General features: G+C 45.7%; 1 protein-coding gene and 2 long non-coding RNA genes across 4 annotated transcripts in view; 2 read left to right on the top strand and 1 right to left on the bottom strand.

The window, feature by feature from the left end:
• Positions 1-52,747: 52,747 nt before the first annotated feature.
• LOC146360327 (uncharacterized) lies at positions 52,748-111,119 on the top strand. The gene is made up of 5 exons (XM_084823784.1): positions 52,748-52,808; positions 52,975-53,105; positions 96,309-96,467; positions 104,698-108,355; positions 110,745-111,119. The coding sequence occupies exons 1-5, from the start codon at positions 52,748-52,750 to the stop codon at positions 110,963-110,965; spliced, it is 4,230 nt and encodes a 1,409-aa protein (XP_084679910.1). The 3' UTR covers positions 110,966-111,119.
• An 8,622-nt stretch (positions 111,120-119,741) lies between these two features.
• Positions 119,742-124,797, top strand: LOC146360326 (uncharacterized). Its single transcript, XR_014787003.1, has 3 exons — positions 119,742-119,805; positions 123,047-123,130; positions 124,409-124,797. It is a non-coding gene; the product is annotated as an uncharacterized LOC146360326 (long non-coding RNA).
• A 4,099-nt stretch (positions 124,798-128,896) lies between these two features.
• The window catches only part of LOC146360325 (uncharacterized), a 24,941-nt gene continuing 9,658 nt past the window's right edge, over positions 128,897-144,179 (bottom strand). Inside the window, exons 4-6 of one of the 2 annotated variants that reach the window (XR_014787000.1) lie at positions 142,000-142,116; positions 137,803-137,837; positions 128,899-132,756 (exon numbers count right to left, since the gene is read on the bottom strand). This is a non-coding gene — a long non-coding RNA (uncharacterized LOC146360325). Of the gene's footprint in view, positions 132,757-137,802; positions 137,838-141,999; positions 142,117-144,179 lie in introns of both variants that reach the window. The other variant, XR_014787001.1, reaches the window with a different exon arrangement.

Raw genomic sequence — 144,179 nt, 5'->3', positions numbered from 1 at the left:
CTCCTCTTTCACCCTCAACAAGAGGCTCTTGAGATCCTCTTCGCTTTCTGCCATTAGGGTGGTATCGTCTGCATATCTGAGGTTGTTGATAATTCTCCCGGCAATCTTAATTCCAACCTGTGATTCATCCAACCCGGCGTTTCTCATGATGTACTCTACATATAAGTTAAATAAGCAGGGCGACAATATACAGCCTTGTCATACTCCTTTCCCAATTTTGATCCAATCAGTTGTTCCATGTCTGGTTCTTACTGCTGCTTCTTCACCCTCGTACAGGTTTCTCAGGAGACAGGTAAGGTGGTCTGTTACAACCCATCTCTTTACGAATTTGCCACAGTTTGTTGTGATCCACACAATCAAAGGCTTTAGCGTAGTCAATGAAGCAGAAATAGACGTTTTTCTGGAATTCTCTTGCTTTCTCCATGATCCCGCGAAAGTTGGCGATTTGATCTCTAGTTCCTCTGCCTCTTCGAAACCCAGCTTGTACTTCCGGTAGTTCTTGGTTCACATACTGCTGAAGCCTAGCTTGTAGGATTTTGAGCATCACCTTGCTGGCATGTGAAATGAGCGCAATTGTACAGTAGTTTGAACACTCTTTGGCGTTGCCCTTCTTTGGAATTGGAATGTAAACTGACCTTTTCCAGTCTTGTGGCCACTGTTGAGTGCTCCAAATTTGTTGGCATATTGAGTGCAGCACTTGAACAGCATCATCTTTTGGGATTTTAAATTGCTCAGCTGGAAGACTGTCATCTCCGCTAGCTTTGCTGTTAGGAATGCTTCCTAAGGCCCACTTGACTTCACTCTCGAGGATGTCCGGCTCAAGTTCAGTGACCGCAGTATCATGGCTATTAGGGACATTCAGATCTTTCCTGTATAGTTCTTCTGTGTATTCTTGCCACCTCTTCTTAATCTCATCTGCTTCTGTTAGGTCCCTGCCTTTGTTGTCCTTTATCATGCCCGTCTTTGCACAAAACGTTCCCTTGAGATCTCCAATTTTCTTGAAGAGATCTCTAGTCTTTCCCATTCTGTTGTTTTCTTCGATTTCTTTGCATTGTTCATTTAAAAAGGCCTTCTTGTCTCTCCTTGCTATTCTCTGGAACTCTGCATTCAGTTGGATATATCTTCCCCTTTCTCCCTTGCTTTTCGCTTCCCTTCTTTCGTGAGCTACTTGTAAAGCCTCATCAGACAGCCACTTGGCTTTCTTGCATTTCTTTTTCTTGGGGATGGATTGAGTTGCTGCCTCCTGAACAATGTTACGGACCTCCGTCCATAGTTCCTCAGGCACTCTGTCTATCAGGTCTAATCCCTGAAATCTATTCCTCACCTCCACTGTTAAGGGATATGATTTAGGTCATACCTGAATGGTTTAGTAGTTTTCCCGACGTTCTTCAATTTAAGCCGAAATTTTGCAAGAAGCAGCTCATGATCTGAGCCACAGTCAGCTCCAGGTCTTGTTTTTACTGACTGTATAGAGCTTCTCCATCTTTGGCTGCAAAGGATATAATCAATCTGATTTCGATATTGACCATCTGGTGATGTCCATGTGTAGAGTTGCCTCTTGTGCTGTTGGAAAAGAGTGTTTGCTATGATCAGTGTGTTCTCTTGGCTAAACTCTATTAGCCTTTGTCTTGCTTCATTTTGTACACCAAGGCCATGCTTGCCTGTTATCCCGATGATTTCTTGACTTCCTACTTTAGCATTCCAATCCCCTATGATGAAGCGGACATCTTTTTTTGGTGTTAGTTCTAGAAGGTGTTATAGGTCTTCATAGAACCAATCAACCTCAGCTTCTTCGGCATTAGTGGTTGGGGCATAGACTTGAATTACTGTGATGTTGAATGGTTTGCCTTGGATTCATACTGAGATCATTCTATCGTTTTTAAGATTGTACCCCAGTACTGCTTTTCCCACCCTTTTGTTGACTATGAGTGCTCCTCTATTTCTTCTAAGGGATTCTTGCCCACAGTAGTAGATATGACGGTCACCTGAATTAAACTCGCCCGTGCTTGTCCATTTTAGTTCGCTGATTCCCAAGATGTCAATGTTCAATCTTGCCATCTCATGTTTGACCACCTCCAGCTTACCTTGATTCATTGATCTGACATTCCAGGTTCCTAAACAATATTGTTCTTTACAGCATCGGATTTTCTTTTCACCACCAGACACATCCACAGCTGAGTGTCCTTTCGGGTTTGGCCCAGCCGCTTCACTCTTTCTGGCGCTACTTGGAAATTCCCTCTCCTCTTCCCCAGTAGTATGTTGGATACCTTCCGACCTGAGGGGCTCATCTTCCGGCGTCATCTCTTTTAGCCTTGTGATACGTCCCATGGGGTTTTCCTGGCAAGAATACTGGAGTGGGTTGCCATTTCCTTCTCCAGTGGACCACATTTTGTCAGAACTCTCCGCCATGACCTGTCCGTCCTGGATGGCCCTGCATGGCATAGCTTATGGCTTCACTGAGTTATGCAAGCCCCTTTGCCACAACAAGGCAGTGATCCATGAAGGGGAGGTCCTGTTATGGATCACTATCTTCTCTTGGGCTTGCTCAGAAAAACCTCAGGTCTGCCTTTCCTCACTTGACTGCCAATATCACCACCCATATCTGCTGCCTGAGATAGGCCCCTCACTTGTCCTCATGCTACTGGCAGTACTCTTCTTCTACATCTAGTGCAAACTAGGATGCACAGTCTCAGGGTTAAAGTTCATGTGAGTTTTTTCCTTTTACGAGGAAGGACACGTTGTGCCCAGGAAAGCTATGAGTACTTATCACACAAACTGGACCCACAGTTTTCTGCATGTGTGTTTTCTTTTCTGGGTATGTAATGATATATTAACCATTAGGATACCCCGATACTACAAACATTAACTGCCTCCAAACTGATTTAATCATCAGATCCAACTCCAAGGAATCATAATTTTGTGAGGATGCTGAGAATTCTTTTCCAATCCCTCCACAGGTATTATGAGTCTTAGGTGGCAAGCCCATACACCAGAGATGGAGAACTTGTGGCCCTCCAGATGTTGCTAAGGCTGGAGCTCCCAGCATACCTCACCATGTGCTATGTTGATTAAGGCTGATGGGAGTTGTAGGCCAAAACATCCCAAGGGCCTTAACCCCCCCCCCCATTTTAGCAGAAATAACCAAAAGGCAAATGCGCTCATCACTAAACATATCCAGCAGTATACTAGGTGGGGGAGGCAGCTGGTGTGGACCTGGAAGTATAGCACATTTGAACACCACCTTGGTCAGGAACAGCTTGTGATTAGCCAACCATTCCTCCATCCTATCGGAAAACCCTCTCCCCAAATTCTGGAACAAGGAAATACCTTTTTAAAAAATACTTTTTATTCTATTTTTTTAATCTTTATACATAAAATAAACAGTACCAACAACCAAATTAGTAACTACAATTTCCCAAAAATACAGTATTCTTAGGAGGATACAGCAATAACGAAAGACAAAAAGAAAAAAAGAATAAGAAAGAAAACAGAAAACAGAAAAGAGAAGATGGAGAAGGAAGAAGAAAGTATGGAAGAAATATATATAAAAAGTTATTGAAAAGGATTAAATTTAAACTCCATTACACAGAAACTTCAAATCCCATTCTACTTAAAATTATGCCTATAACACTGGCAATATTACAATTCAATACAGCATAAATAATCAACCTTACATTTTAGTATCATATCATCAGTCTTATAACAAGGAAGCAGGCCTACAATTCATTTCCAGTAACCATATATTGCCCTTCAGCTAACATATAACAGTAAAACTTAACAATTTAACCAGCCAAAAATCTTACTAACCAATGTCATAATAATGATAATAATAGTAATAAAAAAGGAAGGAGATTAAAAAGGATAAATAATAATAATAATAAGAAATCAGTAATAAATTTTATAACGTTATATAATAATAAAGTTTAAAAGCAACCTTACAACAATCACTAATGTATTTTATACGAGATATATACATGAGTGTGCACATTTCTATACATCCTCAAATAGTAAATGTAAGTACAGTATATCAGTCCCATTTTAAAAAGAAAGGATTTAAAGAAAAGAACAAGGAAATATCAAAACAAAGCTGCAAACGGAATTCAGATCCAGTCACAGTGTAGTACAGCAAAGAGAGGGCTGGACTAGTGTCAAAGAGCCCAACATATATCAGAATCATGCACTCCGAGCTTGGAGGAAAGGTGGGACGTATTCACAGTAAAATTGCTTTAATGAGCAGAGGGAATCAACAAAGCTTCTCTTCATTACTTGGTAGGTTCACCCCAAATATAATAAAGGGCTGATGCCTGGTTGGTTTGTTATTTGATTTGCTGGTTGGCTTTGCTTGCTCATTCTGGAAGCCAACCTTTTGGTATGCTTCAGAAGGGTGTGTTTAATAGTTTTGGATGCCTTTCTTGACCTCATCTTTCCTGTCAGGAAAGGTGAGAGACAACCTTTGCTTTTTATTTTAACACGTATATTACTCTTTCTTATTCTCCCTCCCCATTCACTTCTTGTTCATGGGAAAAGTATCCCACCAAATAATTGCCATGGGAAGGTTATAATTGCTTGTTATATTAACACTATATTGTTTATTCATTCAGTCGCTTCTGACTCTTCATGACTTCATGGACCAGCCCACTCCAGAGCTTCCTGTCGGCTGTTGCCACCCCCAGTTCCACCAAGGTCAAGTCCATCACCTCCACAATATCATCCAACCATCTTGCCCTTGGTCGGCCCCTCTTCCTTTTGCCTTCCACTTTCCCTAGCAGCAACTTCTTCTCCAGGGTATCCTGTCTTCTCATTATGTGGCCAAAGGACTTCAGTTTTGCCTTTAATATCATTCCCTCAAGTGAGCAGTCTGGCTTGATTTCCTGGAGGATGGACTGGTTTGATCTTCTTGCAGTCCAAAGCACTCTCAGAATTGTCCTCCAAACCACAGTTCAAAAGCATTGTTCTTCCTTCACTCAGCCTTCCTTATGATACAGCTCTCGCAGCCATAGGTTACTATGGGGAATACCATTGCTTTAATTATGTGGACCTTTGTTGTCAGTGTGATGTCTCTGCTCTTCACTATTTTATCAAGATTTGTCATTGCTCTCCTCCCAAGAAGTAAACATCTTCTGATTTCCTGGCTGCAGTCAGCGTCTGCAGTAATCTTTGTGCCTAGAAAGACAAAGTCTGTCACTGTCTCCACATTTTCTCCCTCTATTTGCCAGTTATCAAGCAAGCTGGTTGCCATAATCTTGTTTTTTTTTGAGATTTAACTGCAACCCAGCTTTTGCACTTTCTTCTTTCACCTTCATCATGAGGTTCCTCAGCTCCTCCTCGCTTCCAGCCATCAAAGTGGTATCATCTGCATATCGGAGATTGTTAATGTTTCTTCCAGCGATTTTAACTCCAGCCTTGGCTTCATCAAGCCCAGCACGTCACATTATGTGTTCTGCGTACAGGTTAAATAGGTAGGGTGAGAGTATACAACCCTGCCATACCCCTTTCCCAATCTTAAACCAGTCCATTGTTCCGTGGTCTGTTCTTACCGTTGCTACTTGGTCATTATACAGATTCCTCAGGAGGCAGACAAGATGACTTGGTATCCCCATACCACCAAGAACTTGACACAATTTGTTATGATCCACACAGTCAAAGGCTTTAGAATAGTCAATAAAACAGAAATAGTTGTTTTTCTGAAACTCCCTGGCTTTCTCCATTATCCAGCAGATATTGGCAATTTGGTCTCTAGTTCCTCTGCCTTTTCTAAACCCAGCTTATACATTTGGCAATTCTCGTTCCATGAATTGCTGGAGTCTACCTTGCAAGATCTTGAGCATTACCTTACTGGCATGTGAAATAAGTGCCACTGTTCGGTTGTCTGAACATTCTTTAGTGTTTCCCTTGTTTGGTATGGGGATATAAGTTGATTTTTTCTAATCTGATGGCCATTCTTGTGTTTTCCAAATTTGCTGGCAAATGGCATGCATCACCTTGACAGCATCCTCTTGCAAGATTTTAAACAGTTCAGCTGGGATACCGTCATTTCCTGCTGCCTTGTTATTAGCAATGCTTCTTAAGGCCCATTCCACCTCACTCTTCAGGATGTCTGGCTCTAGTTCACTGACCACACCATCAAATCTATCCCCAATATTATTATCCTTCCTATACAGATCTTCTGTATATTCTTGCCACCTTTTCTTGCTCTCTTCTGCTTCTGTTAGGTCCTTGTCATCTTTGTTTTTGATCATACCCATTTTTGCCTGGAATTTACCTCAGATGTTTCTAATTTTCTGGAAGAGGTCTCTTGTCCTTCCTATTCTATTATCTTCTCCCACTTCCGCGCATTGTTTAAAAATAATTCCTTATCTCTTCTGGCTAACCTCTGGAATTTTGCATTTAATTGGGCATATCTCCCCCTATCACTGTTGCCTTTTGCTTTCCTTCTTTCTTGGGCTGCTTCCAGTGTCTCAGCAGACAGCCATCTTGCCTTCTTGGTTTTCTTTTTCGTTGGGACGTTTTTTGTTGCCGCCTCCTGAACAATGTTGCAAACTTCTGTCCATAGTTCTTCCGGGACCCTATCTACTAAATCTAGTCCCTGAAATCTATTCTTCACCTCCACTGCATATTCATGAGGAATATTAGTGAGCTCATATCTGACTGATCTGGGGGTCTTCCCTATTCTCTTTAGTCTGATTCTAAATTGTGCAATAAGAAGTTCGTGATCTGAACTACAGTCAGCTCCAGGTACATGTATATAACACACACACACACACACACATGATATAATTAATATATAATAATTTATATTAATAATATTATATTAATATATATTAATTATATATATTATACATATATAACATGTAGTATAACACATTTATAACATGTATTATATATATGTATATAACACGTATATACATATCTGTATCTATATCTATATATAGATATGTTGTTGTTCAGTCGTTCAGTCGTGTCCGACTCTTCGTGACCCCATGGACCATAGCACGCCAGGCCTTCCTGTCCTGCGCTCTCTCCCGGAGCGTGCTCAAGTTCATATTCATTGCATCCGTGATGCTATCTAGCCATCTCATCCTCTGCCGTCCCCTTCTCCTTTTGCCTTCAGTCTTTCCCAGCATCAGGGTCTTTTCCAGGGAGTTTTCTCTTCGCATTAGGTGGCCAAAATATTGGAGCTTCAGCTTCATTATCTGTCCTTCCAATGAGCACTCAGGGTTGATTTCCTTTAGGATGGACTGATTTGACCTCCTTGCAGTCCAGGGGACTCGTAAGAGTCTTCTCCAGCACCACAGTTCGAAAGCATCAATTCTTCGGCGCTCAGCCTTCCTTATAGTCCAGCTCTCACAGCCATACATTACTACTGGGAAAACCATAGCTTTGATTAGACGGACCTTTGTCGGCAAGGTGATATCTCTGCTTCTTACTATGCTGTCTAGGTTGGCCATAGCTTTCCTCCCAAGGAGCAAGCGTCTTTTAATTTCATGGCTACAGTCACCGTCTGCGGTGATCTTGGAGCCCAAGAAAGTGAAATCTGTCATTGCTTCCATTTCTTCCCCTTCAATATGCCAGGAAGTGATGGGGCCAGATGCCATGATCTTAGTTTTTTTAATGTTGAGTTTCAACCCAGCTTTTGCACTCTCCTCTTTCACCCTCAACAAGAGGCTCTTTAGATCCTCTTCGCTTTCTGCCATTAGGGTGGTATCGTCTGCATATCGGAGGTTGTTGATAATTCTCCCAGCAATCTTAATTCCGACCTCTGATTCATCCATCCCGGCATTTCTCATGATGTACTCTGCATATAAGTTAAATAAGCAGGGTGACAATATGCAGCCTTGTCGTACTCCTTTCCCAATTTTGAACCAATCGGTTGTTCCATGTCTGGTTCTTACTGTTGCTTCTTGACCCTCGTACAGGTTTCTCAGGAGACAGGTAAGGTGGTCTGGTACTCCCATCACTTTAAGAATTTGCCACAGTTTGTTGTGATCCACACAATCAAAGGCTTTAGCATAGTCAATGAAGCAGAAATAGATGTTTTTCTGGAATTCTCTTGCTCTCTCCATGATGCAGTGAATGTTGACGATTTGATCTCTAGTTCCTCTGCCTCTTCTAAACCCAGCTTGTACTTCCGGTAGTTCTCGGTTCGCATACTGCTGAAGCCTAGCTTGTAGGATTTTGAGCATCACCTTGCTGGCATGTGATATGAGCGCAATTGTGCGGTAGATATATAGATATAATGTATATCTAATCAAGAAAATCTGCTGTGATATTCACAAGGGATCAGTAGTCCAGACCTAAAATACTAGTTCAAATCACCCTCCTTGGCATTACTTGGAAGACATGACTGGTATTTGTTTAATGGATCAGAATTTTGTAATAAAGTTATAGCATAACTGTGTTCACCATCTGTTTACAAATTCAAGGGTTAAGTGTAGCAAACATTGACTAACTCCTTCAGTTGTTCAGATACTTTAATAAATTAGCATGAACTTTCATGGGTGATGAAATCCCTCCTCTCTTCACCCAGCCTCAAGGCGGGGCGGGGGGTGGTGGTCATCTTTGCTTTCACCTAGGCAGGTTATTCCCACCCACCTCAGGTTTCCACCTTTTACCACCTTTCTTATACTCCTTTTCTTGTCCTAGAGTATAATTGTTTGTGTGAGTTGTGCCCTTTTTAAACTTCTACCTAGGTTAAGTATAAGTAGCATGATGAAGACTTCAGTACAGACTTGATGTAAAAGGATCAAAAGAATTTATTTAGATTATTATACAGATTGAACTTTCAAAGATTATCTTAGCCTAACCTATGCTAAACTAAGGCCTAAAACCACTAACCACCTCTCCCTATCCCCAGGAGATGTTTTATTTAAGAGATCAAATCCCTCTCTCCCTCCTCATCTCTCTTCTGTCCTCCAACTCCCTCTTTTTACTTCCTCGAACTCCCTCTAACTCTGTATGTTTAAGTACATAAAACCATGGGGTGGTTCTGCCGCAGGTTACAACAACCCACTTCATCAGACGCTTTAAGTGGAATTGGAGGCTATGAGTCTGAAAGGACAGTTCAATAGGCAGATATGCAGCAAAAATTCCATTCTCTTAAAGTAAGACTTACGAACCACAGAGTGTACTGAAGACACAATCCTATGCATGTTAAGAGAGAGAGAAAGTCCTGCACACCCCAACGTTCTCCAGTACTGCTGGGTGGGGAATGCTGGGCGTTGTAGGACATTCTCCGTCTAAACATGCATAGCATTGCATTTTAAGAGTCTTTTTAATGAGCACAGAAACCATAGTCCCTATGGAGTTCCTGATGAACCAACCATATTTCTTCATCATCTCTTGATCTGCAGTCTCACATTCCAAGCGAGCCCCTGATTTCAGTTTCTTCAGAACTCTTGATGGCATTGTCCAGGGAGGTGAAAGTGTTCACTGACCAGGCTTTTGATGTTCTTATGCTTGGTGTCTGATTTGTGCCCATTTAATCTTTGTCTTAAGGATAGTCCCATTTGGCTGATATAAGTGGCATTTGGACACTTGATGCAGGGGATTAAATACATGACATTTGATGATGTGCAAGTATATTTCCCATGAATGGGGTAGATGGCCCCATGGGGTCCACTTACATTATCCCTGGTGTTTATTAAGAAGCACAGTTGGGATTCAGATTTATTGCAAGGTCTGGTGCCTTGCTCTGAGTCCAGTGTTGATTCCCTGGTCAGCAACGGCTTCAGGTTAGGTGGCTGTCAATAATTTCCTCATCATCTCTTGTTCTGCAAACTCACATTCCAAGCAAACCCCTGATTTCTGTTTCTTCAGAACTGCCACCCTTGACACGGTGCCTCCTATTATGTCTCCTAGAGTGGGTTCATCTCCCAGGATGGGCTGTAGGGCACTGATAATGTGTCCAAATTGGGGCCACAACTGGGAAGAAGGTTACCACCTCCCTAGCCCCATTCTAGGGTTTTGATCCAGATCCAGCTGCCTGCATCTATTCTAGAGGAAAAATGAAAACAAAAAAGAAAAGAATGAACTTTTTCAGGTAATGTCTGTTTTGGCCCCAAGTCCCGTCTCTTACCAGAAAGGCTGTGGCTGTCCACAAGACCTCAACAGCAATGAGCGCCATCAGAGACAACAACGATAGCAGCTCCATGGTCCACTTGCTCCAGAACACATCCATGATGAACATGACCTGAATAGCTCTTTGGCCCTAAAGAGCAAGAGCCAGCCTGGCAATTTGTGGGCCTAGATTGGACTCTCCTCCTGAAGTCACAGCCACAGCACAAAGGCCTTTTGCAAACTTTTGCAATTTTAGGAATGTAAATGAATGAATGAATGAATGAATGAATGAATGGAGGGAGACCCCCAGCTTAACACATAATTTCCATAAGTCTGAGATGGCACCCTGTTTTTTCAGGGTCCTCCTGATCTGCTAAGCCCCACCGCTCAGCACCCAGAATCTGTCCCCTGCATCTTTTGCAGTCTTGCAAAGTCTTAGTTAAAGTCCTTGCGACAACATTAATTAGCACAGAATTAGTTTTAGGTTCTTCTTGCCCATGAGTCAGGCATCTAGAGTATAAGTCTGGGGTCTTCTTAAATATGAATCCTGAACCATAGTTGTAGAGAGGGTTAACCCCTCCCTACCCCCACTGTAGGGTCCTGATCCAGATCAACTCCCTGCATCTACTCTAGAGTAAAAATGGGGGGAAAGTAGTATCTGTTTCAGGTAATGTCTGCTTTGGTCCTGAGTCCCATCTCTGTCCAGATAGGCTGCAGACACTCCAAAGTCTCAGACAGCCATGGAGACAGCCATGAGCAACACCAGCTCTGAGATCCAGTCCATCTAGATCCTTGTCTTGGTGGCATCACCTTTTATCACTGGTCTTCCTGGACTGTCTTCGCGAGCTCTTTTGCCAGCTCCTCCTTTGTGGGCAGGCAGGGAGGCACGTTCCTTGTCCCGCCTGCCTCCTGGAGCTCTTTTGCAAGCTTGGCACTTTTGTCCACCCGTGGATTTACTCTTGAGGAGGTCAGCGACTCCACTCCTGCAGCCCTGTGGGAGGCCTGCTTCTGGGGACCAGAGTGAAAACAAAGGAGAGGGATCTCACTCCGGCAGGTCTGCCCCTTTAGCCCCACCCCATCAAGCTCATCGGAGCTCTGATTGGCTCAGCAGGCCTCTCCCTGGGAAGGTGCCAATGTTGCAGCTCCTCCCTTCACTGCCTGCCTGCTCACCCACGCAACAGCTGGCTCCTAGGTATCCTGGGCTCCATTTGATTCCAGGTGTTGGATTTCTCCCACTGCCTGCTGAAACCTGAGAAAATACTCCCTCAAACTGTCAGTGGGGCCCTGAACCCCGAATAGAATTGTTGCTTCAATTCAAACATGGTGCGAGTCTGAGATATGTGCCACAGTCTCCTGAAAAGGTTTTCCGCAAGTTTTCCACAGTGGTATAGCACTGCATCAGAAAATGTTGGGGACGTATGGAAGCAACAGGAAAAGATCCACAATTAACTGAACACATTTTATTTGGAGGGGAAAAGTTGAAATGGTTAGACAAAAGTGTGTCTCTGGGAAAGACACAGCTTGTGGCTGTTTTGGGGAATTTGTTCGCTAGGAAAATGTGCCCCTTAAGAATATGTGCTTTGAAAAAAAAAGAAGCATTTTCATGCTTTAGTGAAATTGGAGAAAGAACAAATCTGGGTGCACACTGTAAAAATATGGACTCAAATGGGCAGTTTTTGTGTTTCAGAAAGAAGGAAAAGGACATGTTCAGCAATGGGAATGAGGTGTGCTGAGCTCCAAGGCGTTTTTAAAATACACATTTTGTGAGCGCGAACGCAAGTTCAGGAGTTTGCAAACATTTTTGGAGAAAATGTGCTCTGGTTTGCATTCGAGATTGCATTCAGGTTTTTGATTGATTTGCAAACTGAAATGACATTTTCATACGTGCCTAGCTCAGAGCAACGTTTATCAGCTTCGGTTATTATACCAACTGCCACCCTGTCTGGACAGAGAGAGCTTTGCTACAGTTCTCCATGCTCTGATGTCCTCCCAGCTGGATTCTTGGGGCTGCCTGTGAAAAGGGTCCAGAAACTTCAGCTCATCCAGAAGAGGGCAGGGAGACAGTTTTCTGGAACTGGCTGTTACGATCATATTATGCCAGTGCTTTCTCCTCTGCGCTGGCTCTCCATCCATTCTGTGCACAAGTCCAGGTTTTAATCTCTAAAGCCCATATTGCACACTCCTGACCTGCTCCCTCTTTGCCTGTCCTGTAATAGGAACTCTTAGGCCAGGGAGTTAGAGGCGAGGCTGGGGATGTTTCTACAGGCCCTCAGAGGGGGTACCCAAGGTTGGATCTCTTGCTCCAGATGCAGAGTTCTCTCTCCAGCCTTGGAAGTTGGGCTCCAAACAGGCCTGCAACCCTAGACTGCAGTCCTGCAGCCTAGATGTAAGCATTTCTCAGTATATGCGTTCCTCAAGGTTTTTTTTATCCTAAAATATGCATTTATGTGAACTTTGATATGTTTTTTGAACTGCACTGCATTTTTTTAAAAAACTCCATAGTAGTGCCAACCTCCACATCACTTAATATTTGCAAATCCCCCCCCCCCCACATGTGTATTTGTCTTGCTTATATGCTTCCTGGAGGCATCTGGTTAGACACTGTTGAAACCAACTTTCCTCTCTATGTCTGTCTATCTAAATCTGTGGCCAAACTGTTGTGCAGAACAAAGACCTTGTGAGAACTCTGACAGAAGCTCTCTGTGTCTGCAGCCCAGGCCAGTGTGTTAGGAGTGCATTGCCTTAAATAGAAACATTGAAATGTTTCTTAAGTGCTGGCCAAGGGACAACCTCAATAACAGGACATTGGGCGAAGAGAGCTTCGTCTCTTCGGAGGTATAGACATAAATAAATAAATAAATAAATAAATAAATTTATGGCTCCAATTGTTGTCCATTTTTTAAAAAATATTACGAACAATAGGGTTTTTCCTATTGTTTAAAATTTGGAGACACCAGTCTAACGGATTTTCTGAGTTACAATCACAACTGATTGCTTTTGCTTTTTCTCATTTTTGGCAAAATATCATTAAAAAGCACAGACCTGGATGAGCGCGAATAAACTGAAGGTAAATCCTGACAAGACTGAAGATCTGTAGACTGGTGGTTCCCGAGTCCAAGAATTGGTTAAGCCACCTGTCCTGGATGGGGTTGCACTTCCCTGAAGGAACAGGTGCATAGCTTGGGAGTACTCCTAGATCCATTCCTGTCACTGGAGCCCCCCAGGTAGACTCTGTGGCCCAGAATATTTGGGGCCAGCTTTGGCTAATCCGCCAGGTACGGCCTCTCCTGGAGAGGGGGTAACTTAGCCACAGTAGTGCACGTGCTGGTAACTTCCTGATTAGATTCCTGCAATGCACTTTCCATGGGGCTGTCCTTGAAGATGACTTGGAAGTTGCAGATAGTGCAAAATGCAGCAGCCAGACTGTTGACTGGAACATGTCATAAAGATCATATAAAAACAGGTTTTGAAGGAATTGCATTGTCTGCCAATATGCTTCTGGTCAGAATTCAAGGTCCTGGTGATGGCATTTAAAGCCCTAAGCAGCTTTGGATCTCAATATTTGAGGGAGTGCCTCTCCTTATATATGTCTGCCCGAGGATTCAAATCAGTTGGAAGGGCCACTCTGCTTCCAACCAGTGTGAGACATACACTATGGTGGGATGTGGGAGAGGGAGGGTCTTCTCTGATGTTGCACCCTGGTTTATTTATTTATTTATTTATTTATGTATTTATTTATTTCATTTCTATACTGCCCAATAGCTGAAGCTCTCTGGGCGGTTCACAAAAATTAAAACCAAACAACACACAATAAAACAATTTAAAATATATAGAACATTAAAACCACAATATAACAATACAACTGTTACAAAAATTGTGTTCTTTTCCCTGGTAGACTTTCCAATTAGTTTACCAAGAATGAGAGGAGGCAGAGATCTGGTCCAACATGATTTTATTCTGCAGAATAAGGCAACCCTTGGGGCTAACGCTCCAACAAAGGTTACAATCAAGTGATGTGATTCAAAAGTTTATATAGGCAAGACCTTTGGGGCTGTCTTACGCTTGCGCTGTGCTAATCTCTTTGTCTAGCTGAGAGGGAAACAGAAGACAGGCAGCACCTTTGACATATCTAGGCATGCGCAGAGAGCTAGCCTTGTACTCCAGTAAACACATTCTTGGCATTCCTGAGTCTCTGATAAGGCGCTGTGTCTTTGTTTAGCATGGCAGTCTCACACTGAGGTAAAACAGACATAGCCTAGCTTATAAAATCATGGGATAACAGACATACTACAACTGAAATTTCTATAACACTCCCCCCTCAAAAGGCTTTTCTTAAATCTCGTACCTTTCTTTGGTCCAGCAGTGGACTACACACTTAAAGGCACAAACCAGCATCAATAGTATCATAACAAACAAGACTGCATTGATTACAAGTTGTTTTAACCATGCAAAATCAGGGAGCCAGGAAGTCAACTATAACCAAGGATCAGTTGCTCCTGAATAATTCTGTCCAATCATATCTTGTAGTTTGGCAATTTTATCTTCTATGGTTTTGTTTAAATCATGGAACTTTACTCTACACCCTTGCTTCACTAGGGTGCAGGAGCCACCTTGGCATGCTAAGAGATAATCTAAAACAAACTGATACTGGGCCACTAGCTGGCTGAGATCTTCAATTTCAGATTGCATGGCCCTTACCATTATGGCTGTGGCACTGATGGTCTCCTCTAAACAGCAAGTGAGGCCTAGGATGCTTTTTCTGCAATAATGTCTGGGTATAAACCCAGGGTAAGCAATCCGGTAACTAGTTCACCCCCTACCTTGTTTGGTTCTGAATTTGACAGTTGTTTTCCAATTATTACAGTGTCATCACAGTTTTTACTCAGTTGTTTTATAAGTTGCCCTATTTTTCTAGTGGTTTGCTACTTTAACGGTGGCCTTCAGGTGGGTCAGCTTCCGGTGTGACCCTCTCTGGTGCAGGTGATGCTTTTATGCGGGTGTGATGGTTCCACTTCTTTCTTCTAGTGACTTTTATAGCTGTGTGAGTGGTGAGTAGAACCTGGAATGGACCCTTTCATTTCTCAGTAAGTGGTTCATCTTTCTAGGACTGGATCAGCACCTAATTACCAGGACTGAAATTATGCACTGGAGCATCTAAAGGCAAGGATTGGTATGGTGCTGTGAACCTGTGAAGACAAGACAAAACAGACTGCAAGGCAGTAACATATTCATGGATCTTTAAAGCCCTTACTTTTAAGTTTATATTTAAGCTATCAGCCATAGGTAACATCTGAGGTGGGCACCCATATAACATTTTAAACGGTGTCAATTTAATACTTCCCCTGGGGGTGCACTGTATTCGAGTTAAGGCGATTGGCAAGGCCTGTGGCCATTTTAATTTAGGGGCTACACTGTGTCTCACGAGTAGATCTTCTACTGCAATTTTTCTTAGATGTGTAGCCTGGTGCAAGTCTCTCACTATAAAGCTCAGAAGAGGCCTGGATATGAACACTTTGCCTCTTGGGACTATCTACCATCCATCTTTAGTTTGCTTTGCCTTGTATTCAAGAGCTCTCTCATGCTCAGCTGGAGAGTAGATTGGAATCAAATCTGTACTCAAATATGGGATTAGGGCTCTTTCATAATGCACCTCCTCACTTCTCATTTGTGCGGCTTCTTTTGCAGCCTTATCTGTCAAAGCATTGCCTCTTATTTTTTCAGGATTGGCACTCTTTCCATGCGCTTTTTCGAGAGTAACTTCTGCACATCTTGTGTATCTACAAACACCTTAAGGTTTGGCTTTGGTAACAAGGAATCAGTGAGGTCAGGCCTGATCAGAGTCACCTGACTCAAAATTTTTTAAACAGTCATGATAATTTAGATCTGACTTAGGGAGCAAGGTGGCAGGATGAGGCCTGGGCTTGAAAGCAGGGAGATCTCATAGTGTGACTGGCGTGACGGATAAAAGCGCAGTTGCTGCCACGGCCCTTAAGCAAGCAGGCCATCTCTTTGCGGTTGGATCCAGAGTCTTCGAGTAGTATCCTACAGGTCTCCAGGAAGGACCTGTCCTTTGGGTCAAAACCCCTGATGCCACTCTTTTATTTTCATGTACATAGAGCCGGTATGGTTTGTTGGGATCTGGTAAGGCCAGAGCGGGTGGCGACACCAAGGCTTGCTTCAGCTTAAGAAAAGCCTTTTCCATTTTATTTGTCCATTTCCAGTGGATGATATTTTCCTTTGTCAAAGCTTTATACAGGGGCTTCGCCTTCCCCCCATAATCAGGTATCCACATTCTACAAAACCCGGTGAGCTCAAGGAAAGCTCGCAACTCTTGAGGGTCTTTAGGCCTCTGTGTCTTCTGTATGACGTCCAACCGAGCAGTGCTCAGGTCTCTGGTTCCCTTTCGAATCAGGTAGCCCAAGAAGGTGACATGGGTCTGGCAAATCTGAGCCTTTTCTCTTGACACTTCATAGCCTTTCAAGTTTAATTCTTGCAAGAGGGAGATAGTCGCTTCAGCACATGAGTCCTCTTTCCCTTTTTTTTTTAGCCACCGTCGCCCCCCTCTTCTTCCCCTTTCGCTTTGGGCAGTCTTTTCACCAATGTCCCTTCTCTTTACAGTAAGTGCATTCATCTCTTCTCAAATGCAGCTTTCTCTGATTCCCAAAATCCTTCTTTAAACCTTTATCTGCCCAATCAGGGACTTGCCCTGTGATTGCCATTGCAATCAAAGCTGCGTTCTGTCTGCCCTTCTTCTCTACTTTCTCACGATTCACAAACACCTTATAAGCAATCTCCATCAACTGGGGCAGAGACATTGCTGCTGCCCCATCAGTCTTCTGCAACTTTCTCTTTTTTTTTCTTGCCTTTTCTGCTTTACACCATTGAAATCTAACAGCGTGACTGAAAAACATTTTTTTTCATTGCAGGGCATGGTGGAGCAGATCTGGCAATCATACTGTTCTTCTGGCTGCACAGCCAGGGCCCATTAAGATCAAGGGAAGGGCATTTTTATAAATGCAAAAAGTTTTAAGCCACCATTTTTGCATCGGCAACTCCACACTTTATGAATTTTGACAGAGTGACAAGCTTGCCTCTGAGCTTATAGAGTGTCCAGACAGTTCAGATTTTGAGAAAGAGCTGGAACATGTGGGGCAGGAACTTTCTCAGGCTTTAGAAGCACAGCTGGGCTTAGAGATGCCACAGGAGAAGGGGAGGGGGAATTTTCCTCTCTCACTTTTTAATACAATTTATTGGCCCCTTTTTTTCCTAAATGGAAACTAACTTTCGTAGTTTCTCTTTGAACTTTTTGAAGGCTGTTTCCTTTGTAGTCTGTGAATCTCTCAAAGCCTTGGAAATACAGCTTTTTATCTGAGTGTTGAAGTTACAAATCAAACTGTGCACTGAGCTGATTACAAACAAACACACAATCTACAACAACCGGAGTTTATGGCTATGACAAGCCGCACAGTACTGTTCATGGCAAATCTCTAACCGTCTAAAGTTCTAATCCATGTGCAGAGTGCCTCTCAAAAATCCAAACAATAATGGATCCAAACAAAAAGCTTTGGGCAATAAAAATGGGATGTTAGCAAAGGCTGTCTGTCTTTTCCTTAGTTTAAGAGTGGAAGGTGTAACCTTACACCTCTTTTAGATTCTTCGACAGATAAGAGCAAGGTCTGCTCAGCTTTCCAGCTGTGATGCTTTAACTTGGGCAATTCTTTTGCAAATCTTACTGTTTCTATTAGGTCCTTACAGACATCTTCTGGTGGGGCCGGGCAACCCCCCCCCCTTAGCTCTGCTCTCAATAGACTGGCAGAGATAAGCTTACACAGACCCAGACATTGCTCTGTCTTTGTTCCTTTAATTTTGCCACAGTCTTTAAGACCTCGAACAAATCTCTTTCTTCAGAGTTTACAACTTTTTTGTTGTTGTTGTAGCTGTTCTTGCTTCCTCTAACAAACTTGAATACACTGGAAGATCTTTCAACTTAGAAGGAGCTAGACCGAGCGAGACTTGGGGATGTAACAGATGGGTTCTCCGTGGGGGGGGGGCTTCTCTCCCTCCTCCCCCCAGCAACCTCTCCTCCCAACCTAGCAGGCCGAATAGGGCAGGGGAAACCCAGGGAGCCTTGGGCAGGATCTCTTAATCTCCAAGCTCTTTCCGTGGGGCTTGAGTCAGGGAGAACAGGGGCTTTGGGCTTCATCTCGGAGCATACCATCATGACTTTACAATATTGACCTTTATGTTTTCTTATTCACTCAGGATTTTTCAATATCCACATTTGCCAAGCATCAATATAAGGCAGCTGATCCCCATGGTTATCAACAATCACTTTATTATATACCTTGGACCCAACATTTTTTTCAGCTTCCCCCAGTTGGCCAGCCAACACTAAATGTCACCCATTCCCCCTTACAAAACTTTATGAGCTCATCTTTTGTCATTAAACAACTTAAAATTCTTAAGCATGCATCCCAGTGGGTCTTGGCTATTTTCTCCTACGAAAGTTTTGATCCTATCCTGTCGGTCAATTTTTTTATTTTTTTCTTTCCCAACTGCTGCTTAAGCAAGGCTCAGTTAGACAAGAATGGGAGATTTGCACTCCCCAGACGGCCCAGACAATGCGATCCAACTTACCTCGTAGCTCAGCCTCCAAACGACCCCAGAGTCGGACAGCGTTTCGTCCTGTCCTCCAAAGACCACCACTCGCCTCGTCTCTTCAGGAGTCCTTTGCTAGCTGGGTTGCCAGGCAACAGCTGCCTCAAACCTCACGGTGAACCAAACAAGGTCCAGGGCGCCCTCCGCTTGGGTTGATCCAGCGCCTGCCTAGCTCCCAGGTCACACAGGGCGTCTTGCCGCGGTCACCAAATTTGTTACAAAAATTGTGTTCTTTTCCCTGGTAGACTTTCTAATTAGTTTACCAAGAATGAGAGGAGGCAGAGAACTGGTCCAACATGATTTTATTCTGCAGAATAAGGCAACCCTTGGGGCTAATGCTCCAACAAAGGTTACAATCAAGTGATGTGATTCAAAGGTTTATATAGGCAAGACCTTTGGGGCTGTCTTACGCTTGCGCTGTGCTAATCTCTTTGTCTAGCTGAGAGGGAAACAGAAGACAGGCAGCACCTTTGACATATCTAGGCATGCGCAGAGAGCTAGCCTTGTACTCCAGTAAACACATTCTTGGCATTCCTGAGTCTCTGATAAGGCGCTGTGTCTTTTTTTAGCATGGCAGTCTCACACTGAGGTAAAACAGACATAGCCTAGCTTATAAAATCATGGGATAACAGACATACTACAACTGAAATTTCTATAACACAACCACAATAAAACCTAGCAGCAGTACAGGAGTTTAAAATACAGATTTAAAACAGCAAAGATAAAAATTTAGAAAGCTAAAATGCTAAAATGCCTGGGAAAATAAAAAGGTCTTCACCTGGTGCCAAAAGGAGTACAATGTAGGTGCCAGGCGAACCTCACTAGGGAGCTCATTCCAGAGCCGGGGTGCCACAACAGAAAAAGCCCTCCTCCTAGTAGCCACCCGCCTCACTTCCTTTGGCAGGGGCTCACGGAGAAGGGCCGCTGATGATGATCTTAAGGTCTGGGCAGGCACATATGGGAGGAGGCGATCCTTCAGGTAACCTGGCCCCAAGCTGTTAAGGGCTTTAAATGTTAACACCAGCACTTTGAATCGGGCCCGGAAATGTACTGGCAGCCAGTGCAGCTGGAAAAGTACTGGCGTAATATGAGCTCGCAGGCCAGTCCCTGTTAACAATCTTGCTGCCCTATTTTGGACCAGCTGAAGTTTCCGGACCATTTTCAAAGGCAGCCCCACATATAACGCATTGCAGTAATCCAGACGAGAAGTTATCAGAGCATGGATAGCTGTAGCTAGGCTATCTCTGTCCAGATAAGGGCATAGTTGGTATACCAGCCTAAGCTGATAAAAAGTGCTCCGTGCCACTGAGTTCACCTGTGCCTCAAGTGACAGTTCTGGATCCAAGAGCACCTCCAAACTACGAACCTGATCCTTTAGGGGGAGTGCAACCCCCTCCAGAACAGGTTGAATATCACCTAGCTGGGCAGACGAAGCACCCACTAACAGTACCTCCGTCTTGTCTGGATTGAGTTTCAGTTTATTGGCCCTCATCCAGTCCATTACCGTGCCCAGGCCCTGATTCAGAACAGCCACTGCCTCACCTGGTTTTGATGAGAAAGAGAGGTAGAGCTGGGTGTCATCCGCATATTGATGGCACCTCAGCCTACACCTCCGGATAACCTCCCCCAGCGGTTTCATGTAGATGTTAAACAGCATGGGGGATAAAATAGAGCCCTGTGGAACCCCATGGCACAATTGCCATGGCACAGAGCAATAATCCCCCAGCACCAGCTTCTGGAATCGGCCATCCAAGTAGGAGCGGAACCACTATAGTGCAGTGCCTCCAACTCCCAACCCAGACAACCTATCCAGAAGGATACCATGGTCGATGGTATCGAAAGCCGCTGAGAGGTCCAGGAGAATCAACAGGGTCGCACTCCCCCTGTCCCTCTCCCGGCAGAGGTCATCCCACAGGGTGACCAAGGCAGTTTCCATTCCAAAACCAGGCCTGAAGCCCGATTGAAATGGATCTAGATAATCTGTTTCATTCAACAGTGCCTGGAGCTGTCCTACCACCACCCACTCAAGCACCTTGCCCAGGAAGGGGATGTTGGCCACTGGCCTATAATTGTTAACATCCTCTGGGTCCAGGTTAGGCTTTTTCAGGAGTGGTCTAATTACTGCCTCTTTTAAAGCGGCAGGCACCACTCCCTCTCTCAAGGAGGAATTTACAACCTCCTGGACCCAGCCAGACAACCCCTCCTTGTTTGATTTAATAAGCCATGAAGGGCAAGGGTCAAGCACACAAGTGGTCGATCGGACTTGGCCAAGCACCTTGTCCACATCCTCAGGCCTCAGTAACTGAAACTCATCCAATAAAACTGGACCAGACGGTGCTCTGAACGCCTCTACCAATGGAACTGCATTAATGGTTGTGTCCAATTCATGATGAATCTGAGCGACTTTATCCTCAAAGTGCCGCGCAAACTCGTCACAGCGTGCTACCAAGGGTTCCACCATCTCTCTCCCTGGCCCAGAATGTAACAGGCCACGAACCACTCGGAAAAGCTCCGCCGGACGACACTGAGAAGATGCAATGCTGGTGGAAAAGAACTGCCTCTTTGCCACCCTCACCGCCACAGAGTAGGCTCGATAGTGGGCTCTTACCTGTGTTCGGTCAGACTCAGCACAAGTTTTCCTCCACCTGCGTTCTAGCCATCTCCCCTGGAATGGGCACTCCCCTTGGAGGCCCAGTTGGAGCAAACACTGGTTTCATTTTGTGCCAAGTTAAAACATGGCTTTTCACCAAAGCCTTTGAGGGCTAACCGAATTCCCTAAAGTTGCACACTGTTTTAACTGTTTTATTGTTTTAGTTTTTAAAATTGGTATTAGCTTGCTTAATGGTTTAATACGTTTTAAGCTCTTTACATTATTTCTTGGTTTATACTGTTTAAATTGATTTTATCTGTACGCTGCCCTGAGATCATAATTATATTGGGTTGGATAGAAATGTTTGAAATAAATAACAGCGCAATCCTATCAGGATAGCCTCTGAACTTGGAGGCGACCACCTATCCAATGCAGGGTAGAAGAAGCACGGAGGGGATCATCCCCTCTATGCTTCAGCCGCCCCATGTTTGCGGCTAGAGAGCTGATTTCAGCTGTCTAGCCACGGGAAGTCGTAGCGGGGGGAGGGTGCCGGACGATGTATAGGAAGCGTTGGAACGGCACTTTCGCCCTTCCCGCCCCTGGCACGCCTCCGGGAACGCCCCATTTGCACCGCTCCGCACTCTTCTTCCGAGCGCGGGGCCATTACGTGCTGCGTACGAGGCAGCGCAGGAGGGGGTGGAGGTCAGTTCTCAGGGAACCGACCTATCCTATGGCCATCTAGCTGCTGACTAGCGGCCATAGTATTGCGCCCTAAATAAAACAAACAAATAATATCTGAGCTGTGTCATTCTTTAATGGCAATTGGCATTGCCTGCTTGTTTGAAGGATGACGCATACCTTGTGGTGTAAGAGTGTTCACTAATTACTGCTTGATTAGTGCAATAAATATAGTGTAAAAGAAAAAAATCACTTTCAAAGTAGTAATATGCTTGTTTATTGAAATTGCAGTTTGGTTAGCATAAGTTGGAATGAATCTTAAAAACTCACCTAGATAGAGAACTGTGGTAGCTAGGGCTCAGCAGGACGGGAGCAACTAATTGAATCAATATGAGTCAGAAATGGTAGGCTCTTCACATTAAAATCTGTTCTGTTCTGAACACAGTTTTCTCTCTTAACAAGTTGGCTGCATTACTTTCAGTTGCAGCGTCTGTGAACGAAATTTATAAAAGCCTTACTGCTTTTATGCTAGAATGTTCGCAGGCAGAGCAGAGTAGGTGTTTTTGCATGTACTACGTTCTCTTGTAGAATTGGTGGATGCAAAATCAAAAAGAAAAAACATACATCCTCCTACAAATATGAGTAGGCAAATCAATCTCTGCAGATTAAGAATCCACAGATTTATTCTAGTAGAAAGCGTGAGGGTATCGTTTCCCCTTTTAGTATTAGAGGAGCGCTTATCGACTCAAGTTTCTCTTGAGAGGATTAAGATTCAAAAGCTTGCACTCCTCGTTCTCACAATGGATCACAGATTCCCTCACTATCTACGTTGGGCCCACTTGTTATAGTTAGGGACTTTGAGATGCCTGTCTGTAGTTCATTACTTTGGGAGCATTATAGCATTATAGTTTAGGGTCTTTGTTTGAGATACCAGTCTGTAGTTCATTACTTTGGGAACATTATAGCATTATAATTTAGGGACCTTGTTTGAGATACCAGTCTGTAGTTCATTACTTTGGGAACATTATAGCATTATAATTTAGGGACCTTGTTTGAGATACCAGTCTGTAGTTCATTACTTTGGGAGCATTTAACTGCCCGTTTACCACCTATTTTCAGGTTAAGAGGAGGCACAGGGGGTGTCTTGCCAGAGGGCAGGACCAGCATCACGGGTCTTCATGGTTGGGCACCTCTCAAGGGCCCATATTCCAGCAGGGACACATTGAATGGGGAACCCTTCAGTCGTGCCCCCTCTCTGCCAGTGCAACCTGCTTGCCGTCTTGCCTCTCACTCTGGCCCAGACATCAGTGGTGGTGGGAAGGAGGAACAGTCAAGGCTGCTGCCCCCTTGTTCACTGGCTCTCCACCTGAAGTAAGCAAGTGGCAGCAATGGGGAGAAAGAGGATGAGGAGCAAAGGAAGCTGATGACTGTGGCAGGGAGAAGGGAGGCTTACTGAGGGAGGAGGGGGGCATCGAGGGTGCCTTGTCCAGGGTCCTCCAAAGCCTGGAGTTGGCACTGTCAGGGGGCCACTGGTGGCAGAAAGCTCCACTGTGTCTAGATACGGTTGGACCACAATAAGCAGGAGCCCAGAAAGAAGCAAATCAATTCACCGACTGGAAGGGGAAACAGGTTGTGGACGTGTTTGATTGGCTGTGAGAAAAGGGGAGGATCTTCTTTGGCACTTTCCCCACCCCCAGGTCTATTTTAAGCAGGGGAGCACCCAAGGGCCTCACTGAGAAGCCAGCTGTCCTGGTCTCCTCCAGCTCTGTGACTTGGGGACAGAGTGGTGAGTGGAAGGAATGTGGGTGTCTCTCCCAATTTTTCTAGTGGATTTTCATCAGAATATTCATGGGAGCTGGGGGGGGGGAATCAATTCAGTAAAATACAAAACATACAAGAGGGTTTGGACAAGAAACGAAGTAAGAAGTAGGTTCTCCAGAAATTTTAAAAACATCACAGCACTTCTGTCTCAATATAACCAGTTAATGGTTCATTTTTCTGAACTGAATGTCTTAGGCAGGAATGTACAGAATGCTGACAATCTGCGAGGGCCAAACATGTTGTGCTAGTGGGATTGACTGCTGGCACAATGGGAAGCTCGCCTACCCCAGGAAACTAGCTGGAATGGCCACATCCAGAAAGGGGCAAGTCAGCGGAGCTCCCTTCTGCGAGTTCCGCTACCTTGTCCCACTCCAGAAGGGGTCATTTCGGCTACTTTCCAGGTGTGCCGGCTAGGTTTCCTGTTTCCTGTTTCCTGGCAGTGGCCATTCCTACTAGCATGGTGGAAAAACTGGATACTGACCATCACCTGCAGAGCTGTATTTAGGAATACCACTGAGAATCTCATCATGTGCCTGTTTGTGAAATGTGTTTCCAACACATTCTTCCAAATGGCTTTGGGAGGCTCATATTTAGTCATCCCTGGTAGTCGTCCCCAAACTGGGAAAGCCACCCTCTTGGGAATGCTATTTTGGACTCCCTGCTGCCTAATTATAGGATGACGGAACAGTGGGGTTGGAAGGAGCCTATAAGATTGATAAAAGAATCTCACTGTTGCAAAGATTTTGAGCTGTGCATTTTTTTCTGGCAGGAGAGCTGCTACCTAGACTGAGAAGGGAAGCTCCACTCAATCCACCATCTGCCCTCTTAAAAAACAAACACACCATGGTCTGTCTCCAGCTCTTGAGTGAATGCACTTTGGGGCAGGGACTTATTTATCTGTTTGTTTGTTTATCATAGAATAGTAGGGTTGGAAGGGGCCTTACAAGACCATCAAGTCCAACCCCCTGCTCAATGCAGGAATCCAAGTCAGAGCATCCCCAACAGATGGCTGTCCAGCCTCGTCTTGAATATCTCCAGTGTGGGAGAGCCCACCACCTAGGTCATTGGTTCCATTGTCGTATTGCTGTACCAGCCAGGACGTTTTTCCTGATGAAGCCAGAATCTGTCTTCCTGTCACTTGAGCCCATTCTTCCGTGTCCTGCACTCTGGGATGATCGAAAAGGGATCCTGGCCTTCCTGTCTGTGACAACTTTTCAAGGACTTGAACAGCACTATCCTATCTCCCCTCAGTCTTCTCTTCTCAAGGCTAAACATGCCCAGTTCTTTCAGTCTCTCCTCACAGGGCTTTATTTCCAGTCCCCTGATCATCTTTGTTGCCCTCCTCTGAACCCTCTCCAGTTTGTCTGCATCCTTCTTAAAGTGTGGCACCCAGAACTGGACACAGTACTCCAGATGAGGCCTAACCAGTGCTGAGTAGAGGGGGACTAGTACTTCCAGGGATTTGGAAGCTATACTTCTATGAATGCTGCCCAGAATAGCATTTACCTTTTTTGTAGCCACATCACATCGTTGGCTCATCTTCAGCTTGCAATCTGCCACAATTCCAAGATCCTTCTTGCTTGTAGTACTGTTGAGCCAAGTATCCCCCATCTTGTAACTGTGCATTTGGTTTCTGTTTCCTAGGTGCAGAACTTGGCATTTATCCCTGTTAAATGTCATTCTGTTGTTTTCTGCCCAGCACTCCAGCCTATCAAGATCACTTTGAATGTTGTTTCTGTCTTCCAGGGTATTAGCTACCCCCCCCCCCAATATTTTGTCATCTGCAAATTTGGGATGCTCTGACCATTCCTGCATTGAGCAGGGGGTTGGACTCGATGGCCTTGTAGGCCCCTTCCAACCCTAATGTTCTATGATTCTGTGATTCTAATTTGATCAGCTTTCCCTGCACCTCCTCCTCCAAGTCATTAATAGAAATGTTGAAGAGCACTGGGCCCAGGACTGAGCCCTGCGGTACCCAGTTTGTTACCCAGTTTGAGAAGATCCCCTTGATAAGCACTCTTTGAGTCCAATTCTGTAGCCAACTGTGGATCCACCCGACTGTTGTTTCATCTAGGCCACTTTGAGCTAGTTTGCTCATCAGGATATCATGGGGCACTTTGTTGAAAGCTTTGCTGAAGCTGAGGTATATGATGTCCACAGCATTCCCATAGTCCACAAGGGAGGTTACCTGATCAAAAAATGAGATCAGATTAGTCAGGTGTTAGGATTTTATATGTTTACTGAGTTTGACTGTGTGTTAGTGGATGTGTTTTGAATCAGTTCATGGTATTTAAGGAGAAATAATACAGATGTGGTTCCAGGAGTGACTTCAAAGATCATTTTAATGGCATGAACATGGTGGTTCATTTTAGGTTTCCACTCTCTTTACATCTCCTGCCTCCTACTGCTGTGGAGCATGGGAGTCATTGCCTTGGGCAGAAGCAGATGAAACATTCCAAGGTGATTTAAAGTTCCCCTGATGCCTTGGAAAAAAACACATAACCATTTTTTACGTTGGAATAAGCTCTGAAAAAATGGTTGTGCGTCATTCCACTGTGCAGAAGGGAAAGTAAATGGCAACGGATGTACATGGGTGGCATGTAATTATAATGATTATATTATACTCCATTACGAACCTTAACATTTTTCTCCAGTGGCATTTGTTCCCATATACACACACACAGTTCATGAGTTTTGCATTCCGTACCCATTGTATTCAGAAGAATGCACCCAGTGCATTTGCATTCCATTGAAACCTTTGGCTTCTATTATAGTGCCTCTGCAGGAAACCTTATGACCTTTCCAGAACATACATTGCCTGCAACAGGAAATGCCCCTTTCCCCTTTGACTGCACAGTGGTTAGGAACATGAATTGAGGACACCAAAGAATAAGCCCTGATGTATGAAATGAAGGGGAAATCTTGTTCACCATGATTTTTGCCATTGAGGCCAGCTGGATAAAAGAGGGAAATGCATGGATCGGGTATGAAGTCAACACTCAGGGAGGGACAATTCTGTCATTTTTCCTTTAGCCCCATTCAAATTCTTAATGCCTTAAGTTTTTTCCCCATCCCAAATATGAAGAGATTTGCACAGTTTGGTCAATTCTTATCAGAAGTGAACTGAAATGAAATTCTCACCGTGTATACTGGGCAAATTCAATAGGTACAGCTCTTCTCACCATGGAGAGGGCCATATTTTACCCGACTGCCAGATTGCTGTTGAAGGTGAGAAGCCTGTGAGAAAAAAGACGTGGCAACCCCATTTCAGCACTAACATGGCTTGGGAGATCCAAGACCAGACATTGAAAAGAGAAGCACTCTTGGCCTGAATAGATGCATCGGTCAGTGTCAGTTTCTCCCACATGTGAACTTTTAAAATCTCAAGTCCTTTCCATCCCATTTATGGAGAACTGTGCAAATTTTGGTAAATTCTTACCAAAACCAAACTCAAACTGAACCCCCCCCCCCGCAGCCACACTTCTCCCACATTACTAGCTCCCCAGCCACTACATATCAGAAGCATCCTGCCTCTGAACCCAGATGTTCCATTTGGCTACCACGAGGGATGTGTCCATCAGCAAAGGACGAGCTCACTGCAGTTTGCTGAATTCCATCTTGAAGCACATCGAAATACACAATTTCCATGCCTGAATGTTTTTTAGCTACAAGTACTGAGATGGAGAACATACTTAGCTCCTCCTCTGCTCTGCTCCATGCTCTTTCCTATCCCCATCCTATCCTTTCCTAAACACCAGGTCTGCCACTGCATCTTTCCACATGAAGCCAACCTGGTGTCCCCATAGTATGATGTGCCCTGATGTGCCAGGTGCAAGCAACACCTTACACTTCCCAGCAGTTACCCACAGTTTCCCTGAAATACACTGGTAATGCAAGGTTTATATCCTATTTCCTGCATAGCTTGATACATTGCTATCCATAGAAGAGTGGAAAGGATACGGAAAAGCAAGGTGATGCTCAAAATCCTACAAGCTAGGCTTCAGCAGTATGCGAACCGAGAACTACCGGAAGTACAAGCTGGGTTTCGAAGAGGCAGAGGAACTAGAGATCAAATCGCCAACATTCGCTGCATCATGGAGAAAGCAAGAGAATTCCAGAAAAACGTCTATTTCTGCTTCATTGACTACGCTAAAGCCTTTGATTGTGTGGATCACAACAAACTGTGGCAAATTCTGAAAGTGATGGGAGTACCAGACCACCTTACCTGTCTCCTGAGAAACCTGTACGAGGGTCAAGAAGCAACAGTAAGAACCAGACATGGAACAACCGAGTGGTTCAAAATTGGGAAAGGAGTACGACAAGGCTGCATATTGTCACCCTGCTTATTTAACTTATATGCAGAGTACATCATGAGAAATGCCGGGTTGGATGAATCAGAGGTCGGAATTAAGATTGCTGGGAGAATTATCAACAACCTCCGATATGCAGACGATACCACCCTAATGGCAGAAAGCGAAGAGGATCTCAAGAGCCTCTTGTTGAGGGTGAAAGAGGAGAGTGCAAAAGCTGGTTTGAAACTCAACATTAAAAAAACTAAGATCATGGCATCTGGCCCCATCACTTCCTGGCATATAGAAGGGGAAGAAATGGAAGCAGTGACAGATTTTACTTTCTTGGGCTCCAAGATCACCGCAGACGGTGACTGTAGCCATGAAATTAAAAGACGCTTGCTCCTTGGGAGGAAAGCTATGGCAAACCTAGACAGCATAGTAAGAAGCAGAGACATCACCTTGCCGACAAAGGTCCGTCTAATCAAAGCTATGGTTTTCCCAGTAGTAATGTATGGCTGTGAGAGCTGGACTATAAGGAAGGCTGAGCGCCGAAGAATTGATGCTTTCGAACTGTGGTGCTGGAGAAGACTCTTACGAGTCCCCTGGACTGCAAGGAGGTCAAATGAGTCCATCCTAAAGGAAATCAACCCTGAGTGCTCATTGGAAGGACAGATAATGAAGCTGAAGCTCCAATATTTTGGCCACCTAATGCGAAGAGAAAACTCCCTGGAAAAGACCCTGATGCTGGGAAAGACTGAAGGCAAAAGGAGAAGGGGACGGCAGAGGATGAGATGGCTAGATAGCATCACGGATGCAATGAATATGAACTTGAGCACGCTCCGGGAGAGAGTGCAGGACAGGAAGGCCTGGCGTGCTATGGTCCATGGGGTCACGAAGAGTCGGACACGACTGAACGACTGAACAACAACAACAATGCAAGGTTTATATCCTATTTCCTGCATAGCTTGATACATTGCTATCCATAGAAGAGTGGAAAGGATACGGAAAAGCACTCTGCTATCACTGCTTGTGTTTGTTGTCCTAGAGACCTGGAGTTGTGAATTAAAGGTCTCCCTCTACCAAGGCATGAAGACCTGTTGCCTTCTCTTTCTGGCCCTTGCCTTCCTGCTTGTTCGTGCTCCACGTAAGTCATGAGATCAGCTCCATGGGAAACGACCTCTTGAAACATTGGCAGATCCTCACACTGATCTCTTTCAGTCTTCTGCCTCCCCTCTCCTTTTCTGATGCCCACTTCTTTATTCCTTTTATTTGTTTACTTCTGTTGTGATCTTCTACACTGCCCTTCAAAGAAATTCACAGGGTATCTATGTAACCGTAGATTGCTTTTCCTTAGAACCTGAGAAGAGTGAATGAAGTGGAGTAAAAGCTGGTGTACCATTCATTCCTCTATTCATTACGTTTATATCCTGCCCTTCCTCCATGGATCTCTCAGTGTTATATATATTCTACCTGTTTTTATCTTCATAATAACTCGGTGATGTAGGCTACATCAGGAATTTGATGGTCCTAACCCCTGACATCATGTCCCAGTTTAACTTCCCTCATGCATTTGTTGTGAGGATAAAATGGGATAACCTCCATATAATGTACCATAAACTTCCTGGTGGGGTGGCAGGGGGGGGGAATGTTCACGCACACAACCACTGATTATTTTGTCTCCTGTAAAAAGACATACCTGTACCCAGTTGGTTTCATAACCTGTACCTCTCATGTCTCATTCACACACCAGGCATTTTCAATTTAGGGTTGCTGTTGTTATTGTTGTGTTAATTTAGAATATTTATCGGCCACTTTCAGCAATGCCCTCAGAGTGGCTGGTACAATGCAATTTTAAAAATCATAAATTAGAACAATAAAGGATAAACAAATCACAAGAAGGCAGCAATGCACAGCAGAACAATAAGATCAGATAAAATGACAACATACTTATGTGTATATAACATACCCTTATTTCAGAGATCTCCAGTGTTGGAGCCTTTGAAATATCAAGTCAGGGAGGACCAGCGTTTTCACTCTCTCACGACCAGTGATGTCCTGTTCCATGAATGGAAGGGAAAACAGGCAACATAGTGTTCCCACACTCATTTTTGCTCTTCTCTTCCTGTGGTTTTTTCCACTGCCACCACTGACTTTGCTTCTCTGACTGCCTCCAGCAAGCCAGCTTTAAAACTCTCTGGATCTCAGGTATATACTTTGGGCAGTATGGGGGTTAGATACCGCCCCCCCCCCCTACACACACAGTGTCAAGTACCCAAGTTATGTTTTACTGAAGAAAAATGTAAATAGGGAAAAGTTTTAAAATCTGAATGGATTAACACACAAAAATAACACAAACACACACACACACACCAGAACAAGAGGGGGGGGGATAGGGTAAAAACAAAACAAATAGAGATAAATGCATTGTTGTTGTTCAGTCGTTCAGTCGTGTCCGACTCTTCGTGACCCCATGGACCATAGCACGCCAGGCCTTCCTGTCCTGCGCTCTCTCCTGGAGCGTGCTTAAGTCCATATTCATTGCATCCGTGATGCTATCTAGCCATCTCATCCTCTGCCGTCCCCTTCTTCTTTGGCCTTCAGTCTTTCCCAGCATCAGGGTCTTTTCCAGGGAGTTTTCTCTTCGCATTAGGTGGCCAAAATATTGGAGCTTCAGCTTCATTATCTGTCCTTCCAATGAGCACTCAGGGTTGATTTCCTTTAGGATGGACTGATTTGACCTCCTTGCAGTCCAGGGGACTCGTAAGAGTCTTCTCCAGCACCACAGTTCGAAAGCATCAATTCTTCGGCGCTCAGCCTTCCTTATAGTCCAGCTCTCACAGCCATACATTACTACTGGGAAAACCATAGCTTTGATTAGACGGACCTTTGTCGGCAAGGTGATGTCTCTGCTTCTTACTATGCTGTCTAGGTTGGCCATAGCTTTCCTCCCAAGGAGCAAGCGTCTTTTAATTTCATGGCTACAGTCACCGTCTGCGGTGATCTTGGAGCCCAAGAAAGTAAAATCTGTCACTGCTTCCATTTCTTCCCCTTCTATATGCCAGGAAGTGATGGGGCCAGATGCCATGATCTTCGTTTTTTTAATGTTGAGTTTCAAACCAGCTTTTGCACTCTCCTCTTTCACCCTCAGCAAGAGGCTCTTGAGATCCTCTTCGTTTTCTGCCATTAGGGTGGTATCGTCTGCATATCGGAGGTTGTTGATAATTCTCCCAGCAATCTTAATTCCGACCTCTGATTCATCCAACCCGGCATTTCTCATGATGTACTCTGCATATAAGTTAAATAAGCAGGGTGACAATATGCAGCCTTGTCATACTCCTTTCCCAATTTTGAACCAATCAGTTGTTCCATGTCTGGTTCTTACTGCTGCTTCTTCACCCTCGTACAGGTTTCTCAGGAGACAGGTAAGGTGGTCTGGTACTCCCATCACTTTAAGAATTTGCCACAGTTTGTTGTGATCCACACAATCAAAGGCTTTAGCGTAGTCAATGAAGCAGAAATAGACGTTTTTCTGGAATTCTCTTGCTTTCTCCATGATGCAGCGAATGTTGGCAATTTGATCTCTAGTTCCTCTGCCTCTTCGAAACCCAGCTTGTACTTCCGGTAGTTCTCAGTTCACATACTGCTGAAGCCTAGCTTGTAGGATTTTGAGCATCACCTTGCTGGCATGTGAAATGAGCGCAATTGTGCGGTAGTTTGAACACTCTTTGGCGTTGCCCTTCTTTGGAATTGGAATGTAAACTGACCTTTTCCAGTCTTGCGGCCATTGTTGAGTCTTCCATATTTGTTGGCATATTGAGTGCAGCACTTTAACAGCATCATCTTTTAGGATTTTAAATAGCTCAGCTGGAAGACTGTCATCTCCGCTAGCTTTGTTGTTAGTAATGCTTCCTAAAACCCACTTGACTTCACTCCCTAGGATGCCCGGCTCAAGTTCAGTGACCGCACTATCATGGCTATCGGGGACATTAAGATCTTTCCTGTACAGTTTTTCTGTGTATTCTTTCCACCTCTTCTTAATCTCATCTGCTTCTGTTAGGTCCCTGCCTTCGTTGTCCTTTATCATGCCCGTCTTTGCACAAAACGTTCCCTTGAGATCTCCGATTTTCTTGAAAAGATCTCTAGTCTTTCCCATTCTATAGTTTTCCTCAATTTCATTGCATTGTTCACTTAAGAAGGCCTTCTTGTCTCTCCTTGCTATTCTCTGGAACTCTGCATTCAGTTGGATATATCTTCCCCTTTCTCCCTTGCTTTTCACTTCCCTTCTTTCCTCAGCTCCTTGTAAAGCCTCATCAGACAGCCACTTGGCTTTCTTGCATTTCTTTTTCTTGGGGATGGATTGAGTTGCTGCCTCCTGAACAATGTTACGGACCTCCGTCCATAGTTCCTCAGGCACTCTGTCTATCAGGTCTAATCCCTGAAATCTATTCCTCACCTCCACTGTATATTCATAAGGGATATGATTTAGGTCATACCTGAACGGTTTAGTGGTTTTCCCGACGTTCTTCAATTTAAGCCGAAATTTTGCAAGAAGCAGCTCATGATCTGAGCCACAGTCAGCTCCAGGTCTTGTTTTTACTGACTGTATGGAGCTTCTCCATCTTTGGCTGCAAAGGACATAATCAATCTGATTTCGATATTGACCATCTGGTGATGTCCATGTGTAGAGTCGTCTCTTGTGCTGTTGGAAAAGAGTGTTTGCTACGATCAGCGTGTTCTCTTGGCAAAACTCTATTAGCTTTTGTCCTGCTTCATTTTGTACACCAAGGCCATGCCTGCCTGTTATCCCGGTGATTTCTTGACTTCCTACTTTAGCATTCCAATCCCCTATGATGAAGAGGACATCTTTTTTTGGTGTTAGTTCTAGAAGGTGTTGTAGGTCTTCATAGAACTCATCAACCTCAGCTTCTTCGGCCTCAGTGGTTGGGGCATAGACTTGAATTACTGTGATGTTGAATGGTTTGCCTTGGATTCGTACTGAGATCATTCTATCATTTTTAAGATTGTACCCCAGTACTGCTTTTCCCACCCTTTTGTTGACTATGAGTGCTACTCCATTTCTTCTAAGGGATTCTTGCCCACAATAGTAGATATGATGGTCACCTGAATTAAATTCGCCCATGCCTGTCCATTTTAGTTCGCTGATTCCCAAGATGTCGATGTTCAATCTTGCCATCTCCTGTTTGACCACCTCCAGCTTACCTTGATTCATTGATCTGACATTCCAGGTTCCTAAACAAAACTGTTCTTTACAGCATCGGATTTTCTTTTCACCACCAGACACATCCACAGCTGAGTGTCCTTTCGGCTTTGGCCCAGCGGCTTCACTCTTTCTGGCGCTACTTGGAAATACCCTCTGCTCTTCCCCAGTAGCATATTGGATATCTTCCGACCTGAGGGGCTCATCTTCCGGCGTCACCTCTTTTAGCTTTGTGATACGTTCCATGGGGTTTTCTTGGCAAGAATACTGGAGTGGGTTGCCATTTCCTTCTCCAGTGGACCACATTTTGTCAGAACTCTCTGCCATGACCTGCCTGTCTTGGGTGGCCCTGCACGGCATAGCTTATGGCTTCACTGAGTTACGCAAGCCCCTTCGCCACAACAAGGCAGTGATCCATGAAGGGGATAAATGCATTAAGCTAACCTAATTAGACTGTGCCCCTGTATCATCCCTTATTGCCATTTGTCTGTATTTCTCAGTCAGTTCTCCAATTCCACCATATCTGAGTCTTTGTTTTCTCTAGGACTTAGGCCGTCTTTCTTTCCCTTTTACTCTCTTTTCTCCTCTCCTCCTTTGGCTTTTATTTTCTAAAATTATTTCCTCTCTCTCTAGCCAACCCCAAACAACAGAAGGGTAATTCCTTGTTAGTTTCTGTAACGCAAGTTTCTGTTTCCTGAGTTAAAACTTCGCTCTTTTTCTACTCTTGACCTTCTGTTGAGCTTTATAATCACCTGCTTCCCGACCTGTATAGTCTTAATAAGCATTTGACTTCTAAACTATTAGCCTCTTTGCTGAAACTGACTAGCACATACATGCGGCAACCTTAGGATTGCACCATGAAGACCCTGGGCAAATATAAACCCTTTCATCTGACAGCAAAAAGAAAGCGAGGATGGCCACAGGCACACTTCCTGGTGATGAGAAGTCTAGAGATGGTGCAGTATCCACTCCATAGGAGTGCTCCACCTCTGTTGGTTCTTCTGTACCCACAGGATCCACTGCTTTCGCAATGGGGCTCCCATCACCTATTCAGAAAGTTCTCAGAGTCAGAGCAGGGCTTTGAATGCTGATATAAGCAGCCAGGGTAGGTTCAAGCAACAACAGGCAGTCCTTCAAGAAACCTGGTTCCAAGCCATTTAGTTCTTTTTAAGTCAAACACAGCAGTTTGCATGTTGCCCACGAAGAGACCAGAAGCCATTCTAGCTCTTGAAAAAGTGGCGAGAGGTGTTCCTCGGTTCTGGTTCCAGTCACTAATCACGCTGCTGTAATTTGCTCTAACTGTATTTTCCAAACAAGTCTCAATTGCTTCCCCACATAGCTGCCATAATCGAAATCACACATTGCTAGTTAGCACATCTAGATTATGGCTCTCAGGTCTTTTCTTTAACTAACAGCAAAAGAACTTTCTCATTGTGCACCAGTGAACTTATCTGAGTAAACGATCCAATGGAGCTGCTTTCTATTCATGCAGACTTTCACCCAGCACTGTTCTGTTCAACTGGCACTAGCTTTCCAAGGCCTTTGCCAGTCCTGCAACAGCATCTCTCCCACCTCACACTCTAAGTAACAGCTTCGCCAATTCGAGTAGAATTACAATGGAAATGTTGATTCCTGATGAAGTATTTGGTATTATTTAACCAGTTCTTTTCCATCATTTTTTTTCTTGTGTGTCTGCGTGAGCAGCACCTGCCGGTGAAACTTTTCCTGAACAATGCCGACGTTTAACTGGTATTTGCAGTGCGGTCTGTCCTGAGAAGTATTTGCCATTCAGCCTGTGTAGTATGACTATATTTTGCTGCGTAAGGTAAGAATGATCACATCACTCAACAACAAAAATATTGTAGGTGTATATTTATTTGCATGTCCAAAGGAATGAAAGGGTTGAAAATACAAAACATAGAATCATAGAATAGTAGGGTTGGAAGGGGCCTACAAGACCATCGAGTCCAATCCCCTGCTCAGTGTAGGAATCCAAGTCAGAGCATCCCTGACAGATGGCTGTCCAGCCTAGTCTTGAATTCCTCCAGTGTGGGAGAGCTCACCACCTCCCAACGGAATTGGTTCCATTGTTGTATTGCTCTAACAGTCAGGAAGCTTTTCCTGATGTTCAGCTGGAATCTGGCTTCCCGTAACTTGAGCCCATTATTCTGTGTCCTGCACTCTGGGAAGATCGAAAAGAGATCCTGGCCTTCCTCTCTGTGACAACCTTTCAAGGACTTGAAGAGCGCTATCATCTCTCCCCTCAGTATTCTCTTCTCAAGGCTAAGCATGCCCAGTTCTTTCAGTCTCTCCTCAGAAGGCTTTGTTTCCAGTCCCCCGATCATCTTTGTTGCCCTCCTCTGAACCCTGTCCAGCTTGTCTGCATCCTTCTTAAAATGTGGTGCCCAGAACTAGACACAGTACTCCAGATGAGGCCTAACCAGTGCTGAGTAGAGGGGAACTAGTACTTCATGGGATTTGGAAGCTCTGCTTCTATGAATGCAGACCCAAATAGCATTTCCCTTTTTTGCAGCCACATCACATTGTTGGCTCATATTCAGCTTGTGATCTACAACAATTCCAAGATCCTTTTCTCTTGTAGTGTTGTTGAGCCATGTATACCCCACCTTGTAACTGTGCATGGTTGTCCATGGTGTGTATGGTAGCTTCCTTTGCATGTTGTTGTATCTCACCTAGCCAAGAGGTTTAGCAATCTTTGAGAGAATTACAAACATCATTCCAAAGCCATTTGGGATGTGCCACTCTCCTCCTCCTCCTCCTCCTCCTACTACTACTACTACCACCATTTCTGCTACTGCTATGACAGTCATTCTACTACCTCAAAGACCTGGGTGCAGTAATGGACTGCATGAGGCCCAAGAGACTCTATCAAGACTGGACAGAGGGAGTGTTAGTGGGTGGTTCACCTGTCTGGCTAAGAGGTGTTCAATGTGTTCTGGAGGGGGTTCTGCTCCCCCAGTGGGTTGTGTTAGTAATTTGGAGGGGCTCTTGGATCCAGCATTATTACTGGAGGCACAGATGGCCTTGGTGGCATGGAATACTTTTTATCAGCTTCAAAATACATCTACTCCACATAGGACTAACATTGGATTCTACCCCATGCTCTGATATCCTCTCGTTTGGTTTGCTGGAATTCACTATATGTGAGGCTGCATTTGAAAATAGTTTGGAAATTTCAGTTGATCCAAAGTAAGGCAGCAAGTTGGGTAATAGGTCATCCCCTCCATCACTGGGAATATGTCATTTCCTGCGGCTTTCATCTGAAAAGAACAACTTGACAACATAAATATAGCAACTATGAACTTCACTGACCCTTGTTACCTCAAGGGATCATTATAGTCCGTTGTTGCAGGGTCAGGAACACTGCTTTGGTCGCTATGGAAATATTCACAAGTTCAGGTTCTATGGCGGAAGCAATACTGGTAAGTGCTTGCAGGATGAGGATGAATGTTTGTGGAAGATACGGATCAGTATCTGTAGGATCAGGATGGAGATTCACAAAGCAAGGTAAGTGGCTGCAGGATAAAACTGAAGGTCAAAGGGGTGATATGGGAAATTACCTGCAGGATCAGAATGATTGCCTGCATCATGAAAGAAGCCACTGGTAAGTAGTTGTACAATCAGAACAACCCATTACTGAGTTAGGGCGCAATCCTATGGCCGCTAGACAGTGTCTACATGGCCACAGGATTTCTGGGTTCCGAGGAATGTGACTTTCCACTCCCTCAGCTGCCACCTCATAGGCAGCGTGGGTTGTCCATGGGTCCACACTTGTAAGAGCAGCGTGAAGCAGGCAAAAAGGGGGCGTTTCTGAGGGCTGGGAGAGGAGGAGACTGCAGAAACACCATTATGATGCTTTTTATGTGCTGTCCGGCCTCCCTCTCCCTCTGAAGCCCCCTGGCTAGACAGCCAAAATTGTCTGTCCAGCTTCAAATGAAGGGTGGCCAGAGCATGGAGGAGAGGATCCCTTCCATGCTCTGCCCACCCTGCATTGGATAGCTGGCCGCCTCTGAGTTTGGAGGTGGCCGACTAGCCCCATAGGATTGAGCCCTTAGTTACAAAAGCAGATAAGTCCTCCTGTGTCCACTTATGCTTGTATCTGCTAGTTTGCTGTTGTCTGTGCCAGGAGGTCTCGCCTACCATTCCTAGCAGCCAGTCAGCCACTTCAGTTCTTCCTCTTCTAGAGAGCTGCCAGGTGCCTTTCCAGCTTTCTACACCTACTCTTGGCTCCTGGAAAATTGCTTTCAGCGTCCCGGCCACCCGCCTCCACCCTGCCTTTCCCACCTCTCCCAGAGTCCTTGAGGCACTGAAGGAGCCCTTGCCCTGGTTCCCTTTTGTTCTACTCAGCTAGCCCTAGCTCTTGTGTGTTCCTGTCACTGGCTACTTGGGGGAACCGGGTGGGGGGGGGCCTGTACACTGACAGCTCATCCCACAGGGACTTGTTGATATGATCATAATACACAGGCTTCCAGTAGGGGTGTCAGAGGAATCCATCCAGGAGGTCAACTGCGCCAAGGCTTTAGCTGCTCTCCCCACCCCCCGGACTCTGCTTCACTTACTCGTGAAGTATACAACTGATATGTATCAAGTTGGACCAGTTTGCAGATTTTCACATCTTTTTTTCCCTGCTAAAATTGGCATTCACGCAAATTGCAGTCATGATTTGCGTAATTTGAACAAATAGCGGGTGTAAATATGTTTAACTTGTGCAAACCGCAGGCACAATTTTCACATTATGTGTATTTATGGCTGTAATATGAGCAAATCACATAAATTACACCAAAATTTGCATAAATTACAGTAAATGCTGATTTTAACAACCAGAAGAAAAAAGACATCAACGTTCCTGGATACTGGTAAAAGCCCCCGGCTTGACTCACAAAGGAAAGCTGCAGGAAAGACTGGTGAGCTCCAAAAAGGCCGGCTTTTCCCATGACGGCCGTCCTGAGCTTCCAGTCCATTTCCACCTCCAAGTTAAAGTGTTGCTATCAACTTTTACAGCTCTAAACAGCTCATCTCCAATCCTGTCTGAAGGATTGTCTCCTTCCCTATATACCCACCTGACCCAAAGATCATTTTCACAGACATTGCTCTCAGTGTCCCCACCAAATGAGGTGAGACAGGTAGCTACTCAGGAGAGGGCCTTTTCAGTGGTGGCATCCCAGTTGTGGAATGCCCTTCCCCAGAGAGAGATACAAATCTATGGTGAGGCCACACTTGGAATACTGTATCCAGTTCTAGTCACCATGTCTAAAAAAAGATATTGTAGGGCTGGAAAAGGTGCAGAAAAGGGCAACTAAAATGATCAAGGGAGTGGAGCAAGTCCCCTATGAGTGAAGGTTACAACAGCTGGGATTGTTTAGTTCGGAAAAAAAGGAGGGTGAGGGGAGACAGGATAGAGGTGTACAAAATTATGCCTGGTGTGGAGAATGTGGATAGGGAGACATTGTTCTCCCTCTCTCAAAATACTAGAACCTAATGGGGTGGGAGATTCAGGACAGATAAAAGGAAGGAGTTCTTCACACAGTGCATCGTTAAACTGTGGAATTCATTACCATGGGATGTAGTGATGGCCACCAGTTTGGATGGCTTGAAAAGGGGGTTGGAGAAATTCCTGGAGGAAAAGGCTATCCATGGCTCCTAGTCCTGTTGTCTATGTGCTCCCTCCAGTACCAGAAGCAGTGAGCCTATGAACACCAGTTGCTGGGGAACATGGGTGGGTGGGTACTGTTGTGCTCATGCCCTGCTTGTAGGTTCCTGGTCAACAGCTGGTTGGCCACTGTGTGAACAGAATGCTGGACTAGATGGACCCTTGGTCTGATCCAGTAGGGCTCGTCTTCTTTTTTTACGTTCTTATGAAAGTCTTACCTGGAATCTACATTGTGATCTTTTCAGAAGTAGATGAAGACCTTTTTTATTTTCACAGGTGTTTTACCTTCAGTTTTGTTTTTAAATGTGTTAGGGCACAATCCTATACATGTTTAGACTGAAAAAAATCCTACAGTTGGCTGGGGAGTGCTTGGAGGTCTAGGACTTTTTTCTTTCTTTCTAAACATGCATAAGGTTGCACCTGTATTATGTTTTTAGAGATTTACAGTGTTGTTGGCTTTTATTCTGGTTTTTACTTTGTCTTAACTCTGTTGTAAACCTTTGAAGGTTTTATATTTTATCATGCTGTATTTGGCAGTTTTAACTTTTGCAAACTGCCCAGAGAGCTTTGGGTATTATGCCATGTAGAAATCTAATAATGAAATCAGTAAGGGTGTAACCCTATGTGGATAGTTGGCCACCTCTGAACTTGGGGGCGACCGACTATCCAATGCAGGGTGGGTGGTGCACAGAGGGGAACCTCTCCTCTGCTCCCCAGCTGTCCTGCATTCGTGGCTAGATGACCGATTTCGGCTGTCTAGCCTCGGGACATAAGACTGGGGTGGGGGAGGCCGGACGATGCATAGGAAGCATCGTACTGGCACCTCCGCCCTCCCACCCCCGGGAATGCCCCCTTTTGCTCTGCTCCTTGCTGCCCTTCCTAGTCCAGAGCCCGGGATGAACTGTGCCTCTAATGAGGCAATGGGGGTGGGGGCGGCGAGGTAGTTTTCTGGCAATTGACCTCGGAGTGCATGCTAGCAGCTGTAGGATTGCTCTCTAAGTGAATTACCACTGCAGATAGAAGCTGCAGCAGAAAAAACGTCATCATCAACATCTGTTGTGGGCTAGTTTACAAGAGAACCTTTGAAAAGTAATGACTAGATGTTACCCAACAGGTTTAAAATAAGTTAGCTTGATGCTGAAAGTGTGAATCAAACACTGGGTGTGTGAAGAATCATCTACGGTGGAAGTATGATAAGATCAATTTTGCACACAATTAAAATATGCAATGAAAAGAATAACCCAAGTAGAAATAAGATTATTTTATTCATTTTATGTATTTATTATATTAGAAGGAAAGATATTTGTATTGGCTTCTACAAAAAGGGTATTGGCACATTTAAGAGAGCTGATATCATTTATGATAATTGCCATCGGCCCTTGTTAAATGAAACTTTGGAGACTATTAATGAATTAATTAACTGATTTGTAACCCCACCTTTTTGCCAGGAAATGGCACTCAAGGCAGCTAACAACAATAACAGCCAACGTTTGAAATAAAAGCTTAATTAAAAGAATCATAAAACAAATACCTTAAAAACACAACTTGAAGAACAAAAATACAAAAGAAAAGAATAAAAAATAGCTCCCAAGCCCACAGAGCAGCTTGCATGCTAAAGGCCTGCTTGAATTAAAACATAATTTCCTGCTGGAGAAAGCAGAGCAGACCCAGCCAGCCTCTCTTAGCAGGGAGTTCCAAGGCCTGGGAGCAGCCACCAAGAAGGCCCTCTTTTATGTCACAAGAAAATGTGGTCCTGAAGGCAGCAATATCAAAAGCAGGGCCTCTCCCAAAGATGCTATGACCTGGGCAGGCACACACAGGAGAAGGTAGTCTTTTGTGTGGCCTGATCCCAGGCCAGATAGGGCTTTATAGGTTGCACATTGAACTGTGTCCAGAAATAGATCAGAAGTCAGTGAAGTGGTGGTAACAAGGGAGTCATGTGCTCCCTGTATCTGGACCAGGTCAACAGACTGAACACAGCATTCTGGACCAGCTGTGGTTTCCAAACAGTTGTCTGAAGCAGCCCTCCCATACAGTGTGTTCCAGTAGTCCAAATGGGATGTGACTATGGCATGCGTGACCATGGCCAGATCAGACATCTCTTGGAATGGGCACAGTTGGCGTACGAGCCTCAGCCGAAACCTGGGCATCCAAGTTCATGACCACATCCAGGAGGATTCCCAAACTTTGAGCCTGAGTCTTCACAGGGATTGTAACCTTATCCAACAGAGTCTAAAATGTCTGCAATTTTTCCATGGGAATCAAAGTCACCTGGCAAACATACTGGTTATATGAGAGTTAAAGATTGTTAATAGATGCACAATGAAGTTATATTGTGCTTGAAAACTTGTATTAATTTTTGGAGTGCTAGACCACATTCTTCAAAAGGAATCAGATATTGATGCAGAATGTTATAAAATACATATTTACTAAAAACATATAACTATAGATTATGATCGTGGATATATGTATTTTGCCGGACTTCTAAGGAAAGGAGATATTAAATAATACTTAGCTTCTCATTCTATTTTTTGCAAATCAAAGTTTAAAAATGGCACATGGGTTTCCAATATTTTGAAGAAATAAATGAGAAATAATGGGAGGAAATGTCAAAGTGCAACAGTCTCTACCAAGGAGACATAATATGTACCCCAAAGTCTCTACTCACAAAGCCAGGAAAGGGAGAGCAGGGAGCTGAGAATTTGGGATTCACACAGTGGGGATTGGAGGACAAGGAAGTCGGGCTGGAAACAGACCATACAGCTGATGCGATTTTAACATGATGTACCACGGCCGCCACTGCCTCTAATCCCACTGGTATCTCAGGTCAAAAACATGTGCCACAAGATGTAATGGTCTCCCATCGATTTGATTGCTTTAAAAGGGGCTGAGAAAATATGTGGATGCCAGGAGATGGTGGATGTTACCCATGGCAGTGTAATGGAACTTCTCAGGGGAAGCATGACTCTGAACAATATTGAATTCGTTTCCGGCCTGTAGACTTCCCAGATGTACTTGCTTGGTGATTGTAGAAAATGGAACAATGGAGTAGATACTAGCTTTCTGGTCTGATCTAACAATGCTGACCTGTTTCTTGAAGAGGTTTCCAATGGTGATAATATTGTCAAGGGCTCCTTGGAGGCCTCTCTCAGTCTAATCCAGTAGCCAAGTCCAGACACAGACAAAGGGATTCTTTTCAAAGCTTTATTCCTCTTTTACAACTTAACAACTCTACCATTAGCAACTAGATATGAGCAGCAGAGTACCTGTGCCCTACGTTGGAACAGTTGGTCCCCATTTGAAAGGGAATTACTGGCAGACCCCTGAACTTAAGGACTAGGGAGAGTCCCTCCCCTTTTCCCTTGGATCCTCTGGGCGCAGCCGTTGTTTGCACGCCAACCGGGCACTACGCCTCCTTTCTGCGCCCTCCATTTGGCGCCGCTCTCTGTGTCGGCGTCGCGTGTCCATCAAGTCTGCTTCCTGCGCTCTGTCACTCCCAGGACTGCTATCTAAACTAGGAATGCTGGTGGGAAGAATCTCCGTCAGCTGTTGGCCCTGGGAAAGAGGAGTGCGCTCCTCTCCCAGGAGTGACTCCTCTTCCTCAGAATCAGAACTACTCTGGGATTCTATGGGCTCAGTGTCCACCCTGACAAATATATTTGAAAACCTAATGGAAGAGAGAGAATTGCAGGATAGCTTCCTTTGTTACATGGCACAAGGCTTCCACAACACAATTTCAACACTCAGAAAAATAGCATGAATGCCTGCCTCCAGCCAAGACACTAAAGGAGCAGGTATGGTAAGATGAGGGCCAATTCATCTGTAACAACCATGGTGTGATACCCACTACTAGGGGTGTACGGATTCCCCACCATCTGTTCCAGTGGGGAATCCATGGCATGGGGAGCCGATCCATTCCTCCCCTCCGGAATCCTCTGGAGCAGCTCCGCTCCACGAGGATTCCAGGTGGGGGGGAACTGGCTTGGGGACTGCTTACTTTCCCTCCTGCCGCCAGAGCCGTTTGCCTCCTCCCTGTCCCTGCTGATCGCCATGTCTTTTCTTAAAAAAAAAGAAAAAGGCGATCGGCAGGTTTTGCCCATAGACTTATATGCAAAATAGAGCTGTGAATCTTGTGTATAGGCCTATGGACACATAGACTTAGATGCAAGATTCATGACTCTATTTGCATCTAAGTCTGTGAGCACATCCTGCTTATTGCCACTTTTTTTTTTTTTTTAGAGAGAAAAGACATGGTGATCGGCAGGGACAGGGAGGAGGCGAACAGCTCTGGCTGGCAAGAAGCAGCCGAGTGCCGTTCCACCTCCAGTCCTCCTGGAATGGAGGTAAGTGGTCCTGATCCACTGCGGATTCCTGAGGCTGGATTCCAAAGAATCCGGCCTCATTTGAATCCACAGTGGATTTCTCTGACATCCCTACCCACCACACCAGGGAGTGGAAACAGGGAGATCACGCCTGAGGCTAAATTAGATAGCATTGGAGGTATTCATATCCTCAATCCCTCCTTCATGTTTTTGCCTAATCAAAGATGTGAAGCAACCATGTGGGAACAGCACCCAGACCACTCCTATTGTAAGCTGTTCAGACAGAGTCTGCAAAAGAAATGGCCCTTACACAGTATGGTCCTATACAGGTCTTCTGAGAAGTCCCACTGAGTTCAGTGGGGATTACTCCTAGATAGGTAGGTATAGCAGGGGTGGGAAATGTGTGGCTCTCCAGATATTTTGGTTTACAGCTCCCATGATCTGTCACTAGTGGCTATGCTAGCTAAGACTGATGGGAGTTGTAGGCCCAAGCATCTGGAGGGCCATAAGTTGCCCATCCCTACGGTATAGGATTGCAGCCTGAAGGAGGGAATTAAATGAGACAAGGAATGCAAAATGAAAAATCAGAATTGGGCAGTTGTTTGAGGTTTAGGGAGACAGGAGCTGGAGAGAGAGAGAGACAGAGACAGACAGACAAAGTGGCTGACAGTAGATTATTTTTTAGCATGGAAAAATTGATAATAGGTTTAAAAGAGAAATGTTGTAGAGATAAGCAGAGGACATAGAGGTGAAGAGCTCTGAAACAAGATCTGGATGGTTGGAAGGTTTAATAATAAATAACAACAACAACAACAACAACAACATGCCAATATTAACTGGGAACCTTCTCCAAATCTTTCAGGTATGCTTCTCAGTGATTGGAGGACATCACATCTCTGCTTTAAGAATTATCGTCTCCTGCTTTAATGCCTGCCTTACATCCTTGTGCATTATGGCCTTTCCACCAGCTGAAGGAGCAAAACTTACCTCCCTTTTTAATGCTTTAAATCTCTTCTGTTAGTAAAAAATGTTACTAACATTTTAGTGTTAAAATGTTCTATATATTTCTATATGTTCTATATATTTTAAATTGTTTTATTGTGTGTTGTTTGGTTTTAGTTTTTGTGAACCGCCCAGAGAGCTTCGGCTATTGGGCGGTATAGAAATGAAATAAATAAATAAATAAATAAAAATAAAAATAGATGGGCAGAATAATGTTTTCATGGCTCATTGTGTTTGTAAATGGTGGAAAGCAGTTGTGTTATTGTACATGACATAGCCCAACTAGGGGGGCCTAAGTTGTTCATCATCAGTTTTCCACAACCCCACAGTCACCTTTGCACATCATATTCTCCATCCTGTCCACATCGTTTATCTACTTTGGGAGAGTGACAAGTTCATTTGCACTTTCTGCCTCCTTAGGGAGGATGTGCTGTTAAGGCCTGTGAGCCTTAAGAGCTCACACTTTCCCTGCTTTTACCGGCTGATTGAAAACTGTGTAGCCTTAACTGTCTTTCTTCTTCTTCTTCTTCTTCTTCTTCTTCTTCTTCTTCTTCTTCTTCTTCTTCTTCTTCTTCTTCTTCTCCTCCTCCTCCTCCTCCTCCTCCTCCTCCTCCTCCTCCTCCTCCTCCTCTTGTATTGGCCCCAGGAGCGTAACCAAGTCACCTGTAGTGTTAGAGGGGCCTAGAGATCCATAATCCTTGCTTAAGTTCATTATTAGTGCAATTCCCTTGCTAGTAAGCCTCTGAGGATGTGAAGATGAGTCAAAGGGTCGATAACGCAGCCTAGCACATTCCATACTAATGAGTAGATTATCTAATCAAGATATGCCTGGGAAGTGGAGTTTGTTGACCTTAAAGCTACAGGTGGCTGTGCTGAGAACCAAGTGCTGTTAGTCTATGCTGGGAATGAACACTAGAGGGCGCTTGCTGCTGTCATGCTGCCTCATTGCTAACATGTATGGTATAAAACCCATTGTACCCCATGGCTCTGGGTTCAGAGAAGCTGTCTGATCCAACCATTGGGTATGCCTGTGTGCTGTAAGTTACTCAATAAAGTACTCCTTGTAAGTAAATCTGGGTCTGATTTATCACTATCTTGGCACCTCAAACCTAAGAGTTTGAAGCCCACAGCTGGGGCAACGCTTCTCCACTTCCTCCTCTTCATTTGGAAACTGTAGAGTTTTTGTTTGTAGTGTAAATGATCATAGGACACAGACAGGGTGGTTGCATTTTTGTTGTTCTTCTATTCATCAATATTAACAAGCAATTCCAAAGTCCACGGTTCTGCCACTCAGTGATGGGAGGACATCTACTGCACCTTCACTTGAAAGGTTATGATCTCCTGCTTCAAGGCCAGCCATAAAAAGAACATGTGTAATGGCCTTTTCACCAGTAGAAGGACCAGAAACGAATCTCTTATCTGAATGCCTTAAGACTGTTCTCTTAATAAAAACATAACACTTTGGAAAATGATTTGTGAATTCCTCTGTTGTTTGAAAATGGTGGGAGGACGTTGTATTTATTGTGTCTGTAACACAATTTAGAACCAAAATTAGTGTCAGTATTCTGCAAGGATTGTGTTCTTTTTGGAGACAACTCCCAGCATTCCCCAGCCAGACGAGCATAGGATTGTGCCTTTAATTCATTACCCCACTCCCAAGAACCATGTGCCTCCATGTAAAAGCCCTTCTCCTGTGCCATGTCTTTCTTTAACCGTTTTTGTAATTGTCATGGATGAGGTACTTCATGGAAAATGCATTGCAAATTTGCAAACTTTCCTGTACAGAATGCAGGTCCCTTCTGTATCCCTTCTGTCAAAATCAGACATTCTATGATCTTTTAGTTCATGCCTGAAGAAGGTAGTATTTAAAACCCAACAAAATTAAAACCAAGAGAGGGGGCATGAAATATCATATTTGTCAATATTAAAAAGACTCCCTAAGGTAGAGTTAGTGATGTATGAGAATTTCATTTCAGTTCACAAATCACTCAAAAATCCCTCCTTTGCAATCCTGAATGCAGACATGTATGGGAGTGCATTTTTTCTGACAATGTTCGCCAATTTTTGAACCTGCTTTCACAAAATGTGTACAGGAGAAATGCACAGTTTTCTCAAAATGCGCAGCTTCCTGAGTGCTCAAATTTTAAATCACCACATTTCAGTCTATGGGGGAAATTGGCACAATTATGGAAATTTGCATGAATGCCGATTTTTTGCACAACTTTCCTGTTCAATAGCTGTTAGTTTTGCACAATTTGCATGAATTAAGATTTTTTGCACAACTTTCCTGTTCAATAGCTGTTAGTTTTGCGCAATTTCCCATTTGCGCAAAACTAACAGCGAACATAAACACGAGTGCAAATCGAGGAGAGACGAGCAGCGAGCTGATGTTTGGAGAGTCTTGGTGGCCTCAAACCATGTGTGTTCACCCAAGGCTAGATTGAGCTGGGGTTGAGGCTATCCACATACTATTAAGGAATCCCTCGCCAAATTTGCAATTTGCAATAGGGATGTGTAGTAGGGAAAGAAATGGTGGTTTCTTCCTCTTTCCTTTTTTTGGAATTCAAACCATTTTTGTGATTCTTGTTGAGGGGGCATATTACGTTCAGTGGGGGACAAAGCCCTCTAAGGGTGCAATCCCACACCTGTTTAGACAGAAAAACATCCAACAACTCCCAGCATTCCCCAGCCTATCTATCTATCTATCTATCTATCTATCTATCTATCTGTCTATCTGTCTATCTGTCTATCGTTTGTTTGTTACATTTATATCTCACCTTTTTTCCTCCTTAAGGAACCTAAGGCGGCGTACATAATCCTCCTCCATTTTATCCTCACAACAAGAACCCTGTGAGGTGGGTTGGGCTGAGAGTCTGTGACTGGCCCAAAGTCACCCAGTGAACTTCCATGGCCGAGTGAGGACTAGAACCCGGATCTCCCGGCTCCCAGTCCAACACTCTAGCCACTACACCACACTGGTTATCTCTATCTATCTATCTATCTATCTATCATCTATCTATCTATCATCTATCTATCTATCTATCTATCTATCTATCTATCTATCATCCATCCATCCATCCATCCATCCATCAACATCATCTACCCTCCTCCTCCTCCTCCCCCTCCTCCCCCCCTCTCTCCTGCCTTTTCTATGGCCTTGTACAGTCTCTTCAGATTCTTTCCTCACAATTTCTCTCTCTGTCCTTTTACACTGCCCCCTCAGAAAGAATCTCTGTACAGTTCATCAGGGTTGAAACAGATTTAGATGCTGCCGTTCCACCAGAGGGCAGCATTTACTCTCCATTCTATTTCGCCTCCCATCCTGCGATTAAGAGCTTATGAAATGCCATAGGCTAAAATAGGGTGAAAAAAAATCACACTCCCCCCCCCAACCTATATATTCTTTATACTTCTCCTGAGACCAGCACACATGACACCTTCTCCATTACCTAAGATGACAAACTGTTTTCGAAAAGATTCTGTACAAATGGAGAGAAGTTGCTACAAAGTCAACCCCATGTAAGTCTATGGAAAAATGCAGGCAATGCTGGTCAGACTGCTGGTGGGCACTCAATGAATTTTACGTTCTGATAGATAAGCTATTTCTTGCCCCTTTTACCTTAATATTAGCACAAAGCACCCTCAAACCCACCTCCCAGAAGCTGCCAAGTTTCAGACCAGCCTGTTGAGTGTGATTCTCAGTATAAGACATTGAACCTACTGCCCCCCACCCCAATTTCTGGTTATTATGGCAGAATGCTCTTCAACAGACTCACCCTTAGCATAGGGCCACTATGTGGGTCTATGTGTACACAAAAGGTCATTAAATATATAACCTAGAGTGTGGCAATTAAGTAAAGCTACAATGTAAGCAAAGTAAGCATAGTGACCATTCGCAATAGCAGAATTCAGTGATGATGCAATCATTCCAGTACCACGAGCAGTGTAGTTCTATACATGTCTACTCAGAAGTAAGCCCTATTACGGTCAATGGAACTTGGGGCATTTCTACACCAGCCTAAAATCCTGCATTTGAAATGGGGCTTTCTGCTTCCGTTTTAAATGCAGGATCACCACTGACTGCAGGATCACCACTGCCTTTTCATGTGCTCCCCCCCCCCTCGGGATGGCAGAGAATTCCACCATGGACTCCAATGAGGCTGGATTCTTAGAATCTCCCCCCCCCGGGTTCCGTGGCAGAACGGACCACTCACCTCCGCCTCCCCGCAGGATCCATCCGGGTCGGATCCCTGTCCATGTCAAATCTGCGGAGCTGGCCACCAGCTCCGGAGGGCTGGAGAAAGTCAATACGGCCAGCAGCCATTGCCGTGCTGTATCTCTGTCTAAGTCATTCCCCCAGCCGCAAATGTGTAGTGGGCGCTATTTGTGGCCGTAAAGATGGTTGATTAGCCTAAATGCATCCGTAAATGGCTGCTATTCATAACTAAAAAAACAGGGTTTTTTTTCTATTCCGAAACACATGTAAAACAGTAAATGGCTGCATTTAGGCTAATTGACCATCTTTACAGCAGCAAATGGCACCCACTATGCCATTTGCGGCCGTGGGACTGACTTAGACAGAGATACGGCACGGCAATGGCTGCTGGCTGTATTGACTTTCTCCAGCCCTGAGGAGCTGGTGGCCGGCTCCGCAGGTTCGACGTGGAGCTGGCCTGGACAGATTACGAGGGGGAGGAATGGATCACCTCCCCCCCGTCAAGGATTCCGGGGGGAGGAATGGATCGCCTCCCCCTCCCGGCGGACCTCCCGCGGACGGCAGATAAGGGGATTCGTACATCCCTATCCCCCCCTTCTCCCGGTATCTGAGTCTTCCATTATCTTTCATTGATCTCACTCCTCTTCCTGCCGCTTTTCCTCTTTTCACAGAGGAAATGGAAGCGGAACACAACAGGGTTATTTGATAGCTCATTATCTGCAATCTATTTAAAAATGGAACAAAGGGCATTTAGTGCAGGAGGGTCATGGCAGGGTCACGGCGTCATGTAAAGAGCCCGCAAACCTCCATGAAGGAGCCATCTCAGTCGCAGGATAAAAGCTCTGTGTGATGAAGCCGTTAGTCCCAGGAAAATGTATGGGATTGCAGCCAAAGAGAGCAACTCAAAGTACCTGGGGATGGGGGGGGCAGGGGTTGATCTGAGAAAGATACACTGCCACATCCAGAGCCCTGGTCTTTTTCCCTAGTTTTTTTTTACCCTTGAAATTTGCCCTTGCATTCAAACCATTGAGAAGGTCAAAGCTATGCTTCTGTAGGATATTCTTAAGGGGCCCAATCTGGCAGCCTGGTGGGGGACCCAGGGGGCTTCTTACCACTGGATCCAAGGCTGATCCAGGATCACCCCCTCGGACTGTCCCATTTCGGCCCCTGCGAAATGGCGGGAACACCAGAGGCAGCATCCCTACACCGACAAGACCTTCTGTGGGTATGCCAGGGGCCTCCATGCTGGACATGCCACCCTGCGTAGAACTGATCAGCAATAGTTTTCACGTCATTCATCTAAGCTAGATGAATAATGTCAGAAACCTGTATTGATCAGAATTTCCAAGACTGATAGAACGGCAGCACGATGATGGTGATGATGGTGATGATAATGTCACAACAACAATAGCGTTTAATGAAAGAACTTCCAGAGGCTCTTTGGGCAGGAACCGACTCCAAACAGGTACTATGTTGCAGCCATTCTGAATTCAATGCAATTTCATTTAAGGTAATAGGTCTTTGAATTGTATTTTCATGGCTTTTAATTTTTGTGAACCTCCCAGAGAGCTTCGGCTATCGGGCGGTATAGAAATATAATAAATGAAATAAATGAAATGAAATGTTCATCATGGCCTTACCAGTGGAAGTTGGCATACATGGAAGTGATAGATGCCATGATGAACCACGAGTTGTGTTTTCCATTTGCCCTTCCTGCTGCTCTGTTTCTCATTGTAGGCTTGCACAGCCAAGGCCATGTGTGTATTTTTTCTTCTTCTTAACAACTGGTGCCTGAATTATAGAATCATAGAATGGTAGGGTTGGAAGGGACCTACAAGGCCATTGAGTCTAACCCCCTGCTCAATGCAGGAATCCAAGTCAGAACATCCCTGACAGATGGCTCATCTTGAATGCCTCATCTTGAATAAGTTTGGAGAACATCGTGCCATGGAATAGAAATACAGGAACATAGGAAGCTGCCTTATATAGAATCATACCATTGGTGCATCTAGCCCAGTATTGTTGACACTGACTGGCAGCAGCTCTCCAGGGTTTCAGGCAGGATTCCTTCTTTGCCCTACCTGGAGAAGCCCGGGCTTGAACCTGGGACCTTCTGCATGAAAAGCATGTGCTCTACCACACGGAGGTATGGCCTCTCATAATATTCTCATAATATAATAGAATCATAATATGCTTCTTCTGGCTCAGATTGTGGACATAACATTTGTTGCTAGGAGACCCTAAGGGCACAGAAGCCTCTCAAGAAAGTGTTGCAAAAGGGAACTTGAAAAAAGAGAGAGGAGGCGAGTTATCGAATCATGCCTGCTACTTTGGATTGATTGCTTGGCCTAAGTGAGGCTTATTGGAGAAGATATTTTGAAGATATTAGGTATTAGATATTAGGTATATTAGGAAGATATTAGGTGGCTCCAATATTTTGGCCATCTAATGCGAAGAGAAAACTCCCTGGAAAAGACCCTGATGCTGGGAAAGACTGAAGGCAAAAGGAGAAGGGGACGGCAGAGGATGAGATGGCTAGATAGCATCACGGATGCAATGAATATGAACTTGAGCACGCTCCGGGAGAGAGCGCAGGACAGGAAGGCCTGGCGTGCTATGGTCCATGGGGTCACGAAGAGTCGGACACGACTGAACAACAACAACAATTGGAGAAGATGGACGTAGAACCATAGAATCATAGAATAGTAGGGTTGGAAGGGGCCTACAAGGCCATCGGGTCCAACCCCCTGCTCAATGCAGGAATCCAAGTCAGAGCATCCCTGACAGATGGCTGTCCTGCCTCGTCTTGAAGGCCTCCATCGTGGGAGAGCCCACCACCTCCCTAGGGAATGGGTTCCATTGTCGTATTGCTCTAACAGTCAGGAAGTTTTTCCTGATGTTCAGCTAGAATCTGGCTTCCTGTCACTTGAGCCTATTATTCCGTGTCCTGCACTCTGGGATGATGGAGAAGAGATCCTGGCCTTCCTCCCTGGGACAACCTTTCAAGTACTTGAAGAGCGCTATCCTATCTCCCCTCAGTCTTCTCTTCTCAAGGCTAAACATGCCCAGTTCTTTCAGTCTCTCTTCATAGGGCTTTGTTTCCAGTCCCCTGATCATCTTTGTTGCCCTCCTCTGAACCCTCTCCACGTGTGTTTTTTTACTGCAGGATTCATTATTATTCTTTTTATATGTTGATTACTCTTTCTAGGACAGATTATGTAAATAACAAATGAGCTAACTGAAAGATCACAACTTACTCTCTCGTTATGTCAGCAATCTGGTAGTACTACAAAGAAGAAAGCGATACAATAACCCATCACGAGGGAGCAATCCTATGTGGATAGTTGGCCTGCTCTGAACTCGGAGGCGACCGCCTATCCAGTGCAAGGCGGGCAGAGTGCAGAGGGGATCTTCTCCGCCATGCTCCGGCTGCCCTGCCTTCATGGCTAGATGGCCAATTTCGGCTATCTAGCTGTGGGAATTCGGAGGGGGGGAGGCTGGATGATGCATAGGAAGTGTCGTGCCAGCACTTCCGTGCTCCCTGCCCCTCCCTGCCCTCAGGAACACCCCCCTTTGCGCCGCTCTATGCTGCTCTTGTGAGCCTGGAGCTGGGGGATGTCCTGTGCAGCCTATTCTGCAGTGGGGGACGGGGTGGGGAGGCGGTTCTCCAGGAACTGGCCTTGGAGCATGGAAACCGACCTACCCTATGGGCATCTGGCTGCTGTCTAGCAGCCATAGGATTGCGCCCCAAGTGACTTTGCTTTATAAAAAAAAATGTATGCAAGATTCATGGGGACAGACAGACCAGTCAGGACAGAGAACTTCTTCCAGTCGATGCAGGCATAGGAAAATGCCTTATTCCCATCCGGTGTGAAGGAGACATCCATCCTGGGTTAACCCCTCCCACTACCCAGGACAGGCAAGGAACAGGCGGCCAAGCTTTTCACCTTGGTCTCAGCCTCTGCGGTGCCTCCCAGCCAGTTCACTCCTTGCCTTTGCCCAGCGCAGAGCTTGTTCTTCTTTCTCCTCAATGATCTCCTTTTCCAGGCCTCATTTTTGCTTTCAATCCTTGTTCTATCTCTTCTTTAACGAACTTTTCTCTTTTTCTAGTGTAGTCTTTTGACTCTTTTCTCTCTTTTAACAACAAACAAACAAACAGAAAAGAAAAGAAAAGAAAAGGTTTTGCTGATCTTTTTCTGGCTCTTCTGCCTTTTCACCACAAGATGACATCACCTACCAAGAAGAGCTCCAAACTCGGTGAGAAAAAAAGAAAGGGCGCCTTCGGTAAGGCATATCAGAGTCATCTGGAATCCAGCTGTCCATCGCAAGGCACCACCCTCACTCGACCTTGAGGAGCTGATGGTTGCTCCTGGCTCCAATAGTGAGGGGTTCACAAGAGGGCCAGCAGTCTCCAGGCATAGCCTATGTGTGCGCCCCACTGTTGCCGCAGCTACCACAACGCTGCAAACAGAAGCAGGTCAGAGCGGAGCCCTTGTGGAACGGGATTACGCAGGATCTCGTGCCCTCCCCATCGTTCCTGCCTCGGAAGAGGCCAACCCAGACACCAATCTGGAGGAGTCTGTGAGGGCAACTAAGCACTCCTGTGGGCAACTGGGAACGGGAGGAAGCTGGGATGCGCCCATTGTTTTCCCGCCAAAGATCAGTTTCCTTTTCCCAGGATAGTGCAGCCTGCATTTTGCAAACACAGCCTTTTCCAAGGGATAATATGAAGGCAAAGCAACCCCCAGGTGCCCCCTCCTCCCCCACAGGAGATTCGGCTGAACATCAGCCTCTCCCTCTCCAGGATCAGGCTTTGTTGAAAACAATTCAACAGGCCACTGGGGATCGGCTCAGCTCTCTGATCAACGAGGGGGATGTAAAAAATGCTGGGAAAGGACTCCTTCCTCCTTCTTCTCCTTCCCCACAGCCAAATTAAAAAACAAAAGAGGGCACTTCAGGCCAAGCTCTCTAAGCTGCCAGATCAAACTAAACAGATCAAACTTCTGTTGAATCAGCTCCTGATTCTCCCGACCCTCGCCTCATGGTCAAGGGAAAACATCATAAGTCAAAAGGAATCTCACCTGAGCACCCTTCTGACTCAGATTCTCTTGCTTTGATAGATGGATGGTCAGGTGAATGGTCAGATTCTGGGATGAGGAAAAGGTTCCTCTTGTGCAAGCACCGAGCCATTACTGACCCCTAGAGGGACGCCATTTTTTTCCCTCGGTGTTTTCCTGGCAGACTGTATAGTGGGGTGGTTTGCCATTGCCTTCCCCAGTCCTAACTACCTTTCCCTCAGCAAGCTGGGTACTCATTTTACCGACCTCAGAAGGATGGAGGGCTGAGTTGACCTGAGCCAGCTACCCGAGACTCGGCTTCTGCTTCTCCTTTTGCCTTCAGTCTTTCCCAGCATCACGGTCTTTTCCAGAGAGTTTTCTCTTCGCATTAGGTGGCCAAAATATTTGAGCTTCAGCTTCAGTATCTGTCCTTCCAATGAGCACTCAGGGTTGATTTCCTTTAGGTTTGACTGATTTGACCTCCTTGCAGTCCAGGGGACTCATAAAAGTCTTCTCCAGCACCACAGTTTGAAAGCATCAATTCTTCGGCGCTCAGCCTTCATGGATCACTGCCTTGTTGTGGCGAAGGGGCTTGCGTAACTCAGTGAAGCCATAAGCTATGCCATGCAGGGCCACCCAAGATGGACAGGTCATGGCGGAGAGTTCTGACAAAATGTGGTCCACTGGAGAAGGAAATGGCAACCCACTCCAGTATTCTTGCCAAGAAAACCCCATGGAATGTATCACAAGGCTAAAAGATATGATGCCGGAAGATGAGCCCCTCAGGTCAGAAGGTGTCCAATATACTACTGGGGAAGAGCAGAGGGTATTTCCAAGTAGTGCCAGAAAGAGTGAAGTGGCTGGGCCAAAGCCGAAAGGACACTCAGCTGTGGATGTGTCTGGTGGTGAAAAGAAAATCCGATGCTGTAAAGAACAATATTGTTTAGGAACCTGGAATGTCAGATCAATGAATCAAGGTAAGCTGGAGGTGGTCAAACATGAGATGGCAAGATTGAACATTGACATTTTGGGAATCAGCGAACTCAAATGGACAAGCATGGGTGAATTTAATTCAGGTGACCATCATATCTACTACTGTGGGCAAGAATCCCTTAGAAGAAATGGAGGAGCACTCATAGTCAACAAAAGGGTGGGAAAAGCAGTACTGGGGTACAATCTTAAAAATGATAGAATGATCTCAGTACGAATCCAGTATGAAAACATTCAACATCACAGTAATTCAAGTCTATGCCCCAAACACTGATGCCGAAGAAGCTGAGGTTGATCGGTTCTATGAAGACCTACAACACCTTCTAGAACTAACACCAAAAAAAGATGTCCTCTTCATCATAGGGGATTGGAATGCTAAAGTAGGAAGTCAAGAAATCACTGGGATAACAGGCAGGCATGGCCTTGGTGTACAAAATGAAGCAGGACAAAAGCTAATAGAGTTTTGCCAAGAGAACACGCTGATCATAGCAAACACTCTTTTCCAACAGCACAAGAGGCGACTCTACACATGGACATCACCAGATGGTCAATATCGAAATCAGATTGATTATGTCCTTTGCAGCCAAAGATGGAGAAGCTCTATACAGTCAGTCAAAACAAGACCTGGAGCTGACTGTGGCTCAGATCATGAGCTGCTTCTTGCAAAATTTCAGCTTAAATTGAAGAACGTCGGGAAAACCACTAAACCATTCAGGTATGACCTAAATCATATCCCTGATGAATATACAGTGGAGGTGAGGAATAGATTTCAGGGATTACACCTGATAGACAGAGTGCCTGAGGAACTATGGACGGAGGTCCATAACATTGTTCAGGAGGCAGCAACTCAATCCATCCCCAAGAAAAAGAAATGCAAGAAAGCCAAGTGGCTGTCTGATGAGGCTTTACAAGTAGCTGAGGAAAGAAGGGATGCGAAAAGCAAGGGAGAAAGGGGAAGATATACCCAACTGAATGCAGAGTTCCAAAGAATAGCAAGGACAGACAAGAGGGCCTTCTTAAATGAACAATGCAAAGAAATCGAGGAAAACAACAGAATGGGAAAGACTAGAAATCTCTTCAAGAAAATTGGAGATCTCAAGGGAACGTTTTGTGCAAAGACGGGCATGATAAAGGACAAAGAAGGCAGGGTCCTAACAGAAGCAGATGAGACTAAGAAGAGGTGGAAAGAATACACAGAAGAACTATACAGGAAAGATCTGAATGTCCCTGATAGCCATGATAGTGCGGTCACTGAACTTGAGCCGGACATCCTCGAGAGTGAAGTCAAGTGGGCCTTAGGAAGCATTAGTAACAACAAAGCTAGCAGAGATAACAGTATTGCAGCTGAGCTATTTAAAATCCTAAAAGATGATGCTGTTAAAGTGCTGCATTCAATATGCCAACAAATTTGGAACACTCAACAATGGCCACAAGACTGGAAAAGGTCAGTTTACATTCCAATTCCAAAGAAGGGCAACGCCAAAGAGTGTTCAAACTACCGCACAATTGCGCTCATTTCACATGCCAGCAAGGTGATGCTCAAAATTCTACAAGCTAGGCTTCAGCAGTATGCGAACCGAGAACTACCGGAAGTACAAGCTGGGTTTCGAAGAGGCAGAGGAACTAGAGATCAAATCGCCAACATTCGCTGGATCATGGAGAAAGCAAGAGAATTCCAGAAAAACATCTATTTCGGCTTCATTGACTATGCTAAAGCCTTTGATTGTGTGGATCACAACAAACTGTGGCAAATTCTTAAAGTGATGGGAGTACCAGACCACCTTACCTGTCTCCTGAGAAATCTGTACGAGGGTCAAGAAGCAGCAGTAAGAACCAGACATGGAACAACCGATTGGTTCAAAATTGGGAAAGGAGTACGACAAGGCTGCATATTGTCACCCTGCTTATTTAACTTATATGCAGAGTACATCATGAGAAACGCTGAGTTGGATGAATCACAGGTCAGAATTAAGATTGCCGGGAGAATTATCAACAACCTCCGATATGCAGACGATACCACCCTAATGGCAGAAAGCGAAGAGGATCTTAAGAGCCTCTTGTTGAGGGTGAAAGAGGAGAGTGCAAAAGCTGGTTTGAAACTCAACATTAAAAAAACGAAGATCATGGCATCTGGCCCCATCACTTCCTGGCATGTAGAAGGGGAAGAAATGGAAGCAGTGACAGATTTTACTTTCTTGGGCTCCAGGATCGCCGCAGACAGTGACTGTAGCCATGAAATTAAAAGACGCTTGCTCCTTGGGAGGAAAGCTATGGCCAACCTAGACAGCATAGTAAGAAACAGAGACATCACCTTGCTGACAAAGGTCCGTCTAATCAAAGCTATGGTTTTCCCAGTAGTAATGTATGGCTGTGAGAGCAAGAGTTAAACGGTAGTGTCTTTTGCATAGAGCACCCTTCTATCTCTTTGTAATCATAGCATGTTACATATTTAATTTCTGTACCGGATATTCCTTTCCCTTTACTGTTCTTTATAAACCAGTTATATCTCAACACTTTCTGTGTGGCATGTTTCATTTGTTTAACCAGTTGAAAGGATAGCCACTATTTTCCTGCTTAAGGATGACGATACATTTTCAAACATATTGAACTTTAAGAAGAGACAGTTTAAGGGACAGTTCCTCGATACTGACTTTTAAAAGGGGACATTTGTGCTCATTTCCCCCCCCCCTTTCTCATTTGTCACTTTCTCACTGACCCTGGCACTGAATGTGTGAGGCTGGGATTTTTTGCCCCAACATGCATCACTTTACACTTGCTTACATTGAACCGCATTTATTTTATTTTATTTTATTTATTAAATTTATTAATCGCCCATCTGACTGGTCACCCAGCCACTCTGGGCGATGTACAACCCACCATAAAACAATTTAAAACAATAAAATTTTACCATTTTTTTTTTTAAATACCCTAACCCACCCCAAATGCCTGCCTGAACAACCACATTTTTAATGCACGACGGAAGCTCATTAAAGAGGGGGCATGACGGAGTTCCCTAGGGAGGGAGTTCCACAGAGTGGGGGTCACCACAGAGAATGCCCTCTCCCTCGTCCCCACCAGTCTAGCTGTCCAGTTAGATGCCCATTCTCCAAGTTTGGAGAGATCCTTTTGGAGCTCTTCACAATCCCTGTTTGTTTTAAGCACTGTAAATAATTTGGTGTCATCTGCAAACTTGGCCACTTCACTGCTCACTCCAAATTCCAGATCATTTATGAACAGGTTGAAGAGCATCTGTGCTAATACAGATCCCTGTGGGACCCCACTATTTACTTCCCTTAATTGGGATAATTTACCATTTATTCCCACTCTCTGTTTTCTGCTCTTTAACCAGTTACTGATCCATAAGAGGACCTGTCCTCTTATTCCGTGACTGCTAAGTTTGCTCAGGAGTCATTGGTGAGGGACTTTGTCAAAAGTCTTTTTGAAGTCCAAGTAAACACTGTCTACCAGATCACCCCGTCTACATGTTTATTGACACTCTCAAAGAACTCTAAAAGGTTAGTGAGACAGGACTTACCCTTGTGGAAGCTGTGCTGATTCTTTTTCAGCAGGGCTTGTCCTTCTATATGCTTATAATTTTATAATGCCTTCAACCAATTTACTTGAAACAGATATTAAGCTAACCACCCTGTAATTTCCTGGATCCCTCTTTGAAAATTGGTGTTAGATTGGCCATCTTCCAGTCTTTGTGTGTAGTGAGGCTGATCTTAGGGACATGTTGCATATTTTGGTTAGAAGATCAGCAATTTCATATTTGAAGTTCTTTGAGAACTCTATGATGGATACCATCTGGGCCCAGTGCTATTTGCTTTCAATTTATCAATGAGGTTGAGAACTTCATCTTTTGCCACCACTATTTGCCTCAGTTTCTCAGACTCCCTTCCTGAAAACATCAGTTCAGGCACAGGTATTTGTCCTATATCTTCTGCAGTGAAGATGGATGAAAATAAATCATTCAGTTTCTCTGCACTCTCCTTGTCCTCTTTTAACTCCGTTGTCATCCAATGGTCCAACTGCCTCCCTAGCTGGTTTTCTGCTTCTGATATATTTAAAGAATTCTTTATTGTTGGCCTTGATGTTGTTAGCGATATGCTCTTCAAAATGTTTTTTTTGCATCCCTTATTGTCTGCTTACATCGCATTTGTACAAGCTTATGCTGCCTTTTGTTTTCCTCTCTTGGGCAAGACTTCCATTTTCTGAAGGTAGCTCTCTTTTCCCTAATAGCCCCCTTAACCCTGCTTGTTAACCATGCCAGTGACCTCTTGGACTTGGTGCTACCTTTCCTAAGCCATGGTATACATTTTAGCTGGGCTTCTCTTATTGTGGGTTTGAGTAAACTCCCAGCATTTTGAAGGGATTTAATCCTCTTGACTCCCCCTTTCAACTTCTTTTTCACCAATTCCCTCGTTTTAGAGAGGTTTCCTCTTTTGAGGTCAAAGGTGATTATGTTGGACTTTCTGGGCAATTTCCCACTTTAATATGTATTAAATCTGATAGCACTGTGATCGTTGCTTCCAATTGGTTCAACAACATTTACATCTGTACTTTCTCATCGCTCTGGTTCTCTTGTTCCTTCCCATCCCTACATGCAAAAACAAAATTCTCACATATCCCTACCGTAAAACATAATGCTGTTTTATGCGCACTGATGATGCATTATAAATTAATAGGTCCTTGTTATTTCTTGGAGCTTCCCCAGACTCCTCCCCCCTGGTTTACAAACACAGTCCGGGAGATAAAAACTTAAAACAGTCTTTCAATGTAGTTTGAAGAGCCCTCTAAATAAAAAGGGAAGAAGAATAAAAAGGGAAGTAAAAACTGAAAACTGGAGGAGCTCATTAGTCAGGCTGCCAGAACACTACCATCTCTGACCGGAAACCTTGGGTAGGATGTTGTTTTGCCCCTCCTCACTCAGCAAACAAAATCAGAGGGCATCTCTACACCAGCCCCAAATCCTGCATTTAAAATGGGGCTTCCGGCTTCTGTTTAAATGCAGGATCACAACGGACTCCCTTTTTCACGTGCTTCCTTTCCCCCCACCCCCTTCCCCCTCCTTCTCCCTGTATCTGAGTCTTTCATTATCTTTCGTTGATCTCGCCCCTCTTCTTGCCGCTTTAACTCTTTTCATGGAGGAAACTAAAGCAGAACACAAGGGGGGAATTTGATAGCTCATTATCTGCGATCTATTTAAAAATGGAACAAAGGGCATTTAGTGCAGGAGACGCCGTGGAGGTTCATGGCGTCATGTAAAGAGCTGGCAAACTTACATGAAGGAGCCATCTCAACAGTAGGATAAAAGCTCTGTGTGAAAGAGCCCAGAGACAGAAAAACCTCAGAGACAGAAAACCAAGCTCCAGCCTTAGCTCCCAGACTTGGGGGACCCTCGAGCACAACATCATCATAGCCGCCCCCCCAGCCTGGAAGTGGCAAGATATGCAAAGTGAGAATTTTCGTAGACTGCATTGCTTCTTCTTAGATACGTTGTGCAAAGCAGGAATAGAAATGGAACTAATTCCCCAGGGAGGTGGTGGCCTCTCCCACACTGGATGCATTCAAGTTGAAGCTGGACAGCCACCTGTCAGGGATGCTTTGACTTGGATTCCTGCATTGAGCAGGGGGTTGGACTTGATAGTCTTGTAGGCCTCTTCCAACCCCACTGGTCTATGATTCTATGAAATATTGTTAGAGCAGGGGGCCTGTGATGTCCGCCTCTCCTTTTACTAAGGTTTTCCACCATCATCCCTTCATGCCTAGGATAATAAGCCTCTGCAGTGAGACATCACTGCCAAATCAGTTGTACCCACTGACTTAGCTAACTTTTTACCCAGCCACAATTCTTGCCAAGTGTGTCAAATGGATCACCATTGTAGTGTAGTGGTGAGAGTGACGGATTGGGAGCCGGGAGATCCAGGTTCTAGTCCCCCCTTGGCCATGGAAGCTCACTGGGTGACTTTGGGCCAGTCACAGCCTCTCAGCCCAACCTACCTCACAGGGTTGTTGTTGTGAGGATAAAACAGAGAGGAGGAGGATAACGTAAGCCGCCTTGGGTTCCTTGCAAGAGGAAAAAAGGCGGGATATAAATGCAATAAATAAATAAATAAATAACTGTTATTTCTGATTTGGGACATGGGTGCTGGCTAATAGGTGGTCATGTATGAGGTAGAGTAAATGAAGACCAAGCTGGCACCCGGATTTAACTCGGACAAATCAAATAGAAGTTTATTATTTACAAGCTGTTGTTTTGGTGTTGTAGATCATAGAATCATAGAATAGTGGGGTTGGAAGGGGCCTATAAGACCATCAAGCCCAACCCCCTGCTCAGTGCAGGAATGTTACTATTCTTTACATTGATGTTGTTAATTAGCCTAAGCCTGCCCCACTGCCCCTCTAAATCCTCCCCCCACATCCAAGATGGTGCTCTGTCCAACTCCCCACCCTACCTCAACACAGAACTACCTGACTAAACAGAAAACCAAACCTTCTTGAGACATCCCTCCCACACTGGTAGAACTAGTTCAGCTAATCACACACAACCCCTATCTTGCCCACAGTTAACTCTTTCCCACTTGTACATTCGTTTCTTGCTTAACTAAATACATTAATATTAAATACAATAAAACAGATGAACATAACAAGCAGGTGATTTTGTCACAGGGCCCTTTGCCTGTCTTGACACCCTGGGAAATGGCCAAACTTGTCTCCCCCCCCCCCGGACCCTACCCATCTCACTGTTTGATTAATGAATTTCTGGATGTACCAAATAAAACATTAAAGTACAAGCAGAAACATCAGTAAAACAGTGCTTGGGATTTAGTCATTAGTCAGGAAACGCTCTCCTGAAAAACAAGTCTTCACTCAGCTAATGCCCCAAACAAAGCAACATAGATGCATGCCAGATCTCAGCTGGGAGGGCGTTCCATAGGGTTGGAGTCCACACAGTGAGGACCCTAGTCCTGATGGTTTCCAAGAGGATACCCATGTGTAACCATTAACCTGGGGAAATCAAGGAGATCTTTGCCTGGTACCAAAAGGATACTAGAGTTGGAGCATAACTGAGGAGAGAATTCCTTAGGCTGTGGGCCACAGCTAGGAAGGTCAGGTCCTCAGTCACCACCTGATTTACCTCAGCGGGTGGGATCAGGCAGAGCAGGGCCACCATGGATGACCTCAACACACTGGGATGCTGATGTGGAGGCAGACATCCCTTGCACTATCCTACTTCCAAGCTGTGAAACTGTTTTAAAGGCAAATACCAGCACCTTGACTTATACTTGGAAATGGACCAGTAACCTGTGAAGGATGTTTAAGAATGTGGTCCCAATGACTGGTTGTGGTGAAACGCCTGACGGCTGTGCTTTGGATTAGCTGACACTTCCAAATAATCTTCAAAGGAAGCCCCATGTAAAACACATTGTAGTAGTCTAGTCTAGAGATGACTACAGCATGAATAACCGTGGCTAGGGTATATCTCTGGAAGGAAGCACAGCGAGCATACAAGCCTCAGATGATGCAAGGCACTCTGGAACTGTGATGCCACTGATACCTCCAGTGACAAAGCTGGATTGCGGAGAAACCCCCACCCCCATTGTGCACTTGGGACTTTAAGGGGAATGAAACTCCATCTAGAACAGGCAGAGCTCCACCTCCCTGGATAGTTGAACCACAGTGCCTCTGTCTCATCCAGACTGAACTTTAGTTTAATAGTCCCCATCCAGTCCATTATCTCAATGTGATAAGAAAGACCTCGGAGAGACAGTTTAGCATCTCTCCATTCTTTGAGGAAGCTAGATGTTTTTCCAGCTTGGCCTTAAACAAGAGATAGCTGGCTCATCACAGAGGCTCGTGTTATTGTCAGAGATAGTCCCAGACACAATTAGTCTCTCAAAACAAAACCTGTCTGTCTCTTGTTCAGCTCACAGACAAGACTCATTGTCTTCTCCTCCTCCTCCCACCACCACCCTTTCTCCTGTCTTTGGTTCACTTTTATATGTTTCCCATTGTTGCTTGGGCTCATGAGCTGCACATGGCATCCCACTCCCACCTCATTTGGAAATGACGCAACTACTTCCAGGTGGAGTAGTGAGGCTAGCCAAACTTCCACCCATGCATGGCCTCTCACACATACTTCTGTTCCACCATAGGCTCTGGTGTGCAAGAGCTGGAACCTTTGAAGGCCTGCCATGAACATTTTGCAGATAAAGGTACTCCCATCCATTCTGACTCACATGCCATCGTTCTGACATAATGAGATATAGGTGGAGCTAGAATACAGCCTAGTCATGTTGGTATGGGTACTTTCCACCTGGTACATCCTGAAGACATGGGCAAACTGCTTGGAGGTTTGAAGCATAGCCATGTTTCCTTGATCCTTGCTCTTCCTGGCTATTGAAATCTGCCAAGGCTGGGTTGGAGAAATGGAGGCGGCCAATGCTTCTTTGAGGGCTGGCACAATTAGGGATGTTGTAGATGCTCGACTGGGTCCAGGAGTCCATCAGCCCTCCCTCGCCTGCAACCCCTGGACCATGCCCACTGAGCCCCTGCCCTTGCTCACCCCTGCTTGCATCCTCCCGGACATACCTCAACCCATCCAGAGAGTGCCCGCCATTTTGCTGCTTTCTTTCTTTTTTACAGAAAAAAAGGGAGCTTAAAAAATGTGCATATTTTAGAGGCATAATGGCCTCTAATTTGTGTGATATGCGCAATATTAGAGGCATGCCTCTAAAAAGGAGGCAAAATGGTGGGTGCTCACTGGATGGGCCCAGGGCAACTTGCTGAGCTCATGATGGCTTGAGCATGGGTCGGGGTGGTGGTGAGCGGGGTTAGGATGGGTGCCCGGGGAACCCAAGCTGGGGTGGGTTTGCACATCCCTAGGCATGATCCCTGTGGCCATGAAGGAAGCAGTGGTGAGGCCCTTTTTCAAGAAACTAGGTTTTGTTCAGTCATCTGGGATTCCCAGATGCCCCCACCCCCTTTCCCCGGCCAGTAAAGCTTTTGTGTTTTCCCAGCATTTGTGCAGTGTCTTCCCCATTAGAAAAGGTAGAAATGCTTTAAATTAAGCATTTATAAGGCTTTCCATTAAATTATGCTGATTTGGGGGGCATTTTGGCCCCTTTTGCCTTCAGTCCCACCCACCACTGGAATGTGGTCCCCAAGAGCTTCTCTGAAATAGAATTCAGTTCTTGGTATGAAAGAGGTTCAACAACCGTGATTCAGATCCATTCAAATCTGCTAGGCAGTGGGCTCCTGTGACAGTTTCCAGTTGCACTGGTTGCCAGTTTATTTCTGGGCGCAATTCAAAGTGCTGGTATTAGCCTTAAAGCCTTAAATGTGCAGGTTAGTTGAAGGACAGGCTCACCCATTCCAACCTGTCCACATTCTGGTATCAGCACTGGAGGCTCAACTCATGTGCCCACATGTAATAGCAATTAGGCTACCATGCACAAGGGGTATGGCCTTTTTGGTAGTAGCCCCCTGCTTATGGAAACCCCCTGCTTTTGGTAGTAGCTCCCTGCTTATGGAAGTCTGTTCTAATTGATTTCCACCAAGCCCCATCATTACAGGCCTTCAAGCAGGCCCTAAAGACTCACCTCTTTACTTTGGTCTATAATTGAGTTATGACTCTACTGGGGCTATTCTGTATATGGTACTATCTGATTTTAACTGTTAATCCTATCACTGTTTTAATTGTTGTACTTATTGTTTTATCATGTTTGCTGTCTTTATCGCGTTTTGTTGTAAACTGCCTTGGGAGGGTTTACCCCAAAGGTAACTTATAAATCAGCCTATATAAGGCCTTATATATCATTCCACCTGGGCACACAGCAAGAATATCCCCCCCGCCCCGATGTGTGCTAGCAACCATGGCCAGGTAGCACCAGGTGTTCCCCCCTACTCTGGGAATATGGGGGCATCTCATCACATGGACAACCAGGCAATCTGCATAGCTCCAAGCTCTTCCTGCTTGCAGAGGTAGCCTGATGAAGGTTCTGGGGCAACAATGATGGAAAATGTCCACTCCCCCGGTCTTGCCCTCTATGACTTAGATGCTGCTGCTGATCTCTTCATATGATATTGAGATAGTGGATGCGTCTGATCATCAGGAATGAATCTGAGCATGTGGAGATATCTAGCAGCTCAGATTCAGAATGGGAACAGCCAGAACAGGGGGAGGCTCCCTCCCTAGTGACCTCAGATATGGCAAGGCTTTCTTCCCAAGACCCTGGCTCACAGATGGCTCAGCCTGAAGCCCATCCTCCTCCATGAGAACCCAGCTTTCAGGGGAGGAGGAGAGTGAGGGACATGACTTGAGGGATGCTAGGGTCCATCGCAGAGCGAAGCAAGAAAAGTTAGAGGTGGAGCTTGGATGTTCCACCAGGTTGGCTATGCATGAAAGCCTATGTAGGAGGGAGCCACTGTAGGGGAGCGGCTACCCTCCTAAGCTAGTCTGGCAGAGAAGTTCCTGTTCAAACTGCTGGCAACTTCTCTAACTTCCACTACAGCTCCTCTATTGATGTTTGTAATTGTGTGGAGTAGCTGTTTGCTTTGTAGCCTGAGAGTTTCCCAGAATTTGCGTTTGTAAATCTGGTCATTAACTAATAGAGTAGTGAGCCTGAAGCCTGGTAACCTGGAGTGTGTTGATTGTGAAAGAGGAGGATGAAGGAACGTGGCACTGATCACAGAACACCCATTTCCCAAAAGACAAATGGTGAGACACAAAGAAAAGAAAGTCACCTGAGAACCTAAGTATAAGGCAGAGGTGGGGCTGAAGCTCCAAAACACAAAAACACTATTATGAATCCAAATAAAGATGGTGCTGGAAGCCGCAGCGGAGGAACTCTATAGGAGCTATCCAAGGTGCTGAGCCATATGCCTAAAGTAGGTTTCAGCACCCCGGATAGCTTCTTTAGTCTTCTGGCTGGTTCTGACTGAAACTTAAAGTGGATTCACTGCCCCACTGAAAATGGAGTTACCAACCTCCTCTGGGAGGCAGCATTTTGCTTTGCAGCATGTCAACAATTATTTTTTAACAACATAAGAAGAAACTCAATTTCAGGAGGGGCAGGAAGTCTGGTGGATGCCAAGAGATGTGTCTACAGGCTCCACATTGGAGACCCCATATCTATCTATCATCTATCATCTATCTATCTATCTATCTATCTATCTATCTATCTATCTATCTATCTATCATCTATCTACACACACACACACACACACACACACACACACCAGGCATTTCCCTCACAGCAGCCTGCAAAAGGAGGAAAATGTTAGCCAAGAAGAAGAACATTCACATTCTAGTCCAAACTGTTAGCAGTTTCAGATAACAGAAAAGTGACCAGAAAGAGCACTTGTTTGTTTGGTTATAATCAAACATTCCCAACAGCAGTGCTTGAAATTTGTAGGATACAGGCCAGAAACTCTGATACATCTTTTCCCCCTTTGCCATGATCCAGCAACATTGAACATGCCATCCACCTAGATTCAAGAGGCAACTGAATCAGATTTGCCAGGCCAAGGTATTTTCATCCAGGGGTACTTCTACATGAAGCCCTCTTCGTGCTACCAGTCACAAAGTATTGCACAGTTTCCATCCTCCCCCCCCCCATTGGATTTTCTGCAGTAAAGAAAGGGACTGAAGAAGTGGTGGGAAAACACAGGAGGGTTACAAGTGGAAGACAATGACATCTGGACCCCCAGTAAAATTCTGTGAATGAGGAAGGTTGGCAGGACAATAAAAGCCTCATCTGGAAGCAATTCTAGGGCTTTCATTGTGGTGCCGCTGCTACCTGACATGTTCCCTTCGTTTTCTTTTTCAAACAGAGGGCAATTCAGGGCCATTTTTAGATGTTATTGAAAAATCCATGCATTTACAAGTGCCATGCCGAAATTCTCTCCCATTTTTTTTTTTACCATTCTCATTCAGTCTGATAGACAAGAAATTGCTTTTGAAAAGAAATTCAATGGTGAAGAAATTTCAGATAAATTCTCATGGCTTTGGTTTCTTGGGCTTCCCTTACCTAGAAGGTGGCCAAGGACTGAGCACAAGTGTCCTGTCTTTCATTGTACAATCATGAATCCTGTAGCTTCCTCAGCTTCCTTCCCTTCAGTTAAAGCCCAGTGGAAGGCATCATGAGGGAATTCCTCCCATAGGGCCTTTTCAGACCAGGAGGTGCGGGCAGTCTGTGATTAGGTAAGCTCAAGAACACCACAAAAATAGAATTGTAAAACACCCTGAGAATGAGGAAGAACAATGGAAGCCTCTTTCATGGGGGAAGAAAACTTTCAGGAAACTGGAGGACAGATTTTGGCTCAGCATTAACTCTACCTCTTCCCTTCAGCTAGATAGAACACTGCCTCCCCCCCCCCACATTGTGGTGAATGTGAAATGGGGGCCAATCTGCCAACACAGTTGATGCTGTTACAGTACGAAAAACTCAACCCCCTTATGAAAAAAAGAAAGAAGCTGTGCGACAAGCCCTGTCAATGGGGAGCCCTTCGTGGGAGAAGCTGTTGAGACGTTCTCCTCCCGCTGGAGAAAGTCAGTGAAATTGTCTCCCAAATTTGTCTGCCCACAAATAAGGTGGAGAATTTTGTGCATAGCTCTATTTACCATTTACACATCAGCAGAAAACATACAGGATATAGGTCTGCAAGATGTGAATGGCTGTACAGGACAATTCCTATGAGGAATCCAGCCAAATTATCCAGATATGCTTCGTGTAGGATGGGAGAGAGATGCTGAGATCAGAAATGTTTAAAAGGAAAGTTACAGGAAACTTCTGCCTACACTTTGTATGTGTGCCAATCTGACGCATGGTTTGCGTGTCAATATACAGCCCACCTCTATAAATAGTGAGAATTTTCCCGTTTTATCCATATTCATCATCACTTTGCCTTAGACCAGTTTACCTTCAGTAGCCTTGGGATCTCAGAGGAAGTGTCTGCCATGAAGGTTCTTTACTTCCTCTTTGCTCTGGTTGTCCTGCTTTTCCCTGTTTCTGCACGTAAGCAAGTAGTTTAAGTTGGCGATTGTAAAAACAAAACAGAGAGAGAGAGAGACAGAGACACAGAGAGAGAGAGATTTCAGGGATTTTAATGAACAAGAAACTGTTGATTTTACTTTTGCATTATTGTGCTGTGACCCTAAGCGTAATTACTGAAAGCAAGTTCTATAAAAGTCAGTGACATTTAGAGCCAAAGCAGACGTTACTATTCTTCCGTATCTAACAGCGATGTCTTGTTCTCATTTTTACTCTAGAGTAGGCACAGGGCCTTGATCCATATTGTGACCCTGGCATGGGGTGTAGGGGGCTTTCCTCTCCCCCACCCCACTATAAGCCCCATCCAGATCAGGGGCCCTGCATATACTCTAGGATAAAAATGGGAAAAGGTGTAGCTAATAGGAATGTCTGTTTTGGCCATTTCCATTTAGCAAGGGCACAATCCTATGCATGTTTAGACAGAATAAAATCCCTACAACTCCCAGCATTCCCCAGCCTGCGTGGCTGGCTGGGGAATGCTGGGGGTTGTAAGACTCCTTTCTGTCCAGACATGCATAGGACTGCACCCTAAATGTGTTTAAGATTCAGGTGTCAGCCATACTCATGAATGATGTTTAAAAATAAAAATAAAAATCAGCAACACAGGGTTTGGATGGCCAAATTAGTCAAGCTGGGAGGGAGATTTTGCCCAGTCAGTTTAGAGTTAGAGACCTCCCAGTGAAGTCCTCATGGCATCCAAAGAGCACCTCTGTAGCAGGTGCTGGCAAGGGCCATAGCTCAGAGCACATGGTTTGCATGCTAAGTTCACGGGTTCAGTCCCTGGCATTTGCAGGTGTGTTTGGGAAAGACCACTGCCTGAAACTTGGGAGAGTGGCTGTCAGTGTCGACAATACTGGGCTAGATGGACCAAGGGTCTGAGTCAGTACAAGGCAGCTTCTCATGTTCCTACCTCTGACTGCAACCCTGGAGAGATGCCACTAGTCATAATGGGCTAGGCCAGGAGTGTTTAACCTCAGGCTCATGGGCCAAATCTGGTCTACGAGGGTTCTGCAGAGGGCCAAGTTCCCTTTGCCTGCCCCCACCCCCCTAACTGCCAAACATCTGGCAGTTTCCCACTTTTGCACATTTCTGCTCCATTGTATTGTATAAGGGTGAAATGCCTCTAAAGTAAGAGCTTTAAGCTAAAATGTGCTGGATGTTTGTTTGTTTATTTGTTTGATTGTTTGTTTGTTTTGCCTTTGGGTCTGCCCACCACTGGAAATGTGGCCCCCAACACCTGTCCAAATTTGAATTTGGCACTTGCTCTGAAAGAGGTTTGGCATCCCTTGGCTAGATGGACAAACGTCTGACATGGCATAGGGAATCTTCTTAAGTGTTGCTATAATATGGACTGTGCCTGGAGAAATGAAAGAGATTATTACAGAAGGTCCAAGGAAATATGTGAGAATGTTGATCAGAAATGGCCCAATCAGAACTTTTCTTTCTGAGTACATTGTTCTAAATTTGTAGCCATGATTTTTTTTCTCTCTCTCCTTCTTTCCAGGACAAGATCTCACTAACAAGCAAATTCTTGGTACCTTTCATGTGGTCCGAGCTAAGCTTTGTCGAAAGGTGGGAGGTTTCTGTATTGCTCGATTTTCACACTGCCCCTCCAACGAAATAATTCTGATCAAGTGTCATTCTGGCCAAAAATGCTGCAAGCGTTAGCGATCCTCAGATAAATACGAGTGAATGTTCATGAATAAGCTTGACTTCCTGATAAAAGAGATGGATCTTCATAATTGCTTGAGGAAGTAAAGAGAGCTCTACTTCTGCTAAGGCAGACATGGATAAAGTAGTGTGATCCACTCCTTAAATGCATGTTGAAAATACACATTTGAAATCCTATTTTTAAGCTATCTGTTTCAAAATATGATTCAGTTCCAATGACATTGTTGGATGTTCTTGGTGTTCTTTGCTCAGGATTGAAGTTTTAACATTCTTGGACAAGAAGTTGGAACATATGATGGCTTTTCAACTCCAGGTAGTGTTGGATGATGCTGATAATTTAGATCTGTTCCAATCTGCTAGATGGTTGTATCATGTGACACCTATATTTTACCAGTTGCACTGATTGCCAGTAAGTTTCCAGTCCCAATGTGAAGGGCTGCTATTGGCCTTTAAGGCCTTAAATGGGTTGAGTGAAGGATTCTTGAAGGACAGACTTACCGGAACCAAGCTGCCCACATCCTGAGATCAGCATCAGGGGCTCTATTTCTGTGCCCACCTGTATGAGCTGGCATGCACAAGGGGTACACCCTTCTTAATTTATTTATTTCTTACATTTATATCCCACCTTTTCCTCCAAGGAGCTCAAGGTGACATACATTTTTCTCCCTCTCTCATAATACTAGGACCCGGGCTCATCCCATGACTGGTGGGAGTTTCAGCACAGATTAAAGGAAGGACTTCTTCACATAGCTCATAGTTAAACTATGGAATTCACTTCCACAAGATGTAGTGATGACCACTAATTTGGATGGCTTTAAAAGGGGATTGGACAAATTCCTGGAGAAGGCTATCAATGGCTACTAGTCCTGATGGCTATTTGCTACCTCTAGTACCAGAGGCAACATGTCTCTGAACACCAGTTACTGGGGAATATGGGCAGGAGAATGCTGTTGCACTCACATCCTGCATGTGGATTTCCCATGGGCAGCTGTTTGGCCACTGTGTGAACAGCATGGTGGACTAGATGGACCCTTGGCTTGATCCAGCATGACTCTTCTTATGTTGTTACATGATCCTCCTCCCGTCCATTTTATCCTCACAACAACCCTGTGAGGCAGGGTTAGGCTGACAATGTCAGGGACTCACCCAAAGACACCCAGTGAGCTTCATGGCAGACTAGGACTTGAACCCAGGTCTCATTCCAACGCTCTAACCATTACATCACACTGGCTTTCTTGGTAGTAGCCCCCATCTATGGAATTCCAGTTGATGTCTGCCAGGCCCCATCATTACAGGCCTTCAAGTAGGCCTGAAGTACTCACCTGTTTACTTTGGCCTATCACTGAGTTAGGATTTTCCTGGGGCCATTGTATATATGATGCTGTCTGTTTATAACTGATAATGTTATCAGTGCTTTTCTTATTGTTCTTATTGTTTTATTGTGTTTTGTGATGTTGATGTGATTTTGTTGTGATTCTGCCTTGGAAGGATTTACCATAAAAGGTGGCTTGTAAAACTTCCAAATGAATAAATAAAATACCAGTTCCAGGCACCAGTTCAGCACATTCCCTCCTTCACCTTACTCAGATATAAAGGAGGGATAGGGTTCATGGGATTATTTGGCATTGCTGCCTCCTGTTAAAAAGGCAGTTAGCAGAGAAAAACAAAAGGCAGAACAGAATGAGCATTTAACCAGTCCCACACGCACACACAATGGCCCTATTCAGACATCAGGCTAAGCCATGATGGTTGGCATTTTTGAGTTAACCATGATGTCTTTGCATGGTCTCTGAATGGTGTTTTCCCAGCCGTGGTGGTTTATTAACCATGGATTAACCATGCTCACTAACCACTTGCTGCAACATGGTTAGTGGCCCTAACCATGGCTTAGCGTGTTGTCTGAAGAGGCCCCTGTGGTTAACTGAGTGCTACCATACAGCTCTTCAGCCAGAGCAGCCAAAATTGGCCCAGCCACTCCTGCCAGCACTCTGGATCACCCAGGAGGGGAGGGGAGGGGAGGGGAGAGGGAGAGTGAGAGTGATTAAGCACACGTGCTTCCAGCAATGGAGGAAGGCAGGGAGGGAGGAAGGGAAGGAGCACAGGACATCACACGGTAGGCTATAGAGCTCCTAAGGCTGGCTATACCCCAAATTCCGGTGCATTAACTAGCTAACTGCAACACTGCCCCCTTCCTGTAACTTGGAGACAAGGTTGCAATAAACCCAACAAGGGTTAGGTGTCACCAGCGTATTAATGGCACTCCCCTCTAATAGCTCCCCCAATGGCTTTGAGTGCAGAATGAAAAGTATGGGAGATGAGCTAGAATTTTGCAAGACATTGTAGCATAAATGCCACAGGGTCAAGTGGGTCTTCCAGAACCACCTGCTAGAAATGGCTTCTGGGTAGGAATGGAACCACTGAAACAAGTTTCCCCAGTGCCCAGGCTAGGCAGCCTATGCAGATGCAATGATATCCTGGTCAATGGGTATGAAAAGCCACTGATAGGTGCAGGAGAATAAGTAGAGTTGCTTCAAACCATATTAAAATGGATCCAGGCAATCCATGTTATCCTAGAGTGCCTGAAGTTGAACCTGCTTGGGCAACTAGCCAAATATGGGATATTTATGAACAGTCATTGGTTGTTAGTAATTTCAGTCCTCAGGGACCATGGATGGCTTTTTCAGGACCAGCCTCAGAAATGTTTCAAGATGGCTGGGCCTGTCTCCTCTCATAACTTTCTGGATCCAGCTGGTGAACCCCCTCCTGCTAGATGTTATCAGTCGTGAAGGGCAAGGGTTGAGGAAACCGGTAGAAGGCAGAGCTTTTCCAAGCACCTTGTTGGCATCCTCAGTCCTCAACAACTGAAATGAATCCAATAAAACAAGATCAGATGGTGACCTGGACACCACCCTAGAGTGAGTTGCTAAACTAGTTGCATCCAAGTTGAAGAAGATATGAGTGATTTTATCCTTGAACTGTTCAGCAAACATGTCACAATATGCCTCTGAGACTTCATTCTCTGTCCCAGGCGAGCCAAGCTGTAACAGGACCTGAAGCACTCAGAAAAGCTCTGCTGGATGCAGCTATGTCCATCGCTGTGAAATCCAGCTCTTTTGGGGCTTGATGGACTCCCGCTGAGCACCCGACCCAGCTTGCATTGTGGACCAAGCTGTGTGGCTTTTTCCCGAAATCTGGGAACTTTTCTGTTTTTTTAATAAATGTGCATAAAAAGAAATTTGCGTAAATTGCAGCTGCAATTTGTGCAAATTACAGCCGAAAATCACACAAATTACGCACGTTTCTTTTTACACAAATGAACAAAACAACGGAAAATCTGTGAATTGTCCTGACTCCATGCAGATCAAGTTGGGCCAGCTTGCAGGGAAATTAGGCAAAGTTTGGGGAGGGGTGTGTGAGCTGGGTATTGTTTCTTACTTAAGTTCATACATGTTCAAATCAAGTTTTCTGCCACTCGATTCTAGCCATCCTCCAGCCAACTTCAGTGACTGGTACAAGGTGTTTTGTAATAAGCACCATTTAGGTCCAGCATGTATAGTGTGGTTAGATGTAAGGATGTCAGAGAAATCTGCAATGGAACCAAATGAGTATGGCTTTTGATGAATCCATCCAGCAGATTCTGCAGCAGACCAGCTTTCCCCGTCGGGCAGATTCCGTGGACTTGTGGACCTTTTTTCTAACTTTCCCGATTTTGCGCAAATTTTGTCTAAAAAAATATGCAAAACATTAAAACGTGTCAAAAAATGCACATCTCCCGATAGCTAAAATGTGAAAATGCACATTTTGGGGGATTTTGTGCATTTTGGGGGAATTTGCACATTTTCACATGTGAGAATTTGCATAAACTTGGAAACTACCCCCCCATCCCGTTGATGGACAGATGACAGAACGAAGGGCGCCTGATAATCCGCAAAACACAGACGGAACAGATTTTACACAATCCATACATCCCTAGTTAGATGGCTATCTCCCCACAACCCACCACATTTCTTTTAAAATGTAGACTCACACAATATCATCCAAAACAGGTTTCACCATAATAGGACAACTGTACTCAATTGTACAAGGGGGAGATGAAGCAAGGACTGCAGCATCAAATGTTCTTTACAGCTCAGATCTTAATCTGATCCAGAGAAAAATCAGAATTTGAGGGGTGGGGGGCTGTAGGCCATCTGGTTCAACACCCTGCCTGATGCAGTGGAGGCTGGTGGCTCCAATGTCAGTGTAGCGGTGAATCCACTCTGCATTTCAGCCAGAACCAGTCAGAACTCTAAAGTTTCGGCACCTTGGATAGCTGCTTTAGAGTTCTGGCTGGTCCTGGCTAAAAATCAGAATGGATTTAACGCACCACCAACATTGGAGACACCAGCCTCTACTGTGAATCATACAAGCAGTTATAGAATCATGGAGTTAGAGGGGTCCTGGAGGCCATCTAGTCCAGTCCTCTGCTCAATGCTGGAAATCCAGAGCTAGAACATCCCCAACAGATGGCTGTCCAGCCATTGCTTGAATATTTCAGAGTGGCAGAAAGCTCACCACCATCTAGGTAATTGGTTCCATTATTGTACTGCTGTTGCTACCAAGATGTTTCTCTGAACAATCAAATTAAATCTGCCCTCCTGTAACCTCAGCCCACTAGCTCTGGTGCTGCCCCTCTGGGGCAGTGGAGAACAAGTCCTGGTCCTCTTGTGAAAAGTAGGTAGGGCCGTATTTCCCCATCCCATTTTCCCTGGTGGGGCTTGAATGCCTATCTCCTGCTTCCCAGTGCCATGCCCTATGCAGTGAGCTCCTGGAGAGACAAGAGAACCTTTGCAACAAGGCACTGAAGAGACAGCGGGCTTCTAGAGGAAGAACCTGATGCAATCCACCTAAAGTGTAGGTGAGATCTGCTGATTCATTTAAGATGGCTATATGGTATTCCCCGTAGTCACCTATGGCTGTGAGAGCTGGACCATAAGGAAGGCTGAGCGAAGGAAGATAGATGCTTTTGAACTGTGGTGCTGGAGGAAAATTTTGAGAGTGCCTTGGACTGCAAGAAGATCAAACCAGTCCATACCCCAGGAAATAAAGCCAGACTGCTCACTTGAGGGAAGGATATTAAAGGCAAAACTGAAGTACTTTGGCCGCGTAATGAGAAGACAGGATACCCTGGAGAAGATGCTGCTGCTAGGGAATGTGGAAGGCAAAAGAAAGAGGGGCCGACCAAGGGCAAGGTGGATGGATAATATTCTGGAGGTGACGGGCTCGACCTTGGTGGAGCTGGGGGTGGCGACGGCCGACAGGAAGCTCTGGCGTGGGCTGGTCCATGCAGTCACGAAGAGTCGGAAGCGACTGACCAAATAAACAACAACAACAAATATATGACCTCCAGTCCGTATGCCTATGTGCACTAGCTGCTGGGGAACATGGGTGGGAGGGTGCTGATGCATTCATGTCCTGCTTGTGGGTTTCCTGTGGGCAGCTGGTTGGCCATTTTGTGAACAGGATGCTGGACTAGATGGACCTTGTTCTGATCCAGCATGGCTCTTCTTAAGTTCTTATGTTCTTTGTTGTTGTTGTTCAGTCATTCAGTCATGTCCGACTCTTCGTGACCCCATGGACCATAGCACACCAGGCCTTCCTGTCCTGTGCTCTCTCCCGGAGCGTGCTCAAGTCCATATTCATTGCATCAGTGATGCTATCTAGCCATCTCATCCTCCGCTGTCCCCTTCTCCTTTTGCCTTCAATCTTTCCCAGCATCAGGGTCTTTTCCAGAGAGTTTTCTCTTCGCATTAGGTGGCCAAAATATTTGAGCTTCAGCTTCAGTATCTGTCCTTCCAATGAGCAGTCAGGGCTGATTTCCTTTAGGATTGACTGATTTGACCTCCTTGCAGTCCAGGGGACTCGTAAGAGCTTCACTGAGTTACGCAAGCCCCTTCGCCACAACAAGGCAGTGATCCATGAAGGGGTCTTATGTTCTTAAGATGTACTTAAAAAGAAGAAGTTAGAAATGAGGTGGTGGCTGTATGGAGGTCAAAATGTAGGGCCAGGTCTGTGTGGAAACAAGAACTTGCAGAATTCAACCCTGTCCCTGAAATTCCTTCTTTCTGTAGTCAAAAGCAAATTGATCCACAACTTGATTCTGGGTACTAAGTGGTTCCTGGCAATTACACATGTAAAGCTCTATCACAGCTGTGCTGGACTACAACTCCCATTGCCCCCAACAAGCATGCCATTCTTGCTGGGGATGATAGGAATTGTGCTTGGATCATATCTCAAGGGTCCAACTGCTCTCTATATCCAACTATCCAAATTGCTTTGTGATCCTCACAGATTTCTATGAATTGCTGTACAATTTAAAGCTGGATAGAGCTGGAGTAGAGAACTGTGAACTAGGTGGACAAGTAGTTTGACCTGGAATAAGGCAGGCTTTTTCATTGTCTTCTTACTGACTCCCTAACTGATCCAAAATTGTGATTGCACCATTCTGGACTATTTGAATGATTATTATACATAATGACTGTGATTCTTTGTTCTCTTTGTTTTTAATAACTACACTTGGCAAATAATTTCTCCCTGAAGGGCTTTAGAACACCCAAAATGTCCCGGTATTTTCAATCCATCTTCTGTACATCTGATGGAATGATCTGTGTATCCATGTTTGGTACTGCTGTGTCCCTCTTTTTCAGTCCCTCACAATTTGGTGGCTGATGAGGCACCCTAGGTACAATTCACGGGGACACTCTCCTGTAATGAATAAGGGGTTTGTTTTGTTTCAATGTGGCCTGCACTGCAGGGCTTCCCAGTGGATGGTGGCACATGGATCAGACCTGCCCAACAACAGTCCCTTTAAAAATACCTGTAACTGTAAAGCTGTCAACGTGACAGCTTTGATAGCACCTCTTGCAAGAGTAGGGATATTTTTCCCCTCCCTTGAAAGATGGCATTTTCTGTCCTGGAACCAGGAAAGAAGTGTAAGTCCTCCTTGCTAAGTGCTGACCCACGGTTCTCTAAAGTAGATCTTCTGTTTGTCAGGTACATAGTGACATGTTGCACATTAGCTCGTATCTGCACTGCAATCTTTACAGCCCAGGCGTATGCATATTTACTTTGAAGCAAAAGGCACAGTGTTCAATGGGCTTTCTTCCAAATAAGTGTATCTAGCCTTGCAATTGTAACTGGTTCAAAACGAGACAAACTGTCACACCATTTCCCCAGGAATAGACTTCTCTGGGTTTTGTTGAGAGAGAGAACAATGCTTAATCATGTTTAAGTCTAGAGAGTAGACTTAAAAACTCAGGGTTTTTTGTATGTTATTGCTATAAGCCACCTTGGGAGGGCTTCTGCCCTGAAAGGTGGGCAAGAAATATTTTAAATCAATCCATCAATCAATGTCAATTTAACATTAAAAAAAAATACATAGACAATATCTGCCATTTAAAGATTGTAAGAAGAGCCATGCTGGATCAGATGGAGGATATGCTAAATATTCTAAACTCTGTCTCATCCAGCATTCTGTTCACACAATGGCATGTGGAAAATCTACAAGTAGGACATGTTTGCAATAGCACCATCCCACCCATTTCCCCCAGGAACTGGTGTCCATAGGCATACTGCCTCTGATACTGGAGTCAGCATATAGCCATCAGGATGAGTAGGCATTGAGGGCTGTATCCTCCATGAATTTGTCCGGTCCCTTTTTAAGCCACTCAAAGTGGTGGCCATCACTACATCTTGTGAAAGTGAATTCCACAATTTGACCCTGTGCTGTGTGAAGGAGTCCTTCCTTTGATCTGTCCTGAACCTCCCACCTTTCAGCTTCATGGGATGACCCCGTTGGATTCTAGTATTATGAGAGAGGGGGAAAAATGCCTCTCTGTCCACTTTCTCCATGTCATGCATAATTTTGTACATCTCTGTCTCCCCTCACCCACCTTTTGCCTAAGCTAAACAGTCCCAGACATTCTAACCTTCCCTCATAGGGGCGTTGCTCCAGCCCCTTGACTTCACTAGTGAGTGTGGAGGATGTCAACTGGTCTATAAATGGCAAACTCCTCTGGAAGGTGCAGTGCATTGCACAGAGATGCGTCCCACCCCCTTCCCTTAGAGATGCCCTGTCAGTGAGGACTAGGTAGGGATGTCAGAGAAATCTGCCATGGACTCAAATGAGGCCGGATTCTTTGGATTCCGACCTCTGGAATCCACGGCAGAACAGGTCCACTTACCTCTGCTCCAGGAGGATTCAGGCCAGAACGGCACTCTGGCTCTGGAGTGCTGGCAATACACAGCTGCCATTGCCATATGGCCAGCGCTCCGGAGCCAGAGTGCCGTTCTGGCCTGAATCCTCCTGGAGTGGAGGTAAGTGGAGTGGTACAGAGCCAGAGTGTGGCTCCACAGAATCCTCAGGGAGTGGAGCTGCTCCAGAGGATTCCGGAGGGGGGGGGAGGAACAGATTGCCTACATCCTGGATGGATTCCCCACTGGAATGGAAGGTGGGGAATCCGTCCATCCTGAGGGCTAGGCCATCCATGGGCAGTTGTGCCTCACTGGAACAATGACCTCAAGTACAGTGCTTTACTTTTCTCTACTGGTGTTCCCTGAAACAAATAATTGACTGAAATGGAAGCTAATAAAGGATTCCGGGAGACTAGTGGGGTGGAGGGCAGGGTGTCTAAAGTGGCTCCTTCCAACACAATCACCACAGAACATACACACAAAGAGACACACCTTAGAAAGCAATCCTAAGGGGAGGGCAGCTGAGGGGCCATGAATGCTGCAGACCATCCTCTCTGTGGACAGAGAGGCAGGTCCACCACCGGAGGCCTTGTGGCTGTTCCACGCTTGGTTCTGTGGTGTTGGATGGTCAGCTCCAGAAGGTGGTGCTTGGGGAACACTGCTCGGCCCCGTGGATTCTCCAGTATGGGGTTCTACAGGGGTCAGTTTTGTCCCCCATGCTGTTCAACATCTACATGAAACCAATGAGTGCGGTCATCCAGAGTTTTGGAGTATGTTGTCATCAGTACGCTGATGACATGCAGCTCCATTTCTCCTTTTTCATCTTCTTCAGGTGAGGCTGTGGATGTGCTAAATCAGTGCTTGGCTGTGACAATGGACTGGATGAGGGCTAATAAACTGAAGCTCAATCCAGACAAGACTGAGATGCTGTTGGTGTGTGGTTCTGCTGACTGGATGGAGGGTGTTCAACCTGTTCTGGATGGGGTTGCACTCCCCCTAAAGGAGCAGGTCCGTAGCCTGGGGGTCCTCCTGGAGCCATCTTTCTCACTTGAGGCTCAGGTGGCCTCAGTGGCATTGAGTGCCTTCTACCAACTTCGGTTGGTGGCCCAGCTATGCCCCTATCTGGACAGGGATAACCTGGCTTCAGTTGTCTATGCTCTGGTAATCTCCAAGTTAGATTACTGCAATGCACTCTATGTGAGGCTGCCTTTGAAGATGGTTCAGAAGCTGCAGCTCATGCAAAATGCAGTGGCCAGATTGATAATGGGGACCAGAAGATCCGAACATATAAGACCGACTCCGCCCTAGGGATGGGGGAGAATTTCTCCCCGAAACTTCGGGGGGCCGAGTGCCAATGCATTTGGCCCCCTGAAATCGGCGGTGAAATTCTCCGCCCCCCCCCCGGGATGGGACTTACCTTTCACGAATGTCCCTCCCGGCGGCGGGTCCCGGAGGCGGTTCGTCGGGTCTTCGTCAGGGGCGGGGGCAGCAGCCGGTCTTTTGACCGGCTGCCGCCGCTGCCGCCTTTACAAGGAAAGTAAAAAAAACACCAAAACCCCGTGATAGGCTACGTAACGATTAACGTAGCCTATCATGGCTAGATTTGCAAAGTCAGCCGTGATAGGCTATGTTAATCGTCACGTAGCCTATCACGGGTGACTTTGAAAAAAAAAAAAAAGCATGTACGCAAATGGTGGCCCCCATAGGGAGCTGCCATTTGCGTTCCTTATTTGGTCCCTGTAGTCTACGTAAACATTTACGTAGACTACGGCGAAAATAAGGGCAACGCAAATAGCGTTGTATGTTTCTGAGCCCAATTCAAGGTGCTGGTTTTAACCTATTAAAGCCTTACATGGTTTGGGACCACAATACCTGATGGAGCGCCTCTCCCAACACAAACCTACCTGTATACTATGCTCATCATCTAAGGCCCTCCTCCAGCTGCCTACTCTGAGGGAAGCTCAGAAGAGGGCAATGAGGGGGAGGGCCTTCTCAGTGGTGGCCCCCAAATTATGAAATGATATCCCCGACGAGACCTGCCTGGCGCCAGCATTGTTATCTTTTCGGTGCCAGGTTAAGACCTTTCTCTTCCCCCAGGCATTTGGCAGCATATAAGTTTTTAATTGATCCTGGAATGGCATATGGTTATGGTTGTCTGCTCTGAAATTACTTGCTGAAGTTGTTTTAGACATATGTATATTGTTCTAATCATGTGTTTTTTATGGAATTGGCTTTTAAGATCTGTATATTGTACTTTTAAATGTTTTAATCTTTGTAAACTGCCCAGAGAGCTTTGGCTATTGGGCGGTATAGAAATGTAATAAATAAACAAACAAACAAACAAAATCGTTCCAGAAATTAATAAAAGGAGATCAGACAAAGTTGTCCAACTGTTTTTTTGTTGTTGCATATTTACCATTTGTAAGTGATTTGTTTACTTAGCCATGACAGCAAAGTCCCATAACATTTGCTTGTATAACCATTCTTGTATATTAGGATTATATTATAGGTTGCCTGCAGTGTGTTGCATATAGGATTCCAGCTGCAATGACCAAGTGTTATACTAGCTCTCTATCTTTTTTAGTAGTTGACTCTTTGGTGCAAGTCAAGAAAAATAATAGCAGATGTAAACAAACCAGGAAACCTAATATTTTATCTGATAACTTTTAAATGAATTTTCTACAGATTGTTCTACTAAAAAGCAGCTGCATCACATATGGAAAAATACTTCTCTTCTTTTTCTTGACATTTCTGCCAAGTTAGGTTAGGTACTATGTTTATCTTATGGAAATCCACCACTGGGAAATCCGTTTCTTTTTTTGGCTTGACAGAGTTCTGCGGCATGCCTGACTTGGCTCGCATGTGCGGGCTGAGACGTGGGTTTTTCCCCAAATCTGGGAACTTTTTGCATATTTTTTTTAACTTGCAGAAATAGAGATTTATGCAAATTGCAGCAAAATATGCATATCTCTATTTGTGCAATTTTTTTAAAATACAGAAAATCTGCAAACTGGCCCAACTCAATGCAGATTGAGTCAAGCTCCATAGCAGAAAATGGACCAAAGTCCAGGGGGCCGAACCAAGGGAAGCTCATTGACTTCCAGCCCTCAAACAGATTCCTGCCACATCCTTAGTTTGTGCACCCCACTTCTGAGAGGTGAAACATTTCAGGGGTTCCAAAACTTACCCAGACTTGAGTCTCCTTAGAAGGAGGACACTGAAGACTTGTGGCGTTTCTGTCATAAAAGGTTTCTTCACACTGGGCTTAAGAGCTATTGGACTTTACCAGTCCAACAGATCCCTGCCACTCCTCAGCTGTCTGGGTTTTTCCTGCATGGAGCCAAAATCACCTCTCTTCTCCATCAGAGATGGACGACCAGCACAGCCTGACTTCCTGCTATACACACCCGCCTCACTCAGCTCCTACACTTGGCCTAGTAGAACAAAATGTTACCAGCTCACGGGTTAGAGTCATGAGGAAGTGTGGAATCCTGAATCTCTTTGTAATCAGAAACAGTGAGTTGTAAGGGCCCTCTGGAAGGTAATTTTGATTGACCCCAAACACATAGAAATACCATCTTATTTCTAGTAACTCGGGTAATGTACCACCTTGAAATCATCTTAAACCAATTCTCTTAAATATTCATATTGAGTGAGAAGGCTAGTCTGATCACCTCATTAAATGAAGTTTAAAACTGTGGAGTTGAAATCCAGTTGTTAACGTACGATGAAGGGTATGATTTCATTTTACCTGCATTTACATATATGGATGCACGATGGACAGTATTCCATCTCCCTCTCCCTCTTAATCTTCTTAGCCAGTATGATAGGAAGGATTCCTTGTCCCAGAGGATCATAGACTCATAGAATAGTAGGGTTGGAAGGGGCCTACAAGGCCATCGAGTCCAACCCCCTGCTCAATGCAGGAATCCAAGTCAGAGCATCCCTGACAGATGGCTGTCCAGCCTCGTCTTGCATAGGAAGTCCAGATGTTTGACCTACAACCCACAGCACAGGCTCCAGGCTTTGGGGGGCCTTGAGGAGGACACTTCAGTAAGTCTACCTTCTCACCTCCATTGTCACAAGCTGCTGTTACTCCTCATCCTTTTTCTCATCATTGCCACCGCTTGCTTGCTTGACAGGAAGAGAGCTGGTGAGCAAGTAGGCAGTGGCATCTACTGCCCCTCCTTCTCACCACCCGTGTTGCTTGGGCCAGGGTGAGAGGCAAGTGAACAAGCAGTTTGCAGTAGTGAAGGAGCAACTCCAGGGAGCCCTTGTCAGGGCCTTTTCCTGGGATGTGGGCCCTCGGCAAGTCCCCAACCATGCCCAGCCTTGACACTAGCCCTGACAACTCTCATCATCACTAGCCAGCATGGGCAATGGCCAGGGATTATGGGAGTTGTAGTCCAAAACATTTCTTACCCCTGCCTTTGCCAATAAAGGGAAGGACTGAGAACAAGCCAATAACTGAAGAGTAGGCAAAGAGCATTTCAAAACTTATGGAAATTTGGTTTCTTTTGTCCAGGTGGCAGGCAGAAAACTTATGTGTGGCTTCTCACACAGGAAATTGAACCTAAACATACGTGTTCAGGTGGCTCCTTCAAACTGAGGGGAAAGCTTAGGGACTTGGAAGAGATGGAGCTGGTCAAGTTGACCAGATTTTAGAAATCCTGTCAATATAGGCCCTTGTCATCATACCCATCCACTGTTGCCTCCTTGCTACCTGCTGTTGAATGTTGGCGATGCTGGGTGTGCAATTTTTCTTAGTTCACATAAACCATGAAAATACTGAGGGACAGTCTTCCCATGGTTGTGTGGGATTGACCTTGAGCCAAGGCAGAGGGAAAAGGTGCTTCCCCTTTGGCCACGAGCTGTGCAGATATTAGAAATGAGAATGAGTTGTTCACACAAACCATTTCATGTTTGAAGAACAGCTTAAGCAGTGACAGGGTGGTTCTTTCAGCTGCAGAAAAAAGGTGTCCACGACTGGGACATGGTAAAGGTTTACAGAATCATGAAGAAAGAGGTAGGGATGGACAGACCACCCTGCACCTGCCCCATGCACTATTTGCTGAACCCCCAGCACTTACCCGACGCCGGCAAGCAGCACGGGGCTTCTGGGCAGCTTGTGAACCAAAAACCCTGAGGAAAAAAGAAGCTGTGTTACAATCCCTGCCGACAGTGAGCCCCATCTGTGAGAAATTCTTGGAGAATTTCTCTTCCCCTAGGAGAAATTCAGCAAAATCCCCCCCCCATTTCTCTGCCCACAAATAGGCTGGAGAATTTTGAGAGGCCATTTGTGCACAGCTCTAGTTGAAATGCTTCTCCTAAGGCTCAGTCAGTGGCAGAAAGAGCTGTAAGCTAAAATAGGCTCATGTTTTTGGTAGTTTGAGCTCCACCCTTTTTGCCTTGGCTCTTCCCATTGCTGCAATGTGGCCCCGAGTGCTTCTCTGAAATGGAATTCAGCCCTCAGGCTGAAAAAAGTTCAACACCCCTGATCTATACTGTCCTGAGCATTTTGGAAGAAGGAAAAAAGGTGCAATTCCCTCAGGTGAGATGTCTTGGTGAGGCTCTTTCAAACATGAGGGGTGGGTAGAGAATTAAGTTTGCATCCCTGCCCATCCCATATATAACTGTGTGTGGGAGTGGAATTCAGGGCAGCCCAGCCTTCTTACATAGTGTTATCATTAGGGATGCTGGAGAAATTTGAGATAGACTAAAATGAGCTTGGATTTCTAAGAGTCCAATCTGTGGAATCCACTGCAAAGCCCCCCTCAGGCCGCGGACTTTAGGATTTTTTTTTTACTTTCCTGAAATGGATGCATTCATAGGAAAATACGCAAGTTTGTGCTGAAGAAAAGTCGAATGGAATGGGAACAAGAAGCTAAATGTTACGTACTAAGGTACATTCTGTAAGTTGTTACAGAATATCTTAATGCCATTTTTTGCAGATTTTTCCACATACCGAAAAAAATAATTCACATCCATCTGTGAGTGGACAACAAAAAGGTGCCTGACAATCCACGAAACACAGACGGAGAGGATTTCACACAGTCTGTGCATCCCTAATTATCATTGGGCTTCAGTATTTAACCTTTTCCTTGTGTTAGGTGAAGAGAAAACAATAGAAACATACAGAAAATTTCACGATTGTACTCCATCTGTAAAATGGGTACATTTTTCTAACTTGTTTTCTGAGACAAGCAAGACGTATTTACCCTTTTTACAAATGCTTGATTTCTTGATAATATGCGACATACGTGCATGTTATATGTTTTGTGACTTCTTGGGTAGTCTGCCTGTGGACGAGGTCATGTGCTTTTGTCACTAGCTCAGCGTGCATTTCTGATCCTGTGCTGGGGTTGTGGCACCTTCTTCATCCTTCTTGAGTTAGAATTCCAGGCCTGAGTCTGTATATTAGTTGTTCAAAAGGCAGTGGTTACACTGGGAGAAGACGGTCTCCTTTTTTCCTGTCAGTGTCACATTTACTTAACACAAATTATATGTCCTTGGAAAAATATATCAGAGTGGTGCAATAGGGGAACTTCTCAGAACATTCCCAGAGAGGAGCTTGAAACGGTCATAGAATCATAGAATAGTAGGGTTGGAAGGCTATCAAGTCCAATCTCCTGCTCAATGCAGCAATCCAAGTTAAAGACATAAAAACCCTTGTCACATATTGACAATTAATAAAATGCTTTTAGGTTGCAATTTTGGGAGTAAGCCCCATTGAACTCAGTGGGACTTACTTCTGAGTATAGGATAGGGATCTGTGAACTCACCCCCGTCTGGGTTCTTCGGACTCCTGCCCAGCTCCTGCCCTCACTCACCAGTCCTGGACCGTGCTCGAGCCCCTCCCACTCTCAGCGAGCAGCCCGCACTCACCCCAGTGGCCTCATCGAGCTCCACAGTCAACATTTCCAAAAAAATTAAAATGGCGATTGCAAAAATGCATGTTTTTGTATGTGCAAGAATGCGCATTTTTGCGGATGTGCATATTCTGGTGTGTGAAATGCGCATTTTTGCGAAGGCACACAGTGTGTGTACAAAATGTGCATTCTCTGTAAAATATGCATTTTTGTGCATACGCAAATATGCACATTCGCAAAAATGCACATGTTTGCGTGTGCGCAAATTTGTGCACTTTTGCAATAGCCATTTTATTTCTCAGGAAATGGCGACCGCGAAGCTTGACAAGGCTGCCGGGGTAGGTGCAGGCCATTCGCTGAGCGTGGGCAGGAGGTGAGCAGGGGCAGGGGCTCGGCGAGCGGGGCTTGGGGGTGCAGACAGGAGCAGGTCCACCAGATTCCTGGGCTGAATTGGGCACCAGTGCCATGTCTAGTATAGGATTGCACTGTTAATATATGTACTTTCCCCCCATGGAACAATTATGCAGCTTTTCAAGATACTAGATGAAGAACTAGATGCTACCTTGTTCTGCAGCTGCTGAGGTGTTGTGGAATGTTCGCAAACATTCCAGCTGCTGGGAAGGTTTGTGGGGGGTGGGGGGAATCTGTCAACACATGAGATTTATTTATTTATTTATTTCATTTCTATACCGCCCAATAGCCGAAGCTCTCTGGGCGGTTCACAAAAATTAAAACCAAACACCACACAATAAAACAATTTAAAATATATAGAACATTAAAACCACAATATAACAATACAACCACAATAAAACCTAGCAGCAGTGCAGGAGTTTAAAATACAGATTTAAAACAGCAAAGATAAAAATTTAGAAAGCTAAAATGCTAAAAAGCCTGGGAAAATAAAAAGGTCTTCACCTGGCGCCGAAAGGAATACAATGTAGGTGCCAGGCGAACCTCACTAGGGAGCTCATTCCAGAGCCGGGGTGCCACAGCAGAAAAAGCCCTCCTCCTAGTAGCCACCCGCCTCACTTCCTTTGGCAGGGGCTCCTGGAGAAGGGCCGCTGATGATGATCTTAAGGTCCGGGCAGGCACATATGGGAGATAGATTGAAAAGGGAGAGGACTGGGCTATGAAAAAGCTGTTGAAATGTCCGACTATGTGAATGTGTATGTGTGTGAATGGTGTGTTTATGAGCACTGTGTGAATGTGGGAACATGTGCGTGAAAGAGGGAAATAGAGACAGAGGGTATTGTGTGTTCATTAAAGACAGAAGAATTTCTGGTCTGTGTTAGTTTTGGATGTATTCAGTCATAATTCTGTTCCAATTTCTGCATCAGTCTGCAAATACTTTTTTAAACAATGTACAAAAATTCACATTTGTTTTCATTCACAATGTGCCCTAACATGCACATTTAGTATACAATTTCCCCTAATATATACATTTGGGTCTGCAGTTTTTGAGCTAAGAACTGCATTGTGAAATTTGGAGATGTGCACAATCTAAAGGATAATTGTGCTCAGATCTGCATATCAGTCCAGGAAGTGTTAATTAGCCTGGTTTACGTCAAAAGGTGGACCAACCAAAATTCACCTCCATGCCTAGCATTTACCCAGAACGCAGAGAAAACACTCACACCACAGCTTTGAGTAGGCCTGAGCTGGACCAAGGCTGCTGAAAGCTTTCAAAGCTGATTCCCTGCCTCCCAGCTGAGCAGAGCAGAGCAAAGCAAGTTGCTCCAGCTGGTCCAGGGACTACAGAAGCAAGCAAGCTCCCAGAGAGTGAGCGACCAGAGCGAGCGAACAGGGGGAGCAAACAGGAGTTGGCTAGGGGAGCTGCAGTGATAGAAGAGACAAAGGAGACAAAGGAGACAAAGGCGACAGAGGCAAAGAGGTAAGTCGGCTGCAGGAAGCCCAGGGTGCTGCCCTTTATCCTTCTGAGTGGCTGTGAGCTCACCAGGTGCATCTGAGAGCTCTAACTGAATTGGGGGTGGTGGCCTGAGTACTCCCAGCAGCTGAGTGGGCGGGAAGCTTCAGTCTGTTTCCCACCTCCCAGCTGAGCAGAGCAGAGCAAGCTGCTCCAGGTGGTCCAGGGACTACAGAAGCAAGCAAGCTCCCAGAGAGCGAGCAACCAGGGGGAGCGAACAGGGGGAGCAAACAGGAGTTGGCTAGGGGAGGTCAAGGGGGAGGCCCCTAACATTTTTTTAAAATTTTTTAACTAACTTTTTTTCATTTATTTGTCTTGTAACACACACTTCCACACCAGTGGGACTCGGCTTTTAACCTCTACTGAGTAGAGGAGCAGGCACAGGCTAGTCTAGAACAATCACAAAGCTAGACACAAAAAGGGAAAAGAGGCAATAGAAGGACAAGACTCTCCAGTGGTGGTGACCTGCAAGGTGTGTGCAATGTTTGTTTTCTTGCCTGAGAACATGGCCTACACCTGCAACAAGTGCAAGTTGATCACGCTGCTGGAGGAAAAAGTAAGTGGACTGGAGTGGCGACTGTCGACCCTCCGGGGAATAAGAGAACACGAAGAGTTCTTGGACAGAATGGGGGAACTACAGCAGCAAAGGGAAGACCAGAAGCTTGAAGAGCAACAGCAAGATGAGGCAGTGGGAAATGCTGAGGTGAGGAAAAATGGAGTAAAGGATACTCCTTGGAAAGGGGTGACAGTTAGGAGAAGAAGAACTAGATGCCACTCTGCACCAGTGGAAGCAGTGGAGCTGTGGAATCGATTCCAGGCATTTGCGGATGAGACTGGAGAACGGCCTGCAGATGAAGAATCACAGGGGAACCTACATGAGAGTGAGCAAGAGGCTGAAGGTCAGTCAAACAGACACAATGAAACCCAGGCCTACAACAAGAAGAAGAGAAGAGTGGTAGTAGTGGGAGACTCCTTGCTGTGTGGGATTGAGACCCAAGTATGTTGCGAAGAACTGTGGACTCGCAAAGTATGTTGTCGCCTGGGATGATGGATTAGAGACGTGACTGAAAGGTTGCCTGCACTCATAAAGCCCACTGACAGGTATCCCTTTCTTCTCATCCATGTGGGAACAAATGATACCGCCAAACAGAGCTACGAAGAAATCACATCAGACTTTGAAGCTTTGGGAAGGAAACTCAAGAACTTTGGGGCCCAGATAGTTTTCTCATCCATCCTTCCAGTAGTTAGAAGAGGGACAGAAAGGGAACAAAAAGTACTCTGGGTGAACGACTGGCTATGAAGGTGGTGCCAATGAGAGAGATTTGGACTCTGGGACCACGGCCTATACTTCCTGGAAGATGGGCGGTTGGCAAGGGATGGGTTGCACCTCACAAAGGATGGGAAGAATGTGTTTGGCCACAGCATGAAGAACTTCATCAGGAGGGCTTTAAACTGAATCCTACGGGGAAGGGAGACATAAAGTTGGGGGGAACAATGGACAAAGTCTCATGCACTGCAACGGAGAGAACAGCTCTGATAGCACCCAATAATAGTCTTCAGACACATTTAGGAATACAGCCAGACTATGAAGCACATGGTCTTTGATGTCTATATACTTATTATTATTATTATTATTATTATTATTAAATTTATTAATTGCCCATATGGCTGGCCACCCAGCCACTCTGGGCGATGTACAACATACAATAAAACAGTTTAAAACAATAAAATTCTACAATAAAAACATTTTGTAAAATACCCTAACCCACCCCAAATGCCTGCCTGAACAACCACATTTTTAATGCACGACAGAAGCTCATTAAAGAGGGGGCATGACGGAGTTCCCTAGGGAGGGAGTTCCACAGAGTGGGGGCCACCACAGAAAAGGCCCTCTCCCTTGTCCCCACCAGTCTAGCTGTCCTGGCTGATGGGACAGAGAGAAGGCCATCCGAGGCTGATCTTGTTAAGCGGCCTGTCTGGTGCTGCTGGAGGTGCTCCTTAAGATAGGCTGGGCTGGAACCATATAGGGTTTTAAAGGTCAAAACCAACACCTTGAATTTGGTCCGGAAAACAACTGATAATCAGTGCAACTCCTTCAGCACTGGAGTGGTGTGATCTCGCCGGCCTTTAATCAGGCGAGCCGCCGCGTTCTGTACCAGCTGCAGTTTCCGGATGGAACCCTGTGGCACCCCACAAGTAAGTGGCCACAGGTCCGAAACCTCCTCTCCCAGTGCTACCCTCTGGTACCTGCCGGAGAGGAAGGACCGGAACCACCGCAATACGGTGTCTCCAATACCCAACCCCTCCAGGCGGTCCAGGAGGATACTGTGGTCAACGGTATCAAAAGCCGCTGAGAGGTCGAGGAGAACAAGGAAGGAGCATTCACCCCTATCCAGAGCCCTCCTCATATCATCTACCAAGGCGACCAAGGCCGTTTCTGTCCCATGCCCAAGCCTGAAGCCCGACTAAAATGGGTCTAGATAATCAGTTTCTTCCAAGTGTGCCTTCAACTGCACCGCCACCACCCGCTCAATCACCTTGCCCAAAAATGGCAGATTTGAGACTGGGCGAAAGTTGTTCAAAACTTGAGGATCCAAGGAGGGCTTCTTTAAGAGCGGTCTTATCACTGCCTCCTTGAGGGCTGATGGCATCACTCCCTCCTCAAGGGAGGCGTTCACCACCGCCCTGATCCCCTCACCCAGTCTCTCTCTGCAGCCCATAATGAGCCAAGATGGGCAAGGATCAAGTAAGCAGGTGGTTGGCCGTACCGATGAAAGCACCTTGTTCACTTCATCAGGAGGAAGAAGCTGGAACCGATCCCACAAAACCGGTTTGCCACAGGCCGCCTCTTGCTCACTAACTGTATCTACAGCATGCAGAGTAACACACCTAATCTGGTCAATTTTATCTGCAAAGTGCCTTGCCAAGGCCTCACAGGAGGCCTTAGAATGCTCCAGTGGTTCCGGAGCCACAGGACCAACCAGGCTCCGGACCACTTGGAACAGCCTCCTGGGACAGCACTCTGCAGACGCGATGGAGGCAGCATAATATTCCTTTTTTGCTGCCTTCACCGCCACGTGATAGGCTGAAGATACAGCTCTAGCCCGTGTCTGATCGTCTTTGGAGCGAGACTTCCGCCACCGGCGCTCTAGCCGTCTCACCTCCTGTTTCAGAGCTCGTAACCGCGGATTGAACCATGGTGCAGTCCGAGCCCTGTTCAGGGGGAGAGGGCGTTTCGGAGCCACCTGATCTAATGCCCCAGTGGTTGCGGCATTCCAGCCACCCACCAGGGTCTTGACCGAGTGGCCGTTGGCGGGCTCAAGAGAATCCCCAAGCGTGTTCAGGAATCCATTTGGATCCATAAGACGCCTTGGGTGGACCATTTTAATGGGTCCTCCACCCCTGCAGAGGGGTTGTGGAACCGAGAAGTCTAACATCACCAGATAGTGATCTGACCATGACAAGGGGGTGGTGGATGTACCCCCGACTTCCAGATCACTCCCCGCTTCTCCAGAAACAAACACAAGGTCTAGTGCATGACCGGCTACATGGGTGGGCCCAGTTAGAATATGGTGCAGCTCCCAGGAGGCCATGGTCTCCATGAAGTCCCGAGGTGCTCCTGTGAGGATGGCCTCCGAATGTACGTTGAAGTCCCCCAACACCAATAAGTTAGGGGACTTTACATGCACATCAGAGACCACCTCAAGCACCTCGGCCAGGGAGTCAGTCATGCAGCGGGGTGGACGGTACATGAGCAGAATCCCCAGACTGCCCTTTGGGCCCAGCCTCCAGTACATGCACTCAGCAACCTTGGTGTCCTGGAGAGGGGGTCTGGTGAAGACCAACTCTCAGTAGATAACAGCCACTCCCCCTCCCTGATCCCCAGCCCTCGGCTGCTGTGCATACAAAAATCCGGCTGGACACATGGCTGCAAGGGTTGGAGCAGCAGCCTCGGCCAGCCAGGTCTCCGTAATACATGCCAGGTCTGCACCCTCATCCAGGATCATGTCATGGATGAGGGAGGTTTTCTGGGTAACAGACCTGGCATTGCAGAGCAGCAAACGAAGGCCAGAAGATGGGGTCACGCCTCCCCCAACCATCCTTTGGCTCTGGACAGGCCCGGAGCAGGGGACAGATATTACACATCTCTCCCTGGTTCCCTTTACCTGGCATGGCCTGCCCCTAGCGCTCCGCCAGCGCCTGCCGCCCAGCCTCGGTATGTTCTGGCCCCCAACACTCCCCTCACTGCCTCCATCAGGCGGACACATGCCCCAGCGCTCCCGCCTATCAAGCAGGCTACCCACCCCTAAAAACACAACAAAATCCCCCAGAAAAACAAAACAACAACAAAAAACAATTAAAAATCCCCTTAAAAATAATGCCAGGCAGGAGCCCACAGGGAAGGCCTGGTGGTGGCGGCGGTGGCAGCAGCAGCAGGCCCAGCAGCAGCAGGCACACCTCTTCCCCGGTGGTGGTGGTGGTGGTGGTGGTGGTGGTGGTGGTGGTGGTAGCTTCTCCTACAGGCCCTGGCTCTCCCAGGCCACCTCAGCCAGCCAGCTTATGTAGCTCCCCCAGGGAGGGGCAGGTGGAGCAGCACAGCTGGCTCGGTACCTGGGGGCCTGGTCCTGCAGGGACTGGAGGTCTGCCAGGCAGAAGTCTCCAGGGAAGGCCTGGTGGTAGTGGTGGCAGCGGCAGCAGCAGCAGGCCCAGCAGCAGCAGGCACGCCTCTTCCCTGATGGTGATGGTAGCTTCTCCTGCAGGCCCTGGCCCTGGCTCTGGCTCTAATGCCCAGAGTATGGGAAACAAACAGAACGAACTTGAACTCTTAATACAGGAGGGAAATTATGACTTGATAGGTATAACTGAGACTTGGTGGGATGACTCTCATGACTGAAATACAGCAATTGAAGGATATAACTTGTTCAAAAAGAACAGGAGGAACAGAAAGGGGGGTGGGGTTGCACTGTATGTGGAAAATACATATCTCTGCACAGAAATACAGGAGGATGAGCTTGGTAGCCCCATCGAGAGCATCTGGATCAAAATAAATGGAGCAAAGAATAAAAGGAACCTGGTGGTTGGAGTCTACTACTGGCCACCCAATCAAGGAGAAGATGAGGATGAAACTTTTGAAAAGCAAATAGCCAATGTTTTAAGGAAGCATGATGTAGTAGTAATGGGGGACTTCAATTTCCCCAATATTTGTTGGGAGACAAATTCTGCAAAACATGGCCCCTCCAGGACATTCCTGACTTGTGTGGAGGATAACTCCCTCCTACAGAAAGTAGAGGAAGGAACTAGAGGATCGCCTATCCTTGACTTGATCCTAACCAACAGAGATGACTTAGTGGATAAAGTAGCAGTTACAGGAACTCTGGGGGAAAGTGACCATATTGTACTTGAGTTCTTGGTTCTAAGGGAAGCAAAAGCTGAGTGTGTAGTCAAACGCGTACCCTGGATTTTAGGAAAGCCGATTTTAATAAACTCAGAACAATGATCAGTAAGGCCCCATGGCAAGCGACACTAACGAGAAAAGGAGTCCAAGATGGGTGGGCGTTTTTAAAAAAGGAAATTCTGAAAGGCACAATTACAAACAATTCCAACAAGAAGAAAAGGTGGAAGACAACAGAAGAAGCCAATGTGGCTTCACAAAAAGCTTAGGGATGACCTGAAAACAAACAAAAAAAGCACACATATAGGAAGTGGAAAGAAGGCCAAGTTACAAAGGAAGAGTACAGGCAGGTAGCACAGAATTGCAGGGATGGCGTCAGGAAGGCTAAAGCTGAGAATGAGCTGAGGTTAGCGAGGGATGCTAAAAACAACAAAAAGGCTTTCTTCAGCTACATGCATAGTAATAGGCAGAGAAAGAAATGGTTGTTCAGCTATTAAATAAGGATGACAAAACGATAACAGATGACAAAGAAAAGGCGGAAGTGCTCAATTCCTACTTTGGCTCAGTCTTCTCCCAAAAGAGGGTCTATGACCCTCCCTGGCAAAGGTGGAGTACGGGCTGAAGGGGCAGGATTGCAGCTTGAGATCGATAGGCATATGGTCAAGGAACACCTCATTACTTTGAATGAGTTCAAATATCCAGGGCCAGATGAACTGCATCCTAGAGTAATGAAGGAACTGGCAGAAGAGCTCTCAGAACCACTGTCTATTCTCTTTGAGAAATCATGGAGGATGGGGGAAGTGCCAGATGACTGGAGGAGGGCTGATGTTGTCCCTATCTTTAAAAAGGGTAAAAAGGAGGAATCTGGGAACTACAGACCAGTCAGTCTGACATCAATCCCTGGGAAAATTCTGGAGCAGATCATAAAGCAATCCATCTGGAAGCACCTTGAAAACAATGCCGTGATTACTCGAAGCCAACATGGATTTGTCAAAAACAAGTCCTGCCAGACGAATCTGATCTCAGGTTTTGATCAGGTCACCTTGTGGACCGTGGGAATGCTGTCGATGTCATATACCTCGACTTCAGCAAAGCTTTCGACAAAGTGCCCCATGATATCCTGATGAGCAAACTAACTCAAAGTGGGCTAGATGAAACAACGATCTGGTGGATCCACAGTTGGCTACAGAATCGGACTCAAAGGGTGCTTATCAATGGGACATTCTCCAACTGGGGAGAGGTAACGAGTGGGGTACCGCAGGGCTCAGTCCTGGGCCCAGTGCTCTTCAACATTTTTATTAATGACTTGGAGGAGGAGGTGCAGGGAATGCTAATCAGATTTGCAGATGACACCAAATTGTGCGGGATAGCTAATACGTTGGAAGACAGAAGCAAAATTCAAAGTGATCTGGATAGACTGGAGTGCTGGGCAGAAAACAACAGAATGACATTTCATAGGGATAAGTGCCAAGTTCTGCACCTAGGAAAAAGAAACCAAAGGCACAGTTACAAGATGGGGGATACCTGGCTCAACAACACTACAAGCAAGAAGGATCTTGGAATTGTTGTCGATCACAAGCTGAATATGAGCCAACAATGTGACGTGGCTGCAAAAAAGGCAAATGCTATTTTGGTCTGCATTAGTAGAAGCATAGCTTCCAAATCCCGGGAAGTACTAGTTCCCCTCTACTCAGTACTGGTTAGGCCTCATCTGGAGTACTGTGTCCAGTTCTGGGCACCATACTTTAAGAAGGATGCAGACAAACTGGAGAGGGTTTAGAGGAGGGCAACAAAGATGATCAGGGGACTGGAAACAAAGCCCTATGAAGAGAGACTGAAAGAACTGGGCATGTTTAGCCTTGAGAAGAGAAGACTGAGGGGAGATATGATAGCACTCTTCAAGTCCTTGAAAGGTTGTCACAGAGAGGAAGGCCAGGATCTCTTCTTGATCATCCCAGAGTGCAGGACACGGAATAATGGGCTCAAGTTATAGGAAGCCAGATTCCGGCTGAACATCAGGAAAAACCTCCTGACTGTTAGAGCAATACGACAATGAAACCCATTCCCTTAGGGAGGTGGTGGGCTCTCCCACACTGGAGGCATTCAGGATGAGGCTGGACAGCCATCAGTCAGGGATGCTCTAACTTGGATTCCTGCACTGAGCAGGGGGTTGGACTCCATGGCCTTGTAGGCCCCTTCCAACCCTACTATTCTATGATTCTATGATGAAAGCTTCTCTCAGATTGCAGTGCATCCCACAGCACTTTTTCCTCAACTAAACATATCTCAATTATTGCTTTGCATTTGAAGGCCTATATTGCATTATGTCCCAGTACTTTAGTAGCAAAACGTTATCTGTCCTTGTGGATCTGGTTTTTCCAGGTGAGATAAGATAGAAATGTGTCTTCGTGTTATGTTTGTCCTGACGTCTAAAGAAGTGTAGTTTATACGTATGTGGACACAGAAACATCGTAAATGTGTATGGTATTTTATGAATGAGAAATGGCATTTTTATATGTTTAAACTTTGAAGAGATAAGAACAGCAGCCAACAAAATTCCAATCTTAGGCTTAGCGGTTTGGGTGGGGGTGTGGGAAACTGAGTAGTTTTCACTAGTGCTGCGCAGATAATTTCTCCTACATTATTTTTGACCATTCTCATTCAATTTGATAGAAAGAATATGCTCTTGGAAAGAAATTCAAAGGAAGAGAAATTTTGGAGCAATTCTCATGGGTTGGGTTCGGGGTTCTTGTGCTTACCTTACTTGTGAGGTGGCTGAGGACTGTGCATGAGCATTCTGTCTGTCATTGTACGGTAATCTCTGTGGCAGCCTGTAGCCTCCTTGGCTTCCTGCACTTCAGTTAAAGCCATCATGAGGAAGACATTCATTCATTCATTCATTCATTCATTCATTCATTCATTTATGATATTTCTTGGCCGCCTTTCAGGGTGGAAGCCCTCCCAAGGCAGCTTACAACAATAAAATACATAAAAAACAGTTAAAATATTAAAAATGCTAAAAACATAAAAACAATAAAAGCCAACAATTAAAGCAACAATTAAAACCAACAATAAACCCAACAATGATGTTAACAGCAGCAACAGAAGCAGTTATATCAACAGAAGGCCAAGGTAAAGTAAAATGTTTTCAAGGCCTTCTTAAAAGTCTGCTATGATGGAGCATGGCGGACCTCCGATGGCAGCTTGTTCCAAAGGCATGGGGCCACTGCAGAGAAGGCCCTCTCACATGTGTTCACCCACCTGACTGCTGTCATGGGTGGGCAAATGAGAAGGGCCTCTCTTTCTGATCTTAAAGTGAGGCAATTCCTCCCCTGGGGGGTGGGGGTTCAGTTCAGGAAGTGCAGGTGGCCTGGGAGGCTGCAGAGCAATGGAAAAATGTGTCATGGAGAGAGAAAACATGCACAGCACCCTCAGCCACCTTACAGTGATTAGGCAAGCTCAAAAATACCACCAAAAGAAATTCAAAATTCTGCCTCGGAAGAGTGGAAGCCTCAAAACAGTTGATGCTGTTATCACCTGCAGAAGCAGTGCAATAAACCAACAACCCTTAGGAAAAAAGAAAGAAGCTGTGCTGCAACCCCTGCCAACAGTGAGCTCTATCTGTGAGAAACTGCTGGAGACTTTCTCCTCCCCTAGGAGAAAATCAGTGAAATTGTCCCCCAATTTCTCTGCCCACAAATAGGCTGGAGAATTGTGAGAGGCCATGTGTGCACAGCTCTAGTTTTCACCCAAATCTGTCGAGCATCTTCTGCATTATCCGCTGGTCGGATTCACGAACATCCGAACTCATTTGGTCCTGTTGCAGATTTCTCTGACATCCCTAGGCAGGGCCTCTGCCTGAAGTGTGTGTGTGGGGGCACCACCGGCATGTACTCCCCAATATTTTCATACACACGGACACATTCACACACAGACTCAAGATTCAGACAGAGTCAGATTCAGACAGACACACACATCCCTCAGCCCTGAGCAGGGAAAACATCAATCTGATCAGAGACAAGACTGTTCAGCCGGGGAAAGAGCATTTCCCCTGCCCAGTGCTGAGAAAAGCTCCCTTTCTCAGCACTGAGGAAGGAGAAGGGCTTTTCTCCAACTTGCTGCTGGATAAGACATTTGCCTAGTGAGAGGGGGCAGGGCCTGGGAGAGGAGTGAAGCCAGGGGAAAAAAAGCTGGTGGGCCAGATGGGGAAAACCCATGGGCCATATCAGGTTCCCCACGCCTGACATAGCTGATTTATTTTCTCTTGCACCAGAGGGGATTTGAACCAATGGCTCAAAGTACAAGAAAGGAGAGTTTGACTAAACTGGCTGATGGTGTGAGCTGTTTGACTACAGAAGGTGGTGGACCAGTGGAGGCTGGTGGCTCTGATGTCAGTGGGGCAGTGAATCTGCTCTGGGTTTCAGACAGAACCAGTCAGAACTCTAAAGGAGCTCCTTGGATAGCTCCTTGAGCTGTGCATGGACCCCCCGATCCACCTCGGAGGCCACTTCAGGGCTTCTGCAGTAGGCCTGCAGGATCTAGTTCCAGAAAGATGGGGAGATGCCATTTAAAAAATGGCTCCCCCTCCCAGAACAACAAGACGGCTGCCGGCACGTGTCCGGAGGGCCCAGGAGCTGGTGGCAGCAGTGGTTCGCCCAGTAGCAGCAGTGGCGGCTGCAGCAGTCACATCTGGTGGTGGCACAGTGGAGGTGTGGTGGAGCGCCCCCCAGAACACGTCCGGAGGGTCCAGGTAAGGAGCTGGGAGGCACCTCGGCAGTGTCCTGGGGAGGCGAAGCGGGATTCGGATGTCTGAATCCTGCTTCAGCTCCGGAGGCTGGAGTGGATCAGGGCCCACCCAAGTCAGCCCAAAGCAAATTGGGCCCACTCCAGAAGCCCCAAAGTAGTTTCTGCGGCAGATTGAGGTGTCCATGCACAGCCCCAAAAGATATGCAAGCCAAGCAGAACAGGACAGCCACTCAGACATTAGAGGCAACTGAACTTCCATTTACCAAGCCAAGGTATTGCATCCAGGAATTCCACTGTGGTCACAGGAAGCTGTCTTATATTGAGTGAGCCCATTGGTCCATCTTGCTCAGTATTGTCAAGACTGACTAGCAGCAGCTCTCCAGGGTTTCAGAGAGGAGGTTTTCCAGCCTGACCTGGAGATGCCAGGGACTGAACTCGGAGCCATTGGCAGGCAAAGTATCTGCTCTACCACTGAGCTATGGCTCTTCCTGCTTCAAGTTGCCATCTTGAAGCAGGAAGAGCGAGTGTGGTGTAGTGGCGAGAGTGTTGGACTGCGAGCCGGGAGATCTGGGTTCTAGTCCCCACTCGGCCATGGAAGCTCACTGGGTGACTTTGGGCCAGTCACAGACTCTCAGCCCAACCCACCTCACAGGGTTGTTGTTGTGAGGATAAAATGGAGAGGAGGAGGATAATGTAAGCCGCCTTGGGTTCCTTGCAAGAGGAAAAAAGGCGGGGTATAAATGCAATCAATCAATCAATCAATCTTCCTTCATTCTTTTCAAGGTGGAGGAAAACTAAGGACAGCTTTTGGAGGGCTGCCGAGAAATTGAGAGCCTCTGCAATTTGCACCTAGCGAAGCCCTTTAGAGCTGCAATTTGTGCAAATTATGCTAATTACGGATGTAATTCGCCCAAGCTATGCAAATTTCAGCTGCAATTTGCATAACTTGACTTCTGACAGGGCCGGATTTCCCCATGCCAGACATTGTGATGCTCAGCATGGAGAATGGAAGACTAAGGTGTGTGTGTGTGTGTGTGTGTGTGTGCGTGTGCGTGGGGAGGGGGGTCACGATAGCACTCTCCAAAGACCTGCAGGGCTGTCACATAGAAGAGGCCAAAGACTTGTTATCTGCTGCTCAAGAAGGACTAATCTAATGGCCTTAAGTCACAGGATGGTTGACTATCAGGAGAGACTTCTTAATGCTAAGAACCATTCAACAATGGAACCAATTGCCTGGAGGAGTGGCAGGCTCTCCTACAGGGAGGGGCTGCAACTCAGTGGTAGAGCACCTGTTTTGCAGATTCAATCCCCAGCATCTCCAAGTAGGGCTGGACAAAATCCTGCCTGAAACCCTGGAGAGCAGCTGCCAGTCAGTGTTGACAATACTGGGCTAGATGGATCAACCGTCTGATTCAGTCATAACACAGCTTCCTGTGTTCCTCACTGGAAGCCTGCACAGCTACCTGTTTGGGATGTTGTAGCTCTGGATTTTCTGTATCAAGCAAGGAGTTGGACTAGAAGGCTTTATAAGGCCCCTTTGAACTCTATGATCCTATGATTGTCTGCCTAATTTACATGCTAATTTACATGCTATGATTCTATCCCTAATTTACATGCAGAGAAGAGAACAACCGTAAAAGAGCACAGGTAGGCATCTCCTGCAACAAGATGGGTGAGATTCTTAGACCCTTGGAGCCATATTCAGCTACATTTACTGGGTAAGTTAAATCCAGGGAAAAGAGCTGAGGGTTCAGCTTTATGAAACTGGTGGCAACCAGAAACAACCATCTACAATTTGCATATTTGCCCCTCCAAAGCACAGACCTATATTTCAACATTCCATTGTCTCCATAACTCCTTAAATAGAGGGAATTTCCTGGATTGATCTTGCATCGTCCTTTCTCTGCTTTAGGGCTCCTTCCATAGCAAGCCAGAGTGGTCAAAAGAAACTTCAGCCATGAAGTTTTATCTTCTCCTTGCTCTAATCTTCTTCCTTTCCCAAGTGACCACAGGTAAGGCAATAGCTCAGATTTGTGTGTGTGTACACACACACACATGCATGCAAACACACACTTTTGTTCCTATATGCAAACTGAAATTCAGTAAGCTTTCAACATTCGTACTTCTCCAACTTTTGTGATGGAGTTTCCCAATCAAAAAACATACAAAAATGTGTATATTAGTGAAAATAATGTTTGACATGCATTATATCAGGGAAAGTCGTTTGCAAAAGATGTGTATATTAGGCAAAATTGCATACAAAAAATGCATACACATTTTTGTGTGAAATTTCACATTTTTAAAAAAATTATGCTCTTGCAGAAATGGGATGATGGAATTTAAGACTGGAAAAATGAGAAACTGGGGGAAAACAAAACTGAAGATGCCTTCATCCCATCTATCTATCTATCTATCTATCTATCATCATCATCATCTATCTATCATTTATCTATCTATCTATCTATCTATTTATCTATCATCATCATCATCTATCTATCATCTATCTATCTATCTATCTATCTATCTATCTATCTATCTATCTATCTATCTATCATTTCCGTTATTTTGCTCACATTGAAATGGGTTGTTTCTATTAATTGGCTTTTCAATGAACTGGTGAAATAAATAAGAATCATCTTGCAAAACCCCAATCTCCCTTGTTTTCTGAAGGACAAGGTCTGCCAGCATCCATTTTTCTTTTAAAGTTGACCTAGGATTTGAGACCTTTCTTACAACTAAGAATGGATGCCTCCTGGTCCAGAAACATCAGGAAGCCAGATAGAATTTAAGCTAGAAATACCACTTAAAAGAAAAAGTGAACTTTTCCCATCTTTCCACCCAACTGTAAAAACCCGGTAAACCTTGATCCCTTTAATAAAGCGCTGATTTTACTTTATATAACTAGATGTTTGTTTCTTAGGGGTTAATTTCACACTCCAGCCCTACCCATTCCATGCTTGGTCCATGCTACGAAGTGCTTAGAACCTTCCCAGTGTCTGTGGATGATCCACAAATAGGTCATTTATATAGGATTTCCTATCAGCTTTGATTTAATTGGAAGGTGGTGGCAGCCAGTTAATTTTGATAGTGTTTGGTGTTGTACAACAGGGATGTGGGGTGGGGGAATCCTTACAGGTGACCCCGTTTTCCACACCATTGCTTCTGCACATCCTCAGTCTCCTCCACTTTGGCCTTCCTTTCTGCTTTTCATTCTGCTAAACAAAGATGGTCAATATCTTCAGTTTAAGGATGGCACGGGTGCCTGATTCAGTCTGGGAATCCGGCAGACCTGCTCCTGCCCACACCCCCAAGCCCCGCTCGCTGAGCCCCTGCCCCTTCTCACCCCCTGCCCACACTCGGTGAATGGTCTGCATTCACCCCAGCAGCCTCATTGAGCTTTGCGGTTGCCATTTTTTGAGAAATGAAATGGTGATCGCAAAAATGCGCAAATTTGCACACATGTGAAAATGCGCATTTTTGCAATGCACATATTTGCCTATGCATGAAAATGCATATTTTACAGAAAATGCACATTTTTGCACACACACTAATGTGTGCCTTTGCAGAAATGTACATTTCACACATGAGAATATGCGCATTCACAAACACTCGCATTTTCATGCATACAAAAACATTCACATTTTTGCGATTGCCATTTTATTTTTTTTAGAAATGGTGACTGCAGAGCTCGACAAGGCCACTCAGGTTAGTGCGGGCTGCTCGCTGAGCATAGGAGGGGCTCAAGCACGGTCCAGAGACCGGCGAGCGGGGGCAGGGGCTGGGCGGAAGTCCGGAGAACTTCACACATCCCTACTTCAGCTCAACTTGTGTCTCAGATTCTCCCCAGTCATGCAGGATGGGATTGAAGGGTTCACAGCAGTGTTGTCATGGCCATTCCCATCAGCTTTGCAAGTGAGATTTAACCCCCGCCCAACAAAAGGGCCCGTGCTAACAAGCAAATGCCCCCACATTAGGAAATGGATACTCCAGGGATTTGAGGATCTGTGTATCTATCTAGGTTATCAATGGCTACTAGTCTTGATGGCTATGTGTTACCTCCAGTACCAGAGACAGTCAGCCTATGTACACCAGTTGCTGGGGAACATGGGCAGGAGGGTGCTGTTGCACTCATGGCCTGCTTGTGGGTTTCCTGTGGGCAGCTGGTTGGCCACTGTGTGAACAGACTGCTGGACTAGATGGACCCTTGGCCTGATCCAGCAGGGCTCTTCTTATGTTCTTATGATGGTCAAATTGGCTGATTCAAAAGCTGTATTGTGAATTCTTTGTCTCTCTGCTTATTCTCTTCCCCGGTTTTTCTTCCTCTCTCACTCTCTTGCCCTCTGGCCTTCTCTTATTTCCTCAGTTACTTTGGATCAAGGATGGCCAACTTTTATTTCCCAGAGTAGATTCTCCCGAATCTATCCAGGATCATGGCACCCTCAGCAGTGACATCATAGCTGAGCTTCAGTAGCTTTGTGGGAGAGTTTCTGGTCCCACAGGCTGATGAATCTGTTAGCTGCTATTTTCCTGTTAGCAGGCAGCATACTCCTATCAGGACATGGGATATTGTCCTAGAGATACCTGCATCCTTGCAGGAAATAGTGGGCCACTTGGCCTTTGGGAGGTCTGCCAGTCAATCACTGCCCCATGCTCTGATCTGTGACCACTTGAGGACCGGACTGGCTGGTTTCAATGCCTTCATTCACATCCACTGAGAAGTCATCCATTTGATCAACAAGATATTACCCAGAGGCCTCTTCCAGGACACAGGAGTTTCAAGAGCAATCTGCCAGCTGCTTGGTGGGTAAAAAAAGGTTGAAACTGTCTCTCAGTATTGTGGTCCAGCTCAACAAAGTTTCCTGATCAAAATTACCTGACAGCGATGCAAGGCATGCATGCCAAAACTAGGGATGTATGGATTCCCCACCATTAAATCTGGGCAGATGGTGGGGAATCTGCCCGGGGGGCGGGGCAGGAGGCGATCCGTTCCTCCCCCCCGGAATCCTCCGGAGCGGCTCCGCTTCGTGAGGATTCTGCGGAGCTGCCTGGCTTGAGGGCCGCTTACCTGGATGGCCGGAGCCATTCTCCTCCACGCCGATCGCCACTTTTTTTTGTTTTTTAAAAGAAGGTGATCAGCAGGATGTGCCCATAGATTTATACGCAAAATAGATCCATGAATCTTGCCTATAAGCCTATGGTCACATGGACTTATACGCAAGATTCACAGCTCTATTTGTGTATAGGTCTATGGCCACATCCTGCCGATCGCTATTGTTTTTTTAAAAAAGGCGATCAGCGTGGAGGAGAATGGCTCCAGCTGAGCAAGCAGCCAAGTGCTGTCCTGCACAGAATCCTCGCAGAGTGGAGGTAAATGGGGCTGATCCGCCAGGGATTCTGGAGCCTGGATTCCAAAAAATTCCAAAGAATCCAGCCTCATTTGAATCTGCAATGGATTTCTCTAACATCTCTAGCCAAAACCAGCATCTCACCCAGCAGGTACCCCTTGAAATGATGAATCAGAGACCATCCTCTCTTATAGGGCTGCCTGCTAGGTGAGATGTGATAACTTGCAAGAACAGATTCACATGGGGAGGGGGCTGGAGACCAGAGAAAATGGAAGTAGAGACTGAACTTCGACAGTAGTTCCTTAGCTGGACAACAGACTCTGTGGCTCCTTCCGTTGACCTAGGGCACTACCAGATGGAGGGCTCCTAGAGTTACTAATCAGAAGGCATTGTGCAAGAATTCTGTCTTTTTCCCTTAGTGGATTTTGTGCAGTAAGAAAAAAAGATGGACAAAGTAGTGGGAAAAGATGGGAGGGTGATGAGTGGAAGACATGGTTGTTTGTGCCCCCCCTCCCAATTCAATGAATGAGGTGATAAAAGCCTCATCTGGAAGAAACCCTTAGGTGCTTCCGGATGAGGCTTTATTGTACCATCATCGTAGTTCATTTAGTTTCATTTCATTGGTCTGTGTGTGTAGGTGTGAGTGTGTGGCTGACTGTGTGGGTTTCCAGTGACGTCATTATCAGCCCATGCTTTCTCAGTGCTGCATCCATCTTCTTATCGCAGGAAATCTGTTAAGGAGGGAATCAGCAGAACAGCGGTGCAATCTCATTGCAGGTGTGGACAGGAAAATGTGCAATCGAGGCAGGGTTGGAAATACCCCTCCTTCGTTGATGGCATGCATCTTCCGCTGCAGAGTCATTTCTATCTTACAACTCAACTCCTTTCCCAAAAGAGTTTCACCATTTGCCTTTGACCTTTGTTACACATATGCTTTTTTTTTTTTTTTAAGTGTATGCATACAATTGCTACAAGATGTTTCTCGTTCTCCAAACCAGCATTAGCAGCTAGGGTTGTCACGGGTGCCCGACTGGGTCTGGGAGGCCGGTGGGCTCCCCCGTGGTTGGCTTCCTGGACCCTGCTTGCCAAGCCGTGGGGCGCTGATGGTGGCTGCTCCTGGGATCAGCCTGCCTGTAGCTGCTGGTGCTGCTGCTTCCTTCTTCCCCTCCCACCTTGGCTACTGCAGTGGCAGCAGTGCCAACAGGGCAGGGGGACAACAAGAGGGCCATGGGATGGGGGGGAAGAGGAGAGTGGTGCTCCCTTCTCCCCCTCCCCCCTCCTGGCTACTATGGCAGCAGAGGTGCTCGCAGGGCAGGAAGACATGCACCAGTCAGGCCTGGATGCAAGCAGAAGGGTCGCGGAGCTCTCCAAAGGCTCCCATGGCCTGGCTCATCTGGGCAAGCGGCGGCTGGAACACTGGCCAAGCACAGACGCTGTGCCATCGACTCATCCCTATTAGCAGCTACTTCATTAATCCCTTCCTTTATGACATTCCTCCCAGTGCACTATGTCTCCAGCCCCAGCTCTGCAATCACTCATTTAATGTTTTGCAGTTTGCTGTGCAGCTTGCTTTGTTAAAAAAAAAAATAAACAAAAAAGTGTTAGGGCAATTGCGATGAAACAGAATTGTGCAAGAATCTTGTTTTTATTAGCAATTTTCGAGACAGCTTGGTGGTCTTTGGGGATGTGTGCATGTGTGTGCGTGTGTGTGTGGGGGTAGAGAGCTGCCTTCTCCAGTTCAGGTAGCTGCAAATCAGGGAAAGATTGTATTAGGGTGTATGAAATACTCAACCCGTTCCAGTTCAGGCATCTGCGGGGTGGGGAGAGGCGATTTGTCCCTCCCGCTGGAATCCTCCCCAGCAGCAGCCAGACTTCCATCTGCTGCCGGGCTTCGGACGCAAATGGCGTCCGGTGTAGTCGACGCCATTTGCATCCCTGCCCTTTTCAGTGATAGGCTACGTAAATATTTACATAGCCTATCATGGCAAAGAGCAAGGACGCAAATGGCGTAGCTACTCTTTTCGTGATAGGCTACGTAAATATTTATGTAGCCTATCAGGAAAAGAACAGGGACGCAAATGGCGTCGGCTACGCCGGACACCATTTGCATCCGCAGTCCAGGTCAGTGGACGGATGGCAGCAGATGGACCCGGACCGGCCGGCAGCAGGTAGGGTCCGTCCGGGGAGAATTTTTTTTGGGGGGGAGGCGGGGGGGGAGGCGGGGGGAGTAGTCCGTTCTGCCACGGACTCTGGGGGACGGATTCTAAAGAATCCGGCCTCATTGGAGTCGGTGGCGGATTTCTCCGCCATCCCTACATTGTATTGCTGATTGGGAGGGGAATCTGTTTAGGGATGAGCCTTTGTAACATTGAAAAGGCTGTGTAGTTCAAGGCTCCAATAAGCTGCTTTTCTGCTTCTTCTGGTGGAGGACAATTTTATAGACAATATTTTCATCTTTAAGACCAGCAGAGACTCTTTACAGAGCCTGCCACTGCATTACAGAAATGAGGAGAGAAGGAGAAGAGAGAGGAATGGTCCTTTCTCCACCCACACAGCTATGTCCCATCTGACTAGTGTGGATGGAACATAGCAGAATATAGATCTAATGTGTAGAAAGTAAACTGCAATTCTGATTGTATCATACATGAGAAAAGAAACTGCTTGATTGCACTGGGAGGCTTCCATCTGGAAGCACCACTGATCTCTTCCCAGGTGTTTGCTTATGGTGGGTACTTAAATGGACAATAGCAGGAACTGCAAAAGCTCAGTGTCTGACTGCTTTTTTCAGCTCATCCCAGAAAGGGTAAGAAACATGGAAAGCATCCTGGCCATTCAAAACAAGAACCAATCCCTAAACACAAAGGCCCTGCACCTCTCCCTTCACAAAAGGAACAAAAAACCAAACAGAAGGGAACTGCATCTCCTCCTTCACAGCAGGAACAGGAATCCGAACAGACAGGCACCGAATCTCCTCCTTCACAGCAGGAACAGGAATCTGAAAAGACAGGCACCGAATCTCCTCCTTCACAGCAGGAACAGGAATCCAAACAGACAGGCACCGAATCTCCTCCTTCACAGCAGGAACAGGAATCCAAACAGACAGGCACCGAATCTCCTCCTTCAGAGCAGGAACAGGAATCCAAACAGACAGGCACCGAATCTCCTCCTTCACAGCAGGAACAGGAATCCAAACAGACAGGCACTGAATCTCCTCAGGAACAGCAGGAACAGGAATCTGAAAAGACAGGCACCGAATCTCCTCAGGAACAGGAATCCGAACAGACAGGCACCGAATCTCCTCCTTCACAGCAGGAACAACAATCCGAACAGACAGGCACCGAATCTCCTCCTTCACAGCAGGAACAGGAATCTGAAAAGACAGGCACAGAATCTCCTCCTTCACAGCAGGAACAGGAATCCGAACAGACAGGCACCGAATCTCCTCAGGAACAGGAATCCGAACAGACAGGCACCGAATCTCCTCAGGAACAGGAATCCGAACAGACAGGCACCGAATCTCCTCCTTCACAGCAGGAACAGGAATCCGAACAGACAGGCACCAAATCTCCTCCTTCACAGCAGGAACAGGAATCTGAACAGACCAGCACCGAATCTCCTCCTTCACAGCAGGAACAGGAATCCGAACAGACAGGCACTGAATCTCCTCAGGAACAGCAGGAACAGGAATCCGAACAGACAGGCACCGAATCTCCTCAGGAACAGCAGGAACAGGAATCCGAACAGACAGGCACCGAATCTCCTCAGGAACAGCAGGAACAGGAATCTGAAAAGACAGGCACCGAATCTCCTCCTTCACAGCAGGAACAGGAATCTGAAAAGACAGGCACCGAATCTCCTCCTTCACAGCAGGAACAGGAATCCGAACAGACAGGCACCGAATCTCCTCCTTCACAGCAGGAACAGGAATCTGAAAAGACAGGCACCGAATCTCCTCCTTCACAGCAGGAACAGGAATCCGAACAGACAGGCACCGAATCTCCTCCTTCACAGCAGGAACAGGAATCCGAACAGACAGGCACCGAATCTCCTCAGGAACAGCAGGAACAGGAATCTGAAAAGACAGGCACCGAATCTCCTCAGGAACAGGAATCCGAACAGACAGGCACCGAATCTCCTCCTTCACAGCAGGAACAACAATCCGAACAGACAGGCACCGAATCTCCTCCTTCACAGCAGGAACAGGAATCTGAAAAGACAGGCACAGAATCTCCTCCTTCACAGCAGGAACAGGAATCCGAACAGACAGGCACCGAATCTCCTCAGGAACAGGAATCCGAACAGACAGGCACCGAATCTCCTCAGGAACAGGAATCCGAACAGACAGGCACCGAATCTCCTCAGGAACAGGAATCCGAACAGACAGGCACCGAATCTCCTCCTTCACAGCAGGAACAGGAATCTGAACAGACAGGCACCGAATCTCCTCCTTCACAGCTGGAACAGGAATCTGAACAGACCAGCACCGAATCTCCTCCTTCACAGCAGGAACAGGAATCCGAACAGACAGGCACTGAATCTCCTCAGGAACAGGAATCCGAACAGACAGGCACCGAATCTCCTCAGGAACAGGAATCCGAACAGACAGGCACTGAATCTCCTCAGGAACAGGAATCCGAACAGACAGGCACCGAAACTCCTCAGGAACAGGAATCCGAACAGACAGGCACTGAATCTCCTCAGGAACAGGAATCCGAACAGACAGGCACTGAATCTCCTCAGGAACAGGAATCCGAACAGACAGGCACCGAATCTCCTCAGGAACAGGAATCCGAACAGACAGGCACTGAATCTCCTCCTTCACAGCAGGAACAACAATCCGAACAGACAGGCACCGAATCTCCTCCTTCACAGCAGGAACAGGAATCTGAAAAGACAGGCACAGAATCTCCTCCTTCACAGCAGGAACAGGAATCCGAACAGACAGGCACCAAATCTCCTCAGGAACAGGAATCCGAACAGAGAGGCACCAAATCTCCTCAGGAACAGGAATCCGAACAGACAGGCACCGAATCTCCTCAGGAACAGGAATCCGAACAGACAGGCACTGAATCTCCTCCTTCACAGCAGGAACAGGAATCCGAACAGACAGGCACCAAATCTCCTCAGGAACAGGAATCCGAACAGAGAGGCACCAAATCTCCTCAGGAACAGGAATCCGAACAGACAGGCACCGAATCTCCTCAGGAACAGCAGGAACAACAATCCGAACAGACAGGCACCGAATCTCCTCCTTCACAGCAGGAACAGGAATCTGAAAAGACAGGCACAGAATCTCCTCCTTCACAGCAGGAACAGGAATCCGAACAGACAGGCACCGAATCTCCTCAGGAACAGGAATCCGAACAGACAGGCACCGAATCTCCTCAGGAACAGGAATCCGAACAGACAGGCACCGAATCTCCTCAGGAACAGGAATCCGAACAGACAGGCACTGAATCTCCTCCTTCACAGCAGGAACAGGAATCCGAACAGACAGGCACCGAATCTCCTCCTTCACAGCTGGAACAGGAATCTGAACAGACCAGCACTGAATCTCCTCCTTCACAGCAGGAACAGGAATCCGAACAGACAGGCACTGAATCTCCTCAGGAACAGGAATCCGAACAGACAGGCACCGAATCTCCTCAGGAACAGGAATCCGAACAGACAGGCACCGAATCTCCTCAGGAACAGGAATCCGAACAGACAGGCACCGAATCTCCTCCTTCAGAGCAGGAACAAGAATCCGAACAGACAGGCACCGAATCTCCTCCTTCAGAGCAGGAACAAGAATCCGAACAGACAGGCACAGAATCTCCTCCTTCACAGCAGGAACAGGAATCCGAACAGACAGGCACCGAATCTCCTCCTTCACAGCAGGAACAGGAATCCGAACAGACAGGCACCGAATCTCCTCCTTCAGAGCAGGAACAACAATCTGAACAGACAGGCACTGAAGCTCCTCCTTCACAACAGGAACAGGAATCCGAACAGACAGGCACCGAATCTCCTCCTTCACAGCAGGAACAGGAATACGAACAGACAGGCACCGAATCTCCTCCTTCAGAGCAGGAACAAGAATCCGAACAGACAGGCACCGAATCTCCTCCTTCACAGCAGGAACAGGAATACGAACAGACAGGCACCGAATCTCCTCCTTCACAGCAGGAACAGGAATCCGAACAGACAGGCACCGAATCTCCTCCTTCAGAGCAGGAACAACAATCTGAACAGACAGGCACTGAAGCTCCTCCTTCACAACAGGAACAAGAATCCGAAGAGAAGGGAACTGCATCTCCTCCTTCGGAACAGGAACCAGCCTCTAAGCAGAATGGCACCAAAGTTTCCCCTTCAGAAGAAGAAATAGACTTAGAGCAGGAAGGCACTGTATTTCCCTCTTCCGATGAGGAAATATTTGCAATGCATGTAGAAAGTGGATTTGGCCTTTCTGAAGGGGATGCCAAGTCACAGGATGAAGTTGATGAGTCTTTCCTCCCTGGAATAGTGCCTGTCCCTATCCCAGGGCAGGAAGGCTCTGCTCCTGTAGGTGAGTGTATTTACATTTGTTATTCCATATGGGCACATTGGCCTGGGCTGTTCTGTGTCGTATAACTCTCCCAAATGACTGGGGACATGAAGCATCTGCATTATTTTGCCCTTCAGAGCTACCCAGATGAACATCATTTTTTCATCATGCAATCAAGGTCCCAATGGACAGGGATAGTGGTCTATGTCTCTTGGCAGGAGCATGGAAACAAGCAAAGCTGTAAACCACTGGTCCATATAGCTCCATATTGTTTACCATGACTGGCAGCAACTCTCTAAGGTTTCAGGCAGAATCTTTCTCAGCCCTACCTGGAAATGCCAGGGATCAATGCTGGGAACTTCTGCATACAAAGCAGGTGTTCTGCCTTTTTGTCCTCCTCACCTTCTTTACTATGTGGCTCTTAGGATGCACATCCAGCGCCTCATGGCAAGGTGTCCATGGCTCTTGGAGACCATCTGAACACCAAAAATATGGCATGAGGCATACACAGAAACATTCTTGTTGGTTTTGGGACTCCCATAATAGATGAGTATAAAGGAGAAGCCAGGTACCAGTAGACAATTAAAGGCAAGCTTGCAGAATGGAACTGGGACCATTGGTTTTCCAGATCCACCACCTATATGGGGGGTTGTTCTATGGACACAGCCACGGCAATAAGTCTCTTCTCAAGTACCTAGATATTTTTCACCAAACATGATTGTGTAAGAAATGATACAGGTACAATATGACAAGGCTTTCCAGTTGTGTGGAAGACTGAATCCAGTGCCTAACCCAATAATCAACTGGGGCAATGACTTCAATATATGGTGCCTCCATCTCTGGGTGCTTCCAGGCAGAAGGCTCCTAGAGCTACCAGTTGGAAGGCATTGTGCAGCAATCCCCTTTTTTCTTAATGGATTCTCTGCAGTAAGGAAAGAGACGGAAGAGGTGGTGGGAAAACCCAGGAGGCTTGCGAGAGGAAGGTGACATTGCGTGGACCTCCCTGAAAAGTTTTGTGAATGAAGGAGGGTGAGGGCACCATAAAAGCCTCATCTGGGAGCACCCTTGGTCAAAGCACTGACAGGAGATACCTGTTGTGCCCTCTCACAACAGTACCACTCAGTCAGCCCCAGATCTGAGTAATGCCACAGTTACAGAAGCGTTAGAGAAGGATGAAGTTCCTGTTCTCTCCGGTCATGTTGTTATAGCTGTCTTTCAGCACTTACTCCCCAAAGATGCAGACAGGTTATCTGGAAGATTCCGCCCCACCACTTGCATTCTTGAGCCTTGCTTGTCTAGAACAGCTTACAACAGACTAATAAAAAATGAAGTGCAATATATAAAAGCAACAACCACAGTTGAAGAGAGAAACCGTGAAAAGCAGCAGTTCACCTGTCCATAAAATTCAGTGGCTACTGTGTGGCCTCTGGGAGAACCACAGGGAGATGCCAGGGAGCTCGAGTGCTATTTTTCTCCCTCTCTCATAATACTAGAATCCAATGGGGTCATCCCATGAAGCTGAAAGGTGGGAGGTTCAGGACAGATAAAAGGAAGGACTCCTTCACACAGCACAGAGTTAAACTGTGGAATTTACTTCCACAAGATGTACTGATCCCCACCACTTCGGATGGCTTTAAAAGGGGACTGGACAAATTCATGGCAGATAAGGAATGGCTACTAGTCCTGATGGCTATATGCTACCTCCAGTAGGAGAGGCAATATGCCTATGAGCACCAGTTGCTGGGGAACGTGGGTAGAAGGGTGCCATTGCACTAATGTCCTGCTTAGAAGTTTCCTGTGGGCAGCTGGCTGGATCAAACCCCTGATCTGATCCAGCATGGCTCTTCTTATGAAAGAGAACATAGGAATATAGAAATATAGGAAGCTGCCTTATCCTAGTCAGATCACTGTTCCATATAGCCCAGCATTGTCAATGCTGACTGGCAGCAGCGGATCTCCAGGGTTTCAGGCAGGAATAGTTCCAGTTCTATGTGGAGATACCGGGGATTGAACCTGGAACCATGTGCATGAGAAGCAGGGGCGCTACCACTGAGCTACAGTCCTGGTGAAGCAGCATTCCTGCCTCCTTCCCCACTGCAGGCTTCCATTGTTTCTCTCATCATTGCTGCTGTTTCTATTTGGGTAAATAAAGGGAAGGAGCAAAGGGTGCTTGGTAGAGTTGTAAGGGAGAGCATTTGGGGGACAGAGAGAACCAGAGACTTGTATTTTCTTGTAAAAGTCTCAGATTAGCTTGGAAAATGTTCTGAGTTCTTTCTAAATTTGGGGGCAGGGCACTGGGAATTTGAGGTGAGTGGGAAAGAGTTCATAACGCATCTCTCCTTGTTATTTATGTGCATGTCTCTAAGAACAGAAAAGGGAGAGAAATTATTGCCATTTTTTTCCTTTGCAGGACAATTTCCCAACAAATACGTCATCCTAAAATTCTTCCATGCATTGGCTACACGCTGTCGAAAGCTGGGAGGCGTCTGTAAGCCACCAAGAGCAAAATGCAAATCTGGGGTAAAGATCCCAGTCCACTGCGGTCTTGGGAGGTTATGCTGCCTAAGTAAGCAATATGGCAAGCACCGCAAACCCACAGACATAAATGTGATATTAACCCTGATACCGTAATAAAAGAGACCAACCTTTTCTTGAAGAAAAGAAACAGGGCTGTGCTCGTGTTAAAGAATACAGAGACACACCACTGGGATCGACTCATTAAATTCATGTTTAAATAAAATGTGGTTTTGGAACCCTATTTTTAAAGTGCCTGTCGCAGAATATGATTCAGTTGTGCTGTCATTGTTGGTATGTCCTTCAGAGCAGTCTTGACTGGAGTCCTTTTTGCATGACCTGGGAAGCAGTTGCAGCCATGGTTTTTCATCAGCCCATGCTGAAGTTCAGCTGTACCACCACTACAGATGTATGAGAATTTCACAGATAATCAGAACTTGCCCCGTCTTGCAACCCCAAATGTGAAGAACAGTGCATTCATTCATTCATTCATTCATTCATTTACTGCATTTATATCCCGCCTTTTCTCCTCCATAAGGAACCCAAGGTGGCATACATAATCCTCCTCCTCTCCATTTTATCCTCACAACAATAGCCCTGTGAGGTAGGTTGGGCTGAGAGTCTGTGACTGGCCCAAATTCACCCAGTGAGCTTCCATGGCCGAGTGGGGACTAGAACCCGGATCTCCTGGCTCCCAGTCCAACACTCTCACCACTACACCACACTGGCTCCCTGAAATTTCCCTGAAAAGGCTCACACATTGCATTTTTTTTTAATGCAAACTTTAAAATGCGAATTTTTCAACCACACACACACACACGCACACAGACACACACACACACACTTTCATGCTTTAGTCAACTGGGGGGAACATGTAAACTTTTGAAAAATGTTCATGGAAATGCATACTTTTCCCATTCAAAATGTGCACCTTTCAAGGCACTTTTTAAAAGAATGGTTACTGGGTGTCTATTTCTTTTCAGATGGCTTGCACATGGAAGCCTCTCTATCATGTACAAGCCCTGACATTTGCATTGAGGTGAAAGTGGTTCAAACTGGAAAACAAACGAACAAACTGGGAGTGAATACTGCTGCATATGTCCTGGTTCAGAGATTCTCTCAAATGATAATGTCAGTATGTTGGCAACCACTGATCATCGGTCTAGTCTGTATACAGCTAGATTTATCTTATAACCAGATGTCTTTTATAGAAATTAATTAATATATATTAATTAATAAGTTAATTAATACATTAAGCAGCAGGGTTTCGAGGGCAGATGGCATGGTCTTTGGGCAGCCTTGCACTTTTGAGCCCTAACACTTTTCTTAGGAATTAAGGCCTGACCTCTGAACATATACAGAATTCCATTCCCATATCATAGAAAGTAACCCTAACCAAAAAGGAAGAAGTAACAACACAGGGGGAGGGGTGGAAGAGTTTTTTTTTTTCCTGGCCCACTTTTCACAGATCAGATAATCACTGAATAGTCAAACAAATAACACCGTACAACTTGGGAGGGTGACCACCGAAGAGACTTCCCACCCAGAGAACTGTTGCCTGCCATAAGAGAGTTATGGGCCCCATCTGCCCACCAGCAAGTTAATTTCCTGTCCCCTGAGCACCCCTAAGTGGCTGAAAAATGGCACTCGAAGCTCTATTGTGCTGCACAAAGGGGGATTTTGCCTCTAGTCTGCCCCTATGGATGAAAGAGGGAGTGCGACTTTTCTTCTGACTCCTATGACTGAGGATGTTAGAGAAATCTGCCGTGGATTCAAATGAGGCTGGATTCCAAAGAATCCAGCCTCATTTGAATCTGCGGCAGATTTCTCTAACATCTCCGGAATCCGCGGCGGGATGGCCCCACTTACCTCCGCTCCAGGAGGATTCTGTGAGGAATGGCTCTTGGCTGCTTGCTTAATCGGAGCCGTTCACCTCCATGCTGATCACCTTTTTTTTTTTTTAAAGGTGATCGGCAGGATGTGCCCATAGACTTATACGCAGAGTCTCACGGCTCTGTTTTGCATATGTCTATGGGCACATCCTGCCGATCACCCTTTTTTAAAGCAACATGGCAATCGGCGCGGAGGCAAATGGGTCAGGTAAGTGGCCCATAAGCCGAGCACCGCCGTGGAATCCTCACGGAGCGGAGCTGCTCTGGAGGATTCCGGCAGGGGGGAGGAATGGATCGCCTCCCCCCCGGATTCCCCCCCCCGGAGCGGATGGTGGGGAATCTGTTCATAGCATCCGTCAGCCGGCCACAATTTGTAAAGTTACAGGTACATTCTGCAAATAAAGAATATTGGCAATATGAAATGTTCAAATTTGAGTGACATGGACCAGAAGAAGAAGGAAGAAAACAAAAAACTGCAGACAGATGCTCAACAAACAATTCAGCAGAAAATAACCTTCTTCACTTGCACTGCTGCTGCCCCTGAAGCAGCTAAGCCAAAATTGGACCCCAAATCAGCAGTACCACCTCATATTTCCCCAGACCCTCTTCAGAGAAAACCATCATTGCTGCAATTACAGCATCATCTGCAACGGTTCAATGTAAGGAGTTGTCTGTTCAGAATCTACTTAAATCTATCCTAAGTCTCAGTCAACAATTGCTGCACGTGCTAACATTGTCACCCATCCAGAAAATGAGGAAATAGAAGAGTCACAGCTCACAACCACGACAAGGTTTGATTATTTCAGTAATCTTGCTCTTGAAACTTCAAGCACATCAGCACGTTGGTATAAAGGGGATAAAACAGTCCTGGACTTACTATTGAAGAAATACTGTTTTCTAAATAAGTTGATTTAATAAGTTGATGGAAAGCATAGAAGATGTTACATCTGCTGCATTACCTGGAAAACATATGAAACAGAATCTGCTAATTTTTTCTAGAAATGGGATTGTTCCACTGGCCATTGGGATCTGGGTTGAAAGCAAGCAGAAACTTGAAAGACTAATTGATCATCTGGGATCCAAGGCACACAAAACTGCATCAGAAGCAAGTGAAGCTGCAAGGCTGTGGGAACAACCATAAGACAAGCATCCTTGAGTGAGAAGTCTGAAGCAGCATCCAACAGTTGTAGTAAATCACCTGGTTGATCTATGTAGTGATGTGTATAATGATTCGCTATTGGCAACAGCTACTCCTCGTTCATGGCAATATTGCAAGCATAACCAGTATGAGGACAGCTGAGTGCCAACAACCGGGGTTTTCAGCTTGATAATTTTCAGCCCCAATCAAGGAGAAGACGAGGATGAAACTTTTGAAAAGCAAATTGCCGATGTTTCAAGGAAGCATGATGTAGTAGTAATGGGGGACTTCAATTTCCCTGATATTTGCTGGGAGACAAATTCTGCAAATCATGGCCCCTCCAAGAGATTCCTGACTTGTGTTGCTGATAATTTCCTCCTACAGAAAGTAGAGGAAGGAACTAGAGGATCAGCTATCCTTGACTTGATCCTAACCAACAGAGAAGACTTAGTGGATCAAGTAGCAGTGACAGGAACTCTGGGGGAAAGTGACCATATTATACATCAGTTCGTGGTTCTAAAGGAAGCAAAAGCCAAGTATAGCCAAATGCGTACCCTGGATTGTAGGAAAGCCAATTTTAATAAACTCAGAACAATGATCAGTAAGGTCCCATGGCAAGTGACTCTAATGAGAAGAGGAGTCCAAGATAGGTGGGAGTTTTAAAAAAAGGAAATTCTAAAGGCACAATTACAAACAATCCCAACAAGAAAAGAAGGCGGAAGACAAGAGAAGAAGCCAATTTAGCTTCAAAAAAAGCTTAGAGATGACCTGAAAACAAAAAAAAAGCACACATATCAGAAGTGGAAGGAAGGACAAGCTACAAAGGAAGAGTACAGATAGGCATCACAGAATTGCAGGGATGGTGTCAGGAAGGCTAAAGCTGAGAATGAGCTGAGGTTAGCGAGAGATGCTAAAAGCAGCACAAAGGCTTTCTTCAGATACGTGCATAGCAAAAGACAGAAGAAAGAAATGGTGGTTCAACTATGAAACAAGGATGGTGAAATGATAACAGATGACAAAGAAAAGGCAGAAGTGCTCAATTCCTACTTTGGCTCAGTCTTCTCCCGAATGAGGGTCCATGAGCCCCTTGGCAAAGGCGAAGTACAGGCTGAAGGGGCAGGATTGCAGCTTGAGATTGATAGGCATATGGTCAAGTAACACCTAATTACATTGAATGAGTTCATATCTCCAGGGCCAGATGAACTGCACCCTAGAGTAATAAAGGAACTGGCAGAAGAGCTCTCAGAACCACTGTCTATTCTCTTTGAGAAATCATGGAGGACAGGTGAAGTGCCAGATGACTGGAGGAGGGCTGATGTTGTCCCCATCTTCAAAAAGGGTAAAAAGGAGGAACCTGGGAATTACAGACCAGTCAGTCTGACACCAATCCCTGGGAAAATTCTGGAGCAGATGATAAAGCAATCCATCTGGAAGCACCTTGAAAACAATGCAGTGATGACTCGAATGCAACATGGATTTGTCAAGAACAAGTCCTGCCAGATGAATCTGATCTCATTTTTTTGATCAAGTAATCTCCCTAATGGACTGTGGGAATGCTGTGGACATAATATACCTCGACTTCAGCAACGCTTTCGACAAAGTGCCCCATGATATCCTGATGAGCAAACTAGTGAAAAGTGGGCTCGATGAATCAACAATTGGGTGGATCCACAGTTGGCTACAGAATGGGACTCAAAGAGTGCTTATCAATGGGATCTTCTCAAACTGGGGAGAGGTAATGAGTGGGGTGCTGCAGGGCTCAGTCCTGGGCCCAGTGCTCTTCAACATTTTTATGAATGACTTGGAGGAGGAGGTGCAGGGAATGCTGATCACATTTGCAGATGACACAAAATTGGGCAGAATAGCTAATACCCTGGAAGACAGAAAGAGAATTCAAAGTGATCTTGATAGGCTGGAACTCTGGGCAGAAAATAACAGAATGACATTTAATAGGGATAAATGCCAAGTTCTGCACCTAGGAAAAAGAAACCAAATGCACAGTTACAAGATGGGGGATACCTGGCTCAACAATACTATAAATGAGAAGGATTTTGGAATTGTTGTCGATCACAAGCTGAATATGAGCCAACAATGTGATGTGGCTGCAAAAAAAGGCAAATGCTAATACTTCTGCAGTAATAGAAGCATAGCTTCCAAATCCCAGGAAGTACTAGTTCCCCTCTACTCAGCACTGGTTAGGCCTCATCTGGAGTACTGTGTCCAGTTCTGGGCGCCACATTTTAAGAAGGATACAGACAAACTGGAGAGGGTTCAGAGGAGGGCAACAAAGATGATCAGGGGACTGGAAACAAAGCCCTGTGAAGAGAGACTGAAAGAACTGGGCCTGTTCCACCTTGAGAAGAGAAGAGTGAGGGGAGACATGATAGCACTCTTCACGTACTTGAAAGGTTGTCACAGAGAGGAAGGTCAGGATCTCTTCTCTATCATCCCAGAGTGCAGCACACAGAATAATGGGCTCAAGTTACAGGAAGCCAGATTCCGGCTGAACATCAGGAAAAACTTCCTGACTGTTAGAGCAATACGACAATGGAACCAATGACCTAGGGAGGTGGTGGGCTCTCCCCCACTGGAGGCATTCAAGGTGAGGCTGGACAGCCATCTGTCGGGGATGCTCTGACTTGGATTCTTGCATTGAGCAGCGGGTTGGACTCGATGGTCTTATAGGCCCCTTCCAACCCTACTATTCTATGAGTCTATGATCCTATGAAACTTGCACAGCACCTGGCAACAGCTATTTGTTTCTCTCTTCAAGTTGATGGAAGTGTAGATAGACAAAATAAAGATAATAAATTTGTTGTTGCTAGGTACATCCTGAAAGATAACCCAGCTGAGATTCATTGTGCCTTCATTGGAGTGATTCAGCCTGAGAAAACAGGAGCAGAAGGTTTGCTAGAAGCAGTGGGAAAGGCATGTCAGTGCACTGATGTCTCCTTTGAAATACTAGTGGGAATTACAACAGATGGTGAAGCTGCCAATACAGGTCGAAAGGCTGGGCTCTAGAAAGTTCTTGAAGATTATGTTGATCATGGATTACTGACAGTATGGTGCTGTTGTCATCAATCAGATCTAGCAATGGAATCAGACCTTGAAACAAGGCCTAAACTGAAAATATGGCTAAGTAAGCTTACTGGCCTAACAAACATACTTTCAAACTGCTGCTTCCGAGTTAAAACTCCCACACCAACTTTTCCCTCAATGTTATGTAGCAGCCATATCGGGGGTCAGACTAAGTAGCCTCATGCAGTCTCATGCTTCATGTTCTTGCTGAGCTCTTGCTCTCTGAAATATATGTTTGTAAGCTGACAAGATGCAGGAATGTCTTATCTAGTTAGCAAGGCTAAGGTCAGAATGGTGTATATCATGTTCTCTGCTGTTCTCTGCTTTTCATGGCTACCCTATAACCCATTTCCTGGGATATAAACAATGGTGCTAGGAGAAGAAATGTTGAGGACTGCAACCCCACACGGGAGGGAGAGGAGGAGCCGTTTCCTATGTGTCACAATATCTATAAAAACAATCTGCTGATGTAAATCGGGGCTTTTGGCGCTTTGGAAGTGATTCCAGCCATAAAGCCCGTGCGTTAATAAAGAAAAACTCTTTTTCCTTCACTGGTCTCTGACTCTGAGTTCTGCAACAGTTATAGATTTCTTCCATACTTTGAAGTATGTTTTGCAGAGCATGTAAAAAATCTCATTGTTGCTCTTTCACATAGTCTTACAGGATGCAGAAGTGTCTGGGAACAGCTGTCTGATTCTAAAGAGTGAAAATATTTTGCTACTGCACCACTGAAGACGTGGACCTCAAAGTCACAGCAAGCTACGTTAACAGGAGTGATGACAGACAGAACACTTATATTCCAAGAAGTGGAAAAAGCTTCTTGGGCCAGTTTGATACTACCCAATATACCGACTGCAAGAGAGAATGCCCTTCAAAAGCATGACTCATTAACAGTGCCCCTGTCCCAGGTGATGAAGAAGAGAAGTTAATTTCCTCAAAAGCAATAATAATAACTCATCTGTAAATGAAGAAGAGGCAGAGCAGGATGCAGACAAACTGGAGAGGGTTCAGAGGAGGGCAACGAAAATGATCAGGGGACTGGAAACAAAGCCCTGTGAGGAGAGACTGAAAGAACTGGGCCTGTTCCACCTTGAGAAGAGAAAATAGAGGGGAGATAGGATAGCGCTCTTCAAGAAAGCGTAGCATACCACATCAATATGTTACAACTGGAAGACGTTTGTGGTCTGCTGTTTGAACAGAGGTTGTGTCATCATTCATAAACTTTCTCAACATTAGACTACCAGTAGAAGACAATACTATCTCAAGGATGTGTTCCCTTTGACAATGTTGACCCCTAAAGAAATGGTCAATGCAGGCCACTCACTGGCTGAGTCTATTTTGGGGAAGGAGGCTGTGGCAGAATTATTCTCAAGTGTCTGTGATAACTGGCCAGCAGTTCAGGAAATACCAGAAACAGACACTGTGGCACAAAATATTCTAATACGTTGCAGAGGCTTGTTGTTTGCACTTCAGGTTTATTACTGGCTTGATTTTGGTACTGTCTTCTGACTCTATGACAACAGAAAGAGTAGTTTCTCATCACAATCAAATAAAGTGGGCTGCGTTAATAGAAGTATAGCTTCCAAATCACGCGAAGTACTAGTTCCCCTCTCCTCAGCACTGGTTAGGACTCATCTTCAGTACTGTTCTGGGCACCACACTTTAAGAAGGATGCAGACAAACTGGAGAGGGTTCTGAGGAGGGCAACAAAGATGATCAGGGGACTGGAAACAAAGCCCTGTGAGGAGAGACTGGAAGAAATGGGCATGTTTAGCCTTGAGAAGAGAAGACGGAGGGGAGATATGATAGCGCTCTTCAAGTCCTTGAAAGGTTGTCACAGAGAGGAAGGCCAGGATCTCTTCTTGATCATCCCAGAGTGCAGGACATGGAAGAATGGGCTCAAGTTACAGGAAGCCAGATTCCGGCTGAACATCAGGAAAAAATTCCTGACTGTTGGAGCAATATGACAATGGAACCCATTCCCTAGGGAGGTGGTGGGCTCTCCCATACTGGAGGCATTCAAGATGAGGCTGGACAGCCACCTGTCAGGGATGCTCTGACTTGGATTCCTGCATTGAGCAGGGGGTTGGACTTGATGGTCTTATAGAGCCCTTCCAACCCTACTATTCTATGATTCTATGATTCTAAGTCTCCTCACTGCATGGCCTTGGTAGAAGAATCTATGAATGGAAGACTGTTTGTTTTACTGAATGGCAGAGGAACAGCTGCTTATAATCCATGCCCTGCTGTAGCAGAATTTTATGAAAAACAATGAAGATACGGAGAACCAGACATCACAGTGCACAGCTGCATACATGGGAGCTCTCTACTGATGTTCTCCTGAATGTGTATAGGTTGGGGGTGGGGTGGGGGAGGCAGAACCTGATGCCCCTCTCCTGCCTCCATGCACAGTTGTTATCCCCACGTTTTATTGCCTGAAAATTATTTCTCTCTACTGCATTTACAAATCATAATTAAGAAAAAACATAAAGGTGTCAAAAGTACAGCTCTGCCAGTACCCCCCCCCCCCATTCACCAGCAAACACCCTCCCCACACACACCTTATCTTTGTGAATGGGAGAGGGAGTAACTGGTCATGGGGAAGCATAACAGACAGATGTCTCCCTATCTAACTGAAAATAATTTCCTGCAGGGATCACAGGGGTTGCTGTTTTCTCTGCCACACTGTATGAATCAGGAGGATGAGAAAATGACAAGCCGCATAATCTTGGCAGGAAATGACATTGCTGAGCTTTCTCAAGGCAGTCACTTGCAGCTTACAGCCAGACTGGCAAGGCACTTGTCTGTGAGAGCAGCCTGAAGCCAGTTTATTCTTCTGCGTTACAGAGGTAAGACTGTTGGTTCTCTCTCTCTCTCTCTCTCTCTCTCTGTGTGTGTGTGTGTGGCTACTGGCAGAGGATGGGAGGCTATGCAAAAAAAGAAAGAGTTCATGTATTTTCTTTATTAAAACATTTAAAATTACTCTGCATCTTTGCAGATACTGAGGCAGTGCACAAATATGATTAAAATAATACATAATACAACAAAAAAAAACACTAAAACACGTTGTTCTTATGAATTCCAATGCAAAACTCAAAGAGCCCAAATGGTTTTTCCAGGTGAGCCATTGGGGTCGGGCGGTGGGGAACACACACCACTGTCTGTGAAATGGTGTGAAGGGATATGAGAATTCTTTCCAGCATGTGCAGTCTGCAGTGGGTCATTCACACATGCAAAAGGCATCACAGGATGTCGATTGACATCATCATGCAATGAACATGCATCATGTATGAACCAGCCCATAGGTAATGTGTTCACCAAAACATTATCTTATTGTTGGATGCATTCTTTTTGTAAAGTACAGGCATTTCATTTTTTTTAAATTGTTTTACAGATTACTGTATATATTACATATCTAGGTATATACAGGGACCCAAACGCTCTGTGTGTGTGTGTGTGTGTGTGTGTGTGTGTATGTGTGGACACTTTACAGGGGCCTAGAGATCTAGGGATGTCTGGCCCCAGTTGTCAGAGAAGATAAAGACTGGGGAAGTGCTTTGTTTATAAAATTATAGGATAGTGGAATCTAAATGCAGTGGAAGGAAGGAAGGAAGGAAACTTGTGGATCTCCTCTCCCCACCCCTGGAAGTAAGGGAAAGGAAACATGTTTAGATAGAAAAAGCTGGCTGGGGAATGCTGGGACTTGTAGGAATTTTTTTTCTGTCTAAACATGCATAGGATTGCACCTTTAAGAAACTATTGGGGTCCAAGCATGGGGGTTAAGGAAGGATATACTTGATCAGCATCTGTAAATCCATGTGGCCTCACCCAGGCTGCAACTCCATTACCATGTGGGGAAACATGAGGCTAAATTGTAGAACATGCTTGAGGATACTTAGGGAAAGCTATTTTTCCATCCTTATGTACCAGATCTGAAGTCCAGATCTTATTGCGAGATTTGCTTGAGTCAATCAGAAGGAGTGTTAGAGGAGGACAAGCAACGCTCTGATTGTTGACCTAAGCTAGAGAGTGCGTTGCTTGTACAGTTAAACTAGGACTTGTAGTTTGGGAAACAGAGAAGTTTGGGCTTACTTATGTGACAGGCGCTCTCAAGAACTACCAGTCCCAGAATTCCTTGTGAAGGCAGGTGGAAGGGACAGCTTGTGGGTGGGACAAATAATCAGGGACATTGATCTCAGGAGCAATGGGAGACAGTGCTGCTGGTTTATAGGCCCCAAATATGTGCAAGTCAATGGCTAGTGTCATTTCTGAAATGTAGAAAATGAATTTTAGAATTAAAATAGGAAATGTTTGTTCCCCAACTCATGAGATCGTATGTATCATGGAGGATCAAACTATCAGTGGCTACGAGTCCTGAAGGCTATTTGTTAGGGCTGTGCACTGCTATGGCCTGAACCTGAACTAGCCAAAGAGAGGTGCTTCAGGCCACTTCATGCTGCTTCCGAGGTGAGGCAGAGGGGCATGAAGCAGCATGAAACGGGCTGGGTCGCTCTGAAGGTCTTCAGCATGCTTTGGAATGATCCGGAAGCCCAGCCACACCACCACTGCCCAGGCCCCAGCTGCTTACCTGGACCCTCGGGATGTGCACCGGCAGCCATCTTCTTGTTCCATTTTAAAAATGGCAACTCTTGGTATTTTTCTCATTTTAAAAATGGCAACTCTCGGTATTTCCGGAAATAGATCCAGCACAAATGGCAGCCATCAAGCACACAATGTTAATGTAGCCTACTTGACAGCTTGACAGCCACCATTTGCACAGGACCTATTTCTGGAAATAAGAAGATGGCTGCCGATGCATGTCTCGAGGGCCCAGGTAAGGAGCTGGGGGCTAGCCGGGGGTGGCGGGAGTATCATAGAATAGTGGAATAGTAGGGTTGGAAGGGGCCGCTACAAATCCAAGTCAGAGCATCCCTTACAGATGGCTGTCCAGATTCATCTTGAAGGCCTCCAGTGAGGGAGAGCCCACCACCTCCCTAGGTAATGGGTTCCATTGTTGTATCGCTCTAACAGTCAGGACGTTTTTTCCTGATGTTCAGCCGGAATCTGGCTTCCTGTAACTTGAGCCCATTATTCCATGTCCTGCACTCTGGGATGATCGAGAAGAGTCCCTGGCCTTCCTCTCCATGACAACCGTTCAAGGACTTGAAGAGCGCTAGGGTAGGGGGAAGCAGGATTTGGACATCTGAATTTTGCTTTGGCTTCAGAGGCTGAAGTGGGTCGGGGGGGGGGCAAATCAGCCTGAAGCAACTTTGGAAGCCCTAAAGCAGATTCCTAGGTGGATTGGGGGGTCCCTGCACAGCCCTACTATACATTACCTTCAGTATCAGAGACAGAATGCCTATGTACACCAGTTGCTTGGGAACATGAGTGGGAGGGGGTATTGCACTCATGTCCTGCATATGAACCTCCCAGAGGCATCTGGCTGGCCATTGTGGGAACAGACTGCTGGACTAGATAGTCTTTTGGTCTGATCCAACATGGCACTTCTTATGTGTAGGATGCTACCACAGCATGTGCACCAGAGGGGTATGTTATGTGTTTGTACTGGACCCCAAAAGTGATGTTTCAGTCTTGCATACATACACACATACACAGGTAACCCTTTACATCTCTCTCAGTTTCCTTAGTCTCAGGTCAATGTAACCGTCTTGCTGCCAACTGACTAACCTATTCGTATTTGGAATTCTCAGTGAGTTCCGATATTTAAAGGTATACTCTCATCACAAAAGGCTCTTGTGTGAAGTTGTAGTGACCCAGCATTGCTCTATTCTGCAGCAAGCGTATGCCCTTTAGTTCCGAGTCATGCCCTTCTAAAGTTCTTCCCCTCCGCCAGAGGATGTCAGCACAATATGCTTCTTGGGACCTGGAAGATACACAAAGCGAAAGCATTCAGAAACCAGGAAACCAAGTCTCCGGATTGCATGATTGGCTGGAATTTCTGGCTACAACCTGAGTGAGACAAGGATTTTATGCACTTGCATCTCAAGTAGCTTAATGACTGCTCAGACCCCTTCTGAGTCTTTGTTTCAGACTGAGTCTCTTTTTTTCTCCATGTCTCTTCTTTACAAGGAAACAGAGGCTCCAGCTGCATTTCACCCATGAAGGTCCTTTACGGCCTCTCTGCTCTGCTCGTCTTACTCCAGGTCATTCAAGGTGAGTGATGCTTAAACACACACACCATGCAAGGGACATCTTGCCAGCATCAACGTTTGGTTGAGAACGCTATGTTACGTAGGCCTACGGCACATTAAAAATCCCACAGTGCTCATTTTATTATGGGGATGAGGCTTGAAATAGCAATGCTGGCAGTACAGAGAGATTCTAGAGGTCGAGGAACAGTGAGAAGCAGACTTCAATCTCATACCCAAAGCAGTGGAGGCTGGTGGCTGCAATGTCAGTGGGGCAGTTAACCCATTCTGGGTTTCAGTCAGAAACTGAAACTGCTTGGATAGCTCCTTGAGAGTTCTGACTAGTTCTGACTGCAACCCAGAGTGGATTCACCACCCCACTGAGATCGTACCCCCAGCCTTTGCTCACCCAAAAGATTCTGCCCCTTTGAGAGTGCTTCCAGATGAAGCTTTTATTGGACCATTGCCCTGCCTAATTCACAGTATTTTAGTGTGGGGGGGTGTCCAAATGTCATTGTCTTCCACTTGTAGCCCTCCCATATTTTCCCACCAATTCTTCTGCCTTTTTTCTTACCATGGAAAATCCATTAAATAAAAAAATACAGGACAGCTGCACAATGCCTCCTGATTATTAGTGTGAAGACTCTGCTACCTGGAAGCACCCTCAGTCTTTCTGCTGCCACTAGCAATGTGACAATGGAACCAATGACCTAGGGAGGTGGTGGGCTGACCCACTCTGGAGGCATTCAAGATGAGGCTGGACAGCCATCTGTCAGGGATGCTCTGACTTGGATTCCTGCATTGAGCAGGGGGTTGGACTCGACAGCCCTGTAGGCCCCTTCCAAACCTACTATTCTATGATTCTATGAGCACACCCTACTGTTTGAGAACCACCGCCCCAGGGGATGTGGTTATTTGTAGGCCTTTGTGTGTGCTGTGTGTGAGTGGGGAGGGAGGGAGGGAGAGAGAGGGAGAGGGAGAGAATGTTAAAGGACTTTGGACTTATTAGAGGCAAGTCCCCCAGTATGATGGTCATGCAGACCTGTCCTCTGTGAATATCCAGCCAAGCACACATGTAGTTCTTGATGTGTAATCCTTGTTTTCCCCTCCCTCTTCCTCGTTCCTTACTGCTTGCTTGCAACCTCTCCTCTTCATCCAGTATTTTGCTAAGGGCTACACAAATTGGGAGTTTCTTTCTTGCCTAAAGCCTGAGTCCCCTGCACATTTATAGATTACTGTTGCTGAAAAGCTCAGGTGTAGTAAGGATTGCAGATGTTTGGTGACCTCTTTGTTGTTTCTATAGAGCATAGCCCAGCGGAAGGCATGCTGCTCACTTGTGCCTCTCTGGGCGGATTCTGCATCCTGCAACCCTATCAGACCTGCCCCTCAGGACTCATCCTGGATGTGCCTTGTCGGTTCAAAAGAAGTTGCTGTTCAAAGGCAGAAGTTTAATCCAAACCTTTATAGACTAAACCTGTTGAGGGGTGCCCTCCCAGTTTTCATCCATTCCACTCGTCGGCTGCAACTAAGCTGAACTCAGAGGAGGCATCCCTCTCCATTCTGAAATGACATCTGGAAATAGCCAGAATCGACTATTCAGCAGTTTCCAGTGATTGGACAATCCTTGGATTTTCTTTCATTCATGTAGCTACACTTGGCAAATAAATTTCCCCTTTAGGAACGTATAGCCTGAATAATGAGTTGGAATTTCTGATTACTAAGGTCAATGAATCTTCCATCCACTTTCTAGGATTCTCTGTGGAACAGTGGGGGTGTCATCAGCCTCTTTTGGTGCTTGAGAAGGAACAACAAAATCTGCTGCCATTCCACCCATTTACACAGGGCATAATTTATTGGGAGGTCTGTTCCCCTATACAATCCTCATTTATTTGAACAGGAGATCATCTTCATTTAAGTTTGGGCATGCACAAGAGAACATTACAGTTTGTCTCCCACTCTGCCACCATTAACAGCACTCCAGACTTTCTGCTTACAGTGGCCACTTTGCCACATGGTAGGGAAACCCCAGTTTTGACATCCTTTCAGAGCCCACTAGCCCAGCCCCACACTCCTTTCTTTCTAACATCCATATAATTCACTTGGATCCCTGTCCCTTAATGCAGCGGTGGGGAATTTATGACTCTGCAGATGTTGTTGGACTGCTATTCCCATCAGCCCTAACCAGCATAGTCAGTAGTGGGGGATGATAGGAGTTGCAGTCCAACAACACCTGAAGGGGGCACAAATTGTCCACACCTGCCTTAGGGAGCAATCCTATCTGGATCGATGGTCGCCTCCAATCCTGGACAGATCGATTTTGGCTGTCTAACCACAGGACCTTGGAGCGCGGGAAGGGGTGGCTGGGCAACACATGGGAAATGTTGTACCTAAACTTCCAACCTCCACCCCCCGACCCACCCCTGGGAATGCCCCATTTTCCCCACTCTGCGCTGCTCTTCTGAGCGCGGAGTGCAGGGCCAATCCACGCTGCCTACGAGGCGGCATGGGAGGTCAATTCCTGGGAACCAGCCAATCCTATGGCCGTCTAGCCACTGACTAGTGGCCATAGGATTGCGCCCCTAATGAGAAAGCAAAGAGAAGGTTGAAGAAGTTCATAGTGGGAAGCTGGATAATATTGAAGCTTAGAAGAGTCCATCAGAATAGGAAGATCCATCTTTAGAAACTGTCAGTGTCAAACTCTGGGGAACATGAATGTTGAAGACCTTCTTGTCACAGAGCACAGCACTGGTCTCTTTGAACAATACTTGTTGCAGCCCTGAGAGCTTTGATAAGTATCTGTTGCAAGGAGAGGGCATTTTTCTCTCAAAAAGAAAAGAAGAGGAAGAAAAGACTGGACCTTCTGTTCCGGAGCCAGGGAATAACTACATGTACTTCTCTTATGGAGTTTCCCCACACTTCTCTGATGCCATTCTTTTGTTGTCCAGGTACATCTTGACACCTTGACCATTTGGAAGCATTTACACTGTCAATCTAACTGAGTTTTAAACTGTCATTATTCCCCAAAGAACTGCAATTTTAGGAGAGTGCTGAGAATTCTCTCCCAACTTCCTTCTGTGCAGGATTACAATTCTCAGGATTTCATTGAAAAAAGAAAAAAGTGATGGCCAAGCCAGTTTAGGTCTAGGAAGTAGACATGTTCTAAGGCACTGATCAATTTGGCCTTTATTTAAATACTGGGAAAATTGCTCTGTATTTGAATGGTGGGTTGAACTAACATCTCCCAGCGTAGGGGCCATTTCTGTGAGGGCCAAATTATTTGTTACATGTAGTTGGGTGATTCTTTTCTCCCAGCTTTTTTTTTTTTTTTAAGAAAAACACTCACTCTTCAAGTACTTGAAAGGCTGTCAAAGAAAGGAGGGCCAGGATCTCTTCTCGATCATCCCAGAGTACAGGACACAGAATAATGGGCTCAAGTGACAGGAAGCCAGATTCCGGCTGAACATCAGGAAAAACTTCCTGACTGTTAGAGCAATATGACAACGGAACCCATTACCAAGGGAGGCGGTGGGTACTCCTGCACTGGAGGCATTCAAGATGAGGCTGGACAGCCATCTGTCAGGGATGCTCTGACGGATTCCTGCACTGAGCAGGGGGTTGGACCCGACAGTCTTATAGGCCCCTTCCAATCCTACTATTCTATGATTCTATGATCTTTATTGGGGGTGGCAGGGATTAGGTTGAGGGAGGGCTTAGTCCTTCAAGGTCAAAAAAGGAATAGCTGCACCAATTGAATTCCCAACACGTTTCGACACTGGTCTTTATCAAGGGAAAAACCCTTAGAGATTTTTCTGGATGATTCCCTCTCTGTTCTTCAGTCTTCTTTAGAAGAAGCAAGGGAGAGGGAATTCTCCAGAAAAATCTCTGAGAGTTTTTCCCTTGATAAAGACCAGGTTTGAAACACATTGGGAATTCAATTGGTGCAGCTATTTCCTTTTTGATTTTTATTTCCAGCCATACAGCTGTTTTTGCTGATCACTATTGGTACTGAAGACTTAGTCCTTCCTCTATTAGCTTTTTGTTTGCTCTACCCCCCCCTCCCCAGCTGCTTTCCTAACCCATGGGGTTACAAGATAGATCTGCTCCCATATATTTATCCCTCAAATAGTAAACCAGTTGGGGAGCTTTGATTTTAAGTGAATGTCTGGCAAGAGAGGGTTAAGCCCCCTCCCCCCTCACAACACTTCTCTCCTCAAGTTTCAAGCAAGCAAGCAAAAGTTTATTGTAATTAGCAGACAGCCATTATACAACCTCACATACATGTATTACATCCATCCCCAAGGCTTTTGCACACAAGTGCAAGGCCAGTGCAAGAAATTTAGCAGTTCTAAAAGTTACATATTTGTTAAAATCATGTAATAAAAAAAATAGTTTTTTAATAGGTGACCATCCTTTCATGTGAACCAACAAGGGAAAGATATATATTTTCTTTATAACAGAATAGGCATCACATTCTAAAATAAAATGGGTAATATTTTCCAAAATTAAAGGATTACAACAGCAAACTCTACCTTCCTTGGGGATAAACTGAAGGCACCCCATACAATCTGCCAATGGAAGTACATTTAGCCTTGCCCAGGAAAAGATTAATCTTATCTTACTAGAGTAAGTCAGTGGTGGTTTAAGAAAAGAAGGGACCAAATTTGCATATATCATGTTTGATAAACAGCTTGGAATTTTGGCCAGTTGGGACTGCATCTCAGTATCTTTAAGGTGTTGCGGTAGTACTGACTTTGCTCTATCATAACCCAGTGTCAGTCAGAAGGGAATAGAAAACCACATATTTACAATAATGAAGAGAACCTTTGGTCTCCAAGTAATGGGGCCCATTTCCTCAAGTTTCCAGTCCTCATGGGAGATTTTTCTGAACAATAATAGCAAATATCTAACTGAGAAAAGGAATCATGCAACTCTCTGCAAAATCTACCTTGGTTCTGGGGAAGAACCAATCCAGTGCCAGAGCTGGTGGTGGAGGACAGATTCCCGCCCCCCACATGACAGCATCTTTAAGTAGTGTTTTTCTCTCTCTTATACAGCTGTATAGCTACAGTTCATATGAGCTTTTCTACATGAGGCATTTATTGTGTGCTCATTATCCCTTGCTCATGGTGGTCCACAGGTTGTCTTGAAACAACATTGTGACCCTCTGGTTTCACTTCTATGTATAAAGAGTGCTTTCAGTGAGTTTTATTAGAGCAGGGAAAATGTGGTATTATTTGTGAAAATGAAAGAAAACACTTTTCCCACTTATGCATTTGCACTATTCTGCTATACTACAGTGCCACCTACAGGCTATGTAGCTAAAATGCAGGAAAGGAAAGCTCATCTTGTAGTGCCCAGCTCTCAGTTCCATGACAAAACCAAAAGTAGATACAGAGCATTAACAGCCTTGTGTAAAAAAGCCCTACACAGTAGAAAGTAAAGGGGCAATGTCTCAAGAATTGCTGGGTTGAGTGGCTAAATCTCCTCCAAGTGACTATATTCATTAGGAATTAAACCAGTTCCTATCTTCTGTATGATGCTGGCTGACTCTTCATCTGTGTAACCCCATCCTGGCTTTCTCTTTTTTTCTTTTTTGGCTCACTTGAGAGAGTGGTAAAACATTCAGAAGCATCTTTAATATACATATGAAACATGACAAAGGGGTAAGGACCTAGGGATGCTGACGAAATTTGAGATGGACTAAAATGAGCTTAGATTTCTAAGAATCTGTTAGGATTCCTTTAGCCCCTGCTTTATTTCAATGCCAAAAACAAACACAGACGAGAGGCTTCAGTCTACAGTTTTTAATCCATTACTTCACAGGGTCATACAGATGCAAATCTTCAGTGACTCTCAGTCTACAAAGGAATGCCTTCTGGGGATTCAAAAGGAAGTTACGAGAGTTGCCCGCTGATTGAAGAGAAAGGCGGTCTCACTAGCCTGACTTAAGGGGGGGGGGTAGGTCCCTTTCTTCTCATGAGGCCTCTAAATACAGCTTTTCATTCAAAGCTAATCGAGTAGACCATCTAAGTTCCACCCCTGCATTCTCTCTCTTTGCTCTGCACCTGTGTCTGGCATCTATTAGGTCAGACTCCCCAAACCTTGCCTCCTCCTGTTTGCTACCTCTCATGGGTGTGTGTGTGTGAAGAGGGACCCTCATCCTCAGCCAGCTGAGGCCCAATCATGCCTGGACTAGCCTGGGAAAACACCTCCCAAATGTCTGGCGGTTCTCCTTCAGAATCTGAACTGCTATCCCATTTGCTGTGCTCAGAAACACCCCTGACAGAATCTGACCTGCAGAATCCACTGCAGAGCAACCCCTCAGGCTGGGCAGAGTCTGTGGACTTTCAGATTTATTTATTTTTTTACTTTCCCAAAATTGATGCATAATTATTTGTAGGAAAATATGCATGTTTCTGCTGAGGAAAAGTTGAATGGAACGGGGGACAATACACTAAATGTTACGTACTATGCTAAATTATATAAATTCTTACAAAATCTCTTAATAATTTGAGTATTTTTCTGCATGACGAAAAATATCTGAATCTGTGTGTGAGCGGATGATGGAACAAAATGCCTGATGATCCATGAAACCCAGATGGAGTGGATGTTTTACAGTCTGTACATCCCTAGTAGAAACAAGGAGAAATCCACCAGGTGCAGGAAACAAATGCAGTGATCCAAGTGGTAAAAATCCAAATGCATTTCGAACAAATAGTTCTTAATCAGAGGTCTAACCAAAAAAAGAGAATTCCTCAGATTTTTAAGACTGGCCTCAGAACCCCTGCTACCTGCCCTTTCCATGTGGAATGCAGGCCTAAGAGACAGTGGGCAGTATCTAGGGATGTCAGAGAATTCCGCAACGGATTTCGGTGAGGCCGAATGCCAGTGCATTTGGCCCCCCGAAAACCGTCGTGGAACGAAGCCCCTGCCCCCCTAACCCACGAAAGGCACGTGGGATGAAGTGCCCGCCGCCCCCACCCCACGAAAGGCGCACGAAATGGAGCACTTACCTGCTCCCGTCCGTGCTGCTGTGCGAATGGTGGCCGTCCTGCGGCCTCCATTTGCTTTCTCCTTCTTCAGCCGTGATAGGCTACATAAATACTTACGTAGCCTATCATGGCTAATGCAGGGACGCCATTTTCATCCCTGCGGAGGCCGTGATAGGCTACGTAAGAATTTATGTAGCCTATCACGGCATGGGGAAAAAACCCCCCAGCATAGACAAATGGCTACCGCCATTTGCGTACACTGGGGTTTTCCCCCTGCTGTGATAGGCTATGTAAATACTTACGTAGCCTATCACGGCTCACTGCAGGGATGCAAATGACGGCGGCTATGACACCTGCCATTTGCGTCCCTGCAGGGCTGCACAGCGGCTGGATGTCCGGCTGTGGGCGGCTGGAATCGGCCGGCGGCTCCGTGGCTTGGCCGTGGAGTGGAGCTGGCTGGCCAGGATTCTGGGGGGAGGCACAGAGCGCCTCCCCACCCGGCGAGGATTCCGGGGGGAGGGTCGGAGTGCCTCCCCCCCCCTGCGGAGCCTGGCGGAGCCAGGTAAGCAGGTTTTCGTACACCCCTAGCAGTACCCAACTGTGTCATTCTGTTACTGTGATGTTGTGCAGGCAGAGATTCGGTTCTGAACTATGTGCAAGAGAAGAATCTAATTAAAGTTATGTTTGTGCAAGTGTGGTTGTGCAAGCAGTTTTGCAATGCTCTTGTGCAACTCATTGTGCGATGGCTTTGTGCCTGTTGTGGAACCCAGTGTGCAAGTGGTTGTGCAACTTCTTGCACAGCCGATTGCACAAGACTGATGGGCAACCACTTGTGCAACAGAAAGATTCAGCAGAGGTCCACTACAGCTATTTGAGTTTGTGAAATGACACCATTGGATACTGCTCAGGGCCTTTTTTGGTGTTGGCACCACATGTCTGGAGCTCCTGCTCAGTGGAGGTTAGACAAGCTGCCTCCATTTCTGACTTTTGGTGGAAGTTAAAACAAATTCTATGGAAGCTGGCATTTATGGAGTGATCTGTTTTTTTATTTGAGATATATGGTGCTGTTTTGTCTTGCTGCTTTTTGCTCTTTAATTATGGCTATTACTGATATTGCTAAATTCAGTATGTAATGTTAGTGTTTGTGTTTTATATTGTATTCCTGATCTTTTCCTGTAAGCCACTTTGATTATTATTTTAATACAAAAATAAATGAACTAAACAAAACTATACACTAAAACAGTTGTAACGTTTAAAATGACTAGCTGCAGAAGGTGCTGCTGACCATTGCTGGAGTCAAGAAGTCAGCAGCTCCTTGTGGGACTAACTTGGGTGGGTTTGCACAATCATTTTCAGCCACAGTGGCCATTTGCGGCATTTGCCAGGCACCTACGGGTGCCTGTTCTGTAACCCAACCCCCACATGTGGGTTGGCATGTCGTCTGAACCTGGTGAGAGTGGGTTGTTGGCATGGCTCATAAACCACCCAGAACCCATGGGATGTTTTAGGGTTGTGGGTGGTTTGTTAACCAGGCCAACAACTCACCCTTGCTGGGTTCAGATAACATGACAACCCACAGGTGTGGGTTGGGTTAGGGAATGAGTGATAACCACAGTGGCTTATTTAAGCCACTGTGGCTGAAAATGATTGTGCGAACCAGGTCATTGTCTTTAATATACAGGTGTACAGGGCATTGAGCAGGGGGTTGGACTCGATGGCCTTGTAGGCCCCTTCCAACCCGACTATTCTATGATTGTATGATTGTATGAATGAAGGATCAAACACATTCACCCTTTGCAGATTTCAAGATTCATCAATATCTTCATGGTTTCTAGCACATTTTAGATACTGAGGCCCCAGGGGAATAGAAGCTGTGGAGACACACACTGAATTGAGCCAGGAGATCATTAGGGCTTAGACTGAGAGGACCTATTTTCAATGAGGTGAATCCAGAGCAAATTAGTCATACTTGGGTCCCATGTGAAAAGTTAGTCATGATTAATGTGATCTTAATGGGAATTTGACTTGACCCGCTGTTGGGAATCAGATCTAGAACAGATCAACATCTAGAACTCAAAGAAGAGATTATTTACAAGCATGAAAATGACACACCTTTCATCACATTTGAACAAAATGGGCTTCAACCTATGGTATCTATCTATCTATCTATCTATCTATCTATCTATCATTAATCACCCATCTGGCTGGTCACCCAGACACTCTGGGCGATGTACAACAATAAAAACAGTTCAAAACAATAAAATTCTACTTTAAAAAATCATATTACTAAAATTACCCTAACCCATCCCAAATGCCTGCCTGAACAACCACGTTTTTAATGCGTGGTGGAAGCTCATTAAAGAGGGGGCATGGCGGAGTTCCCTAGGGATCTTTTGCATTTAAGGTATTGATCAGTGAGTCACAATGATTCATCCTGGACTGTTTTTGGAGAGGCACAGTCCTTCTTCCCTCAAACAGAAATCCATATTGAAATTAAGAACCAAACATTTACACGTATATGTTCGGAGCCGTCTATCCGTCATCACTTAGGTTTGGAGCATGTTGCGTAAAAAACACAGTTGCCTGGGCGAGTTACACCACAGGGCATTCTGCATCTAGTAGAAGCGGGAACGGGACTCCAAACTATCGTCAGGTTCTACTGTAAAAAAAGAAACAGAAAATCCCATCATGATTTGGAAAGGAACCTGCCCCACAGAAAGATATTCCACACATTTAGCCAGAGGACATGGAAGGGAAAGCGCTGATTTAGTTGAAGCTCTCATCAAAATAATGGGTTTCATTCAATGCCACATGAATGGACTTCCGCTTGTACAATGGAACTTTCCCTTCCTCTCCTTCCTCCTGAACTTAGGGATGGCATGGGTGCCCAATTCAGTTCGGGAATCCAGCAGATCTGCTCCTGCCTGCACCCCCGAGCACTGCCTGAGCACTACTCACTGAGCCCTTGCCCCTGCTCGCCCCCTGCCCATGCTCGGCGAATGGCCTGCACTCATCCCAGCAGCCTCATCGAGCTTTGTGGTTGCCATTTTTTGAGAAAGAAAATGGTGATTGCAAAAATGCTCAAATTTGCGCACCCATGAAAATGCGCATTTTGTGAATGTGCATGTTCACATATGCACTAAAATGCGTATTTTATGAAAAATGCACATTTTCGTACACACACTAATGTGTGCCTTTGCAAAGATGCTCATTTCACACATGAGAATGTGTGCATTTGCAAAATGCACATTTTCGGGCATACAAAAACATGTGCATTTTTGCGATCGAAAATTATTATTATTTTTCGAAATGCTGACCACAGAGCTCGACGAGGCTGCTCACCAAGCAGGAGAGGGGCTTGAGCACGGTCCAGGAACCAGCGAGCTGGGGCTAGGGCTGGGGCTGGGCAGTCCAGAGAACCCGGCTGGGGGTGAGTTCACACATCCCTACCTGAACTGCCCAAATCTTCTCCAGAGAGTTCCACAACTCTCTGGAGCAGATTTAGGGTGCTCACTAGGGGCTTCAGAGGAGAGGGGAAAATCTGTTCTGCCAGTGGATACAACCCAATTACATATCTCACTGGAGCTTGCATAAGAATTCTTTCCCCCATCCCCTCAATAATTTTTAATATACATTCTATCAGCGTGTATAGTAGAATAATCTATATTGTAATGCACCAAGGGATTTGGTAGTGATAGAGACTCTCACAGTAATTGACTGAACTGTCAGAGGGAGGGCAGGCTGAGCTGAAGAGATTTGCCCTATTGGCTGAGCTTTTCTGATTGCGCAGCCCTGTAGCTAGCTGCCAGTTAGCAGGACTAGAACCAGAATTTCTTGCGTTTGCACTGAGAAGGCAGAAACAGTTCCAGCATAGCTCCACCACCCAGGCAGTTCATTGGTTCCTCTTGACCTGAGCCAACTACAAATATCTTGTTTTTCAGGCTCTCTGGGAGCTTTCCAGGGCTAAATTCATCTGCTGCATCAGCAGACGTCTCCTCATGTGACAGGACTTCATAGAATCATAGAATGATAGAATCATAGAATAGTAGGGTTGGAAGGGGCCTACAAGGCCATCATGTCTAACCTCCTGCTCAATGCAAGAATCCAAGTCAGAGCATCCCTGACAGATGGCTGTCCAGCCTCGTCTTGACTCTTGAATGCCTCCAGTGTGGGAGAGCCCACTACTTCTTAGATCATAAACCTTTAAAATTATAATCTTCTTTATGTAGTATTTCCAACTGACTATTTTTAATAAGATTACAGATTTAATGTTTCAATTGAAAAAAGCAGGAATCCAGAAGACTTCTGTAAGCGTTCTGTTACAATTATTGTTTAAATCATGCATCCATATTATTTTTATTTATTTATTTATTTTATTTATTTATTAAATTTATTAATCGCCCATCTGACTGGTCACCCAGCCACTCTGGGCGATGTACAACCCACCATAAAACAATTTAAAACAATAAAATTTTACCATTTTGTTTTTAAATACCCTAACCCACTCCAAATGCCTGCCTGAACAACCACGTTTTTAATGCACGACGGAAGCTCATTAAAGAGGGGGCATGACGGAGTTCCCTAGGGAGGGAGTTCCACAGAGTGGGGGCCACCACAGAGAAGGCCCTCTCCCTCGTCCCTACTAGTCTAGCTGTCCTGGCTGATGGGACAGACAGAAGGCCATCTGAGGCTGATCTTGTTAAGCGGCCTGTCTGGTGTTGCTGGAGGCGCTCCTTAAGATAGGCTGGGCCGGAACCATATAGGGTTTTAAAGGTCAAAACCAACACCTTGAATTTGGCCCGGAAAACAACTGGTAACCAGTGCAACTCCTTCAGCACTGGAGTGATGTGATCTCGCCGGCGGCTGCCTTTAATCAGGCGAGCCGCCGCGTTCTGTACCAGCTGCAGCTTCTGAACTGTCTTCAAGGGTAACCCCACGTAGAGCGCATTACAGTAGTCTAAACGAGAGGAGACCAGGGCATGTACTACCGAGGGGAGCAGATGGTCGGGAAGGAAGGGGCGCAGCCGCCGTATCAGATGGAGTTGATACAGTGCTGTCCGGCTCACAGCTGACACCTGAGCCTCCATGGACAGCTGGGAGTCCAAAATGACCCCCAGGCTGTGGACCTGGTTTTTCAAGGGTAGCCGTACCCCATTCAACACCAGGTCAACATCCCCCAGCCTCCTCTTGTCTCCCACCAAAAGTACCTCGGTCTTGTCAGGGTTCAGCTTATTCCTCCCCATCCAGCCACTCACCGCCTCCAGACATTTGGGCAGGGATTCTACGGCCAACCTTGGTGAAGATTTGAATGAGAGGTAGAGCTGCGTGTCATCCGCATATTGATGACACTGCACCCCAAACCTCCTGATGATAGCCCCCAGTGGCTTCACATAGATGTTAAATAGCATCGGGGAGAGGATGGAACCCTGTGGCACCCCACAAGTAACTGGCCATGGGTCCGAAACCTCCTCTCCCAGTGCTACCCTCTGGTACCTGCCGGAGAGGAAGGACCGGAACCACCGCAATACAGTCTCTCAAATGCCCAACCCCTCCAGGCAGTCCAGGAGGATACCGTGGTCAACGGTATCAAAAGCTGCTGAGAGGTCGAGGAGAACAAGGAAGGAGCATTCACCCCTATCCAGAGCCCTCCTCATATCATCCACCAAGGTGACCAAGGCCGTTTCTGTCCCATGCCCAGGCCTGAAGCCCGACTGAAATGGGTCTAGATAATCAGTTTCTTCCAAGTGTGCCTTCAACTGCACTGCCACCACCCGCTCAATCACCTTGCCCCAAAATGGCAGATTTGAGACTGGGCGAAAGTTGTTCAGAACTTGAGGATCCAAGGAGGGCTTCTTTAAGAGTGGTCTTATCACTGCCTCCTTGAGGGCTGATGGCATCACTCCCTCCTCAAGGGAGGCGTTCACCACTGCCTTGATCCCCTCACCCAGTCTCTCTCTGCAGCTCATAATGAGCCAAGATGGGCAAGGATCAAGTAAGCAGGTGGTCGGCCTTACAGATGAAAGCACCTTGTCCACTTCATCAGGAGGAAGAAGCTGGAACCGATCCCACAAAACCGGTTTGCCACAGGCCGCCTCTTGCTCACTAACTGTATCCATAGCATGCAGAGTAACACACCTAATCTGATCAATTTTATCTGCAAAGTGCCTTGCCAAAGCCTCACAGGAGGCCTTAGAATGCTCCAGTGGTTCCCGAGCCACAGGACCGACCAGGCTCCGGACCACTTGGAACAGTCTCCTGGGACAGCACTCTGCAGACGCGATGGAGGCAGCATAATATTCCTTTTTTGCTGCCTTCACCGCCACGTGATAGGCTGAAGATACAGCTCTAGCCCATGTCTGATCGTCTTTGGAGCGAGACTTCCGCCACCAGCGCTCTAGCCGTCTCACCTCCTGTTTCAGAGCTCGTAACCGCGGATTGAACCATGGTGCAGTCCGAGCCCTGTTCAGGGGGAGAGGGCGTTTCGGAGCCACCCGATCTAATGCCCCAGTGATTGCGGCATTCCAGCCACCCACCAGGGTCTCGACTGAGTGGCCGTTGGCATGCCCCAGAGAATCCCCAAGCGCGTTCAGGAATCCATTTGAACTGTGATTCAAATTACATATATTAATATTATATTAGAACTAATATGATATTATAATAATATTATAATATTATATTAGAATTAATATGATATTAGAACTGTGTATTCAATAAACTGTATGTCATTCTTTTACAAGAGCCTCATGTGGCGCAGAGTGGTAGGTGACAGTATTGCAACTGAAACTCTCCCCACGACCTGAGTTCGATCCCAGAGGAAGCTGGGTCCCAGGTAGCTGGCTCAGGTTGACTCAGCCCTCCATCCTTCTGAGGTCGGCAAAATGAGTACCCAGCTTGCTGTGGGAAAGGTAGTCACGACTGGGGAAGGCAATGGCAAACCACCCCACTACAGTCTGCCATGAAAACGCCAGCGAAAGCGGCGTCCCTCTAGGAGTCAGCAATGACTTGGTGCTTGCACAGGAGGATCCTTTCCTTTCCTTTCCTTTCCTTTCCTTTCCTTTCCTTTCCTTTCCTTTCCTTTCCTTTCCATTCTTTTACACGAGTGGTCTTCTTTCATCGTGGTAAGCGAAGAATGCATTTTGACTGGGCCCTGAGTGGATCAGGCCTCCAGATTAAGACAACTTGCCATCCATTGCATTATAAATTGTCATAACATAACCATACTCTATCATACGCTGGTATTGTACAATATCATGCTAAATTCATCAAATGACATTCTAAGAAGTGTTAATATCTATGGGTGCAGGATGACCCAGGTTTCCTTTTGGAGGAGCTCACTGAAGGCTTATTTGTATTTTGTAATATTGGGTTGGATCCAGGATCTGCCGTTTGCAAGAGAACAGGCTCCTATTGTGGAAAAACTCAGACCATTATGATCATATATATGATTTCATATGAAATATGTTAACTATTGATTGATTCCTTCCTTCTGTAATTCATCTAAATATTAATTTCACTAAACAGTTGCTAATACCATTTTCAGCACCCTCATCAAGTTAGAATCCCTTGGGAAACAATTCCAGTTTAACACTTTTTTTGGATTTGCAAGACATATGTCTCCTAACGATTAACATGTCAGTATGTACCTGAAGGACAAGTGAACAATGTTCAGAGAACTGTGGGTAAACACTTTGTGATGAGTACTTACAGTTCTTTCCAGGATCCAGGACAGAAAGGACAATCCTACATGAGAGAAAAACATTCTGCTCTTGAAAGAGATGCTATCAAGGCTTCCAGGATGACTGCATTTTTTTATTTAAAGAAACGGGTGTTTTGCTCCTGGAACAGCAAGGTCTGCCACTTTAACGCTCCCAGAACTACACAACAGCATCTCAAGATTGGTCTTCCTTATACTTGTGGTGGTGTCCTGTCTCTTCTAAGGTGAAACTTCATCCAACTTTCTATGATGATGATCTGCCACTTTCTTTTTGCTGACTCATTCATCCTTGGCCAGGCTTACTGCAGGTAAGGCATGGATGGGGACCCTCTTTCAGCTCAAGGGTGACATTCATTTTTGGAGAAGCTTTGGGGAGCCACATTCCAGTGGTGGGTGAGGTCAAAGGCAAAGGGGGCAGGACCAAAGGCAAAAGGGGTGACTCCAAAAATATAAAAAAAACCCCACAACCCCCCCCAGCCCATTTTAGCTTACTTGCAGTAACTCAGCCTTAGGAGAGACATTTGCATGCTGCAGCTCATGCAAAATGCACCGGCCAGCTTGATAGTGGGGACTAGAAGGTCCACACATATAGGACTGACTCTGGCCCGCTTGCACTGCTGCTTATATGCTTCCAAGCTCAATTCAAGGTGCTGGTTTCAACCTATAAAGCCCTACATGACTTGGGACCACAATACCTGACAGCACACCTCTCCCCAAATGAACCTACCCACATGCTATGTTCGGCATCTAAGGACCTCCTCCAAGTGCCTCCTCCAAGGGAAGCTCAGAAGGCAGCAATAAGGGACAGGGCCTTCTCAGTGGTGGCCCCCATCTGTGGAACAAACTCCCTGATGAGGTCCACCTGGTGCCAACATTGTTATCTTTTCGGCACCAGGTTAAGACCGAGCTCTTTTCCCAGGTGTTTGGCAGCACACCATGAGTTTCAATTGGTCCTGGATATATCTTTAGTTATGAGTGACTGTTCAAAGTTGACTTTGAACAAATATGTCTTTGTGCATATTGTCTGTGTGCTTTTATGTAAATGGCTTTGAAACTTTGTATATTGTATTTAATGTTTTAACTTCTGTAAACTGCCCAGGGAGCTTCAGATACGGGGTGGTACAGAAATGTAATAAATAAATAGATAAATATTATCATTATCATTTCAACCTTTGAGAATGGAGGAAAAACTTGCACAAAAGCTAGGAAACCACCAAACAACTGGCAGTTGGAAGAAACAGGGTGAGGCCAGGGGAAAGGGGATGTGGCCACCTGGGCCATATTGCAACCCCAGGAGGGCTGGATTTGGGCCCCAGAGCTAAGGCTCCCCACCCATGAGGCAAGAGTTGGAATCCTTCTAAGTCAGCTGTTTGATCTTTCAAATGAAAGTAAAGTCAGCTAGTCCCCCCACCCCAGAAAGCTATAGAAACAGGGTTTCCCTAACATGAATAAAGCAGATGCAATCAGGTGGGGGATTTTGTGTGCTATTAAGGATGACTGAGTGGGAGAGAGGCAGAGTGGGGCTGACCAACATGGCATCATCTCCTGGCAAGTTCTCCAGCACAAGAGCCACTAAAATGAACTCCTGTTCATTTCAATTAGGGCTGTGCAACCCATGAACTGCAACTAGTGTTAACGAGTGGAATGGTGAATGTGATTTGGGTTTTCCTCCTCAGGGACCAAATGTCTTGGAGTACAAAAGATGGTGTTTGCACCAAGCGCTGTTAGAAAATTTTAGAAGGTGCATGGGACATTTATAGAGCCATCGTACCATCCTAATGTATTTCAGGCTGTAATGCCAGTTTTCAGAGGAAAATTATTTCTGCTACCTGCAGCTGCATAAGAAAGAAATCCAAACAGTCCAGAGTGGCACAGAGTGCTCTATTTAGGATTGTCACTTCTAAATCACAACCGTAAATTGCATCAGAGTAGGTCCTGGTTATGAACTCGTATTGGCCAGACGATGGAACCCAAAGCAGACCTGTGGTTAGAGCCACAGGATGTAACAAGCGTTTTGGAAGGTCCAGGGGCAAAGCTGAAGGTTTCTGGTTGGTTCAAGGGTGAAGCCTAACATAAAAGCTGTCCATTCATCTATGGTTCAGAACTAAACTAAACTAAATTAGAAAGCTGCAAAGAGACCCTGCCCCCAAAATATGCTGTGAACTTGAACACTATGCTTGAAGTTCATGTTCTGTATAGACAAAAGCATACGATGCTTGGTTCCACATGTTTTCTGCTCCCAACACCAGCCCCTCCCCCCCGTATATTGATAGATGTCAAGAGACAACAAATTTGGTTGGAATAAGACAGGAGGGTAAAGTCAGGGGCAGCGGGGAGAAATTTCATTAGGAATTATGGGCAGTATCCATCAGTGTCATACCACAAATTCAAATAACGCTAGTGGAGCTCTGCTGAATCTTCCCTTTGCCAGAGTGGTTGTGCATTACTGTCATGGAAAATGGCCATGCAAACAGTTGTGCAACCACTCACACAAAGGGTCACACAACTGTAATGCACAACTGGTTGGATATTGGATTGCACAAGTGCAGTGCACAACCGGTTGCACAATGAGTTGTGCAAGCATAATGTGCAACCTCTTACCAAATGTAACTTTAGTTGGATTCTCCTCTTGTGCATAGTTCAGAACCCAGTTTCCACTAGTGCAACATCACTTGCGCTAGCAGAATGAAACAGTTGAATACTGACCTATGTATATAGCATGTTCATTACTGAAACTCAGTCATCCCCAACAGGATCAACCCATCAAGGGTGGGCATGGCTGGGCAGCTGTTGAGGGTGACAATGGTGGTGAGAAGGTAGACTCACTGAGGGAGAGGGGCATTGACGGTGCTTTGCCCAAGGGCCCTCGAAAACCTGGAATCGGCACTGCTCCCCAACCTGGTGCCCTCCAGATATTATTTTGGACTACATCCCCCATCACCCCTTGATGATTAGTCATTCTGACTGGGGCTGATGGGAGTTGTCATCCTAGACATCTGGAGAGTGCCCAGTTGGGGAAGGCGGCCCAAAGTGCCTCTGCAGTCATGACAGAAATACATTTGTTGTGTATTTCAAATCAATGTGTCTAACTAGCAATGAGCAGGACTGTGGTCAAGAGAGATCCAGAAGATCCAGCAATGTCATCAGAACCAAAATCATGCTTGCATTTTTCTTCCTCTCTCAAAATAATAGAACCTGGGGCCATCCTTTGAAACTGATTGGTAGGAGATTCAGGGCAGATAAAAGGAAGGATTTCTTCACACAGCACATATTCAAACTATGGAATTTGCTACCACAAGATGTAGTGATGGCCACCAATTTGAATGGCTTTAAAAGGGGGTTGCACAAATTCCTGGAGGAAAAGGCTATCAATGGCTACTAGTTCTGATGGCTCTATGCTTCCTCCAGTACCAGAGGCAGTGAACCTATGTACACCAGTTGCTGGGGAACATGGGTGGGAGGGTGCTGTTGTGCTCATGCCCTGTTTATGGGTTCCTGGTTGACAGCTGGTTGGCCACTGTGTGAACAGAATGCTGGACTAGATGGACTCTTGGTCTGATCCAGCAGGGCTCTTCTTATGTTCTTAAGACATTTAAAAACAGGATTTCAAATCCACGTTTTCAGTCAGCATATAAGGCATTGATTAAATAGTCATATGGATTAGGGATGTATGGACTGTGTAAAATCCGCTCCATCTGTGTTTTGTGGATTGTCAGGAGCCTTTCTTCTATCATCCACTCACAGATGAATGTAAATACATTTTTTTCATCATGCGGAAAAATACACAAATAATTACATAAGGGGTTTCGTAAGAATGTATATATTTACCTCAGTATGTAACATTTAGCGTATTGTCCCCCATTCCATTCAACCTTTCTTCAACAGAAACTTGCTTATTTTCGTATGAATAAATGTGCGTAAATCTCGGGAAAGTAAAAAAAATAAACATCCGAAAGTCCACGGACTCCCCACGGCCTGAGGGGGGATGCTCTGCAGAGAATTCTGCAGGTTGGATTCTTAGAAATACGAGCTCATTTTAGTCCGTCTTGGTCTAGCATTCCTAGTATGGATTAATCTGCTTTAGCAGAAATGCAGCCCTCCACCACTTCCTGAAGCAAATAAATAATCCATATCTTTTATCAAGATATCAAGGTGAACAACCAAACATTCATACACGGCATCACTTACACTTGCAACATGATGCATGTCTACCACAGTTGGCTGGAAGAATTTCACCAGAGTCGCAATCATCATCTGAGAAGGCCAGGCAGTGGCCTCCCTGCTCAGTACAGGTATATGTTTGTCCTGCACAAACGGAGCAAACAATTCAGTTGTTATTTGGAAGCAAACTTGTGCTGCAAAAAATAGTAATAATTGGTCATATACTTAGAAAGGTGAACATCGATGGGGAAAACGCTGGTTTGATTGATCAATACTGTCATATATCTCATTGGAGTTAGTTAATAATTTTCAATTAAGATCTATCTATCTATCTATCTATCTATCTATCTATCTACCAATCGCTTTTAACATCTATGCAGCTATCACAGATAGCACCTGTAACAATACAAACTGGACTATTATTTTCCATCTATGTATTTTATGTGCTATAGTTGATGACTATATTCATCTGTTTAACATTAGCTATTTGGATTGTATTATTTTCTCTCTCCCTTTTTTAATGTACATTGTAGTGGCCTGTGGCTTTAACCAATAAAGTTCTATCTGTCTAGTTAATAACTTTATTTTGTGCCCCAAACACAATGGAATCAACTAGCAGCACTTATAATAAGAATAATCTATACTGCAATGAGCTAAGGCATATTTTGTGGTAGTGATGGTGGGGGTTGGCTGAGCTGCTCTGATGTCATAGACATCAGGAAAAAGGAAGGCAGTATGGTCCGTAGCTGAGCTGCTCTGATTCTGCAAGGCCTAGGAAATCAGGCATTAGGCGAACAGCGGGTGGGGAATAGCAAATGGAGGTTAGATGCGGTAGTGATCCAGAGTACTGATGGACAAATTTCAGTTTCTCTCACTTTCTCATTTTTCCAATCTTAAGTTCAGCAAACAAGTTTCCTAATATAATACATTTTTGAATGTTATTTTCACAGATATACACTTTTGTGTGCTCCCCTAATACATCTTTCTACAAGTTTTTCTTTTTTTGATTGGAGCACTCCATTGCAAGATACGGAGAAGTGCAAATTTCTGAGTATAACTGAGTTTCAGTTCACGTATTGGCTCAAAAGTGCAAAATTAGGTAAATTTGCATTAAAATGTGAACTGAATTAATTGACTGATTGATTAACAGCATTTCTACCCCACCCTTTAGCCCCAAAGACTTCCAGAATGGCTTAAAAAGATCAATAGAATGACGGCCCCTGCCCTCAGGCTTTGTCCTCCATCTCTAATGCAGAATACAGATGGTCACCAATTGGTGGACCAGAAGACATATCCAGCTTCCACTGCTGTTCTTCACCAGCCTCAACTCAGTTGGTCATGCTGGATCAGTCCAGCAAGCTGTTTCTTCTCACACAGTATATCCCCTTCAGAATGGAAAATGAGAGGCAGGATAGTTGCTAGAGAAGCTGCTCAGGACCAGGGGCTTGAGGCCACAGTGATGATATTATGGTCTGTCCTCAGCTCTGGAGGTGGTCCCAGAAGCACCTGCATCCTAGCAAGGGCCTTTGGGAAGATGTCCCATTCCTCGGAGGAAGGGGTGCCTGTGTGCCAAAAAAGAGAAACAATGTCTCTTTGAGCAATACTCCCCTGGCCTTGTAGAACAGATTGGCTGTCTTAAGAGCAGGAGACAAAGCACTGCTTCTCTTTCACCTGGCAGGGTCCCTTCTCTCCAAGGAATGGGAGATGGTTCCAAACAGTGACCTCTGAGTCAAACTTCTATTTCTGGATGTGAAAAGCATTTGCCAGCCAGAAGAGAACTTCTTTCCTTTGGACCATCTTTGTTTTGGAAATTCCAGCCCCTCAGGCTGAAAATCACCAAAGTGCCCCCCTATTTTGTAGCAAAGGTGGACATGTGGTGGAGAGAATTTTCCCTAGTCCTATTGCCCATCTGTCTAAGCTACCCGCTTACCTGCAGCAACATTGAGGAGGATGCCCAGAGCAAAGAGAGAGTAAAGAAACCTCATGGCTGATTTTTTCCCTGAGAATTCAAGGCCTTTGGAGGGAAGCAGGGCTGAGGCAGATGTGGAAAAAACCAAGAGGTTCTGTCTATTTATAGAGTCGTGGAGACAATAGAACGTTCTGACATGTGCCCCTGTGCTTGAGGGTGGAGCACATATAAATTGTATGTAGACTTTTCTATTGTGTTGTGCGATTTGGAAATACTTCAGTACTTAACTATGAACCCT

The sequence above is a fragment of the Heloderma suspectum genome, chromosome 1, assembly GCF_057233095.1.
Source record: "Heloderma suspectum isolate Gila_16-S chromosome 1, 16-S_ref, whole genome shotgun sequence".
Classification (NCBI taxonomy): domain Eukaryota; kingdom Metazoa; phylum Chordata; class Lepidosauria; order Squamata; family Helodermatidae; genus Heloderma; species Heloderma suspectum.
Note: the sequence above shows the minus strand (reverse complement) of the source record. Positions and strands in the feature narration are given on the sequence as shown.

Coding starts and splice junctions, on each gene's coding strand:
- LOC146360327 (XM_084823784.1), top strand. CDS start 52,748: ATGACATCACCTACCAAGAAGAGCTCCAAACTCGGTGAGAAAAAAAGA. Junction 96,468..104,697: donor AACACGTCCGGAGGGTCCAG/GTAAGGAGCTGG, acceptor CCTTCACAAAAG/GAACAAAAAACCAAACAGAA. Junction 108,356..110,744: donor GGAAGGCTCTGCTCCTGTAG/GTGAGTGTATTT, acceptor TTTCCTTTGCAG/GACAATTTCCCAACAAATAC.